This window comes from Aethalodelphis obliquidens, unplaced genomic scaffold (genome assembly GCF_003676395.1).
Source record: "Aethalodelphis obliquidens isolate GAN/ISIS:26980383/991018 unplaced genomic scaffold, ASM367639v1 scaffold105, whole genome shotgun sequence".
Classification (NCBI taxonomy): domain Eukaryota; kingdom Metazoa; phylum Chordata; class Mammalia; order Artiodactyla; family Delphinidae; genus Aethalodelphis; species Aethalodelphis obliquidens.
This window is the reverse complement of record NW_020838049.1, coordinates 2,671,396-2,815,574: the sequence shown is the minus strand read 5'-3', so window position 1 is coordinate 2,815,574 and position 144,179 is coordinate 2,671,396. Positions and strand designations below refer to the sequence as shown.

General features: G+C 41.9%; 2 protein-coding genes across 2 annotated transcripts; both read left to right on the top strand.

The window, feature by feature from the left end:
• The first annotated feature begins 35,179 nt into the window (after positions 1-35,179).
• On the top strand, positions 35,180-83,068 carry LOC113614820 (aromatase). The gene is made up of 10 exons (XM_027096667.1): positions 35,180-35,216; positions 51,781-51,963; positions 57,754-57,904; positions 71,031-71,185; positions 73,708-73,884; positions 74,507-74,621; positions 76,770-76,884; positions 77,623-77,785; positions 80,922-81,163; positions 82,385-83,068. Exons 2-10 carry the CDS (start codon positions 51,819-51,821, stop codon positions 82,631-82,633), a joined length of 1,512 nt encoding a protein of 503 aa, XP_026952468.1. The 5' UTR covers positions 35,180-35,216; positions 51,781-51,818; the 3' UTR covers positions 82,634-83,068.
• A 51,248-nt stretch (positions 83,069-134,316) lies between these two features.
• Positions 134,317-142,558, top strand: LOC113614825 (aromatase-like). Its single transcript, XM_027096672.1, has 3 exons — positions 134,317-134,461; positions 136,467-136,617; positions 142,363-142,558. The coding sequence occupies exons 1-3, from the start codon at positions 134,317-134,319 to the stop codon at positions 142,556-142,558; spliced, it is 492 nt and encodes a 163-aa protein (XP_026952473.1).
• Positions 142,559-144,179: the final 1,621 nt, after the last annotated feature.

Genomic DNA, 144,179 nt, shown 5'->3' with positions numbered 1-144,179 from the left:
TAGTTCTAGAGCAATAAGCCTGGTTTAGAGCAACCCCTCCCTGCTTAGTTCACCTTCCATTTCTCTTGACAGTGCAAGAAGGAAGCTGGAATCCTGTGTGTGTGTGTTAGGGGGTGGGGTCACCACTGTACTGCAGATCCCTTGGTTGTGTTGAAGGTTGCCAAGAAAGGCTGGGAGATGGCAGGGCCCTCTCACTAACTGTGGCCATATGCTAAGTGGAGGGCCAGCCGGGAGGGGAGGGCAAAGGGCTCAGTAATCCCCTGTCTTGATTTAAACAAATGGTCAGTACCAGGGGTTTAGGAAATGGAGGTGGAGGTGTCCAGAGGGGCAAAGCAGAGACCAGACTGAGGGCAGAGAGGCTGCTGTCACTACTGAGAATGTCTGAGCTTAATTGGGAGTGAACTGTTGGGCCAGGGGTTCAGATCAGGGCTTCTGTTTCCAGGAAGGAAGGGATGGAGGGTGAGGGTAGGGGAGCAGGCTAGGGGGTAAGTGAACGCTATCTCTGTGGTGGGCCACAGAAGCATGCACAGGCAAGGTGGTGGAGCTGGAGTGCTTACTGGACAGCTCACCGAGAACAAGGAAACGAGGTCAGATGAACCCGTACGCAGTACTGAAGCCTTAGGTGCAACAGTCCAGGTTTCAGCAGGAGAATCCCAAGGAGTATGGGATGGTGGAGGATTTGCCTTGAGCAGCAATTGTGGAATGCTAGGGGTCAGCTCCAAGGCAGCAAGGCCCAAATTAGACAACTGGGGGCGGGCAGCACTTTGGACAGTGGGCAGAGCTGTGGCTGCTTGAATAAGAATTCCTGTCTCAAGATGTGATTGGTCTGGGAATGTGGCAGGATTGAGAGCTCAGGTAGCTCAGCTGTCAGGACCTGAGGAGCACCAGGGAAAGCGGGGGCTGGGGACATGAGGCAAAGGGTAAAGAGTTCCCAGTCTTTCAAAATTTGCTGCCGAACTACTGAGGGCTACAGGCATCAGCAGCCCAGGGATTAGAAGATGAGTAAGACATGGTTCTTACTCTTCAGAGGTTCCTGAATTTTGGGGAAAGACAGGCTGGGGAAAAAATAGAGACTCCAGTATCTTGAGATGATTTGTCAAATTCAAGGTGCTTTTAAACTGCTGTATGAAAACAGCCTTCTACTGCTTATATTTTACTCCAATAATACTCTTTAGCTTATATATATCAAATCTAGTCATCCATGGACTATTTCACTGAGGCACTGAACGTTTTAACATTCCACCTTCAATTCACACCCCACCTCCCAGATGCACATGGTCAGAATTTCCTATTAGTTACCAATAAAATCAGCTGGTGACCTGGACCTGCTTTGGGTTGGACGTCCAGAAGGTGGTGCTTTTGTTTCCTTTCATAGTTTTAGCCCTGAATCATTGAAGAGGATCAAGAGTCAGTGTAATAATTACTTTGGGGTTCTACTGAAAAATTAGAGTGGGGTGCCATTTGAGAGTAGGTGGAGACCGGCAGGGTGAGTTAGGGCGAAGGTGTCTGTGCCCAGCAGAGGAGGAGGCGCCTGGGGACCCCGTGTGGGAACAGGCACCTTCTGCAGGTCGTGGTACCAAAGTCTGAGCTGCCGCTGCTCGAGAACCTGAGGCGGCTCACAACAGCTTCAAGGAAGCAACACTGTGAAAAGCCCTAAGTTCAAGTGGGCTCAGTTTCCTGGTCACTTCAAAACAGACCTTCCCTGATTTGCATCAAGGTTTACATTGCTTTAGCAGTGGCTCTTGGAAACAATCATGCTAACCCTGTTACAGTTGTTAGCTACTTTCTCTCTTGGCTGACAAGGCTGGGTTATTTTTCCTTTCCTTAAAAGTTATACTTTCTATTCTTTTGATTGGGGTTGGTCTAGGGAACTGGGAAAGACAGGATAGGTAAGGAAGGAAGACAGATTAAATTTTCTAGCTCATTCCCAGAGGTCTATTTTTCATTTGGAGTGGGTGTCATCTGGATGAGTTATGTGTAGGAGGAACATGTGGTGGCAAAACCCCACTCTTGTCGACGCTGCCCTCTATTGATGCCACCCCATGGAGGGAAATGATGGGCAGGATGGATCGAAAGCTTTTTCTGCTGGAATCATCTTCGGCAAGACTGCAGCAGTACCTTCTGTCCCCTCTAGAGGCCTCCTAGAGGTATATTCTGAATCTGCCACTGTTTACCTCTCTCAAGATGTCATGGGCTGTACCAAAATGTTCATTGCAGCTCTATTTACAATAGCCAGGACATGGAAGCAACCGAAGTGTCCATCAAGAGATGAATGGATAAAGATGTGGCACATATCTACAATGGAATATTACTCAGCCACAAAAAGAAATGAAATTTATTTGTAGTGAGGTGGATGGACCTAGAGTCTCTCATACAGAGTGAAGTAAGTCAGAAAGAGAAAAACAAATACCGTACGCTAGCACATATATATGGAATCTAAAAAAAAAATGGTCATGAAGAACCTAGGGGCAAGACAGGAATAAAGAAACAGACCTACTAGAGAATGGACTTGAGGATACGGGGAGGGGGAAGGGTAAGCTGGGACAAAGCGAGAGAGTGGCATGGACATATATACATTACCAAACGTAAAAGAGATAGCTAATGGGAAGCAGCCGCATAGCACAGGGAGATCAGCTTGGTGCTCTGTGACCACCTAGAGGGGTGGGATAGGGAGGGTGGGAGGGAGGGAGACGCAAGAGGGAAGAGATTTGGGGACATATGTATAACTGATTCACTTTGTTACAAAGCAGAAACTAACACACCATTGTAAAGCAATTATACTCCAATAAAGATCTTTAAAAAAAAAGTACATTTGAAATAATTTCTCTGTATAGACAGGTCTAAGTCATACATGTAATCTGGAATTTTTGAATAGCCACATTAAAAATTGAAAAGAAACATGATTTTTGAATAGCCACATTAAAAATTGAAAAGAAACACAGGGGCAAAAAAGGAAAAGATTTCATGGGCATGAGGTGTCAACATATGGCTTGTATGTAAGCCAGTATATCTCTTGTTCATGGATCCCTGCCTTTTATTTCCTTCTGGGTGATTTTCATCAGCCTTCCACTGGATACCTGCTCCAAGCTTACAAGTCAACACATCTCTGCAGGATGAAAACAAGTGGGAAATCCTGAATGGGAAGGAGGTGATGGTATCGGAAGCACAGGCAGCAGGAGAACATTTGTTCTTTTTTTTTTTTTTTAACATCTTAATTGGAGTATAATAAAGGGAGCAAGGTGTTTAGAGGAATTTTTGCTGAGTAAAGCTGTTATAACATGCCAAAAGGGGAGGATGACATGTGATGCCTTAAGGCCTTCATCACTGCAAGGAGAAGATGAGACCAGGAGGAGCTGCAATCAGGGAAGACAGCTATAACACAAGTCTTAAGGTCGGCTTGCTGTTGACTCAGGTCTCTGTGTCTCAGGTCTTAGCATGCCAGAAGTCCCTGTGGATTGTGACAAGACTTTTGAGTCCAGAGAGGTAAACAGCACAAGGGCAAGCTTGGCTGCAGTAACTCTGGCCAGAATGAGCAGCCTTCTCTGCGAAAACACACCCTCTGCCCCTTTACCTCACACCTCCCAAAGTTGCCCTGAAGTTCAACTTGAGGCAGTTGTGCTTTGCTGCCCTCCGCTGCCTAAACCCTATTCTTTAATAGCCGTCACTAGGCTGATGTCTGGAGATGACTTTTCCAGGGCAGGCCCTCTTCTGCTGCCCTCTGGTACTTTGGCTTCTAGGAGTAGCTTTCTGCCCAGCTCATGGCATCCAACAAGGTAAAATTGCTTGGAAAAAGCAACCCTGTTTGGTATTGGTTAAGCTTTTACTAGGTGCCTTAGGCTGCAAGCAGAGGTCCTTCCAGAGAGGACCTCAAACACTTGAAGCAGCCTCCATTCTTATCTAGCAGGTCACGCTTCTCTTCTAGGCCTTTTGGCCTCTTCTGGGAATAGTTTCCTGGAGAAATAGGAAGAGAGTTGCAGGCCACCACACTGGAAACTTTCCAGGATAGGAGTAAGATCCTCCTAGCTAAGAAGGGGGATCTGTGAACCTTTCTAGAAATAATAGTGTCTTGGGTGTTCAGTCAAGAGAGGCAAGTCCTGGGGGAACTACTGGCAGCTGGGCAGGAGGCAACAGATCTTTGGGTGCTCAGTTGGGAGTGGCATCAAAGGACACTGCTTTTGCCAATGAAAGGCACCTGCAGTGGCAACCACTTCTGCAAAGGATGCCTTGGGGCTTGATGTCTGTCAGTGTACCATCTCTCGATCTGGAGGCAGAAGCTTACTGTTCTGGGTTCCCAGCTGCTCCCCCATTCCTGAGATCGGGAGATGGAGCTTACATGGGCTGGGCAGCTTCCCGGCAGTCTTAGAATCAGTCTGTGAGGGCTCTGTGGTCCAGGCATCTGTGGAAGAGTGGCCTGCTGCTCTGCAGGACCCCAAATGACACCAGACCACATTCCTTGGTGTGAGCAGTTTCATTCATGTGAAAATTTTCCTTTCAAAGCTTCCATGTGGGACACTTGCAGGCAGAGGCCTCATGGATCCAAGCCTATTTCCTTCAGCCACACAGTGCTGACAACTGAGTGGGTCCTTCACAGACCATTGCATTTCCCCACCTCTACCCAGGCAAGTGAAAGCCTGGAGCTTACCAAGGATTGGTATCCTGAGTGGTGCCTGAGTTACCTCCCAATAGGCAAGAGGTGGCCAAAAGGCAGGCAGGGGTGCCTCATGTCCCAGAAGTAGAAGCAAAGAATCCAAAGCAAATGGCCACAAGGGTGGGGAGAGCCAAATTAGAGCCAAAGGGGTAGAGAGACCAGAATGGATGGATAGGAATAAAGGCAGGTTTTCTTTTTAGATTGAGGTCCAAGATACAAACATCTGCAGAGCCTGCTCCTTTGGAAGGAACCAGGCACATGAGGTACAGGGCCAAGGACTAGTTCAAACCCTTCAGGCCCATCCCTTCTGCTTTTTCTCCTTTGACTTAGAACTTAACAAAACCATTTGATTGTGTTCTAAATGCAAAAGCCTGTACAAAGTACTTGGAATTGGGGGAAAAAAAGGATAAGGTGGTTTCTGCCTCAAGGAACATACAGTCAAGTTCATGACCTCTTTCCCCCTTAGCCTCTTCTACGTGTCTCTCATTCCTTCAACTAGCATTTCCTAAGTACCAACCTTGTACTTGGAAATTTTAATTCCTCTTGCCTTTTTCTACCCGTAATTCCTCTATCTCATATCCCTTCCCTTTCTGCTTCCATTTCTTTTTCAAAAAATAGACAATAAAGAAAAATTGGGGAGATTGGAAAGGAGGAAGAGATTTTAAGGGAAAATGTTTGCTTGGTGACATACCTGAGTTTATTCTGTGACACTCAAATGCCTGTGTCCATTTCACTCATAGCTTGGGTTAGGGAAAGTCAGTGTTTCATTTCCTCTTGTAATGAATTTCTGCAGAGCATGAGCCCCATCCCATTTGAACAGGATGTAATTTTTTTTTAACTGCCATGTATCTCTAAATAAATTCAAACTGGTTGTGGGTCTTTCATCTACTTTGTATATGAGAGATGAGATGATGCTAATCTGACGGTGACCAGAGTGAAGTAGTGAATGAGATCCAAAGCTCTTTGTCGCCCCACCTGATGCTTCCACCCCAGCTCCTAGCCCTGGCCTCACCTTCTCCTGCACAGTGTGTTCATCACAAGACCCTTTAGGGGTCGAGCCAAAGGCATGAATTCTCCTCTAGTAGCAAGCACTTTGGAGGCTGGTAAAAAAAAAAAAAAAAAAATCTCTTAAATCCTAGGTACTCTTTTTACCTCTTACTTTAATTCTTAACTCCAAGTCTTTGATCCTTTATTTGCTTGCTTTCTTCTCACCTAAGATGGGCCCAAAGAGACCTGTGGAGGATGAAGGAGGTAGGGAAAGAGCTGGAGGGTGGAGCTGTGTTATGGAGTTATACAGTGAAGGGGTGTATATAGCTTTTTTTTGCTCCCACACATCACCTATCCTACCTATTAAGAAGCTTGGAATGCTGTCATTCCTTTGACTCTTAGGGAAGTTTAAGAGTTTTTCATTTAAAAATATATTCCTAAAATGCAAATGTCCCTGTGAGGGGTAATACTTGGATGGCAGTTAATTTGAAGGGAGGGTCTCAATGGGCAAAGTTGCCACAAAGGGGGCGAGAAAGAACCCCAAGGCCAAACCTTTCCTGCTTAACCAACTGATTATTTTTATTGCTGTCTCCTGGTTAATGCTATGCTGAGTACAGGGGAGAAGATAAAAGGCAGATTTGTATGCAAGCCCCCTCCTCCCAGCACACACACACTTGGACCTGAAGCAGTGGTAACTGTTCACACACAAAAATATCTGGCTGAAAGCTAAGATCACTTCAGATTTCCAACTTAACATTTTCCTAAGTGTAGATTTTTCTCTTAATTTTCCTTTGGAAAAGACAAAAGTAGCTTCACAATTCCCAGGTCTTCATACTCCAAACTGCACTCAAGTTTGCCTGGGACAGGTATACGTGTATACGGAAATCTACATTCCCAGTACATCTCAGACCCCCACGAGGAGCCAAAGTTTCAGAGAGCCCTGTGAGGTTGTAACTCCCTCCCAGGGACCAGCGGCATTACTCCCTGTCCACGGGAGCGTACGCACAGATCTTTTCTCCTCCTCATGGTCCGTTTTCTATTTGTGATTAGTAATTGGCTTCTCTTGGTACGTTACGACCTATTACAAAAGCCAAACATTAAGAGGGCGAGCTGAAATGACAAAATTTGGTTATAATTTATGTTGGCCCCTGACATATATATTTTTTTTAATGATTTGGTCTCTAAGCAACTGATCTCTTAGCAACAAGAAGCACCTTTATAAAAGATGGCACACAAAGAGTGATTGCCAGAAAATCCATCCGATTCTTAAACAGCCGCGCATCATTAGCAAAACTCACCATCTTCAAGAGTCCAAAACTAGAAGTGACCAGCAGACCCAGGTAACCTTGACATTTGCACATTTTCCTGAAAAAAAAAAAAACAACTCATGCAACTATTGAAGAGAACAAAATTTTTTGAAATATGTTCATTTTTTGAGGTCTTATTAGTTGGTCTTGGCTAACTTTTAATAGAATGTATTCTATTAAATAACTGCTTCTTAATTTTTTAAAACAACTTGGACTTGAATTTTGTGATCAGAAAACAGTTCACTTAAAATATTTTATTGACATGAGGCTAGAAGGGGGAAGCAATCTATCCTTTTCAGAGTTTATTTCTGTAGGTTTTCATCTGAAGGGGAAAATCCACACTGTGGCAAAATAAGAGAGTGAAAATGTCACCCCGAGTGGTATGCACTTCTGGGGAAATATGTGTATTTTCTTTCCTAATGTTTATTTAAGCTGCTAAAAAATTTAAAGAGTAGCAAAATCATTTTACTTCCAAACTTCAGCTTTTTAGTCCAGTGTTGATTCCAGTAGCAAATGATGGTCTTCTATTGCAAATATTCATGGACTGGTTTTTCTTTTCTCCCTTTCATAGCTTTTCTATTTGTTTTCATTGACATAAGAAAAGATTCATTCCAATGCTAAAAATAGGAGAAATTCCAGCTATCTGTACCTTGTTTCCTTTATTCCAGGTACCCAGGATTTGAAGACTTAAATGTCATTCTAGAAAGCTGGAGTTAGAGATGAGGAACAATTGTTTTTCCTCTGAACCCCTTCAATTAAGACTGTGTAATTATAAACCCACTTGGGGTACTCAAAGTGCATAAAAAGATGTTCTGTGAGAGCGAAATAAAAATCTCCTTAATTGAACTGGGAAACATTACATAGAGATATCAAAGATCTAAGCAAACAGACTTTAGAAAATTGCAGTTTCAATAAAGACAAGTTGTGATACTTTTGTTTTTTATAAGAATTGTGCATGCCACTTATCTTTAAGTTGAAGTGTGCTGACATCTTCTTGGAACCAGAAAATGGGATACTTAGTCTAAATACAGAGTTGGCAATGAGTCAGGGCATTCAAAATCAGGATAGTCCCAGAAAATTTGGGACCTACAATTCCTCTGTTAAGAAAATGCTCCTTATGAGCACAATCTGATTACACTTGATTTAAAAAGCTGCTTATGACTTGTATTTCTGTTACTGCTACCAATTTCAGGCAGAAAGAATTCCTTCTTGTGATTGCTTTGCTTGGAAGTTAACAACCTGGGTATTTTAAATTGAATTGCAAAAACTTTCTTTCTTTCTTTCTTTTTTTTAAAAGCAATGTACTATGAAAGCACAGAGAAACATAGCTTTGTCCTTTAGAACTAAAGATTTATTGTACTTATATTTGCAGTCTGGTCATTATTGTGGAAACTTGTTTGTGGCTTTAAGGAACTTGGATAAATAACTAAAAGATATAACTTGTGTTGGCTGTGTCTGGATGTGTTTCCACTTTTTAAGTGTACCACAGTCTCATAAATATGAAGAGGGGGATTAAAATAAGCAAAGATATGGAAACATTTATATCGTGAGTGATAGCAAAGTTTTTGCAGTGGTTCTTTAAGATTTTTCAAACCTAGCCACTGTGGCCTTTGAGGGTCACATCTTCTACATTTTTTCTATGCGTAAGGAAACAAAGGGGGCCCACAGCAGGCACTGTAGAGCTTGTGACTTTGGCTGTCTTAATGAGCCATCTGACCAAGATGGACAAACAATTACAAGATTTGAGATGTACAATGTGAGACTTAGGATGGACTGGCCACTATAGACTAAGCCAATCTATTCTGCTGTGTTGGGATTAGTTACTTCTGCAACACACACACACATACATACAAATGGTCTCAGTATAAATCATAAACCAGGAAATCAAAGTGAGCCTCTCCATTAGTGAGGGCTTCCCAGGAAAAAGGACAGTTTTAGTTTCATGAATGAAAAGGTTCCATCATAATCCTTACTTGAAATCTAAAAATCCTAGGCAAAACTTGATGCTCCTTTTCCTTCTAACCTTCGGCTGGGATTGGACTGCTAGGGTGCAGAGAGGGTGTGAGGGACAGACAGTCCTGCTTTGTGGGAGGTCCCTACTGCTAGAGCACCCACTTACTTTGAACATCTTAACACCTAAACTGAAATGGTCAGGCAGGAGCCTGATCAATTACAACAGGACTGGCTTTTTAACAGAAAAAAATTCACCCTCTTAAATGAGCCATACTTGAGATAATTTGGTCGTTCTCTGGTGACTGGGAAGCAAGAAAATAACCTTTGGAGCAGCCCCTTTGGGTTAGGTGCTTTACAACGTACAGTCCTGTTTAATCCTCACAACAGCTGTGCAAAGCCATCGGCAGCTCCATTTTACACATGTAAACCGGATTCGGCAGTTTGTCAACATGTTGCCTAAACAGTGAATGGCAAAGTCGGGGTTTACACCCAGGGCCAGTCTGACTCCCCAGCCCATGCGCTCTCCTTGTGCCACAATAGCACAAGCAACTATTTTAAACTGACCTTCAAATAGTCCCTCTGGTCTTAGTAAAGCAAAAGTTCTTAGTAGGTGGGCTGGCAGTAAAGATTTAGGCATCTTTTCACAGAAGAGACTTCTTAACCCCCAGTTCTGTTGGCTGGAGTGACTCAGACCCCGCATTTTCAATGGTTGTCACACAGGCTACGAACTGGAGGGGGCACTTGGCTGGGCTGTGGTAGCAGTGGCCATAGGGTGCGTCGCCATTCCTTGCCATGATGCACATCCCAAGTGATGTGGGGTAGGATTCTCTGAGGTACCATTTCTGTGAGAACAGAGCCTGAGGCAGGGCTCCCTGGGAGGCATCCCCAGATCACAACAGTTAGGGACTGCACAGGTAGAGAGGGAGCAGGTCAAGTGACATGTCAGCAAGTTAAGGTGGCTGGGAAGAGAACCCAGGCGTAGGTGGAGTAGGGGTGGGTAAGATGATGCTACAGAAAGCAGAGCTTTCTCCTGAGGACGTCGCTTTAAAGCTGCAGGACAGCAGGGCCCTGTCTACTCTGGTTCTAAACCCTCTGGCTCATGTTGTTAACCCCTCTTCAAATATCCCTGACAAAGGGATTAGTCTTAGAGAGTTAATTTAACAAAACTTCCCTGAATCAGTATTTGGGGAGGAGATCTAAGAGGCTTGGGGGCCAGGGCAGCTGTGACTAACCCTGGAACAAAGCACTTTACACACCCCTATCTCTTTTGATCCTTACATCAGTCAGCTCAGAGACCTGAAGAATCTTGCCCAAGGTCAAACTCAGAAGTCTTTTTACTGGAAACCCTGTGGTTCTTTTCCTGCAACTGGGAAATACGATGGTATACACAGGCACATATAGATTCTAAGGTGTGATATGGATCCAAAAAGGTTTGGAGTTGGAGGTGATCTGCCTTGAACTTGGCATGATCATCAAGTGAATACCAGGGGCAGCTCTTCACCTGCTACACTTGAGTCCGTCCCTGGAGGAAGGACTAACACTCTAACAGGTGTAAGAGGCAACCTCCCATTTCTTTTTCCAATCCTTCTCTGCTGGGGTATACCCACGGGTAATCCCTCCAACCATAAATCAGAAGGCTGGTGGGCAGCTTAGGAAATCTGAGAATGCATGGTAATAGGTTCTACTTTTGTACAAAGCATAATAATTATCTTTGTGCAAAGGTATCCAAGTAATTCCCATGCCTCTACTTCCATATGGTTCTTGCCTCCAATCAGACATGCCCACCCTCTTTGAGTTCCTTCCTGGTGTGTGGTGCTAGGACACGTACGGTCAGCACATAGATGTCACATACCTACCATGGACAGCACAGGCCAAATCCCCCTCTCTATATAGTGCTCAGAAAGTCTCCTCTCACCTGGCATCCCTGGGCACAAGAAGAGGGCCACTTATTTCATTTCTTAAAAAGCATATCAGTTGAAATTTGGGAGCTGACTTAGAGTTTGCTTAATTTAGACTTCTTATTTTGGAGATGAGGAAACTGAGCTGAAGTGATTTGCCCAAGATCTATGCAGCTGGTCAAAGTGACAGACAGAGCTCAGTTCTCTGGACTCCCAGTCCAGTGCTCTTTCCTCTGTATCATAATTATTAATCCTAAGAAGAAGGTAAGAGTCCAAACTATTACTCCTAATTTAAAGGTAGAAAAACTGAGGGCATAATTCAGTTTAGGGATGACTGCCACTCCAAAAGTATGAAAATTAATCTGTGAAAGTGACTTAACAGCTCCTCAGGTTTAATAATTTTCATTCTCCCTGGTGGATGCAAATATGCAGAGTTCACTGTTACAGTGAACACACTGAAGTGTCCAAAGGCTATTCAATATGTTGATCATATAATTTCTCTCCTGTATGGAAAGTAAGGAAGGGGATGGAAAAACAGTCCCTGCCATTATGAAGCCTAGCGTCCAAACAGATTATGCATTTATGGAATCCCCAAAAAGATAAACCAGCGTATATCCCATGTCAGGACTGTCTCAGCCAGGCCCCATACCAAAACTTGATAACAAAGGGTACTGTAAGCAGTAGTCCTTATGGATTTTCCTTCTGTTGAACCCACACTTGAATCTGGTACTACCTCAGAAGAGGCTCTAACAGAAATAACCCTGATATGCAATTATGGGAACTCTACAGTTCTGATGACAATTCTAAAAATTTAAACGGAAGGTGTGAACTCACATGGATTGAGCTCTCTGTGCCAAGTTCTGTGCTAGGGCCTTTACAAAGGTTTTCTTATTTAATTTTCATAAATCCATGATGCTGATATTCTGAGCACTATTTTCCAGGTGAGAAAGCTGAAACTTCTGCATTTAAGGAAACTGCCAAAGGGGGCAACACCACAAAGTGGTGATTATTTATTCAATATATGTTTACTGCACTTAAATGATGTGCCTGGCACCGGACTAGATACTGGTGATATAAAGTTAAATCAGACATGGTCCTTGTCTTGAAGAAGCTCAGGGCCTAATAATATTCATTTACAGTTAATGTGGGAGCTTCTGCTCGTCAGAGCTAGATTAATAGCAAGTAAGATATTTGCTAAGTACATTCTAAAAGATTTACTCTAGAGAATTCATTCTGAAGGTTGGAAAGGGTTAGAGAAGAAATCCTAGGATAGGAAAATATAGGGCTAGGATTTACAATGAGAGGGAAAATTGAAGATTGACAGAAAGTTGGCATTCATGACATGTGGAGTAAAATGGGCAGACAGCATGGGGGAAAGAATGATCAGGTCACATAAAACAGCGGTCCCCAACTTTTTGGCACCAGGGATGGGTTTTGTGGAAGACGATTTTTCCGCAGACGGGGGGCAGGGGCGGCGGCGGTGGGGAGTGGTTCAGGCAGTAAGGCGAGTCATGGGGAGCGGCAGATGAAGCTTTGCTTGCTAGCCCTCTGCTCCCCTCCTGTTGTGCAGCCCGGTTCCTAACAGGCCACGGACCAGTAGTGGTCCGCAGCTCAGGGGCTGGGGACCCCTGACATAAAAGGGCCAGCAAACCTTGAGTTTCTTGTCGGTGTTCCATATTGAGGAATAATATGAACAATGAACTTGGTGATAGAGTACACTGGTAGAAAACAAAGATCAGACAAAGGAGTTTGGATTAAGTGAACAGAAAATGGGGAGCCAATTAAAATCTGCTGATGTAGGCTCCTGGTTTTTGAATATCACTAGACATCTGTGACAAATAGTGCCAGAGGAAAAGAGTTTTGTCCGTGTGTCATTGACACTGTCTGGGGCATACTACCAACTAAAAGATCAATCTTTTGAAATCCTTGAGCTAATCAGGAGTGAACGGATGAGGTCCTGGCCTGGGCAATAGCTGCAGAGGATAAAGCCTAACTGGAGACTGGTTCAGAGCAAACAATGGGCTAGACTTGGTGATTAGATGAAAGGAGGGAAGGAGGAAAGAAAACAAAGAGAATGGTGGTATGCCTAGAAGTAAATGAAATTTGGAATGAGCTAGCTGGTAAGCTTATTTTTCAATAAGGTTTAGATATTATAAATGTGCTTATTCAAGTGGGGGACATTTCTTGGAAATGTTAAATATGTCCCCCAAAGCACAAATCAAGACTAAGAATTTAGTCTTAGATTTGAATGGGGTCTAAGAATTTGTGCTCTTCTGAGACTACAGGAAGGTGGGGGAGGGGGCAACCTGGAAAACATCATTTATATGTTAAACCGTGAGAATTTCCAAGATATTTTAATCATTTTATGGGGCCAGTAGGGGTATTCTGGAACACCCAGGAAGCCTGGGGACCATAACTTTAGGCAACGGGCAGACCTGATGAGAGGGGTATTGCTCCTACATGTGTTTGAAGGAGTGTCTCCAAGAATAAGTGTGGAGAGGGACAAAACAGAAGACCTCAGTCTGCAGACTGAGTGACCGTGGGTGATTAATGAGAAGAAGTCACAATAAGGAATCAGGACAGAAGACAGATAAAAGGTGACCAGAGGCTTTAGAAGAGACCCAGAAGCAAACTGTTCCAAGAAGATGTTCTCTGCAAAGGAGCAGAGAAGTAAAAATTTCTGACTGCCAAACAATTCATCAGACTGGTGAGAGAGAAGTCACTGGCACCCTCAAAAGGCAGTGTGGGTGGAACAGGAAGCTGGTGAACTACAAAGGTTGGTAGGCACCCGGGGGGTGGAGTGCGAGAGGCCAGTCAGGCCTCCTGACCCACAAGCCCATATGCTGGACAGATGCAGAATTAGTCAATCCAAAGGCTTGGCTGTCAGCGTAAATCCATTTTTTTTGAACATCTTTATTGGAGTATAATTGCTTTACAATGGTGTGTTAGTTTCTGCTTTATAACAAAGTGAATCAGTTATACATATACATATGTTCCCGTATCTCTTCCCTCTTGTGTCTCCCCTCCCTCCCACCCTCCCTATCCCACCCCTCCAGGCGGTCACAAAGCACCGAGTTGATCTCCCTGTGCTATGCGGCTGCTTCCCACTAGCCATCTATTTTACATTTGGTAGTGTATATATGTCCATGCCACTCTCTCACTTTGTCCCAAGTTACACTTCCCCTTCCCCGTATCCTCAAGTCCATTCTCTGGTAGGTCTGTGTCTTTATTCCCGTCTTATCCCTAGGTTCTTCATGACATTTTTTTTTTCTTAGATTACATATATATGTGTTAGCATACGGTATTTGTCTTTCTCTTTCTGACTTACTTCACTCTGTATGACAGACTCTAGGTCCATCTACCTCACTACAAATAATTCAATTTCGTTTCTTTTTATGGCTGAGTAATATTCCATTGTATATATGTGCTACATCTTCTTTATTCATTCATCTGATGATGGACACTTAGGTTGCTTCCATCTCCTGGCTATTGTAAATAGAGCTGCAATGAACATTTTGGTACATGACTCTTTTTGAATTATGGTTTTCTCAGGGTATATGCCCAGTAGTGGGATTGATGGGTCATATGGTAGTTCTATTTGTAGTTTTTTAAGGAACCTCCATACTGTTCTCCATAGTGGCTGTACCAATTCACATTCCCACCAGCAGTGCAAGAAGCTTCCCTTTTCTCCACACCCTCTCCAGCATTTATTGTTTCTAGATTTTTTGATGATGGCCATTCTGAGCAGTGTGAGATGATATCTCATTGTAGTTTTGATTTGCATTTCTCTAATGATTAATGATGCTGTGCATTCTTTCATGTGTTTGTTGGCAATCTGTATATCTTCTTTGGAGAAATGTCTATTTAGGTCTTCTGCCCATTTTTGGATTGGGTTGTTTGTTTTTTTGTTATTGAGCTGCATGAGCTGCTTGTAAATTTTGGAGATTAATCCTTTGTCAGTTGCTTCATTTGCAAATATTTTTTCCCATTCTGAGCGTTGTCTTTTGGTCTTGTTTATGGTTTCCTTTGCTGTGCAAAAGCTTTGAAATTTCATTAGGTCCCATTTGTTTATTTTTGTTTTTATTTCCATTTCTCTAGGAGGTGGGTCAAAAAGGATCTTGCTGTGATTTATGTCATAGAGTGTTCTGCCTATGTTTTCCTCTAAGAGTTTGATAGTTTCTGGCCTTACATTTAGGTCTTTAATCCATTTTGAGCTTATTTTTGTGTATGGTATTAGGCAGTATTCTAACCTCATACTTTTACATGCACCTGTCCAGTTTTCCCAGCACCACTTATTGAAGAGGCTGTCCTTTCTCCACTGTACATTCCTGCCTCCTTTATCAAAGATAAGGTGACCATATGTGCGTGGGTTTATCTCTGGGCTTTCTATCCTGTTCCATTGATCTATATTTCTGTTTTTGTGCCAGTACCATACTGTCTTGATTACTGTAGCTTTGTAGTATAGAATAAAATATCTAGGAATAAACCTACCTAAGGAGACAAAAGACATGTATGCAGAATATTATAAGACACTGATGAAAGAAATTAAAGATGATACAAATAAATAGATGGAGAGATATACCATGTTCTTGGATTGGAAGAATCAACATTGTGAAAATGACTCTACTACCCAAAGCAATCTACAGATTCAATGCAATCCCTATCAAACTACCACTGGCAGTTTTCACAGAACTAGAACAAAAAATTTCACAATTTGTATGGAAACACAAAAGACCCCGAATAGCCAAAGCAATCTTGAGAACGAAAAACGGAGCTGGAGGAATCAGGCTCCCTGACTTCAGACTATACTACAAAGCATAAATCCATTTTAAAATCCAGCTATCTGCCTCTGCCTGCGTCAGGCTGGGGAGGAAAAAGCATGAACTTTGGAGTCAGACAGACAGATTTTAATCCTTCCTCAGACAGAAATCAACTGTGAGACAATATCAAGGAGATTTAACCTCTATTTCTTCATCTTTAAAATGGAACTGCTTCTACTTATCTCACAAGGTATTTTTTTCTTTTCTTTTTTTTTCTTTTTAAAGACTAATATGAGATAAAATGCCTATAAAATATGGGGAAAGGTACTCAGTAAACACCAACTCCCCTAGGACAGTGGGTTGTTTAGATGTGTCACTTGGAGTCTTGGAGTTCTTCAGAAATTTTCAGAAGCTGTTTTTGAAGGTGTCGGGGGTGGGGAAGTTCTGGGTAGACAAAAGCTGAAGCCTCAGCTACCTACACCCTACTCTTACCAGAGCGCTGGCGTCCTATGAAAATTTTTGTTTAAAAAGGTGAGGAGAGCAGAAAGAAAACTACTGGGACTAGCACTGAATTTAGCAAGGTTTCAGGATACAAGATTAATATACAAAATTCAGTTGTATTCTTATACACTAGTAGCAATCAATTGAAAAATAAAAATTTAAAAACAATTCCACCTAAATACCCATCAACAGAGGAATGGATAAAGAAGATGTGGTGTATATATATTTTTTTTTATATATATATATATATATATATATATATATAAAATGGAATATTACTCAGCCATATAAAAGAATGAAATAATGCCATTTGCGGCAACATGGACGGACCTAGAGATTGTCACAATGAGTGAAGTAAGTCAGATAGAGAAAGACAAATATCATATGATATCGCTTATATGTGAATCTAAAAGAAGGCTACAAATGAACTTACCTACAAAACAGAAATAGTCACAGATGTAGAAAATAAACTTATGGTTACTGGGGGTAAGAGGGGGGAGGGATAAATTGGAAGATTGGGATTGACACATACACACTACTATATATAAAACAGATTACTAACAAGGACCTACTGTACAGCACAGGAAACTCTACTCAATACTCTGTAATGGCCTATATGTGAAAAGAAGCTAAGAAAAGAGTGGATACATGTATATGTATAACAGATTCAGTTTGCTGTATACCTGAAACTAACACAACATTGTTAGTTAATCAACTATATCCCAATAAAAAAAAAAGCAGAAAACAATTCCAATACAGTAAGACCAAAAGCAATAAAATACTTCATAATAAATCCAACAAAAGATGTATAAGATCTCTACATTGAAAAGTACAAAATATTGCTGAGAGAAATTGAAGCAGACCTAATAAATGGTGAGATACATCAGATTTGTGATATAAGACTATATTGTTAAGGTGGCAATTCTGCCTAAATTGTTCTGTAGAGTCAATGAACTGTCAATTAAAATTCCAGCAGGCTTTGTCTGTTTGTTTTAGAATTTCACAAAACAAAGCTGATTTCAAAATTTATACAGAAATGCAAAAGACCTAAAATAACCAAAGTATGGTCAGTTAGGGGCCTTTGAGAAGCAGGCAGCAAGACCGGATTTAGATATGCAAGAGATTTCTAGATGAAAATGACTGGGGAGGATAAAAGAGGCGGGAGCAGGAGAAGAAAGGAAGTTGTCAGATTCCAATGCACGTATGACACCCATGAAAGGAGAGGGGGAAGGAAGAATTGTGTGGAAAGGGCAAAAGGGCTTCAGACTACAGTGTAGTGCTGAGAGTTTTAGTCAGGAAAGGGGAGTTCCCAAGCAAAGACTGCCTGTTGGAAGAGTCCTGCATTGGATGGAATGGTCTATCACCATACCCCCACCATACTCAGTCATTGGTTGCAAGCTACCAAGAGGAAGATAGTCTTTTTGTGAACTTTGTGGTGAATCCAAAGGGTGGAGCCATCAACTATGCAACTAATAGCAGGTTCTTTGGAAGGAGATCTGAGCAGTACACCTTCATGGCAAAGTAATATTTAAAAAGAACAAAGTTGGAGAACTTACCTTCCAATTTACCAACCTTACCTTTATATTTCAATATTTTCTATAAAGCTACAGTAATCAAAACAGTTTGGTATTGGCAAAAAATAAACATATATATCAAAGGAACAGAATAGAGAGTCCAGAAAGAGTCTCACACATATACTGCCAATTTTAAACAAAGGTACCAAGGCAATTCAATGGGGAAGGAAAACTCTTTTCAACAAATGGTGCTGGATCAACTGGATATGGATGAGGGGGTGGAGGATGGAAGAGGTATCAAACCTTACCTCACACCATACACAGAAATTAACTCAAAATCAATCACAGACCTAAATGTAAAACCTAAAACTATTAAACTTCTGGAAGAAAACAAGAGAAAAATCTTTGTGATCTTCAAGTGGCAAAGTTTCTTTAGAACACACACAAAAAAGCATGAACCGCAGAAGAAAATTGATAGTTGGGCTTCAACAAAAATTTAAAACTTGATTTTCAATAGAAACTAGGAAAATAAAGCAGACCACAGACTAAGAGAAAATATTTTGAACACATATATTAAACAAAAAACTTGAATCCAGAATATATTTTTTAAAAACCTCTTAAAATTCAGTAAGACAAACCAATTTTAAAAAACAGGGGAGAGAGTTCCCTGGGGCCTAGTGGTTAGGACTCCAGGCTTTCACTGCCATGGTCAGGGTTCAATCCCTGGTCAGGGAACTGAGATCCTGCAAGCCATGTGGCACCACACACACACACACACACAAAAAAAAACCCAAAAAACAAAACAAAACAAAAACACAAACAAAAAACCAGGGGAAATATTTGACCAGATGTTTCACAAAAGAAGATATGTGAATGGCCAGTAAGCTCACTAAAAATAGCTCAAAATTACTAGTGATTAGGGAGATGCAAATTAAGACCGTAGTCAGATACTTCTAGAATGGCTAAAATGAAAAGACTGACAGATAACAAGTGTTGGTGAGAATGTGGAGCAACTGGAACTCTCACATGCTTCTGGTGCTTTGGAAGATTATTTGGCAGTTTCTTAAAAGGTTAAACATATAGCTACTGTACAACACAGCCATTGCAATTCTTGTATGCTAGTATTCATTGTAGCCTTATTTGAAACAGCCAAAAAAACTGGGAAACAACCTGAATGTTCATTAACAAGTGAATGGATAAACTGTGTTTTAACTATATAATAGAATGCTACTCAGCAATATTAAGGAAGAAATTGATATGAACAACAACATGAATGAGTCTCAAAATCAATATGCTGAAGGAAAGAAGCCAGACCAAAAAAAAAAAAAGAGTACAGACTCTGATTACACTGAGATAAGACTCTAGAAAATGTAAGCTAATCAATAGCGATGGGAAGCAGATTTGTAGTTGTCTGGGGATGAGGGAGGAAGGGATGTATTACAAGAGGGTGATGAAAATGTTATCTTCATTTTGGTGATGACCTCATTCATATATATAGATATACAAATACATGTTAAAACTCATAAAATTGTACACTTTAAATATTTGAGGTTTATTGTATATCCATTATGCCTCAATAAAGTGGTTTTAAAAGGATGAGGGGGGCAGGTGAGAGCTGGTGTAAAGGGGAAGATATACAATAAAATATACAATACAATATACAATACAATAAAAAGATTTGAACAGTGTCCTAGAAGTGCCCAGTCGCTCCAGCTGTGGACTGCCACCAGTACAGGATCTGGGCTTATTTTATTCCTAAGAGCTTCCAACCACACTCAGGGGAAGGATGTGGCTCAATTCAGCCCGCCCAGGAATGATAGAGACCCAAGCATTGTAATGGAAAGTCTGGAATATAGGGCAGCTTTGCTCTACAGAGCAGGAAGTATACCAGGGTAGAAGCAAGGAAAATCTTGCTCTCGTAAGATTCCTCTGGATGCAGAGCTCCCTGTTCTCTGATTTCCTCTCCAGTGTGGAATGAGGGTGAAAGACCCAATTTGTTGTTTTGAAAAAAGTAACCATGACAACAGCCAAGTCCATAGAGAGAGTAGTAAAATGCATTAAGCTCACTTTCAATACCTTGCCTTCGCTTCCAGAATGAATGCTCCTAGTCAGACAATGTTCCAGCTTCAACAAAAGAGCAAAAGGGCAGAGCAGACCTAGAAAACCTTTGTGTGCCCAGGCCCGTCATAGATTAGTGGTATCTCTTTGATCTGGCAGTCCATTGCCTCTAGCTTTCTCCACACAGTCCAGGTCAGTTTTTAGAAAGCTTATTCTGAAAGGGCAGGAGCAGATATGAGCTCTTTTTAGGAAACATAGCTGTTAAGCTCACACGTTTAGAAGTAAAAATAAACTTGAAAAGTTTCATTAAGTGAGTCAGGGTATGATCAAAATTGTGCCCTAATCCTTGATTCCATGGTTGGAGAATGAACTGGCAGATGTGCTTTTCCTTCTGTCCCAGGGGAAGGGCCTCCCATCAGCCCTTCCCTGAGGCAGAATGAAGCAGTCTAATCTTCAAGGGCACTGGCTGGGAAGAGAGGTGGCCTGGGTCCTAAACTCTGTCACTAATTAGCTGACATAACTAAACCTCTTGGGTGCCTAACTTAACCTCTTAGGCTGGGCCAATGTTTGCCCTGCTCTGTTAGCGGATATAAATCATTGTGCCAGCAATGTGACCTGTGAGAGCATTATCACATATTCCTCTTTGCTTTTCTCTGAGCCTGGTAGAAAAGCGTCGCGTCTGGCATTTTTTGCAAGGCGAAAGATAAGTCTTTCCTCCACTGAGTCTGGGCAGACTTGGGGAGAGAGGAGAGGGTTATTGCAGCTTTCCACCAAGGAAACCAGCTATTTTTCTGTGTTGGGGGAAGGTAGATTTGCTTTGTCTCGGAGGTTATAACTAGATATATCAAGACTGGTCATATATGCTAGCCTGTAGCCTGACACTCAGCTCACTGGGCATCAGGGATCTGAGGCTCTAGAGCCACAAAGTTCAGGCAGGCATCATTGGAGGATAATATTCAAAGGGAATGGGGAACCCCTGCCCATTCAAAGGGACAACAGATTGTTGCCACAGGGAATGTGGGTCCAGTGTGGGCAGATCCTCAGAGTTTTCCTCAAGAGAGGCCTGAAATCTGGGCTTTTAAAACATAAGATATCCAAAACTTTAAATAATGGCCATGAAAGCAAATTTAAAGCATAATGTAAGTCAAAACGAGACAGGTTAGCAGGCTGGGTGGGTTAATGACAGAAACTCTGGTCAGGAGGGGGAAATATAAGAGCAAGGCAGTCATGCCTTGCTTCCTGCAGAGAGCCCAGAGAAGAAGCAAGGTCCTAGGTTGTCTTTATCCAGGCAACTTGTCTCCTGTCTCTCAATTCTTCTCTTCTGTCTCTCCTTCTCCCTCCAGCCTAAGGAAGCTTCAGCTCTCTGTGGGAGGAGGAGGTAAGAAGGCTTGGCTCCTTTCCTTTTCCCAGAACCACCATTGTAGCCCATCCTGCCTACCCTTACAGGGCCTGGATTTTGAAACTCAAAAGCCAGGAAAGTATTTTTTTTCCCTCTGCATTCTGCTTTCCTGAGGCAAGGGAAAATGCTCAGCTGATTTGATTTAATGAGGAGGCGATAAAGGTAAATCAGGTAACACTAGCTAACCTGCCCACAGCCCAGGGGTTATACTGGATGGAGGAACATCACACACACAACCTGAGGCTCGAATGGGGGCGCAGCATGCTTGGGAAGTTAGGACTAGTTTGGTACCGCTGGGTGGAGTGCAGGGCAAATGGCAGGGGAGGGGACTGCTAAGGCAGATGAAATAGGACTTAACATAAAAAAATTGATGTCTTAATACTTATGTGTTGTTTTTGTAAGGCTGGTGGCACAATCCTACATTGGTTTTGTGTAATTTATCATCTATGCACTTTAAAGTGACATAAAGGGCTTCAGAAACCATGATCTGGCCACCACGCTCATCATAATTTGGGTGGTCTAGCCATCTACAAAGTGTCCAAAGTTGATACAGTTGAACTCGTTTGAGGGTAGTAAGTATCACCAGACTTCACTGAGAGGTGCTGCCATAGCTGTTACCAAGCCTTCTTGCTATTTCAGAAACTGCTACTGCTTTCTGCCTTCCCTCCCTCCCCCACAACTCCAGCTCCCATTCCCTACTTCCCCAGGCTCCACCAAACTCTTCTTCTTCCCCAGTGACCCTTCCAATTCCATCTCTTCACTGAACTCAGGCTGACCCCTGAGGACCCTGTTTTCCTTTCTACCCTCTCAGGTAGAGGATGTATTTTCAATCATACATACTCCAATTTCAGTGTCGGGAGCTGGGGTTGGTATCTTCCAGGGTGCTGCCTCTGGACCATTACTCTCTTTTTCTTTCTAAAATACTGTAACCTCCTTGAGGTTCACACCGTCCACCCCCTTACCCTGACTCCCCTAGTCACTGAAGGCTTTAGTCTCTTTCTCCATGTCTTCCTCTCCACGCCATCATCCTAAGGCACTAAATGTCCTTATGGCTGATCGAAGCAACATCCTGGCTGCAGAGTTCCTTGACGATTATACCTTCAGTGACCTTCTCCCTCCAGCTCAGCACACTCCCAGGGGCATAGCTCTGAGCTTGTCATCATCAGAAACTGCACCTCCTCTGGCATCTCATTCTCTCACCACCACCTTCCAGCTCATTTGCTTAAGTCCCCTCACTGAAATAATTCTCTAGCCTCATTGAGATCTCCGAGCCAGTGGCCTCACCACTTTCTCTATGTCCGTGAACCTCCTCCTATCTTTATTTTCTTCTGTATCTAGCTTAGAGGCCGTAGTTCTTCCTACAGTGTCCTAAATCCATTGTGCCCCTCTTCATTGTCCTTGCCTGGCAAAGCCCCACAGACTTATTTATGCCTGTGCCGGAGTACATCAGTATTACTGGAGAATATGGCGCCACTGAGTACTTGGACATGGCTCTAACTTCGTGTTCTCCAACCTTGTTTGGGTCTTCAACACTGCTCAGCAGTTTTACCATGCTTTGCTAGAAGCTCCCGCCACTTTCACAAATTTTATTTCCTTTTCTCAGAGCTTTATGCTTCCAACCCCTTTATTCCCAGATAAGAAGCATGGCAGAGAAAACTGATGGACTGAATTTGCACCTGTCCTCTCCTCCCAGGTACAGTACAATGGAGCACATGTCCTTCTTCCAATCAAGGTCAGTCCCTCCACACATTGTGCCCCGGATCTCATCCCCTCCTACCTAAGCAGGGGTCCTGTTCCATTAGGTGTACCTTCTCCTTCCCCAATCTTCAACCTCTTCTTCACACCTGGATTCTTCCCATTAGCACTCAAATATATGCTGGAATCCTTCATCACCAATAAAGCCAAGCAAACAAAACTTCCCTTCATTCCACACATCCCTCAAGCTCTTACCTGCTCTTCTTTTATTAATACAGGATTCTTCTTTCTTCTTTCCATTCTGGCTTCCTACTTCACCAGCTTGCAGAAACTGCTCTTGCTGGGGCCACCAGTAGCTTTCTTGCTTTATCCACTGTGAAGTTCCTGCCTTCATTGGTCTTGATCTCTTGGCAGCATTCAATACAATTAACCACGTCTTCCTTCTTGAAACACTCTCTCCTCTTGGCCTTGGTGACAAAAATACTTTTGTGGTCGTCTTTATACCTTCTGACTGTTCTTTCTGAGGATCTTTTGCCTGTTCCACCTCCTCCCAAATTCTAAATTCTTGAGTTCTTTGGAAATTCTCATATCATACTCGCCCTTGGCAATTTCAACTTTTTTCCCAAGGCCTTAAATCCATCCCTATCCTGGTTTAATCTTTCCTGAATTCTTACCTTTTCTATCACAGAACTGTAATTAAGTACTTATTAGGGTGATGATCTATTTATCGTTTCCTCTGCTAGAACCATAAGCTCCATGAAGGTGAGCAATGTCTTCTTTATCTACCATTCCTATAATCCACTGGGTTAGCCTAGAAAAAATTGACTGAGCTTCAACGCAAAGTTCTACCTAGTGGGCCTGTGCTCTGTCTGCCAAAAGAGGAAGCAAACATCTGCCCTCATGGGATTGTCTAATAGTTAGAACTTCTCACCACAGTCTTTTCTCCCAGATTTACATTCAAACTATTTTTTCCTTAGTGCAGAATAGGAAATCTAGATAATTTCTTTTGCCAAAAATAGAGGAATCCTGTATTAATAAAAGTAAAGTGAACACTGAAGAGTGAGGGAGTCTTCAAGCTTTGAAGCAGTGGAGTGATATGGTGAGTTCTGTATTTTGGAAAGCTAGCTGTCAGCAGTAAGGAGGAAGACTTTGTGGAAGGAGAGAATAGGGGCAGGGGCATTCGTGTGAATCTGTTCCAGGGGAGAGCTTATGAAAGCCCTAGGTCATGGGTGGCATTGAGAATAGGAAGAAAGAGGGAAGGTGAGACTTTTCAGAGATAAAATGACAATTGAATATCAGGGTAGGATGATAGGAAGTGAGAGATTGCCCTGAATCAGAGGATCCTTGTACTGACCCATCATCCCCTGCAGTGGGCCCTCACATACATGCTGTTCTTTTTCCTTGGAAGGACCTGCCCCCACATTTAACTCCTTGGAATCCTGTTCCTCCATCACAATCTTTAGAAAGATCTCCTGGATTACTCCAGGGAGAATGACTCTTTCCCTCCTCTTCATCCCCACAGCACTTGATTCAAATGGTCAGTATTATTGCCAGTTGTGTATAACATGAGTGCTTATGTAGTTGACTGTATCCAGGCATTGTGCCATCTCTGATGAAATAGCTACTTCAAACTAAAACAGTTGAAAAAAATCATAAACTGAAAGAAGCATATTTACTGTATTTTCTTGGCTTACAGTTAATTAAAAGCATCTTCTCATCTTTAATTTTTAAACAAAGTTCTGGTGGGGCAGGTTAATAATGCTTATAACTCATTTATCTTACAAGATTTATATAAAGGTCTTGGATGAGCCTGGCCTGCTCCTTCCTTTGGTTTTGGAGGAAACAATCTCTTAGTCCCACAATAGCTTGAGGCACCACCTCTGAGCTTCTAAATGACTCATATCCTGAAAACCCATGGTAATCTCATTCCTGCCCCACTGATTCAATTAACCTGTTTGTAAGCTATTTATGTGTGCATGCTTTAGCCTTTTAAAAGGGGCCAGGCATTTTTAGTCACATTGGATGAAAATAATAACATGGTTTAACTCATATATGATGTGGGTTGGCTTATACAGACGTCTTCGTATTTAATGCCTTTCCTAAAAATTCCCAACGTTGACTAGGGCTTCAGCAGTCCTTTAGGACCAACGCTTCCATGAAAATACTCAAAATATGTTTGAATACATGTCCTACATTGTCACCAAGAGCACCCTGCCATCTAATTCCAGTGGAACCCTAATGATACTGCAACACCAGAAAGACTGCCTCCTTGGGAGACAGCTCCCCGATCCCCATCTTCCTCCTCTGAGCAGAGTGTAATCCGTTTGCTGTTCCACCTTTGTCATTTGCATACTCGTTCCCTGTGGAGTTTATCACATAAAACCTTGCTATTTTTATTTGTATTCATGTCTTCCTCTTTAGCTGTATCAGAAGCTTCTTAAAGGCAGAGAAAACATTCTCTTAGTGTCCTTCCTACCTGCCCCCCACACCCTCCACCCACGCATACTGGAATCCTAACACCTTGCTTTGCACTTAGTTGGAGTTCAGGGTTCTAGAAAAGTTAATGAGTGAATGAATCATAAACATATTTTGGGTCATCTTCCCCATGTGGTGCATCACCTGCCTTTGCCCGCTCTGAAACCCTCAGCCTCTTCTCTGCCCACTCTCCCTGGCCTTCTACAGTTTCTCCCCATCTGTCTGACATTTATCTCCACCTCTAAAGGGCTTTCCAAATCTGCTGAAACGCTGCTGCCTGCACCATAACTCCCTCTTTTGACTCATTTTTAAAGCCATTTAGTAAGACTTAATTCCGAGGCTTGGCACTCTTCCATTTGGAGAACTGTCCTACCATTTCCGGTTTCTCCAGCCCTGATAACACTGCCCCCTCAATGCTCAACCTATGGCAACTCTGCAAGAAAGCCTTATGAAGTCTCCCTCAGCAAACGAGCTGGTTGTCTTGGAACCAAAAGAAGCTGTGCGCAGTGTCCAATTTACTCCCTAAAATCCCTCTTGGGACTGAGGAGTTGAGCAGAATGTGTCTCGTTCAGGGTTCTTTCCTTATACCATCTTTTCTTGCACATAGCAAGAATTTTTTTTTTTTCTTTAGTGATTGCTTGACGGATGTTCCTGGCATTAGTGACCCTAAATCCTAACTCTGCCTACCATGATTCTGTAGGTGTTTTCACTAACTTCTATCTCCTCTAATGATCACATTGTCCTCTGAATGGTGGGAGGGCAGGCATCATTAGCCCTGTTTTACAGATGCACAGTCTGGGGCTGGAAGAGAGATTTTGTGATTTTCCTAAATTGCCATGGTTTGTAAATGGTGGTGGTGGGCAGAGGCAAGGGTACTTAACCCACAGCTTCCTCAGACTTTCCCACTTTCTCAAGCTTTTGTCAAAGTTGTCGTGAGCAGCATTTGCTGCAGCCAACTTTGGTTCCTTAGACATTTAGTCATCCACTCAAGCTGGCTCCCCTATTTTTTCAGATTTAAACTCTTCTAATTGAATAAACCAGATTTACATTTTAAAGGGAAAACCACCCTTATAATCCTCTTACATTTTGTAAATCTTTGTAACATTTCAACAGGCCCTAGGTTAGAATTACAAGCAGCCGACAGATATGTATGGAGCACCTCCTTGTTAGCCCTTCTGCCAGACACAGGGAGGTTGGTTCAGGGTGGGAGATGGTGGGGGACAGGGTGGGGAAGGAGTGTGGGGAGCAGGAGGGCCTGGAATCCAGTCCAAGCTCCACTGAAGGGACATCTTTTCCAAAGTTTATCCTCCCAGAGGTGGCTTTCTCTAAATCACACGAATGTGCTGCATAGACTAATAGGGGTCCTGCTAGAAGGGGAAGGGGGAGAGAGGCAGGATAGTTTACAATCTAACCTGAGAGTCAAGCCACACACCACAAGTCACATGCACACAGAGGCCTGCACCTAGGTTGCACTGGGATAAAGACATGCTAGAAATGTCACCAAGGATGTATACCAAAAGCTGACTGTGGTCGTGGGCAATAAAGGAAAACAAAGGCAGGAGAGGTGATTGTAGGCTGGGAAGATCTGGAAAGCTTTATAGAGAAGAGACAGTGATTTGGAAAGCATGCAATCCTAGCTAAAAGGAGGAAAACATCATCCCTTTCCTTGGCAGGGCCCTAGAGTCCTACCCAGTGCCTGCTTAAAGAGACTCCAGTCCTCTGGAAGTAGGTAGGATATAAAATGCCCAGTACAAAGGAGAGGAGAGAGAAGAAAGCAAGGGGCAGAACACTGCCTGGATCTGAGTCTTGTTCTACCACTCAGTAGCTAAGTGAACTTGGGCAAGCTGCTGGTAGATTCTGGACTTCCATATCAGTAGTACCTACCTCCTAGAGCTGGTATACAGATTAAATGAGAATATTACCTACAAAGTGCTTAGAACAGTACCTGGCACACAGTAAGTGCTCAGTAAGTGTTAGCTATTATTATGATCACACATGCATGCATGTGTGTGCATTTACTGATATGTACACACAGGCACAAACAAAATGCCTCTGGTGATCCAAAAGTAGTATTAGGATCCATAGATTGAGAGTAATTCTAAAAGACACCAGGAGAGGTCAGAGAAAGAGGACTTGACTTTCATGTGTTCCTGCTGTTTTTACATGGTTTAGCACTTTGGAATAACACTCAGAGGAAAATATGGCAATGAAAACGGTGCTGTTTGGGACTGATCTTATGCCCTGGGCTCAGGCACTGGGGCACAGGGTCCAACAAGCCAAGGTCAGTTTGGATTCCCCACACCACAGCCTGGAGGCAAAGCTGCTATTGGCTATGAACTCAAGAGCCAACAGTCTTTTGAGCTGCACCCTTCCCAGAGGTTTTTGTGGTCCAGGCCCTGGAGGTCACAGAGACCAGAATCATTGCTAAGGGAAATTTCCAGGGTGGCTCTCATCACTCTTACAGAGTCACCACCTGCTCTACCCTGCTCCAGACTGAAGGGCACACGGAGGCATGCCCCAAAGTGTAGTTAAGTTGCGGCCATCACCCCCACTTTCTACACTTGCTGAAATCTATACTCTTGGGCAAGCTACTTAATCTCTTTAAGCCACATTTGTAAAATGGGTATAATAATAAAATCGTTATGGGACTGGTTGTGAGGTTTAGATATAGTAAGGTAACGTTTAGCATTCTATAAAAGGTAGCCATTATAATTATTAAACAACCACTGTTGTTTTGATGCTGTAGGCAGAGAGAAGGGGGTGGCAACTGCTGAAAGCACACCTGAAATTCACATATAATTTTGGCGACCATAAAATTTATTGATCAAATGGAAAAACTTTTGAGAGTAAAGGGAGTGCTATTAGTGATGGCACTGGGACAATAGGCATAAATTGGGACTGTCTTGGGTAAACTAATCCACGATTCTCTACCCACTGCCCACCACTCATTTCCAAGGCCACACTATCTGACTGTACCTCTTTATTCAAAACACAGTTCTTAGTGATTGAAGGAACAAAATAGGAAATATTTTCTCCTTTTTGACATCTCTGTCTTTTGGAAGGTGTTTATTTTACTGTTTAGGTTAGCTGTCACTGATTGGGGAATGAATATGTGTTAGCCCTTGTACCCAGTGCTTTAAGGAAATGAGCTCTAAAATCCTCATGACCACTGTGGGAGGTAGGTGCAACCTCTACTGCACAACTATGGAACCTGAGGCTCAGGGAGGTTAAGTAACTTGCCCAACCAAGGTTACAGGTCCATTCAACGGTATGCTGGGGATTTACCTCATAGGCCAAAGCCTATGACCTTTACTGGATCAGAATGTTTAGAGGTGAGTCCAGAATGATTTTGGGGGGCCCTCATTCCCACCCCTCACCTGCTGGACTTATAAGGTGGGCTGCCAAGGTGTATATCTTCCTCCCATGTGTATGCCCGTTCCCAAACCCTCAGGCCTGAATAACCATTGGCTGCCCTCTGATTTTCACAGAAATGGGAGCTTCATAAATATAGTTATTAAACCTACTCCTAGTTTCTTTGTAAATGTCAGGTCAAGAAACCATGTGAGATAAAAATAAACGAAATTGAGTTATTTGTAGTGAGGTGGATGGACCTAGAGTCTGTCATACAGAGTAAAGTAAGTCAGAAAGAGAGAAACAAATACCATATGCTAACATATATATATAGAACGTAAAAAAAAAAAAAAAAAAAGGGGGGGTCTGTAGAACCTAGGGGCAGGACAGGAATAAAGACGCAGATGTAGAGAATGGACTTGAGGACATGGGGAGGGGGAAGGGTAAGCTGGGACGAATTGAGAGAGTGGCATGGACATATATATATATACTACCAAATGTAAAATAGATGGCTAGTGGGAAGCAGCCACATTGCACAGGGAGAGCAGCTCAATGCTTTATGACCACCTAGAGGGATGGGAGAGGGAGGGTGGGAAGGAGACGCAAGAGGGAGGAGATATGGGGGAATATGTATATGTATAGCTGATTCACTTTGTTATACAGCAGAAACTAACACACCATTGTAAAGCAATTCTACTCCAATAAAGATGTTTAAAAAAAAAAAAAGAAGAAGAAACCATGTGAGAAATTACAGCCCAGCTCTTCCAGAGACCTTCTGCACAGATAATGTCTGCTCCCAATTACTGGAATAATGCTGCATAATTTGGAAAGAGGGAGATTTCCCACTTTTGGTAAGAGCCTTGTCTTCTTAACCATCAGGGTCTTTGTACACACTGTTCCCTCTCCCTAGAATAGGTCCCCCCTTTGCCCTTCTTCCTCCCGGTAAACACCTACTATCTTTATGACTCAGCTTAAGGGGGCACTTGACCTCATCTGGGGTAAACTGAAAGAAGTTTTCTGTTACATAGGACCCAACGTGCTTCCTTTGATAAACCTCATCTCATTTTTACACTTACTAGTTCTTTGATAAACCTCCTCTCATTTTTCCACTTACTAGTTCAAGGCCTGCCTTCACTACTGGGTCATGAGATCTAGGTCGACCTGGACCTGTCAGCCATGTTCCTCACGTGCCCATCACCTGGCGGAAGCACAGAAGGCCCTCAGTGAAGGAGTGGAGTATTTGAGAGAATGTGTCTGGTGAACTGGCGGTGGCATATTAGGACCTTGTAGGGACCCGTTACCTGAGGCTGGAGATGCTATCTCCCTTTCAAGGGTCACTAGATGGTTCATTTCCGCTTTGCTCCTAAACTCCAGGAGAGTTAGAAGGAGCCTCCAGAAAAATCATGCCTGCCACTTGTATTATATCACTTTATGGTTTATATAGATATTTCATATCTCAAGGCAAGGAAGGTTCTATTATCTCCATTTTACTGGCAAGGAAACTGAAGTCTCAGAGTGGTGTAGTAACTTGCCCCAAATCACACAGTATGGGGCAAAACTGTAAAGGGAATTGTTTCCTGCTATGATACAGCTACATTGACAATATAGCATCATAAAAATTGTAACAATGCTATTTATGTCTTACTTCCAAGTTCCAATTGGTCACAGATCATTCAGAGCCTTTTTCAAACTGTCTACCACTTATTAAGGATTCACCCAGTCCCTGTTTGCAAGTTTACCCTGCCTTATACAAATTTTGATTATTTTATTGGAATTCTCATGCCTGGCCAAAATCTCCCATGTTCTCTGTTCCACCCATTCTCTGAGAAGCCATTTTTATGCGCTTGCTTTTCTGCTTGCTCTTCTTTCCTCCAGGCCACTGACCTCCATGTCTAGCCTATGTTTGTTCTTCTGGGTTTCCAAGTATATCTCTTTTCAATATTTATCCCCTGACACTTCCTTTGTTACCATATCCAACTCTGGACCCCTCCTTAGGTGGTGTCTAGAGCACCAATGACATCAATGATGCTTCTTTAGTGTCACAGGGTGTGGCCTCAGAGCCCCAGTGACTGATAAGTTAACTATACTGCATCAGACATTTCATGACCAAACAAGTGATTCTCCTGTGAGCCTAACTGCTCATTTCAATGATAACGCCAAAACATCACTGGAGCCCCTTCTTTAGAACTACTTTTGGAAATCTGTGACACCTTATTTTTAATATCCTCAGTAAACTTCTGGTTCAAGATGGTGGGTGAAGCACACACTACAGCCTTCCCTTGTCACCCCAAATCTCTGGAATTGATAGATATTTTTAAAATTCACAACTGAATTATAAAGCAAGCAGAGGAGCCCTCCTTGGGCCAGAAATTCCAGCAGTATAAAAACTGATGGGATCAACCGATAAAGGAAAGAAATCAAAACACATACAGGAGAGAAGAGTCTCCCTACAAAGCAGGACAAAACCCAATGGGGGTCCTCTCCTGGACAGTGGATAATGAAAGCAGGAGAACACTGGGGCAACCAGCAGATTGTGAACTGGCCTCAGGAGCTCCTATATATCTTCTTTCCCCTACCAAGCAGCAGCTGAAGTGGGGCTCTGCCCAAAGAAGCTTCGGATAGGGAGGGTTGGAGCGGGAGATGCAGGATATGCCCAAGCCCAGAAACCTAACTGCTAAGGTATTCTGACTAGTAGCACGTTCCACTCCTTCCTCACTCTTCCTGAAAACAGATTGGAGTATAATCCGCAGCAGAACATCCAGCTTCTTTCTGTCTTTCCCCAAAAGGTGGGCACACAGAAGCAGCCAGCTGACTGATAAGGAATTTCAGCCCCCAAAATGAACACATGATTAAGACTCACCAAACATTTGATGAATGCCAATACCATGGAAGGGAGTTTGTTTCACAAACTGTAAATAAATAAAAGATGAGTTTATACCCAGGGAAAGAGACTTAATGATCAGTCAAAACAGGGCTCTAGAATATGCTGAATTGATAGCATCAGAGACACCAACAGATATTGCATCCATAAAAAATTAACAGATAATGGACATTAATACTTTGATTTTTGAGATATAAATCTGAATGAATGGACCGAAAAGCCAAATAGATAACAGTTGAAGTGATGGCCGGGAGATTCAGTCAAGGAATTATCTTAGAATGTGGCACAAAGTGATAAAAGAGATGGGAAATATAGAAGAGCAGGTAAGAAACATGAAGGATAGATCTGTAAGGCCCAATACTCGTCTAACTGGTGATCCAGAAAGCAAAAATAGTTAGAATGGAGGTAAGGCAGTATTCAAAGAAATATTAGCGGGGGCTTCCCTGGTGGCGCAGTGGTTGAGAGTCCGCCTGCCGATGCAGGGGACACGGGTTCGTGCCCCGGTCCGGGAAGATCTCACATGCTGCGGAACGTCTAGGCCCGTGAGCCATGGCCGCTGAGCCTGCGCGTCCGGAGCCTGTGCTCCACAACGGTAGAGGCCACAACAGTGAGAGGCCCGCGTACCGCAAAAAAAAAAAAAAAAAAAAAAAAAATATTAGCGAAGAATGTCCCAGAATTGAAGAGGACGTCCTAAATTCTCAGCAGTATGAAGAGGTCACATACAGGTATCTCAGCGGGGCCACTTCTTCACCCATTGAAGATGAACTTGATTTGGGAAGCAGTAAAAAGCCATTTGAAGCCAAGTGTGGTGGAAAAGTTGATCAAACTCAGTTCTTATTGACGATGAGATGTAAGTTAAATTAGATGTAAATTTAAAATATTGTTGCAAGGCTCATAAATTAGTTCTGAAGATGCTTGCCTCTACTATTAGCACCCACACAGATAGTTTAGCTAGTAGAATTTCCTGTTTTCTCAAAACTGCCTCTAGTTTCCTGGTATAAGGGTACACATATGCTACTTCCTAGCATAAGAGTATGTAAACAAGTAAGAAGCCAGGGAGTCAAGTAAGAGAGCAATGTATCCTCTCATGTATCCTCTCTCATCATCCCCACCCCTACTTGCAGCTCCACCAGTGGATATTAATGCTTCCCAACATGAATCCATCTTCTTTGGTCTCGTTATCTCCAACCACCTCACTCAGTCCTACCTCCAAGCATTGCCAAAGCCCTCTCTTCTGCTCACCATCAAAATCCTAACCACATTTCAAGGCTCACAACAAGTCCCACCTTTCATACAAAGGCTTGTTTGGCCACATCTCTATGCCAGTATCTCATCATGCTTGTTGATGATATCATGCTTATTAGTTTTTCCTGCTCCTAGCCTGTAGGCTTCCCCAGAGCGGAAAGAGTGCCAGACATGTCTTTTGTGACCTCCGCAGAACTGCTCCAGGTGCCTGTTAAAATGAGAATACCCCCAGGAGAGAAAACAAGCGGAAGGATTAGCCCCCAGAAACTATTTTGGTGAGATGATTTCCTCTGACTGGGGAGAACGAAGTGGGTGGATAGGAAATGTGGGGAAATAACACAGAAAAGGAAGTGTGGGTGAAGAGGGGCCCTAGAGTTGTGTTCATGCCACCTCAGCATCTCACATGATCCCCAATTACTCTATGACACCAGGGTCACAGAATCGCTGACCTCTAGACCACCAAGGGAGCTTAGAGACTACCCCATTTCCCGGATCCTCTGAGTACCCAAGAGAGGTGCGGTGACCTGCCAGCAAGCACACATTTCTTCAGTGACCCTCAAGGACACTACCCCAGTCCAGAGCCTCTGCTCTTACCCGCTATTCCCAGGACTGTCCCTTATTAACCTATGCTCTTGTTGGAGACTGAAGACTAATAGCGATAACGACGTTTATTGAAATCTTACTGTGTGCTTCATATAGCTACTGTGATAAGGCCTCAACATGCTTTAACTCATTTCCTCCTCATAGTTACCCCATATCAAGAAACACTTTTAGTTTCACAATTTTTCTGATGAAGAAACTGAGGCAGAGCTGTAGCAGTAAATGCACACAGTGACAGGGAGTCCATCTGAACCCAGGAAAGCAAATGGCATGGACAAGCATGCAGAAGGACCTTTGAGTTTCCCCTGTCAATTCTCTTCTCATTCTCTCAACCTGCAATGCCTTTCCCTCAACTTGATGTCTTGTAAAATAATACTCCTCCTTCAAGGCCTGCCCATTAGGCCATACCCAACCTTCCCAGGATAATCAATCAGTTTCTCCTCTGTCCTGTCGTTTATGCCTCTGTTTGAACACCCGTAATCTGACATATTAATAGTAATATAGGTGACTCTGTCGGGTCCAAATTAACTCCTTGCGGGCAAGGGCCTCATTTTGTTCATTGCTATATTCCTAGAGCCTAGAACACTGGCTGGGTCACTGCAGATACTACATTCTGGAAGTGAATACAGTAGTCTGCACATGCACTTGCTCTCCATGAGATGGGCTCCTCCGTGGCAGAAGCCCAGAGACCCCACGAGTCTTGAGGCCCACTGAGGCTAAGTGCAGCCATGGACAGTGTCAATGTGAAGTGGGCCACAGATGGGATTTCAGGGATCAGATGTCCCCCATTCTCCCTGTAAATATTTCTCACTGGCTGCATAATCTACCACCATATCATCAAGGCTTCATCTGTAGATTTGGGGTCCAGGTGAAAAGTTAAATGCCCAAAGGAAAGTTCATTCACTTGCAACCTGGAAATCAAACTCTACTGGTCAGTGAAGGTGGTTTTGATCTGGAAAGAGCCTCTGGGACATTGGGAACATGAGGTGGAAGGTGGATGAAGGAACCTGACTTGGGAGTTGTTAATTTTAAGTCTGTGAATGAGCTGCAGTGGGTCCAGAACCCAGTACTGTATTCAAAGCATACTGATTACTGAGTGTGTTTCTCCACAGCTTTCATTAGATTCTCAGAATGTGTCTGGGGCTCTAAAGAGAATGAGAAGAGCTAGAGAAGATGGCCGTTTGCACCTCACGTTCCCTGACATCCCAGATGAGCTCAGGGCACCTGGGCCTACAGATGCCACTGGCTGGCCAAAGGCAGCGGTGCAGAAGGAAAGAACCAAGAAAGGTGAAGAGGGCAAAGGCATTGGGGAGGGCTATGAGGGGAAGCTAAGACAAAGGGGAGGAACGTTGGGCATCAGATACACAGCTAGAAGAGGTCATGTGGCCCAATACCCTTGTTTTACAGATAAGGAAAGGAGTTCCAGAGAGGTTAAGTAACCCCAGCATTTGGGGTCAGCGGGTGGCTCCCTTGCCAGAGATTGGCCCTGCTCTAGGCCATCTCTGTGGCCTCACAGTTTGTTCATTAAACAACAGATAAGCTCACAAGGAGAGGCCAGTATTGCTGCTGTTATCTGGCTCTTTGGGTGGCAGCTGCAGGCCTTTTCATTGCTGGAATTCGGCATTTGGAATCAGAGATAGGGTAGGGAAAACATTCCTCTGGGTACATGTGAACACATCATTCTTTGATGACCCCAGGCCTAAAAAGCTTAACTTGCCAACCACTCATTCATTCATTTCACCAACATTTACTGAGCACTTACTAGGTACAGGAACTCATGGTAGCCTCTTTGGGGGCCCCAGAGAGGAGTGAGATGTGAGGCTTTGCCTTGGAGGAACTTGTGCTGTGGTAATTATGAAAGGACGTCCCACTGCAGAGGCAGCTGGGGCTTCTGTGCAGGAGGTGGGTTTGTTGCTGCCCTTAGAAGGACTTAATGACATCCAGGTAGGTGAGCCAAAGCAAGGTCACTTGGGACCTCGGTGTGGTAAATCTTGGATACCAAGGCTCAGGTATGGCTCTGAATCTCGCCGTAAGAAAGAGGTTCCGTGGCCTCTCTCATTGGTGGTATTGGGGTTGCCCTGAGTAGCCCCACTTGAGAACCTCCCACTGTTGCCCCCAGAGTCATGGAGTCACATAACTCCATGTGCCAGAGAGACTTTGAAGGCTGAAGAAAAAGTGGTGCCCAGTTCCAGGGGTTTCACTTTCACCTTCATCTCAGTGTCCTGAGGTAGAGAGAATTCACATCCTCAACCAGGGCTCAGGGAGGCTTTGGCAATGAACAAAGTCACAGGGCTGTTTAACCACAGAGCCGAGACTTGAACTCAGGTCCATGACCCAAAATCCTATTGCTGTGAAACTGTCACTTCTGCCTTTTCTCACCTCAGGTTAAAAGCCAAAACTGTACTGAAAAATCCCACTACTGATACCCTCTGATGCCAGACAACATGTGAGATCTTGTACAAATGAGTTGAAAAGTGAAGTGGTAGGAAATCTCTTAGAGAAATGACTGCTGCTGTGGGAACGATACCCAGCCTGGGTATCATTTCTGCCTCTCCATGAGACAGGCTCAGCCTGCTAGTGAGAAAAAGTATGGTTTGGATGTCAGGCAGCTCCTGTACAATAGGCTCTGAAGGCCCCATGGTGGGCCTCTGGTCTTTCAACATCCCCTCCCCTTGTCTCATGGCCTGAAAGGGCCATGATCTAGAAGGCTTTTCCAGTGGTCACTGCTGATTATACCTGAAAACAAACTCTCTTGGGACAGAATATCAGATACAGCCCATTGGGAAGACAACGGATTAAGTATCTGAGGGACAAGAGGGCACCCTCAGAGGGGCAAAGGTGAAAACTGAAGTAAAAGGGCAGCCAAGGCCTGCTGGTGGTTGGCCAGTAAGCAATTGTAAAGAAAAGCTCATTTCCACAGACATGCACTGAAGTCATGGGACCTCAAAGATGAGTAAGAAAGCCCCAGTCCTGCCTGATGCCCAAGAGCTTTGGGCCTGTATGCTCACGTGAAATGTGGATTTTGGCAGCCTGTGCATTTACCGGAGAGGGAAACTTGCCTTTCATGCACCATTAATAGTCTTCCCTATGTGTTTGGAAAGCTAGTGGCTGAGGTTTCCCACTGGTGCCCTAAAGGGGAGTCGAGGCCAACCACACAATGTTTACCCCACCGGATTTCCCTTGTTGGTTTCCACAAGTTCTCCTGCTCCAGAATAAGAAATTCCCAGGGACTCACTTGGAAGTGTGTTGGGAAAAATGACTAAACCACCAGTGTCATGACCCCAATGCCAGGGCATGGAAATCAGATAGTAGAATGTGTACACAGTAAACCTTTCCCACTTTTAAGTGACCACTGGCATGTGACCTTACTTCCCCAGATCTCATGTGGTTGGTTCAGTTTTCAAGTGAGAGAACTGTACTACTGGAAGATCTCGGGAGATTTTTTCCAGCTCTGACAACCTGTGTTTCCACAATGTAGGAGTTCATGGGCAGTTCTGCCTGTCACCTCAGAGACCTGTGGTCCTCACATGATGTCCTGGCTTCCAGAACCTTCCTAGGAACTTCCCCTACATTCATGCCTGAATGTAGCACCTTGCTCAGACAGGTTCCTTAATAAATGTTTGTTTAATGAAAGTCTCCACGACTCTGAGTTATAGAGTGACTTGGCAGTCGAAAGCAAGAGTATCCCAGGACCCATGTCAAAGGGAAAGCAGGAGGGGTATTTACGCCAGGGAAGAGAAGGCTCAAGGAAGGCAAGGAAGAAGCAGACCTCTCCTGGGAGGCTTGCGGGGCAGAACCAGCAGAGCTGGGGGAGACATGAGAACTCCCAGGTACGATGCCTGTGGTTCAGTGAGGAGTCAGAGTTTGGGTAAAGAGAGCCAAGAAATAAGGCTGACTAAGGATAAATCTGGAAGCCTTGCAGTAACTGGAAGCAAAAAAAGGGTTTTTAACAGGGAACTGATGTAATGAAAACTGAGTTGGAAAACAATCTGGCAGCAGTGTGCAGGATGAACTGAAAGGGAAGGTCTGAGAGGAAGAACATCAGAGAGGTTACAATGGGGAATAAAATCTGGACAGAGGTGGAAACAGTACAAACTCAGGCAACAGGTTTGTAGAGAGCATATGCAAAGGCCTGGACACTGTTCTAGGAGCGGGATACGGTTGTGAAGGAGGTAGACCCAGATCCCCAGCCTTGGGAAACTCATCTTCCAGGAGAGGAAAGAGTAGGAAGGAGATGACTTTTAAGAATTAATGCCTCATTTTATTAGGTAAGGGATTTGAGGAAACATACACATCCAACTCAGAAGGATAAATATAAACGATTTAATCTATTCTCTTTAACATCCCTTTAGATGAAACAATGAATTGTGTAGGGCTGATCCTATAAAGTCACTCATAGTCAGCTTAAGGCCTGACACCAGAGCATGACTAGGCACAGGCAGCTGCAGAAAGGACTCCCACACCAGGTCCAAGCGTGCAGCTCCTTGAAGTTTGTGGCACTTGATTCAGATAATTAGTAATGGCTGCGAATGGGCTGGAGTCTGGATCGGGCCCACGGAGAGGTGTTTTGTTTGGCATCATACCTGAAACTTTGAGAGGAGTCCTGGGCTCTATAACGTCTACCCATCTCCACAGCTGTGTCACCCGTGTAGCCCTTAAAGTCATTAAACCTTGGGAATGCCAAGAGTGGAATGAGGGTCCACCAGGAATCCCCAATTTGGGGGGAGTTTTCCCAACAGGGGCTTTTGAAAACAATTGGGTATTAGAGATTTCGAGGTAAGTTTTGGAAAAAGTCTAGAAGGCAGATTATGGATTTGTCTTCAACTGACCACTGAGAATAGTCTTTGATCATTAATGGAGCAGAGGGTAGGGTTATGGTCCATTACAAAAATTAAGATATGGGCCTGAAGGTAAAGGAAAATCTTGTTCAGAGACAAAACATTTTTAGGGAATATCCCTAGAACTTTGTGATGACATTTTTTAAAATTAATTTATTTTATTTATATTTGGCTGCGTTTGGGTCTTTGTTGCTGTGCGTGGGCTTTTCTCTAGTTGTGGTGAGTGGGGGCTACTCTTTGTTGCAGTGCACGGGCTTCTCATTGCGGTGGCTTCTCTTGTTGAGGAGCACAGGCTCTAGGCACATGGGGTTTAGGAGTTGTGGCACACGGGCTTTAGGAGTTGTGGCACACGGGCTCAGTAGTTGTGGCGCACGGGCTTTGTTGCTCCGTGGCATGTGGGATCTTCCCGGACCAGGGCTCGAACCCGTGTCCCCTACATTGGCAGGCAGATTCTTAACCACTGCGCCACCAGGGAAGTCCTATGATGACATATTTAGGCTGGGATGGCGGGTGAATATTCCTAGGGGGTAGGAAAGTAAGGGGAAGGGGTAAGCAAAACAACAACAAAAAAACCCCCAATATTTTGAAGTTGAATGACTGGGAAAATGATGTATGAGAAGGTTGGGGTGTGAGGAGGAGGTTAGGAGGAAGTCAGTGGTTTGGGTTTTAACCATAAGTGTGGAGTGATGGTGAGGCATCTAAGTGCTGATGTTCATAGGCACTTGAGATATGGAGTTAAAGAAAGAGGATTGGGCCAAGAAGGGAATTGGGGGTGGGGCACCCACACAGCAGCAAGAGCTGAAGTCAGGAAAAGAAACGAGTTCTCAAAAGGAGTATGAAGCAGAGGGCTAAGCTCTTAGGCTGGGAAATGCTCAGGGTTCAGGGACTGCAGGGGAGCTAGGAACAGGTACAGAGGAATAAGAAGGAGCAATGGGAGAAAAGGAAAAGCCTATCACATCAGCCACGGGCAAACTGATACAAGAAGGAGAAATGGCCAAATGGGTCCAAAGCCACAGACTGAGATCAGAAGAACAAAGATGGAGGGGGAAAAAGTATGGATTAAGAGGTGGGAAGGTTGTATGTAACCTCTGAGGGACTGGTATCATGAGTGTAGTGAAAGCAGAAACCAGAAATTAAGAGGCAATGGGTATAAAGGAAATGGTAACAGTAGGCATGGGTTATTTATTTGGAAGAAAAAGAAGTTAACTTGCAAAGAGGAGAGGAGGAAGCCAGAGATACAGAAGGAAAATGAGGAGAGGCCTGTATCATGGCAGCCAGGAAAGGAACCAGGCATGGAGTGAGGGGAAGCAGAAAGTAGTTTGGGTTAAAAGAATGGGCTTTCAGCTCCCACAGATTGGTGCTCACCTCCCACTTTACCACTTGCTTTGACATGCTGAGGCTCAGTTTCCTCATCTGTAAAATGGAGGTATAATGTATTGAACTCATTCCAGAAGGTCGTTGTGATGACTGAGCCCTAATGCATGTAGAGCACTTGGTGAAACGTTCCAGGTGAGAGTGAAACTGATGCTACAGGCATCAGGTCTTGGCCACACTCTTCAAGGGACTGCTGACACCACATCCAGGTTGTTTGTTCCCCTTGTAAAACAGCAGTAACAGTTGTCATAATATTTTTTTAAAAAGAAAAAATTACTTTTTGGAGATTCGTGCCTTTTGGACATTCTCCAGCTTCTACCTTCCTCTCTGTCTCTATTATTGTAGCATCCCAGCCATGCCTCCTTGTTCATTAGAGATGCTGGCACTTAGCCATGATCAGCCTCTTCTGGTCTCCTGATAGCTCTTGGGCCAACTCTCCCCAGCTTTCTCTGTAAACTCACCTTTTCTTACAAGATTTATCCTCCTCTATTCTGTCATCAAATTTTTGTGTCCCTTAAGACACCCTTCTCAGTCTATACAGTCTCCATAGCTCATATGTCAGCTCAGACACCTCCCCTGAATTATAGACCGTATATCACCACTTGGATGTTCCAACAATTCCTCCAGCTCAAAATTTCCAAAATCTAAAAGAATTCTCCACACCTCAAAACTGGTCCAGGCTCAGAGAACGGCACACCACCCCTCTAGGTACACAGTCTGGAAACTTAGGAAACATACTTAACACTTTCCTCTCTCCTTATATCATTAGATTTAAATCATGAGAGTCATGCCAACTTAGTGAACCTGTCTATTTGTCTCTATTTCGACCTCCTAAGACCATGGTGACTCCCTCTCTTACCTGAAAAACTATGGAAGCCTCCCAGCTGTTCTCCTTCACCCACTCCGATACCCCTCCCTCCATCGTATTCTTCCCACTGCAGCCAAAGTGATTCAGATTTTTAAAATGTAGATATGACTTTGCTGATCACCTGCTTAAAGCCCTTCACTGGCTTCTCATTTCTTTTAAGACAAATTCTAATTTTTCTAATGCACCTGAAAAGCTCTGCAGAGGTGTCCCCTGTCGCCATCGCAAGTCCCAATACATCCCATACTGCCCCTGCTCTCTGGGGCCCAGGTCACCAGCTTTCTTCCTGTTCCTTGCTGACCCTTCTTTCTGCTTCGCATCATGCTCACCCTCCCCCTGCTCCCATCCGTCCCAGGCTACCAGTTCCATTCCCCAGCCCCTCCCTGGGACAGGACACTGCAGCCACAGGCCTCCCTGCCCCCAACTGGATGTTCTCACTCACTTGGGGAACCATTCAGTAAAGATCTGTAACTCCTCCTCCAAGACCCTGTCTGTTAGCCCCTGGGGGCTGATCACATCTGTCTTGTTCCTTGCGAGAGCCCCAGGAGGCAGCCCCCTGTCTGTGGGGACCCAAATCAGAAAGTGTGGCAGGGAGGAGAACCTGGGTGGGTCACATTCCTCTGGGAGTGGGGGCAAGAAAGAGAGACGGACCAGGTGTACTGGAGAGGCTTGGCACCCGGCCCTCAGACCCTGCTGGACAGGTCGCCTCCATGCTGCAAGGTAGGATTTGGTAGGGTCTGGCCAAGCGGGGCAGCACTTCTGCAAGGTGAGGGCCTGCCTTCCCACCCTGGCAGAGGGTCAGGGCTGTATCAGCGCATCTGGGAGCCCCTTTTGGTACTGCAAGGCCCAGAGTACATCCTGACCCCAAAGCACTGGGATATCCGGTTTCTGCTGTGCCCCCAGCTGACTTTGCCCTGGCTCAGACTGGGGACTCTGGCCTGGCATTTCCTTATCCTGAGGTTGTGGGGCATTAAGGTGTCAGGATATCTGTGGTACACATAGCATGGGAGCAGAGGCCTGGTTCATCTGGAGGCCAAAGCCCCTGCTTAGGGCCAGGCACCTAGCGTGGGATGCCCCAGTGAATGAGACCACAAACAAATGCCTGGAAAGCCAGGTATTTGAGATGGCTTTTGAAGGCCTGTGGCACTTTAGGGCCACATGTGTGTATATGTATGTTTGAGGGTAAGGGGAGGGTATTCCTGGCACAGGGGACATATAAGTAACCTCTCTGAAGTTCTAGGACCTTCCTCCATTCCTGTACCACACCTCAAAGGCCTATGTTCAACCTGTCTGTGTGACCCATTGGAATGTTCTACTGGACAGGAAAACCAATGTAAAAGGAGGAGAGAATCTTTAAGGATCTCTCCAGCTGTGCATTCAGAGATCTGAAAATCTAACTCCTTTAAAGGGAGTCATTCTGAATAGCCTGGAAATGAACATAAATGACTGAAAAGTCCCTGAATGTTGAGACCAAATGAATCCCATAACAGGCACCAAATGGCATGATTCAGAGCACGGGCTCTGGAGACAGACTCCGTGGGTTCCAATCCCATCTCCACGACAAACAAGCTCGGTGCCCAAGGGCAAAATACGTACCCACACTCCAGTTTCCTCATTTGTAAAATGGGTACCATCATACTTAGCTCACAGGGTTGTTTTGAGGATGAATGACTTAATATTTGTAAAATGCTGGGAACAATGTCTGACACACAGCAAATGCTATGTAAGCGTTAAAAAAAAAAATTCTTTTTGGTCTTTAAATACTGCTCTTTTAGGCACCTTTATGACATACTTTTGAGCAAGATGAGGAACCAGGCTTCTTTGCCCCATCAAACTTTTCGAAATACAGGCAGTGCTAACTTTGCACAGTAGTGCAGGACAGTAAAAATGACCATGCAAACTGAAACTATGCAAGGTAATCTTAAAAATCAAGAAAAAAAAATACAACTGTACTGTGACCTTTAAAAATTTTGTTGAAACATGAAAAACTCTCTTAGTATAGGTTTTAAGCGTATATGGAAGTGAAAAAAATAGTAAAACCAATGTTTTAATACACTGTAATTTAAAACATTAGAAACATTGCAATTCTTAGTTTTTTTTTTTTCTTTGTAAAAAAAACTCAGCAAGAGTATTTGAACAGTTCTTGCTGCCTTCTTTTTGTAGAACTTAGAACACTGAGGGAACATCTTTTCTATGCCTTGGTGAACGGTCATACTCCTTTATAAAGTTGCATCAGCTTCCAACATTTTATACTTTGTGCTTTCAACACTGTAACATCTCTCTGAGAGTTTGTTAAACGTGAAGTTTTTGCCCGCATCACTTCCTCTAGGACATCTTCCTCCTTTTTGTCACAACCACTTTCTTCACCTAAGCTTTTAACACTGGTTTCAGGTTTCATCAATATAAACAGAAACAGTGAGGGTCCTGACTGGCAGAAAGTCACAAGGAGCTTACTCAGAATGACGTAAAATTCCACTCTGGAAATTCAAAACCTAAAAACTCAACCTGTTCAAAGAAGCTGTTCATTAACAAAGGAACCAGATGATAGCAGACACATTGCTGACATTTCAGTCTCAACTTATATATATTTAGAAAAAGAAAAAAACTGCCCAACATGTGTGCAGGCAGTTTTAGTGCCTTGCACTTAACTGTTAATGATTATTTAAATGGTAGAATAATAGGATGAATCAATAGAATGAATCAAGCAACTGAATGAATTCAACTATGTCATGAAATTTCTGTACTTGCCAGAAATGGATCTTTGATTGTGTATCTAAGATCTCATATAAATCAGAAGAGAAATGTAATTATATATTCTTCAGGAACCTGATGAAAGTTATGGCTTCTTTCCCCCATAAAAGTGCAGCTGAGCAGATACAACATTTTACGCAGCATTTCAGGGAGTTCACAGAGCCCCCGAAATCCACTTAGAAGTCCTGGTTAAGAATCTAGAACTCTATTACTAGGTAAAACCCAGCCAAAGTCTGTTGCAGAGACATTGCAAGTCTTGGGAACTTAGAGCACTTTCCAAGAGAAGGTAATCCTTGGAGTGGTCACCTGGGACCAGGAACTGAATGGAATGGTTGCTCTTTCCTTTACACAAGGCTATTCATTCTAAGTCTCTTCAACAAACCACCATCCCTGAAACTCTCTTCTGAGAGTATAGGTATTGGAAAACCTTACTGAAAATAAAGACTCAACATTCCGTTGCGGAAAAACACAGCAGAGGGGAGTGGCCAAGATTGATGGAGTAGGAAGACCCTGAGCTCACCTCCTTCCATGGGCACTCCAAAATTGTAAATATTTACAGAGCAACTATCCATGAAAGTGATCTGAAGGCTAGTAGAAAAGATCTCTACAGCTAAAGATATAAAGAAGGAACTATAATAGGACAGGTAAGAGGGGCATATATGGAGCATAGTCAAGACCCATACCACCAGGTAGGTGACCCACCAACAGGAGGATAATTACAATTGCAGAGGTGCCCCCCAATAAACCAGTGGTCTGGGGCTCACACTGGACTCCCCAGCCTGGAGTGGGGGTGGAGGTCCTACACTGGGAAGACAAGCCTCCAGAACATTTGGCTTTGAAGGCAAGTAGAGCTTGCTTTCAGGTGACCCAGAGGGCTGTGGGAAATAGAGACTCCACTCTTAAAGAGTGCACACAAAGCCTCACATGCCCTAGGACCAAGGGCAGAAGCAGTAATTTGAAAGGAGCTTGGGTCAGACCCAATGGCTGATCTTGGAGAGCCTCCTAGAAAGGCAGGAGGCAACTGAACCTCAACCTGGGGATGAAGACACCAGCAGCAGCCATTTTGGGGAGCACATCCCACCACAAGGACGCTGGTGCTGGTAAGCACAATTTTGGAATCCTCCCTCTAGCTTATTAGCACCAGGACCTGGCCCATCCCCACTAGCGCATTGGCACTAGTCCTGGAACCTCCCAGGCCAGGAAGCTAGCTGGGTGGGGACACAGCCTCACCTACCAGCAGGCCGGCAGCCCTAAGAACCCCTGAGCCTCTAGCCACCCTGGGATCTGGCCCTACCCACAAATGAGCTGGCACTAGCCCTGGACCCAGCTTCACTCATCAGGGAGGCACCAGCCCTGGGATCCCTTGGGCCCCAGCCCTGCCCATCTACAGGCCAACATCAACTCTGGGACCCCTGGGGCCCTGCAGCTAGAGACCCCAGAACCCATCTCTGCCCACCAGTGAGCTGGCAGTAACTCAGGACCTGGCTTCACCCACCAGTGGGTGCACACCAGCCTTAGGACCCCCTGGGCCACAGCCCTGGGACCACCAAGGCCCTGAAGCCAGCTGTGTCAGGATCCAGTGTACTCACCAAGGGGCCAACACCAGCTATGGGACCCCTGGGCCTATAGCCAGAGAACCCAGGACCTGGCTCTGCCCATCAGTGGGATGGCAGTAGCTCCAGGACCTGGCCTCACTAGTGGGTGGGCACCAGCCCTGGGAAACCTTGTGCCTGAGCCCCACCCACCAGCTGGCAAAACAACAACTCCAGGATCACAGCAGCCCCACAGCCAGCCATGTCAAGACCCAGCCTACCCACCAGCAGGCAGGCACCACCTCAGGATGCCCGGGCCCTGGCCCTGGCCAACAGCAGACCTACAGCAGCTCCAGATCACCTTGAGCTCCTCAGCCAGGCATGTCAGGATTTGGCTATAAAATATATGTCAAAAACAATAAATTTTGAGGGGAGGGAGAAAATGCAGAGTTGTTAAAAGGCATTCAAGCCTTTAAAAAATCAGCAACTTAGGGCTTCCCTGGTGGCACAGTGGTTGAGAGTCCGCCTACCGATGCAGGGGACACGGGTTCGTGCCCTGGTCTGGGAAGATCCCACATGCCACGGAGCGGCTGGGCCCGTGAGCCATGGCCGCTGAGCCTGCGCGTCCGGAGCCTGTGCTCCACAACGGGAGAGACCACAACAGTGAGAGGCCCATGTACCGCAAAAATAAATAAATAAATAAATAAATAAATAAATATGGGCTTCCCTGGTGGCGCAGTGGTTGAGAGTCCGCCTGCCGATGCAGGGGACACGGGTTCATGCCCTGGTCCGGGAAGATCCCACATGCCGCAGAGCGGCTGGGCCTGTGAGCCATGGCTGCTGAGCCTGCGCGTCCTGAGCCTGTGCTCTGCAATGGGAGAGGCCACAGCAGTAAGAGGCCTGTGTACCGCAAAAAAAATCAGCAACTTAAAATGACTTTATATATATATATATATATATATATATATATATATATATATATAACCATATACAAACCTTTTTGTAACCACAAACTAAACATCTATAATAGATACACACAGAAAAAAGAGGAAGGTATCCACACATAACACTAAAATTAGCCATTAAATCACAAGGGAATAGAGCAAAAGAAGGAACCAAAAAAAACAAAACAAAACAAAACTCACAAAACAAGCCAAAGAGAATTAACAAAATAGCAGTAAGTACATACCAATGAATAATTATTTTTTTATCTTTTTTTTTTTTGGCTGTGCTGCGCAGTATGTGGGATCTTAGTTCTCCAACCAGGGATCAAACCTTTGACCCCAGCAGTGGAAGCACGGAGTCTTAACCACTGGACCGCCAGGGAAGTCCCCATTTTTTTTTTAAAATAATTACTTTAAATGTAAGTCGACTAACTGCGCCAATCAAAAGACACAGAATGGCTGAGTGGATATGAAAACAAGACCCATATATATGCTGCCTACAAGAAACTCATTTCAGATCTAAAGAAACACACAGACTGAAAGTGAGGGGATGGAAAAAGATATTTCATGCAAATGGGAAAGAAAAAGAAAGCAAGTGCTTATATCAGACAAAATAGACTTTAAAATAAAGACAGTTACAAGAGACAAAGAAGGACATTACATAATGATCAAGGAATCGATCTAACAATAAGTCATAACAATTAGAGATGTATATGTACCCAACATGGGAGCACCTAAATACATAAAGTGAAATATTAACAGACATAAAGAGAGAAATTGACAGTAATACAATAATAGTAGAGGACTTTAACACCCCACTTACATCAATGGACAGATCATCTAGACAGAAAATCAATAAGGCAACACTGGCTATAAATGACACATTACACCAGAATAACTTAACAGATATATAGAACAGTCCATCAAAAAGCAGCAGAACACACATTCTTTTCTAGTTCATGTGAATCGTTCTCTAGGATAGATCACATCCTAGGCTACAAAACAAAGTCTCAGTAAATTTAAGAAGACTGAAATCAAATCATGTATCTTTTCCCACCACAAAGCTATGAGAATAGAAATCAACTACAAAGAAAAAACTGCAAAAAAAACAATATAGGGCTTCCCTGGTGGTGCAGTGGTTGAGAGTCCGCCTGCCGATGCAGGGGACACAGGTTCGTGCCCTGGTCCGGGAGGATCCCACATGCCACGGACCGGCTGGGCCCATGAACCATGGCCGCTGAGCCTGCGCGTCTGGAGCCTGTGCTCTGCAATGGGAGAGGCCACAACAGTGAGACGCCCACGTACCGCAAAAAACAAAACAAACAAAAAAACCACCACAATGTAGAGGCTAAACAATATGCTACTAAACAACCAATGGGTCACTGAAGAAATCAAAGAGGAAATTTAAAGAATACCTGGAAACAAAGGAAAATGAAAACAGAAAGGAATCATGAAAACAGAGCAGAAATGAAAGAAATAGAGACTAAAAAAAAAAAGAAAATATCAATAAAACTAAGAGCTGGTTCTTTGAAAAGATAAACAAAATTGGAAAATCTTTAGCCAGACTCATCAAGAACAAAGAGGGCCCAAATCAATAAATCATAAAAAGAAGTTAAAACCGACACCACAGAAATACACAGGAACATAAGAGATTACTACCAACAATTATATGTCAGTAAGATAGACAACCTAGAAGAAATTAACAAATTCCTAGAAATGTACAATCTCCCAAGAGTGAATCAGGAAGAAATACAAAATATGAGCAGACCAATTACCATTAATGAAATTGAATCAGAAAAAAAAAAAAACTCCCACAAACAAAAGTCCAGGACCAGATGGCTTCATAGGTGAATTCTACCGAAGAGTTAGAAGATAGTTAACACTCATTCTTAAATTATTCCAAAACTTTTCAGAGGAAGAAACACTTCCAAACTCATTCTACAAGGCCAGCATCACCCTGATATCAAAACCAGACAAAGATAACACACAAAAAGAATATTACAGTCCAAAATCACTGATGAACATAGATGTAAAAATCCTCAACAAAATATTGGCAAACCAAAGTCAACAATACGTTAAAAGGATCGTACGTCATGATCAATTGGGATTTATCCCAGGGATGTAAAGATGGTTCCATATCTGCAGATCAATCCATTTGATTCACCACCTTACCAAACTGAAGAATAAAAATCATAAGATCATCTCCATAGAAGCAAAAAATCTTCTGACAGAATTCAACATCCATTTATAATAAAAACTCTCAACAAAGTGAGAATAGAGGGACCATAACTCAACATAATAGGCCATATATGACAAGCCCACAGCTAACAACATACTCAGTGTTGAAAAGCTGAAATATTCTTCTCTAAGATCAGGAACAAGACAAGGATGCCCACTCTTACCACTTTTATTCAATATAGTTTTGGAAGTCCTAGCCACAGCAATCAGAGAAGAAAAAGAAATAAAAGGAATCCACATTAGAATGGGAGAAGTAAGACTGTCACCGTTTGCTGATGACTTGACACTACACATAGAAAATCCTAAAGACACCACCAAAAAACCAAAAAAAAAAAAACAAAAAAACTAGGGCTCAACAATGAATTCAGTGAAGTTGCAGGAGACTTCTGCAAGAAATCTGCAGAAATCTGTTGCACATCTATATACTAAAAAGAAACTAACAGAAAGAGAAAATTTAAAAAGCAATCCCATTCACAATCACATCAAAAAGAATAAAATACCTGGGAATAAATCTGACTAAGGAGGTAAAAGACCTATACTTGGAAAAGTATAAGACACCAATGAAAGGAACTGAAGATGACACAAACAGATGGAAAGCTATATTGTGCTCATGGATTGGAAGAACTAATAATGTTAAAATGATCATACTACCCAAGGCAATCTACAGATTCAATACCAGCTAGAAGGGTGGGATAGGGAGGGTGGGAGGGAGGGAGATACAAGAGGGAAGAGATATGAGGATATATGTATATGTATAACTGATTCACTTTGTTATAAAGCAGAAACTAACACACCATTGTAAAGCAATTATACTCCAATAAATTGTTAAAAATAAAATAATAAAAAATAAATTAAAAAACAAAAAAACCCACACCCATAACATTCTTCAAAGAACAAGAACAAGTAATTCTAAAATTTGTATGGAAACAAAAAAGACCCAGAACAGCCAAGACTATCTATCTTAAGAAAGAAGAACAAAACAGGAGGTATCCCACTCCCTGATTTGAAACTATACTACAAAGCTATAGTCATCAAACTAGTATGGTACTGGTACAAAAAACAGACACATAGATCAATGGAACAGAATGGAGAGTGCAGAAATGACTCACACTCATATGGGCAATTAAGCTACAATAAAGAACAAAGAATATACAATGGGGGAAAAGACAGCCCCTTCAATAAATGGTATTGAGAAAACCAGACAGCTACATGCAAAAGAATCAAACTGGACTACTTTCTCACACCATATACAAAAATAAATTTAAATGGATTAAAGACTTCAAAGTAAGACCTGAAACCATAAAACTTTTAGAAGAAAACACAGACAATAAACTCTTTTACATCAGTTTTAGCAGTATTTGGGGGGATATGTCTCCTCAGGCAAGGAAAACAAGAGCAAACATAAATAAATGGGACTACGGCAAAAAATCTTTGGTACAGCTAAGGAAACTATCAGCAAAATGATCACCTACTGAATGGAAGAAGATATTTTCAAATGATATTTTCAAATGTTGGATTTTCAAATCCAACAAAGGTTAATCTTCAAAATATACAAAGAACACATATAATTCAACATCAAAAACACAAACAACCCAATTTTAAAATGGACAGAGGACCTGAATAGACATTTTTCCAAAGAAAACATACAGATGGCCAACAGGCACATGAAAAGATGCTCAACATCTCTAATAATCCAGGAAATACAAATCAAAATCACAATGAGATATCACCTCACACCAGTCAGAATGGCTATCATCAAAAAGAGAACAAATAAGTATTGGTGGGGATGTGGAGAAAAAGGAACGCTTGTGCACTGTTGGTGGGAATGTAAATTGTTGCAGCCACTATGGAAAAAAGTATGAGGGTTCCTCAAAAAATTAAAAATAGAAATACCTGTGACCCAGCAATTCCACTTCTGGGTATTTATGGAAGAAAATGAAAACACTAATTCAAAAAGATATATGCACCCATATGTTTATTGCTGAATTACTTACAATAGCCAAGATATGGAAGCAACCTAAGGGCTCATCAACAGATGAACGGATAAAGAAGATGTGGTGTGTGTGTGTGTGTGTGTGTGTGTGTGTGTGTGTAATGGAATACTACTCAGCCATAAAGAAGAATGAACTATTACCATTGGTGACAACATAGATGGACCTAGAGGGCATTATGCTAAGTGAAATAAGTTTGACAGAGAAACACAAATACTATATGATTTCACTTATATGCGGAATTTAAAAACCAAAACAAATGTAACGAAACAGAAAGAAAGTCATAGGTACAGAGAAAAGACAGGTGATTGCCAGAGGGGAGGGGTCTGGGGGAGGAAAAATATAGGTGAAGGAGATTAAGAGGTACAAGTAAGTGAATTATGGGTATGAAATGTACAGTGTGGGAATATAGTCAATAATTATGTAATATCTTTCTATGGTGACAAATAACAGCTAGATTTACCATGGTGATTATTTTGAAATGTATAAAAATATCAAATCACTATGCTGTGTACCAGAAACCAACATAGTGTTGTAGGTCAATTATACCTCAAAAACAAACAAACTCATAGAAAAAGAAATCAAACTTGTGGCTACCAGAGGCAGGGGGTGGAGGGATGCAGAATTAAATGAAGGTGGTGAAAAGGTACAAACTTCCGGTTATAAGATAAATAAGTACGAGGGATGATAAAGTACAATACAATAAAGATAACTGGGAGGGAGACACAAGAGGGAGGAGGAGATATGGGGATATATGTATACGTATAGCTGATTCACTTTGTTATAAAGCAGAAATTAACACACCATTGTAAAGCAATTATACGCCAATAAAGATGTTTAAAAAAAGATAATTAACACTGCTGCATCTTATATGTGATAATTGTTAAGAGAGTAAATCCTAAGTGTTCTCATTACAAGAAAAAAATTTTTTTTCTATTTCTTTAATGTTATATCTGTATGAGATGATGGATGCTCACTAAATCTATTTTGATAATCATTTCAGGATGTATGTAAGTCAAATCATTATGTTGTACACCTTAAACTTATACACTGCTGTATGTCAATTACATCTAAATAAAGCAGAAAAAAATATGCTTTCAAAAAAAAAAAAAAAAAAAAAAAAAGAAGAGAAAACCACATCAGAATCAGCAAATCAAACTGAAAAATGTCCTGCACAGGACACCAGCTGTTGTAGGGAGCTCGGTTGCTGAGTGGCACCTGAGCCTACTGCTGGTGGCATCTACTATGTCCTCTCTTTTCCTCCTGCTTCCCCACTTCTTTTTTCTTCCTCTCCTTTTATTCTTCCTCGCCTATTCTTCTTTCCTACTAACTCTGTCATAGGCCCATGTGCACTGCTTCATCAAGTCCATGGTGCAAGATTTAAGCTTCATCAAAGCCAATAAGAAAAGATTGTCCTGAGTGAATCATGTTGAATTCAACAGACAACCTGAGAATGCCTCAGTGATGCCCATGAAACACCTTCTTACTGAAGAAGCTTACCCTTTGGGGGAAGTAATTTTGAGCAAGGAAGAATATTGGGGAATGCTTTTTTAAAAAATTTATTTGGCTTGAAGGGAAAAAGATTGTCTAAACAAAATCTGCTGATGAAGTCATAGAATGACTCCACCTCTGGAATGAGCTTCATTTTCATGTATTTTGGTAAGAAATTTGGCTCTCAATTGGGAATTCAGTCACTCTACCCACTCAAGGGCAAGATGATAAGGTTCTATCAGACCAAGCGTCTAAACGAACCTGAGACTCTACCAAGGTCAGAAATGCTGCACTTCAAGCCAAAAGATCTGTCTTGGGCTTGCTTGTTTTGACTTGTAACTATAAATTTGTCTTGTCTAAGTGTCCAATCACATTACAAAACAGAACGCCCATCTCTACAGTACAGCATCCTCTGAAGTAAGAGGAGTCGTAAATGTACATTTTGGAGGATTCTCTAATTTTTCTGACCCTCTGATTTCCACAGGACTTTAAGTTGCTTCTCCTGAGTTCAAGCAACGCAAGATGGTTTTGGAAGTGCTGAACCCAAGGCATTATAACATCACCAGCATGGTGACCGAAGTTGCGCCTGTTGCCAGCATTGCAATCCTGCTGCTCACTGGCTTTCTTCTCTTGGTTTGGAATTATGAGGACACATCCTCAATACCAGGTAAGTCAGTCATTTATTTCTGTACCTAAGAAGATTGTTTTCTTGGGCTTTTGATCCATGAGGGTAAAGGAAATTTTGCAAAACGATGAAGAGCAAACTTGGGAAGATGGCTGAAGCCCACGGCACATAAGCAAATGAGGACTCAGGTGAAAAAATTTTAGCGAATTATCTGCACATGTTTATTGAAAACATTAAAACAATATCTTACATAACCCCTTCCAGTCTCCACTTTGCTTTGGTAGAATAGACTTGGCACTAGTATCCTTTAAAGTAAGTTTAAGATGGAGTGGAGCAAGGTAAAATTCCAGGATTGTTTTTTTATCTTTTGATTCAAATTCATTCCAGTTTTGCTCTAAAGGTGAAAAAGTCTCTGGAATGCCTTCTATACAGCTTTCTGTCTCCCTCCCACTTTACCTCATCCATGTCCTCTGCCCTCTCTCTTTTTTGAACTTATTCCTTCTCTTTATCCCATTCTTCATTTTTCTTTTATTCTTGGGCATGGTGGTGATGTTGGTGCTACCATGAGGGCTGGATGGGACCTGGACAGCGGGAGAAAATTGGGGACCACTATAGTTCCCTTGAAAACCTAAAAAAAACTTCCACAAGCTCTGTGGATCAATCAAAAGTAGAGTATAATATAATTATCCAGATAATTCCAGTAGAAACCCCATCACTCCACACTACCAGATTAACTCAGAATTCTCAGAAATATCAGACGGTTTTTTAGTTTTCAGGGAAAACTCCTCATAGCAGGCATCTGTCCCCAGTTCCATAAGATATCCATAAGATATCCGATAAGGCTTTATTTCAAGAGCAGAGTCATTACACACTTTCAAGCATCGTGGGCCTCTTCCCAGAGTGATGTCGAGTGGGAGTGTGGCACTGCTGCAAAGTGCCCTGGGTCTGGATTCTCTATCGTTTTCCAGAGAACTGACTGTCTCTCTGCCCAATTCAGCCTGGTATTTTAGTTTACTTTAAGGCCCAATGGAATGGAATGTTTAGTTTGTTTTGTTCTCTACTCCTGATGGGGGTCTGAAGGAAGACTGTTCCACAGTCTTTTAACTTGAACCCCTTCCCCACCACTGCTCCTTCCTCACTGGATTTCTCCTCCCCCAGTGGGCACCCAAGTCAGGGTCCATGAAAGGTGGAGGTGAGGGAGGAGGTATTTTTTAACAACTCCCCCCAGATGTTTATGTTGCAGGTGATGGTAGAACTCCCTTGGACCTTTGGGGAGGGGCAAACACAAGAACTGGCATCCTTGAAGCCCTGGACCAGGAGCCTAGGTGGTAGCTCACTCTGTCCACCACCTCTGGGCTGGGGACATCATGCTGTCATATACTGATAGTCTATGACACTATTACATAGTCCTGTGGTTCTCAGCCCTGCCTGAGGAGGATCCCCATGTGGGTTTTTGTTTTTTTAACATCTTCCCAGGTGGCTTTCCTGAGCATTCAGGGTTGAGAGCCACTGAATGGAGCCCAACCCGTTCATTTGACAGAAGGGGAAACTGAGCCTCAGAGAAGGGCTCTGCCTTGCCCAGGCAAACCATTGTGACAAGTACGAGTAACTGTGGAGTTCAAACTCCTCATTTCATGGGGGAGGGGTTAAAGCCACAGAAGGGAGATGGCTTGCCAGCATCTCAACTGGAAGGAAAGTGGCAATAGGGGGAGCAGGGGAACCACCAGGAAGACCTAAATCCCAGGTAGATGATCATTTTGCTACCAGGGAGCTTCTAGTTCCATGCTTTCCTTGGGAAAATGTGAGGTCTGGTCAGAACCTTCTAGCTCTAGAAACCTCTGGCCCAGGCTGAGATCCCGCGACTCCTGGTTGGGGAAGGGAAGGTGAGGACACTGGCCTTGCAGGATGGGTCTTGCTGACCAATACTTCTGAACTCCTTTTGCCAGATCCCTCCAATCACTGGCTCTCTGGATTCTTAGCTTTATACATATGGGGAATCTCAGGGTCAGTGAAGCCAAAGAGTTGAGAGGGTACAATGAGCCAAAGCCCTCTAGTAAGTTACAGTTTTCAAAGCAGTTTCACACCATTTTCTCTTGTGAACCTCTGGGCACTCTGGTGAGTTGAGTGTGTTGATGCCTATTTTACAGATGAAGAAACTGAGACTTAAAGAGGCTAGGTGTCCATAACTAGTAAGTGATGAAACTGGGACTCAAATCTAAGCTCCTGAGAGGCCCTGCATTATCAGGTGATGGGGACAGGGGGGTCGACGAGTGTGCAAAGGTGACACACACAGGCAGAGGACTTAGTGCCAGCGATGGCCGTGAGGGTTCGGAGAGGAAAGAATCATTCCTATTTGGGGGTTTTGTAAGCTTCAATTTGGGGAAACTGACCCAGTTCACTGGTCTCTGCCAGGACTACAGTTACCTGGCACCTGGCAGCTCTCCCTTCCCCAGTGATACAGGGCGATGCCCAACCTTGCACGTGGGTCCTCTCCCCCAGAGGCCCTCTCTGCCCTGGGCACCACATTCTTTATGGGAGCACTGGAAAAAAAGGACATGGCAATAGTCTCCTTTTGCTCATTAAAAATACAGAAAATGCACAAATAAACATGTCATCACAGACAGGACAAGAAGTAGGATGTTAGCAGCATCCTGGAAACTCTTCTTGTGCCTTTTCAATCATACCCTCTCTCATTTCCAGAAGTAAATAACCTTCTATTTCTTAACGATTGCTCCCCTGCTTTTTTTTTTTTTTTATAGATTTTTCACCTAATTTCATATTCCAAACAACATACTTTAGTTTTGCCTGGTTTTACATGCTTTAGCAATAGAATCCTACATTATTCTTCTGTCTTGCTTTTTTGCTCACCTTTTTGCCTGTGGGTTTCATCCAGGTTGTGGCATGCAGCTGCAGTTCATATGGTATGCAGTTATATGAACACCCCATGGTTTAATCTCCCATTCTACCGTTGATGGACATTTAGGGTGTCTCCAGCTTGGGGCTATTGTGAACAGTGCTGCTATGAACATTCCTGTGCACTGGATTCTCTAGGGTGTACACTCAGCATGGAACGTAACAGCTTCTTGATTAGGACAGAGGGTGGGAGGCCCCAGCTGTTGGCTTCACGGAGGCCATCTCTGCACAAAAATTCAGTGAAGTATTTACTGCTCCTCTGAGGGTGTGCAAGAGACTCCTGTACTCACACATGCCTAGATGAGCATTCCCAAATCTGAGAAGCAGAGAGCAGTGTAATGTGGACACAACCAGAGTATTTCCCTAATATTCTACCAAAATTTCTCCCCCGCCCAGAGCATTCTTCTCTCCAACAGGAAGGTATAAGATATACTCGTTAACTGAAAGGATCATATTGTGTGATAATTATTTGATTTTGTGCTTTTTTCACATTCCTTTTCCCTGCCCAGGATCTGATGGGGACCTAGTTATACTTACCATACCATCACGGGTCCCTAAGTTGGAGCTAGTGTCTATACCTAGTAAGATTTCAGGGTTTGTTGGATGAATTAAGTTGAAATACGATTGACTGCTGAAGACTCAAACTCTGATTCTCTTATGGTTAAAACACTCCGGTTCTCAGCCTTAGCAGAGTTCATCACAATCTCCCTTTTTCAATAGATACAGCTCTTCACTGTCATATTTTAAATTTGATTGGCGGTTTCCAAATACTAAGACTTTCCACATAGCAACAAACATTTAGATAAAACATGGAAAGTGCAGCCTTTCATTTGTATGTCTTTGTGCCTCATGGCCATAGTATATGAAGTAAATCTTTATTGAAAAAGTCTATTCCCAAATAGACTGGTGTTTGACTTCACATGGATTAAATGTATGAGATATAAGATATTTTTCCATTTTATCAAAATGTAAATACACCTAAAATATTCTAAATAAGGATGACATTTAAAACTTCATTCTTTACACATGTCTAATAAATTGTAAAAATTCATTCAGGAAACATTTATTGAGGATCTACAATGTTTCAAGCTGTAAATACAAAGTGTTTTGTTATTATGCATATTTGTATTGATAAAAGGTCAGTATGTCATTAAATTTTAAGGAAATATGTATACAATCAAATCAGCTTATTTCTTTTTGAGAACTCAATGAAATTAGTTTAATATAAAGTCAGTCATCTGACTATATAACTGTATAATGTAGTGTTATGAGAACAATCTTAAGATTAAGAACCCTTGATCCAAAGAACTCAAATTCTTATATTGGTGCTATAAACATTAACAAAGAACTTTAAAGACAAAAGAACCTGGTAGTATTTGTTACATTAATCCTGCTAACGCAAAGTTAAGGAGTAAACCCTGTTTGCCAAATTTGGGACTGAACTTCCACTTTAGATGAGTCATGCAAAAAGTCAGATTATCTAAGGAGTTCACTGGTGGCCTAATGGTTAGGATCCCTAGCTTTCACTGCCATGGCCCACATTCAGTCAGGGAACTGAGATCCTGCAAGCCATGCTGCACAGCCAAAGAAAACAAAACAAAACAAAAATTTAGATTATCTAAATTATTATAGCTCTGTACTGTCTCAGACAGTTGTGTGAGTTTTGGCTCCAGGACTATTTCACTGACAGAATGGAATTAAAGGAGTAAGATACAGAAATGGTATAACTTTACAATGAAACTCCTAAAACCATTCCAACAAGCTTCTGACGAACTTTTCACCACCACCACTAAAATCAAGCTACCAAGTTTGTTCTCTGATACAAGCAACAGCAACTCCCCTGGCTGCTCACCAGATTCACAGTCTTCACAATTCTGTCATCATCTGCGTCAGCAAGGGTGTAAGGGCCACGGCTCTTCACTAAAACCACATCACTGGACTCAGACTCTGGTCTAGACACAGATCAGACACACTGCCTCATTCTTCAGTGCTTAGCTTTATTTAGTCTAATGAGATTTAGCTTAAGATTCTCTTCTTAAACCAAATCCTTTTTTAAGGAAATAAAAAAGGAATGCATGCTTTTTATTTTTTAAACCCCACATTTGTTTACTTATTTATTTTTAGCTGTGTTGGGTCTTCGTTTCTGTGCGAGGGCTTTCTCTAGTTGTGGCAAGCGGGGGCCACTCTTCATCGCAACATGCGGGCCTCTCACTATCACGGCCTCTCTTGTTGCAGAGCACAGGCTCCAGATGCACAGGCTCAGTAGTTGTGGCTCACGGGCCTAGTTGCTCCGCGGCATGTGGGATCCTCCCAGACCAGGGCTCGAACCCGTGTTCCCTGCATTAGCAGGCAGATTCTCAACCACTGTGCCACCAGGGAAGCCCCAGGAATGCATGCTTTTTGTTTGGACATTGTCTTTGCAGGCCATGTTTCTCACAGTTAAAAAGATGACACCAAAACCACAAATTAACTCAAATCCACCCACTCCATTGACTGGTGCTTTCAAACCCAGTTTTCAGACAAAACTAGCAGCCAGACAGATCTGTCAACTTGTCACTTGTCCTGGCTTCCATGCCTGTTACCAGAGGGACTGATCGACTTGTATTTGAAACCCATAGACACCGTTTAACACAGCAAGAATAGACTAGACACCTATTCCAGTTTGTTCAGACAGAAGTGATTGAGACCAAATGGAACTGGTGTGGTGTCAACTGGACAACTTTTTACTCATAGAGCTGTGAAGAGCCTCATGTTAACTTGTGTTGTGGTTTTAATCATTTTGTGTACGTGATTCACCTCTATACATCAGAAGATGTAAAAGGACATGTAGACATAAAGGAATAAGAACAACAGTAATTTAAAGTACTTTGTCTTTTTGGTGCTACGGAAATACTGATTGTAATCTGATGACTTTCCTAGGTCCTGGCTATTTTCTGGGAATTGGGCCCCTCATTTCCCACTGCAGGTTCCTCTGGATGGGGATCGGCAGTACCTGCAATTACTACAACAAGACGTATGGTGAATTCGTGAGAGTCTGGATATGTGGAGAGGAAACCCTCATTATTAGCAAGTAAGTCTGTTAATAATCAGTGACATATTTTAAAAATCAAGGCTGGGATATTTCCTATTAAAAATCAAACTTATTTTGATATTTTGCCATCTTTGTTTCCAAAGTTATGTTTTCATTACTTAAATAAAGGTGAGTGATTCCCAGGTAAAAATCTAACATTTGAGACAAGTAGAATAATTGGGTCTTGTTTGAAGCCAGAGGTACATATAAAGAACTCTGGGAAGACTGAAAATTATTCAAAATCTCTCTGAGCAGTGAATGTGGAAACTTAGAATACAGGTGATTTGGTTCTGACAAAACACACTTGAGGGAGAGGTATTATCTTTTATGCTTTCCTATTTCCTAAGATTTTGGTCTTAGCTGTACAAGTAAGCATCAAAACAAACAAACAAGCAATAATAGCAACAACAACAAAAAACACCTGAGGGAAAAAATTCTGACTGTATCAATTCGCTGATGTGTTTCTAATGCCAGGCTACTGAGAAACTCTGGGAGGATAGACAGCAGATGAAGAAGCCATTCATACTCTGCTCTCCTATTGGTGACTGTGTGCCAGGGTCCTTGCTGAGTGATTTTATATAAATTAGGAACAATATTGCCTATTAAAAGAAATGGTATTCTCCTGCTCCCCATACACTTAATATTTTCCAGATAACTTTAGCAGACTGAATTTACTCCAGGGTTAACAAAATACGCATTGACTAAAGAACTAGCTTTGTGAAATATTAGTTTTCTTACTGATTGATCATGGAAAATGAAGAGTTTATAAGAGAGCACATATCATAGATGTTCAGCTATCTTTGCTAGATTTTTAGCAAAGCTATCTGCCAAAATGTCTCATTAATGAGTTTTTACATTTATAATCCCTGACAGAGATTTACCCACAAACTAAGACTGACCAGGGTGTTTTACTGATTTATTAGAATTGTTTCTTCAGATACACAGACTATTGCCCAGAAGTAAGTGAAGCATTTCTGGAAACTGCATTGATTTTTTTTTCAGGCCATGATGATATACATCATTTTTGAAACTACCATGGTGAACTCAAAGCCCAATTCTTTGAACCAAATACTTGAAAGAAGGGAGCAGGGGAGAAAAAACATGTTATCCTTCCAAATATTTCTACCTATCCAAGAATGTTATTTTCAACCAAACTAATATCTCGGTTTTTGCCTGGTTTTTTTTTTTCATTTCACTCAGTTTGGTGGTGTAAAATTTTGAAGAGTAGCTAAGGCAGACCGTGTTACACATCTAACCATAAATGGCTTCAGGTGGAAATGTCATTTCATTGGGTTCACAGTGAAACACCCCAGTGCAGCAGTTCTCAGACGGTGGCCCCCAACCAGCAGCATCCACGTATCTGGGAACTTGTGAGAAATGCCCATCCTTGGGTCCCACCCTGACCCACTAAATAAGAAAATCTGGGGGCGGGGCCCAGCGATCTGTTTCCACGAGCCCTCCAGGTGATTCTGAGGCACACTCCAGTTTCAGATCCACTGCTCTAATGGCAAGGCCAGAGTTACTCTTGGATTTTACTTCTCTTGGTCTATGGAGCTCTGCCTAGCCAAATTTAAGTGAATTTGATATGCTCTCATTTTCAAAATCAACACTTTACTCACTTGTGCAACTGACTAGAGCCTCAAAAATGTCCTGGAACAGATGGCGATTGGGCTTGGAGGACTGGGACACTGCCTTCTGCTCTTTGATCCCCCAGCACAGCAAGTTGCCTTCCAGCCCTCCTCAAGTCAGTGTCTGCCTTCCCTGTCACCCCTTTCCCTCAGATACAGGCAAAGGGACCTGCAGGATATTCATCTAAAAGGATCACGCCTGCAGCTCAGTATCTAGAGCAGCGCTTCTCACCCGGGCTGCACATTAAAGTCACCCAGGGAGCTGTTCAAAACCCCACTGCCCAGGCCACAACCCAACTGTTAGAGTCTCTTGATGGGGTAGACCCAGGCATCGGTAGTGTTTAGAGCCCCAGGTGATTCCAATGTGCTGCAGAGCTTGAGGGAGGAGAGAAAGTAAGAAGCTTCTGGGGCAGGGGGCCTTTCCCTGGGGTTGGGGAAACACCTAAGCAGGTTGGAGGGGTTTTGTGTAACTTTCTTACCCCTAAGTGTAGCTCAGGTGCTGGGAGTGCAAGACTAGACCTGGAGGGAAGAATGAAGCATGTGAGAAAGGACCAGAGGACCAGCACAGAAATTGCTCTTAGACACTAGGCACTTAGATCACCAGATAAATTCCCAGGAACCCCAAAGGCAATTCCTGAAACAGGACCCTCGTTACAGCACAGGTGGCATCTGATCACTCTGCTATCTTAGTTAGGGAAGTGACCTTAGCCACCCTGACAGGGTCAGGTGCTGATTCACGCTGAGGACCTGGACAACAACCCACCCTGCCCTTCCCCCAGCTCTCCCAGTTCTTTCCCTGTTCTGTCCTCATAGGCTTTTCTCTGGTTGGAGTCTGTGTTCTCTATAATTGCCTCTGAGCCGCTCAATTTTGTTGTTAAGCGCTGAGCTCCCCGCGGGAATAGGACATGTTTGTCCCCATCTCCTTCCCTTGTCTGCTCTTCAGGTCCTTCCAGAACTACCGGTACCTCTTGAAAAGACTCCATTGGACCTCAGAAAGCCTTTTCTTTTTCTTTGAATAGTTTGCCAGATTTTTTCTCTTTTGAAAAGTTTGACATCTGTAGTCATTACAACTGTGCTGAGATTATGCCCCAACTTTCAAGTCAGCCGAGTTCTGAAGTCGGGGGAGCTGCAGAACTTCGGGGGGCGGGACGTCAGGCACAAGTGCTGCCGGGATTCTGCCCGAGCAACTGGGCGCTCTGGGAGCAGCTCCATCTGATCATCTTAAAGTGCGTAAAGTGTGCAAGATTCCCAGGCGGGGATGCTCTAAATTACTGAGGGTCTACAGACGTTACGCATGATACTTTATGTCGTGTGTATGTATTAGTGTTTGTAATAGTATCAAAAAGGAGAATGTGGGTAGCATCCATAAAGGGGAGATAGAACTTAGCATGCTAACTGGGGTCAAATTCGCACATCAGTTAGCCATTTAAATACTAATTATTGTTATAGTATTTGTATACCTGTTTTAATCATGTATAAATTTACAGGGAATTCATTCATTTATTTTGTAAGCATCCACTATTGAGAATTTATACTAAGCACTGGATGATCCTAATCTATCATAGTCATTATTGGCTCTCCATTAATTCATTAAATAAACATTTATTAAGAACTTATTATGTACAACAGGTTATCATGAACAAATCAGCCCCAAATCCCTGCCCTTGTAGAGGAATATATTGCTACAGTGTTAATACACCGACAATAAAAGGGTAAAACATAGTATAGCAGTAGGATGAATGACTGTCTTGGTTTACTTGGGACCAGAGGATTTCCCACGTTGTGGGATTTTTAATCTAAAACTCAGATAGACCAGGATGGTTGTCCACACTATTAGCAGGTAGATATGGGCTATACAGAAGATAAGGTGGGTGGAGCAACTTTGCGATGGGGAGAAATCAGGATTCCATTTCAGATATTTTGACTTGACTTGCTTAGTACCGCCGAACGGGAAGTTAAGAAGGAAGGTCAGAAACTAGCAAAGGAGGGTGAGGAGAGCCACACAGAGAAGGGAAAACCAGGAGAGTGTGGTGGTCTGAAAGCCAGGCGAGAATGCATGTCAGGGAGGATGGAATTGTCAACTCTCCAGATAGTGCCACATGACTGGACGGAGATGTGAGCATTGCATTTAGCACCAGGGAGGTCATGGGTGACCTTGATAAGGGCAGTTTCAATGGAGTTCTGGGGGCAAAAGTCTGACCACTGTAGAGAATGGGGAGAGAAGAATTGGAGGCAGCAGGTACAGACACTCTTTTGCCATAAAGGAGGCAGAGAAATGGAACAGAGCTGAAAGGGATGTTTGGTCCAAGGAGTTTTTATTCGTTAAGATACAAGATATTATGACATGTGTGTTTTAATGGGAATGATGAGTTACAGACGAAAGTGTTGATGCAGCAGACAGGAGGAGTGTGCCAGGTGAGATGACAAGGGGGTCCAGGTAACAAGTGGATGCGGCCTTGAAAAGGGACCTGGAAGTTCACCCACAGTAACAGGAGGGAAGGTTGAATATATGGGCACTGATCCTGGTGGTTGGACTTGCAGAGGTTCCAGTTGCTTCTGTTTTCTCAATAAAATAGGAAATGAAGTCTGTAGTTGAAATAAAGGTGAGAAGTACAACACTGGGGGACAGAGGAGACAGGATATAACAGTCATCCAGGAAAGTGAGAGAGTGACTGGACTTGGGAAATGTAGTAGAATTGCCAGCTGCACTAAGGGCTCACTTGAATTTAACTGAGACCTGCCAGTGTGTGTGTGTGTGTGTGTGTGTGTGTGTGTTTGTGTGTCCATGTGCATGTATGGTTTTTTCCCTGGCCCCATTCAACTGCCAGGTGCAAGCACAGAGTAAGCTAAACTGAGAGCTGGATTTAGCCAGGGTTGAGGTTTTACCAGGCAACTAGGACAAAGTAAGCAGAGGGTCAAGGGACTTGAGGATGCATGGAAGGGAGAGACTCTAATGATCGACAAGAAAATATTTTTCCAACTTTCTAGTAAGAAAAGTTCAAATGAACAGGAAAGTTAGAAGAGCAGTCCTCCCCCCTTTTTCCCCATGACCTTGACCTTCTGAAAAGACCACATCAGTTGCCTTACAGGATGTCCCACATTCCAAATCTCTCTTACTGTCTCATTATGGTGTCATTGAACATATTCTTCTATTCCCGGTATTGCTTATAAACTGAACACTAGGTCTATAGGCTCTATTCGATTCAGGTTAATTGTTGTGTAATAATACGTTCCTGTTAGTCCTAGGCACTTCACATTGCATCACATCAAGAGACCAGGGAAGGTGTTCCCATATTAGAGATACTAAATTTGGTCAGCTTAGGGTGGTAACAGTCAGATCTCTCTGTTACAAAGATTCTTTTTCTCTTGCAGAGACCTCAGTATCAAACCTGGGTAAGGATATTAGAGGGCAAAGGACAGGGAAAATGTGGTAAGATTGATGGAGTGTAAGTCACAAGCACAGAACAGGTCTACACAAGGCAAGTGTTTATAAAATTTTGGTACCAAATATTCCATTGATTGTCTCCCTTGTATTCCTAGTACTCATCAATCTTGAATCTGACCACAGGTGTCTGAGTTCTTTAAACTCAGAATGGGAGGGTGGCTTTTTCTTTACCACCTAAGGACTTACTTCCTGGCTACTTTTCATTTTGAAGAGACAATACGTTTGCCATCGTTGGAAATGTCTTTTGACCTCAGTCACATTTCAAGAAGAATAATGACCCCCAGGGATCAGGCATCTTATACTACCCACTGTTCCTTCTGAGCCTGGGAACTCACTTGGTCTCTCCTCAGTGGTAAGAAGTCCTCACTCTCCCAGTCAGTCAGTCAGTCAGTCAGTCAGTCAATGTAACATCTCCCTCACCTGGTGTTACAGGCCGGCCCGTATTGTGGGAAGGAGATCTCTAGTGTTCTCCTGAATATCAGGGAGCTCTGGACTGGCATCCCTAGTTCATCACCAACCTTCCCTTCTTCACTTTCCTGATTTACTCCAGTTAGATAAAACCTACTTTTCATAAGTGATCTTGTTTTAAATTGCTTGTTCTTAGTCACACTTGGCTTGCTGTGTATATCACTTCTGTCTTGCCTATTTTGTTCTTTGCCAAGTCAGAGCCTCTGTCTCAGGATAACTGAGATGTTGGCGCCCCCAAAAGAACACATCGATTTTAAATGGTAGCTCTTTATTAACTAACATTTAACTTAGTTTAAATTTGGGTTCAAGTTTTTAATTGACCAGTAATTCCTCAAAACATATGGACAGACCAATGTGTTTTATGATATACTCAAAAGCTCTAAAGGTCAGAGCAGAAAAATAGTATTCTGTTTGTCAACTAATCACTTAAAATTTATAGATCTGAGTTTGTGAGTAAAGAGTATACAAATTACTTACTTTCTGCTTTAATTATAGAATGAGGTAGTGGAAGGTAAGAAAGCTAGAGGCCTGAAATCTATTAATTAATAAGAATTTCAGTCTTTTGTATGCATGATGTTTCCATACAGGACAAAAGTTTGGCTAGTTGGTCAAATTAATTCCCTGGAATACAAATAGAAGCATCTGGATTTTTGTTTTTTGCTTTTATAGTTGCTAGGAAGATAAAAACTTGTCCAAAACTTAGGGTAATTTGAATATTATCTGGAATTATATCAAAAGTATATTTGACTTAGTAGAAAGTATTTTGATTTGAAAATAAGATTTTCTTCCTGAAATATATATCAAGTAAATAATTTATTCATATAATAATTCTGTCTTCATTTCACAGAACTGCCATTATTTCAGGGCCTTTCTTTTAAAGTTTAAATGGGACCTTGGAATCCATCACAAATGTGTGGGTTTGGCTAGTACTTAGCCCACAGCATTAGCTACTCAGCCAGAGCTGAGCTCTTTTAGCCCAGGGTCTCCTATGGCAATATGTCCTCACAGGCATTAACTGAACAACCTCATTAAGGCAAAGTCATCCGTTTAGGAGCCAGTTGCAATTTGGATAGAGAGGAGCTAGTGAGAAGATGGCCACCCTAGCCCAGTGCAAGAACAGTTATGTAGGTTATAGTAGCTACTCCCCATCTTTGAGGGTTATGTGTTCAGAAGACACCCATAGTAGGAGAATTTGCAGTTGAGAAACAGAATTTTAGTACAGAAGTGGCGAGGAAGAACAAAGGTTGTAGTGAACACAAGAAAACGTGTACAATATTTACTTCACCAAAATAAGAGAAAAAATAACAACTAAAATAAAGCTAACACCAGAAATATGTTATGCATCTTGAATTTGCACAATTGAGCACTGTGCAATTCCTTCCATCTTCTATCCCCTGCACACCAGATTCTCCCTCATTTGCAGTTATCAAAAAGATATTTATAAATATATTTTACTTTCCTGCTGTAATGTACATATTTTCTGTTTATTCCTCTGCCCAAATGTTTGGTTCCTTTCTGATGTCATGATTTGTGTCTCTGAACTCCACTCTGGCCTTGGAGACATGGGATAATGGGTAATCCTCATGTGGGAAAGTTCTGGAAGATCTATTTTAACTTCCCTAGCAGACCTGAGCAGGTTAGCTCTCGAGCCCCGAAGTTAAGGGTTCAATCACTTTAGCTCTGCCTATGGCAGCTCCTCGCCAGAGCACACAGGATGGGCAACTTTTATATACTTTCTGGCTCCTGCCCTGTAAACATGGCCAAAACACAGACTAATGCATTGGCTTTCTTCATGTCTCCTGTAGCTGCACTGCAGAAAACCTCTACTCCTTCTCTGCTCTCCACTCTTTTTAATTCCCAAACTCCACTTCCTTTTTCTGATTATCTCCAAGAAAAATGCCTATCAATTTAAAGCTACTCGAGTGGAAATTTTTTGAAGTTGCAGAACTGCCATGCTTACATGTTACTAGGGGGAATTTGCACTTGGCCGTGTGGTCCATGTATAAACACTATGACATAAACCCTGTAATCTGAAGAGCCTGTTGTCCTGCCCCACAGAGGAGTCTGGATAACGTGCTTGGAAGAGCTTTGCCAGCATGGGGAGGTGGAGGGTGATACATGAGACCTTGTCTGTGCCTGAGCACAAACCCTGTGGTCCTATTGTCTACTCAGCAGCAGAGTCAGTCGAGGGCCCCACACCTCAGAGGTGGCATTACCAGGATCATAGGTAAAAAGGCTGGAACTTGGAGGGAGGTGGCTGAGACATGACTTCTCTTTCCTCCCTCCCTCACCGTATCTAGGTGCCCCTGTGGGTAAGGATTTTGGGGTGGCTGTCTGCACCTCCTTCTGCCCTGGTCTGTCTGCCGTGTATCCTCACTGAACTGACCTTCCTCGTTACCTTTAGATAATCTCGTTTGATTTCTCCAAGGGGTGTTTGGTCTTCAGTCTTCGCCTATAATACAAACAACTGGCACTTATGAAAAAAATGGACATACAAACACCACATGTCCTGCTTATATCTTCCTATGCTCTGATAAACTCCATCCCGTCTGTGTTCATACCCCCTCCATCTCACTCATCATAAGGAGGGTCAACCACATAGCTTATTAACAAGGACATTTTGACTTCCAGCTTCCTGAGCCGTGCTCATCATGGTCACAGACACCACTGAGCCCTCACCCAGGTAGCCTGCTTCTGTCTAGGCCCTGCATGAACCTTTTCCAACCTCAGCCCCTTTCCACAGGAAATGCAGTCACCTGCAGAATTTCTTAATTTTTCTCTTGGTAGATGAAAATTAGTTTATACCACCCACACTTGATTCTTAACTTCATGAGTTCCCAACAGACATTCTTTTCTTCTAAAGTCCCTCTTTTACTGAGCAGTGAATGAGGAGTCTCTCTCCTCCCCAAATCCTCATAAACATAGGTTCATCTCAGCTGTTTCCTCTCAAGCCTTCCCTGTGCTGCTTGCATCCACTATCTAATAAACCCACCCCACCTTTTATCCTGAAGAGAATAACTATCCATTTATGCTTTCAACTATTTTAAAATATTATTCATTAATTTTATTCAAGGCATATTTATCACGTATGTACATTGGCAGATCTAGTAAAAGTAAGCAAAATAAACAATGTGAAATCAGGGGCTTTTATAATTATTAGCATTTCTACATTTTACAGTAGCTTATAATATAGGTGTTATTATTTGTGTCAGTATTGAAAATAAAGGGAATAAATGTTTTCCCCAATGTCATATATATGGTAACTATTGAGGTCAGGATGCAGACCCATATCTTTTGGGGGTGTTTTTGAGTTTAGTCTTTTTAAAATTTTTTATTGAAGTAGAGTTGATTTACAATGTTTTGTTAGTTTCAGGTGTACAGCACAGTGATTCAGTTACATACATATATATATATATATATAGATATACATATATTTTTTTTTGTGTTTTTTTTTTTTCAGATTCTTTTTCCTTATAGGTTATTACAAAATACTGAGTATAGTTCCCCATGCTATACGGTAAGTCCTTGATGGCTATCTATCTCATATACAGTAGTGTGTATATATTAATCTCAACCCTCTTTCGCCTTTGGTAACTGTATGTTTGTTTTCTATGTCTGCGAGTATCTTTCTGTTTTGTAAATAAGTTCATTTGTATCTTTTTTTTTTTAGATTCCACATATAAGCGATATCATATATTTTTGTCTGACTTACTTCACTTACTATGATAATCTCTAGCTCCATCCATGTTGCTGCAAATGGCATTATTTCATTCTTTTTAATGGCTGAGTAATATTCCATTGCATATATGTACCACATCTTCTTTAACCATTCATCTGATGATGGACATTTAGGTTGCTTCCATGTCTTGGCTATTGTAAATAGTGCTGCTGTGAAAACTGGGGTGCATGTATCTTTTCCAATTATAGTTTTCTCTGGACATATGTCCAGGAGTGGGATTGCTGGATCATATGGTGCCTCGATTTTTAGGTTTTAAAGGAAACTCCATACTGTTTTCCATAGTGGCTGCACCAATTTACATTCCCACCAACAGTGTAGGAGGGTTCCTTTTCCTTCACACCTTCTCCAGCATTTGTTATTTGCAGACTTTTTAATGATGGCCATTCTGACTGGTGTGAGGTGATACCTCACTGAAGTTTTGATTTGCAGTTCTCTAATAATTAGCAATGTTGAGCATTTTTTCATGTGCCTGTTGGCCATCTGTATGTCTTCTCTGGAGAAATGTCTATTTAGCTCATCTGCCCATTTTTTGATTGGGTTTTTTAAATTGAATTGTATGAGCTGTTTGTATATTTTGTAAATTAATCCCTTGTCAGTCGCATCATTTGCAAATATTATCTCCCATTCTGTAGGTTGTCTTTTTGTTTTGTTTATGGTTTCCTTTCCTGTGCAAAAGCTTTTAAGTTCAATTAGGTCCCGTTTATCTTTTTTAATTTATTTACTTTTAAAAATTTTTGGCTGCTTTGGGTCTTTGTTGCTGCGCGTGGGCTTTCTCTAGTTGGGGCGAGCAGGAGCTACTCTTCATTGCTGTGTGCAGGCTTCTCATTGCGGTGGTTTCTCTTGTTGCAGAGCATGGGCTCTAAGCGCGTGGGCTTCTGTATTTGCAGCACGCGAGCTCAGTAGTTGTCACTTGCAGGCTATAGGCGCGCAAGCTCAGTAGTTGTGGCGCACAGGCTTAGTTGCTCCGTGGCATGTGGTATCTTCCTGGACCAAGGCTCGAACCCATGTCCCTTGCATTGGCAGGTGGATTCTTAACCACTGTGCCACCAGGGAAGTCCGGTCCCATTTATTTTTGTTTTTATTTCCATTAATCTAGGAGACATATCTAAAAAGATATTGCTGCAATTTATGTCAAAGAGTGACCTCCCTGTGTTTCCCTCTAGGAGTTTTATAGTATCCGGTCATACATTTAGGTATTTAATCCATTTTGAGTTTATTTTTGTATATGGTGTTAGAGAATGTTTTAATTTCATTCTTCTACATATAGCTGTCCAGTTTTCCCAGCACCACTTATTGAAGAAACTGTCTTTTCTCCATTGTATACTCTTGCCTCCTTTCTCATAGATTAATTGACCATAGGTGCGTGGGTTTATTTCTGGGCATTCTATCCTGTTCCATTGATCTATATTATTGTTTTTGTACCAGTACCATACTATTTTGATTACTGTTAACTCTGTAGTATAAACTGAAGTCAGGGAGCCTGATTCCTCCAGCTCCGTTTTCCTTTCTTAAGATTGCTTTGGCTATTCAGGGTCTTTTGTGTTTCCACACAAATTTAAATTGTTTTCATTCTAGTTCTGTGAAAAATGCCATTGATAATTTGCCATTGCAATGAATCTGTAGATTGCCTTGGGTAGTATAGTCATTTTAACAATATTGATTCTTCCAGTCCAAGAACACAGTATAACTTTCCATCCATTTGTGTCGTCTTCAATTTCTTTCATCAGTGTCAGTGTCTTAATAGTTTTCAGAGTACAGATCTTCTGCCTCCTTAGGTAGGTTTATTCCAGGTATTTTATTCTTATTGATGTGATGGTAAATGACTTTTTTCCTTAATTTCTTTTTCTGATCTTTCGTTGTTTGTGTATTTTTGCAATATCTACAAATCAATCAGTGTGACATACCACACTAACAAACTGAAGAATAAAAATCATATGATGGGCTTCCCTGGTGGTGCAGTGGTTAAGAATCCACCTGCCAATGCAGGGGACATGGGTTCGAGCCCTGGTCTCGGAAGATCCCACATGCCGCGGAGCAACTAAGCCCATGTGCCACAACTACTGAGCCTGTGCTCTATAGCCCGAGAGCCACAACTCCTGAAGCCTGCACAACTAGACCCTGTGCTCCACGACAAGGAAGCCACCACAATGAGAAGCCTGCGCACCACAACAAAGAGTAGCCCCCGCTCGCCGCAACTAGAGAAAGCCCGCGCAGAGCAATGAAGACCCAACGCAGCCAAAAATAAATAAAAATAAAATAAAATAAATAAAACATTTAAAAAAGTATTAAAAAATCATATGATCATCTCAATAGATGCAGAAAAAGTTTTTGATAAAAATTAACATCCATTTATGAAAAAAACTCATCAGAAAGTGGGCATAGAGGGAATCTACCTCAACATAATAAAGGCCATATATGATAAACACAAAGCTAACATCATACTCAATGGTGAAAAGCTGAAAGCATTTCCTCTAAGATCAGGAACAAGACAAGGATGCCCACTCACCACTTTTATTCCACAAAGTTGTGGAAATCCTAGCCACAGCAATCGAAGAAGGAAAAGAAATAAAAGGAATACAAACTGGAAAGAAGTAAAACCGTTACTGTTTGCAGATGACATGATACTATACATAGAAAACCCTATCCTTTCAATTATCCAAATTATCCACTCTTCCTTCAAATGCCGTAGCCTTACTTATAAGCAGTCTTAATAAAACATCTTTGCACCAAAGTGAGCTCCTCTGCAGAAGAATTCTGTACCACTGTCCTAAAAAGACAATATTCTCTTCAAACATAGAGGCCCCATGACGTCTTCAGCTAGGATTTTACAACATGTTATAATGCTCATTGCCTTATCGTGCCCCAATTAGAGTAGGATTTGGGGCAGGAAGCAAGACCTGAAGGAGGACATGGGTGGGGAGGGGCTGCCTGCTCCTTCCTAGTTGCTCTGAAGACCCAGCTCAGGCCTTAAGAGCCAGGCCTGGGGGTGGGAATAGAGGGCAGAGCGGTGGAAGAGGAACCAGGAAGTTCAAGGAAGCCTGGGTTCCTGGCAAGGTCCCAGGGTTGCCACAGCAAGGGCTATCTAATGGCTCAGCGTGTCCTATGTCCTGGGAGAACTCTGTGACCCTGGAGACCTTGATGAATCATGATGGACGCAGAGCCCCAAGACAGCTGCTGTCACCACCAGAGAGAGCCTTCCAGGCCAGCCCAGCCAGCCAAGCCCAGGGCCAGAGGTGCCCAGGAGATGTCCTTCAGTCCTATAATGATACTCCCCTGGAGGGGCCAGGCCTGATTAGGGTCTCTGGGGGACGGGTGGTACAAGGCAGAACTGCTGCTTCCAAAACTAAAGAGGTAAGACTTCAGGTATTCCAGCAACTTCCAATTATGAGGCTCACTTCTGCATGGGGAGCACTGTCTGGAGAGGGACTGCTTGGAGGCTGGAGGCTCTCAGGAATATGGTGGTGTGGAGGGTTCAGTTTCTTACAGGCTTGCAGCTCTGACCACAGTAGTGGGTAATATTTTAGAGACTAGGAGTTAAAAAGAAGGGGAAATAACGAATAACTGTGCGTGCGTGTGTGTGTGTGTGTGTGTGTGTGTGCGCGCGCGCGCGTGTGTGTGTATTGATCTTTAGTGATGCTCAAACAGGGAGCTAGTAGGTAGAAATGTTTCAACTGCCGAAGGAGGTTCTTGTGCTAACACAGGTGCTTATTTAATCTGAACACTAGAATTTATGCATTTTGTCAAGATCAACATGCATTTGCTATGAGAGCCAACTGGTAGTCAAACTCATTACCGTGAGTTCTCTGGACCCTTAAAAATCAACACCAAGGTTTGCTTTCTCTGCAGGTCTTCGAGTATGTTCCACATAATGAAGCACAGTCACTACACATCCCGATTCGGCAGCAAACTTGGGTTGCAGTGCATCGGTATGCATGAGAAAGGCATCATATTTAACAATAATCCAGCACTCTGGAAAGCCGTTCGACCTTTCTTTACAAAAGGTATTCAGGTGCTGGGTATAGTCTGCTCTTCTGTCTACGAATATGCCTGTCTTAAAATCATTTTTAACTTCTGCTTCTTCACAGTTTTGAAATAATAAGAGCTAACATTCATTATACATGTACTACATAGTAGGCACTGTTTTAAACACTTGATACTTTAATCCCACAGCAACCCCGTGTGGTGAATACTCTTATCACTTACATTTTACAAATGAGAAAACTGAAGGATAAAGAGGTTAAGTACCTTACCCAATTTCTACCATTAGTAAATGGTAGCAAAGAAGACAACCCCAGAACCCACATATTTAACCACTTCAATTTTGTTCTTTCTGTTTTTACATCCATTTCATGGATGTAAAAAAGAATTAGCACTCTATATACTTAAGGTCACTTCAATTAGCGTGTATGTCAATTAGTGTGTCAGCCATATCCTTGATTTAACATAGCCAACATGTTTGCTGAATCATTGGCTGACTTCCCAGATGTTTTAACAGAAAGCAATTTGCAAATAAATTAGAGAATTTTAGAACTAGAAGGGCTGTATATGTCATCTCTTTCAGCCTCTGAGTTTTATACTCAAGGAAGTACATTTCTAAAGAGATTGTGATTTTTCCCCCAGGCAACATAGCCAGATATAGATGAACAGAAACTGGGCCCCAAACCTCCTTATCTAGTGATTTCCCCCTTTACTATATGCTGCTGGAATGGAAGCCTTTGGGAAATAATCATGACCAACCTTTGACATTAACATCAGAGAAGATGGTCATATACTAGAAACCTTATCATTGATGGAATCTGGCACTAGATGGGTTGTAGGTCTGACCAGGGACCATGGATATTCTTCCCTCCAGCCAGCCTCTGTAGTGAACCTAGATGCCACCTGTGTGGCTGCCGAGACGGGGAAAATCTACACCTGTCCTAGTCTAGTGGTGATCCCTCTCCACAGAGCTGCCCATCACCAAGACTCAGCACAACTCTAGCACAGATTCCACTACCTTAGTTTCCTATTGCTGCTTAACAAATTGACACAGACTTAGTGGCTTCAAACCACACATTCATTACCTTACAGTTTGATGGGTCAAAAGTCTGACATGGGTCTCATGGGGCGAAAATCAAGGCACTGATACGGCTGTGTTCCTTTCTGGAGGCTCTAGGGAGAAAGTGCTTCCTTGGCTTTTCCAGCTTCTAGAGGCTGCCCACATTCCTTGGCCTGTGACCCTTTCAGGGATATTACATTCTGTTCATATGTTTGAAATGTGGCTTCAAGCTCTTGAACATAGAGGCAAATCATACATCAGCCTGGGAGTGATAATCAAAGCCATCCCTTCCATGCAAAGGATTGATTCATGAAGGAATCATCTGTCCCACTTCTGGATGTAACAGTCACCCAGGAAACAGCATCCCTACCTTTCATATCTCCAAGTCCTTCCTAAAGTCAGAAAGTATGCTGCCAACCCAAACTTCTTTTTTATACGTGTGGAAATGCTTAGACTCTAGGACCACTCACCAGGTCTCCTTTCTTATTTGCAAAGTGTGACATCAGGGGCTTCTGCAGCACAGTTGATTTGTTTTGTTGGAGGACCCTAACAGCAAGTCTGAATAATAAAAGACATTAAAAAACTAATTACTCTTAAAGAAAACTTAAACTTAGAACAAGGAGAAAAAGGATTTTAAGAGTTAACACTCATGTTAGACCACCTACCATCATGACTCACTAGTGCAAAGACGGTCAGGGAGCAGAGCAAAGTAAGAGATCAGAGCCAGTTCACTCTACCGGGTTTCATTCATTCATTCCTCTATTTGACAAATACATAATATATCGAGAGCTACCACGTACTACAGACTCAAAGTACAACGCTAACAGGTTGTCACTGCCCTAAAAGAGTTCCTAGTCCTGTGAGGAAGACTGCTCAAACAACAAAGATTTGTTTTGCTGTTAGGACACTGACTGAGTACAATAAATCTGGATGTAGATTGAAGAGAAACTGATATTAAAAGAAGGGTATGTTTGGTAATTTAGAAGACTAGCATTTTACACATATGACCTATAATTAAACAGGAAGCACCTTAGATCAAAAAGGTAAGATCCAATTTGAATAGTTCTATAGCAATATTCTACCACCCACTGAAACATAAAATATTACCCTGACCAAATCCAAACTGTCTTTAGAGGGAAAGGTATATAATAAATATGGAAAATCGCTGATTGGTGATTTATGATCATAAGTACTAAATATTTCATTTGTAATCTCACAAATGACATGTCACCATATGAAGAAAAGTTCAGTTTTGAATAGTTTGTTTTAAAAATATTTATTCATTCATTCATTTTTAACCATAAATGTGATAACCTGCTATAGAGAAAAATAAGAGAATACAGAAAAAGTATAAAGAATAATATGAAAATCTCCACCCATAATAAAAATGTGGACAATTAAGCTTCAAACACAAAATGCCAAAATTGCCTGATAGTTTGTGTGCCCTGGAGTTGGAGGCAGCTCACTCTGACGTGTACCCTTCAGCTTTGTCTGGCCCCGGCCTGGTACGCATGGTGACCGTCTGTGCTGATTCCATCACCAAGCATCTGGACAGGCTGGAGGAGGTCCGCAACGAGTCGGGTTATGTGGATGTGTTGACCCTCATGCGGCGCATCATGCTGGACACCTCTAACAAGCTCTTCCTGGGGATCCCCTTGGACGGTACTGAAATTTTCATTCTTGTGACTTGACATTGGGCCCTTTATTAAACAGGGCATGAGAAGGATAACAGACTCAAGTAAAGATATGCTCTTTTGTACACTGCTCTTCTTTAAACCTATCTAAGTATTCCTAAAAATTGTTCCTGGTATGTCTGCCTTGTTCACTTATATGATCATAAATATCTATAGCAGGGGCCATCTTCTATTTCATTTGTATCTATCTCGCCTCATTGCTCTAGGAAATAGGATTCTACCCACAGCTGAAACTTAACAGATGTGATCATTTGATTTGGTCATAAATATATCCTACCACCAAACCTATGTATTTAACCATTACCAACCATTCTTTTGGGCATGATATATACATATATACATGAAAACTGGCAAACATGAAAACTGGCAAATCTCTGGTTAACGTGGCCAGTTTAGATGCCAAGCAGAATAAATTAGTGTTGATTTGTTTAGTGGCATTCCCCTGGCTGAAACACCCAGTGAAGGTGGAACCTTGACCTGCTTAGAGTCCCAGATGGTAGGAGAGTCTACAGGGGATCTTCTCTGAGCAGTGTACCATTCTTGGGCTCACATTTTTGCTCATCTGTTCTGATCTTTTTCTGTTTTTCCAGAAAGGGCCATCGTGGTTAAAATCCAGGGTTATTTTGATGCATGGCAAGCTCTCCTTCTCAAACCAGACATCTTCTTTAAGATTTCTTGGCTACGCAGAAAGTATGAAAAGTCTGTGTAAGTAACATATTTTGGAATATTTATTGCTGAGATTGGATTGACCTGTGTTGTGTCTTAGTTATTGCTGGCCTCTTCGGCAAGCTTTCTCCTCTCCAGACCGCAAGGGAGCTGTTAAGTTGCCGGTGAAACACTTCTTACAGCAATTTGGCAGCATGTGGCCAGACCACAGAGGAAAGGAAGACTTTGGCCCAGGGCAGTTTTCCCCTAGGAGGCTGAGAGCTCCATCTCTGGAACTAGGACACTGCTGTGTATTTTGAGTTGAAGAGAAGGGTTGGCTGAACCTATCCTTATCATTAGTCAAAATTCTCTTTGCATGTCTGGAAAAATGGAAACATAAATCATTTTATTGTTGTGTTGCTTCTGAATGAATTTAACTTAATTCAATTTGTCAGAATTGACAGTAGTTGCAAGAAAATTTTTTCATGATGAACTTTTTTAAGACGTGTTGTTTGTTTAGTTATGCATCTTATATCTTGGGGGATCCTAAAACTGTCATTAAATGGCTTTGCTTTGGTGTCAGACTAGTCTAGCAGAAGACTAGACAAATGCCCAATGACCTACTGGATAATCAGTGGGTTTTTAGAGTGTAAGTAGCCAGCCAGTATACATGCCACCTCCAACCGCCAGTGGAAAGCACAGGGGATCTAGAGGTAGACAGACCTGGTTTGTATCCTATCTCTACCACTTAGTAACCAAATGTCCTTGGGAAGTTCTCTGAAATAAAATATAACATACCCTCCGTGGTGGCGATACAGGTTAATGAGATCCTCTATGTAGGGCAATCAGCACAAAGCATGACACATAGTAGGCAGTAAACATGTTAGTTTTCCCCATCCCTCTGTTCATATCTTTCCCAGATGTCCCTGACTATCTTCAATTCTCCATCTCTACAATTTCCCAAAGTTGTTTGAAGAGCTAACTTCATCCTGTTTGCGTGTTTTGAAATTCAGTAGTATTAGTCTCCAGGTAGTCAGCTTGATGTTGCTTTATGTATTTCAAGTGGATGATGAGTATTAGGTGGATGATTTGGACACCTGGTCCTTTAAACATTTCTCTTTGTTTCTACCGGAGCTTATTGTGATTTGAATCGATAAGATAAATGGTTCATCTCTTCACTGCTGTCAGAATTTGTGGTCGTCTAAAGAGTCTTATTGGTCCACAGTTAAACTTGGTCATTAGTTTAGCTTCTGTATGGTCAGCAGGCCCATAGAAACTTGCTGCATGAGACTGTATAACAGTTTCTCTTTGGTTTCTTTAAAATTATCTTAGCAACTTTCCTCTCTCTGTAACATTTGCCAATGGTTAGTGAACTAGGTAATATCTCCTATGACCTAAAGCAGTAAAGACCTAGAGAAATTCTTTTGCAATACCCTTGCAATGTGCCAATACTTTTTTGTTAAGGTATGAATGACATTTAAAATTATACTAGTTTCGGTTGTACAACATAGTGATTCAATATTTGTATCAATATATTCTGAAAAATGATCATCACAAAAGTCTAGTTAACATCTATCACCATACATAGTTACAAAACTTTTTCTTGTGATGAGAACTTTTAAGATCTATCTTAGCAACTTTCAAATATGCAACACAATATTATGAACTATAGTCACCATACTGTACATTACATCCCCACGACTTATTATTAAAGCCAGAAGTTTGTACCTTTTGATAATCCCCATCACCAATTTCGCTCCCACCCCCAACTTCTTGCCTTGGTAAACAACAATCTGTTCCATGTATCTATGATCTTGCACTTTTTTAAAGATTCCACATGTAAGTGAGAAAGATTCCACATACAAGTGAGAAAGACAGTATGCATCTTTCTCTATCATGCCAATACTTTAAAAAATATATTGGATTTAGCCTTTCGGTAACAGTTTTTAACCTTTAACTATAGGTTACAGCCTTGATTTTGCTACCAGTACCTAGACATGTTGGCTAACTCCGGTTCCTTAATATGAAGTGTAATGTATACGTAATTTATGGATATTTGCAAAGAATTAAGTATAAATTCAGTTATTCATGAGAACTAATGGCTTCAATTTAAATAGATTGTTTTATTTAAACAAATGGCAAATGAATCCATTTTTTTAGGTGTCTTAACTGAGTACAAGTAGATTATATTTTTACTTTTACTTCCAGCAAGGATTTGAAAGATGCCATGGAAATTCTGATAGAAGAAAAAAGACAGAGGATTTCAACAGCAGAGAAACTGGAAGACTGTATGGATTTTGCCACTGAGTTGATTTTTGCCGAGGTACAGACCTGCACTAATCATAATTCCCACACAACATGCATGTATGACTGTGTATAGGTGTCTTAAAATTTCCTCTTGTTAATTGTTGCATGTTTCTGTTTTTAAATATTTGGTTTAGTATTTCTTTTTTTTTTTAATTTATTTATTTATGGCTATGTTGGGTCTTCGTTTCTGGGTGAGGGCTTTCTCTAGCTGTGGCAAGCTGGGGCCACTCTTCATCACGGTCCGCGGGCCTCTCACTATCGCGGCCTCTTGTTGCGGAGCACAGGCTCCAAACACACAGGCTCAGTAATTGTGCCTCACGGGCCCAGTTGCTCCACGGCATGTGGGATCTTCCCAGACCAGGGCTCAAACCCGTGGCCCCTGCATTGGCAGGCAGATTCTCAACCACTGCGCCACCAGGGAAGCCCTTGGTTTAGTATTTCTATAATGCCCAACCCAAACTGCCCACTATTAGACAATCAGATTAGACTGAACTTTAAGATTTAAATTTCTCTGTGTCTGCACAATATAAAATATGAAAACAGGGGAGTGCAAAGACGCTAAATACATAGATAAATGTCTAAATTGTTCAGCTTTGAGCTGAAGATTATTAATGAAAATGTCCATTGTCAATTCCAGAGACTTGTTATTTCTGTAATTTCATTTTGTTGAGGTCTGTTGATCTTTGAGTGCCACCCTCCCTCCTGTTTTGAACCTTTCACTTTTCCAATGTTTCTCCTCATTTCAATTGTTCAGAAACGTGGTGACCTGACAAAAGAGAATGTGGACCAGTGCATATTGGAAATGCTGATCGCAGCGCCAGACACCATGTCCGTCTCTGTGTTCTTCATGCTGTTTCTCATTGCAAAGCACCCCCAGGTTGAAGAGGCAATAATGAAGGAAATCCAGACTGTTGTTGGTAAGAATTTATCAAGCAAACAATAGAGATTAGAAAACAATTCCTTCTGAATATCAGCTTCTAGGTCCTAAAAATCTTATGTCAAAATCTTTATTAGAATCCACCCAGAGAACAATAGAGCAGTTCACTGTGTCATATTTTCATTATGCCAGACAGGTTTCTGTGTTTTTCTGATATAAAAAAACACACGCTCATTGGAAAAAATTCAAATAATAGATGTATAAGGCAGAAAGTAGTATCTCCTGATCCCTTCCACTCTCCTTCCCATTCCCCAGGGGGAATCACTGTTAATATTTTGATGTGTATTCTTCAAGGTCTTTTTTGATGGGCACATAAACACATATATGCGGGGTTTTTTTTTAACATCTTTATTGGAGTATAATTGCTTTACAATGGTGTGTTAGTTTCTGCTTTATAACAAAGTGAATCAGTTATACATATACATATGTTCCCATCTCTTCCCTCTTGCGTCTCCCTCCCACCCTCCCGATCCCACCCCTCTAGGTGGTCACAGACCACTGAGCTGATCTTCCTGTGCTATGCAGCTGCTTCCCACTAGCTATCTATTTTACGTTTGGTAGTGTATATATGTCCATGCCACTCTGTCACAGCTTACCCTTCCCCCTCCCCATATCCTCAAGTCCATTCTCTAGTAGGTCTGTGTCTTTATTCCCATCTTACCCCTAGGTTCTTCATGACCTTTTTTTTTCTTTCCTTAGATTCCATATATATGTGTTAGCATACGGTATTTGTTTTTCTCTTTCTGACTTTTCACTCTGTATGACAGACTCTAGGTCCATCCACCTCACTACAAATAACTCAATTTTGTTTCTTTTTATGGCTGAGTAATATTCCATTGTATATATGTGCCACATCTTCTTTATCCATTCATCTGTTGATGGACACTTAGGTTGCTTCCATGTCCTGGCTACTGTAAATAGAGTTGCAATGAACATTTCGGTACATGACTCTTTGGTGGGAATGTAAATTGATACAGCCACTATGGAGAACAGTATGGAGGTCCCTTAAAAAACTAAAAACAGAATTACCATACGACCCAGCAATCCCACTACTGGGCATATACCCTGAGAAAACCATAATTCAAAAAGAGTTATATGCGGTTTTATTTGTGTTTTAAAAAACACGGGATCATCCACAAGGATTTGCTACCTTATCGGTGACAAAAGGCTTTTTTCACCCAGAGAAATGGCTATCATTTTTTGCAGTGTTTCTGGGTTTCAAGCAGCCCGTTCTTCCAGGTGGTGGCAGAGGGAGGAGGTAAGGGTGATGATAGCAGAGGCAGGGGAGCGATCAGTTTCCCTCCCCCACCCTCTCCTCCTCCTCTGCAGGAGAGCCTCCAGGTCCCTGCTCAGCTCTTCCCCACTCTGTCCCCTCCCTGCTCTGCCATTGCTTCAGCATCACTCTGCCACTGCTTTGGATATCCCCACCCTTCCCTGGAGACACTGCCACGTTCAGAAGAAGTCAGAATTGCTTTCTGGAGAAAACAGAATGCCTTATTTGGAGTGTGCTTCACATAAGTAATCTCTTTAGGAACACATTTCAGACATATGCGAAGAGGTATCAGTAATGATATAGATTTTTCTTTCTTGACTTTACAGAATCCCTGGGAAACAACCTATTTTGCTGTATAAAGGCATCATATTATTAAAAAATTTTTATCTTATTTATCTTTAAAACCATTTGAGTGCTGCTTGAAATAGATGACAAGGGGAAATTTCATACACAGATTAAATATGTGAAAGGGTTCTGCAGACGCATTGCCATAGGAGGGCCACTGCCTGGGAAGGTAGATAGCAAGGAGTCAGAATGACATCTGGGTTTCAAATTCTGGAATGTTTTCTCAAGCACCCTTTTCAGGTTATGGGTCCTGTGCCAGGTGCAGGGGCACCGTGGTGAACAAGCCAGTGCCACCCCTGCAGTCCTGGGGCTCTCAGTCTCGTGAGAAAAAGAGAATTCAAGAAACAAGCTCAGTGGAGTGAGAGTCACAGAATGATGGAGGTACAGGCAACACAGGGGAAATTGCTCTTGAGATCATAAACCTTTAATACAATTTCCTTGAGAGGTGAAAAGTGCTTGTGCCCCATGATGTTCCCTTGATGCTTCAACAGACCTCTGCACAGATGGAAAGTCCAAACAACCACTAGCACATGTGTACGTGTTCCCTCTAGACCTGCATGCCTGGTAATTACTTCCAAGGGTACACCTTTGGTTACCTGCTCCATCATCTACCCTCTACCTCCCCACCCCAGATAAACACAGCCCATTAAACTCTTAAGTGTACAGAGAGCAGTATGTGAGGGGCTGGATGGTTAGAGTTCTCTAAGTGAGACCACTCCTGAATAACATAGTTGCACAGGAGACAGAGCTGCCTCAGGACCCTGGGTTGATTCTGATTCTGCAGAAGTGATACCCCATTTGAGGGTGCTTTGAAGTTTTGCCAATTCTGAGAGTGATCTGAACCTCTCTGACGAGTGTGAGGCCAAGCTGAGACGAGGGATCCGTCAATCCCCAGTTCACCCAGGGCTGATCTGAGGCACCCCTTTTGTCGTGGTGGGGAGAGGGGGTTCTTGCCACACTACCACACCAGGTTGTTCTTGATGAGGTGAGGAGGAGAGACTATCAGTGATATTTTCCGACAAATGACTGCACAGGATACCAGAAGAGAAAATTTCTTTGAACCTGATTAAACTCACCATCTCACTTTGACTAGAGAAGGAATGAACGTCTTCTAGAATTTAGAGTAGGGGACAAAACTCAAGAACCACAGAGGCGGCAGATAAATAAATGTTTGAAGCAGTTTGGGTAGGTCTACATGATACTGCAGAGCCATGTGGGAATGTGGGTCCCATTTTACCTTTTTTATTTTTCTAGAAATTTAGACTTTAATATGAAAAGCCCAGGTGTTAAGATAATTGACTTCAAATCTGAATTTTCATAAGACACTCTGTGGACCAAACATAACATATTTAATGCAGGTTGCTGGTTTATATTAGAATTGTAGATATAATTTTTTTTCAACCAAGAGCAAACTGTTCTATGGAAAGCACAGTATTTTTAATACCAATCGTATATTAAAACTAACATGAGCTTTGTTTTTTTTTATCTTCTTCTACAGGTGAAAGAGACGTAAGGATTGACGATATGCAAAAACTAAAAGTGGTAGAAAACTTTATTTATGAGAGCATGCGGTACCAGCCTGTCGTGGACCTGGTCATGCGCAAAGCCTTAGAGGATGATGTCATCGATGGCTACCCAGTGAAAAAGGGGACTAACATTATCCTGAATATTGGAAGAATGCATAGACTTGAGTTTTTCCCCAAGCCCAATGAATTTACTCTTGAAAACTTTGCCAGGAATGTAAGAGCCCTTCCTTAAAATTGAGTGTGCCACTCTTGAAAATGTCACCTCTTAAGTGCTCTCTGTTTCTGTGTTTTCACTGCATATATTTCATTCTATTTACTCATTCTCTTCACACCTCACCAGGAAAACACATTTCCCCTAGCTTGGAACACGACCACCATGTCTGTCCTCAAGGCAAGGAGGCTGGCTCTCCAGCTCTCAGAAATGTCTTCATGGAGGCCACACAATAGGTCAAAAGATGAATAATTCAGGCCCTTAATTTGCTTAAAATGAGGCAAATTTTCTTTAACCAACCCATTTAAACTTAACTTTTCCATTTAAACTTATCACCTTGTCACCATGTAGATTCAGCCGTAGCATCATCTAAGTCAAGGAAATCCACTTCTGCTTCAGATGGAAATCAAGTGAGAAGAAAAGATTTGGTTTTGGCAGTGGGCCTTTGGTTTCTCAAATGGCCCCACAAGCACTAGGCCTCATTCTATATATAACTTTGTAATTACAAGAGCCTCAGCTTCTTCTTTTTCTGTAACTGAGGTGTACTGGAGATTCTGCCTCCATTATGTCAATTCTAGGCAATGACTTTTTTAACCTGAATTATCCTGATAGTTCCCTCTGTGTCCCCTTTTTCCATTTGCATATGGAAATATGATCTTAGTAAAACCAGCTGTCTAATTCATTCCATTTCTAGATAAGCAACCCACGCCATGTTGGCAATTGGTCAAAAATAACGTACTGAGCGTGTATTAAGTGCCAGGCACTATGTGAGTCCAAATGGGGACAAGACAGGCAGAGGTGTCCCATTAAATATTTGTATAACTAAATATATTTAGATCCTTGGCACTAATAGTAGGGAATCCACACCTTTGCCTAAATTTGTCCTTGTCATCATGTTATATGCCCTGGCACAAAAACAATCTTTGCCTCAATGACTGGCAGAACAGCAGTAAAGCCATGGTCTTCCCACAGAGCTAGCTGAGTATTTACATGAAAAGCAAAACAGGGGATTGTTTGACGTTGTGTCCGTATCACAAAGGGTGAATCAAACTGGAGGGAGAAAGAGGCTTATCTGAGTTACAGTCATTCCTCTCCGTGAAGGAGCAGTATGGCCAAGTCGCCGAAACCGAGCATTCTGACTCACAGTGTTTTCAGGGTGAATCAAACAGATATGCATGACTCTAGCCTTTACTTCTCGGGCTAACTGTCTGATCATTTTCCTAGGTTCCTTACAGGTACTTTCAGCCATTTGGCTTTGGGCCCCGGGCCTGTGCGGGAAAATACATTGCCATGGTGATGATGAAGGTCACCCTGGTCACACTTCTGAGAGGCTTCCACGTGCAGACATTGCAAGGTCGATGTATTGAAAAGATGCAGAAGAAAAATGACTTATCCTTGCACCCAGATGAGACCAGCGACCTGCTAGGAATGATTTTCATCCCAAGAAATTCAGACAAGTGCCTCGACCACTAAAAAAGTTTGGTCAGTCCCTGCCCTGGAGCACTTCTCAACAGTATTCCACATGGAAAACACCCACCTTTGCCAGGTAGTCCTCCTCCCATGAACAACTGTGGCCTCTGGCCTTTTATACACTTACCTCCTGTGGGGTGTCAGCGGGAGCCGGGAGATGCCAGTCATCTGAGCGCATCCAAACCAGAAACCAGACTGCAGGAGAAAATACAGAGGCCAAGATTTGTGCAGGAAACTGCAGCCCTAAAGGCCCATTCCACAAAACATGCTTTGGGAAAGACAAGCCATCAGCAAGACTCACGCCCGACTCCTCACTGTCCTGCACTGAGATGGGAGCTTTGTAATGACTGGGGCAGAAGCACTCAAGTCAATTACAAAGGCCAGGCCAACACTGGGTACCTAGGGCTAAACACACCCACTAGTGTGAATAAAGGGCTTTTGATTTTGTTTTCGGTGGGTTGGGGACCGCAATATTCACACCTTTGGAGAAATGCTTACAAATTCAGCATGTGACTTTTCCTATGAATTATATTCAATTAACTCTTGTTTATCCACATGTGATTTGTCTGTGGCAAAAGTTAAATTGAAGACTACCCTTTCCAAATCTCTCAATTTATTCCTCAGCCATTTACCTCTGATACAATAGGTGTAGATTCAGGTAATACAAGTAACTTATTAATAGCCTGAGTAAAATATATAATTAGTACCATTTATCTGCTGTAGGAAAAAAAATTCACACAGTGCATTTCAAATTAAAATAAAATTCCTTTTTTCATGTTTGCATTGTTGCTTAGCTCCAGGAGTACAGTAACTAAGAAATAACTTCAGGTAACGGCATCTATTAATTCTTACCACAGCTTCAGTGATTTGGCAGAGGGAAGTCTCTGAATCTATATCTAATTCTACAACCCAGTGAGTTCAAACTTCTAAGGAGTGCTCCTCATATACCATAATCCTTCTCCCTCAACATTTCTCCCCCTCTCTTTCTTTCCATAACCCCAAAAGCCAAAAGCAACAGATCAGTAGAGAACATGGCTAGGGTAGAACCCCTGCAATCACATTTTATCCTACCTCAGATTTAACAGTTACCTTAGAGATCTAACATTTATCTAGTTTATTGGATCACTATATAGCCTTGGAAAAATGCACACCTTGGAATTTTCTGTCCAGGGCGAATCAAGTAGATGAGTGAAATTTCCAAATACTACTTTCCTTGTGTTATACTGATATCACTATAAGAGTGTATCTGCTGAATGCCACTTAAAAACGAAAAAAACTAAACTCATTTACAAACATGTAAATGTTTTTCATTGAGTCAACCTGAATATTCTTCTTATCCTGCTGCTTTGCAATAGGGCAACAGCTGAGTATAAAATGAGAGTGCAAACTCCTGAGAGTGGGAGGTCTTTTCTTTCTTTTGGAATCCACGCCCGTCCCCCATTCTTTCTCTCCATATTTACTTTCAAGATCAACACTGAATTGACACTCTGGCTCAGAGATACTCTAACTGACCCAGAAACTAAGTAAAGGGGAGGCAGGTATCCTAAGAATTCAAGGATGGGCATTAGTAAAGAAGCAAATATTTGAAATTGGAATTATCTGGATCATCTATATGATGTAAACATATGTGAAAATACATCTGTGTATCTGGATATGTCTGTAGTCAGGTCTAGATGAGTATCCAATCAATTCAGATCCCTGAAAGAAAAGCAAGGATTTTAGACTTAGTGTGTCTTCGTTAATTCACCTGGTGATTATTAACAAACAGTTTACTTTGTCCTTGGCTGGAGCTGCACAGTAGAGAAAAACAGACTTTGGACCAGTGTACTCCATCCATCTAATTCCCTTGAACATCTACTGTATTTAATGTGCATATATGTAGCCAAGGCCACAGTCTGTCTATACAGTCAAAGTGAATTGGAAGGTGGATATGGTTGTATATAGATAAATGCAGATACAAAAATATGCTAGGGGAAAACAGGGGTGGGGGGGAAGGGGAGAGGGAAAGTACTAGTTTGCATGATCTAAGCAAACTCTCCCAGAAACAAATTATCTGGGCAATTGTTCAACTTGTCACTCTGTCCTGTATTGACAAACCTCATATGTTTGTACAGGCTTAAGGAATTTGGAATATCATTGACTTTTCAGTGGGCTGATGAACATATATTTGAAAATTCTGTTTTCTCTTCAAAATTTTGCCTCATTGTTAAATATTTAATTGTCACTCTGAATGTGCTGTGTATTCTGTTTTCACCAGCTCTCAAAGAACTAGGATGTATAAATTATTAGTGAAATGAATGCATATGAGGGCTCTATCATTTTCAAATTGTGAGAACAACTGTAGTCTCCTGCCTTTGGATGTTCTAGAAACCCCCTTCTGCCTTCATTGACATCTTACTCCTCCCTCCCACAAGTGGAAAATCATCTCATTCAGAAAGATCCCACATAATGGGAAATGCCAGATGGAAGTTGTCACTTTTTATTTCTAAGCAGCACCCCTCACCATTCATGGTGCTAATATTCCATAGAAGTGTGTGGCATTGACCCACTGGAAAGAATGTTAGCTGGGCCCTCCTCAATCTCCTGTATTAGTTGGTCTCTGGGACTGAATCTCTCACCTGTATTTGCAAAAAGACTTGCTAAATTAAACTTTGTCAAAGTAAGGAGTTGAATGTAATTTGCAGTACTTTCAGTTGGACTTAGCTCAAAAAGCAAAGTCAAGAGCTGAACCCTCCATGGCTCAAGGCAAACAAGATATCACTCATTCCCTTACTGCAGCTTTTAGCAGGTTTTGGCTTACATTTAGGGAGTCACTGCCATACCCTGTTTCCACCAGGTCAACAGACAAAAGGAGTACATTTAGATAAGGCAACCTGGTCATCAAGCCCTGCCCATTAGGTATACCTGCCTCTTTCTCTTCCACCAAGAAAGCATTTCAAAGTACAAGTCAAAATTATTATAAGAATATAAGAATTACTGCAAAAATAACCTTAAATCTACTCTAATTATAAGCCAAAGCAAATGTTTCACAACCTTAGTATTTTAATTTATTAATAAAACATTTCTTGTAACAAAGTTCTTAAGTTATGAGACATGGAAGTTCAGCCTGTGGCCCAGGTGATTTTTACAGTTCCTTTCAGCTCAACGACTCTGTAAATAAGGAGGTGGTGAAGACTTGAATCTGGGCTCAGCCATTTCTTAAGTGTATGCTTTGGTCAAACTGTTTAGTCTTTCATACCTCACTTTTCTCATCAATCCAATGGGGATAATAAATTCCTCATAAGGTTGATGTGGCGATTACAAGGGATAAATTTATGTGAGCTCTCAGCACAGTGTCTGGTATAGGGCAACCTCTCAGTAAGCCTTGGGCCTGAAAATGATGATGCTCAGTAATTAGGCTGATCATGACACCCTGAAACCTCTTTTCATGCAGTGGAGGGGGCAGAAGATGTGCCAGATGCTTCAACATTACGATTCCATTTTAAGCTTCATGACAACTCTCACATTAGTATGATTGCCCCAGGAAGCCCCACATTGTTCATGACAAGACAGAGGCCCAGGGATTTGGTGAGACTTGCCCTCAAGGGCCCAGCCAGTAAAGGAGCTGGATTCTAGTCCATTTCTCATCCCAAAGTCTTGGCCCCTCCATCATGCCACCTCTTTGCAGCAGGACTCACTGCTGGAAGGCTGAGGAGTGTAGTCCCAGGTTCCTGGCTCTCCCCCAGGTGGTGTTGGGTAAACCCCTTTCAAGCCTTGCTCATTCCCTGCCTCATTACCCAAGGAATCTAAGTCAGGAAGTACTTTAGTTACTTCGTCCAGAAAATCTGGATGATTCTACCTGCCTTACCCACTTCCATGCATGTTTGGAGGCTCCTTCTCAAGAGAGGTAGTGCATGGGAAAGTGCTGTAAAACTTCACTCAGTGTGAGGTGGTAGTATTAACGTGTGGATTCCATCAGCTGCCTCAACTGGAAATTATCAGATTCCATTAAGCTATTACCTAACCACTAGGAACGCTTCTAGTTTTGCACAATTTCAATTCATGTCAGATGTGGTACTGCATGAAAAAAATCAGACAGTGGAGAAAAGAGTAGTAATTTACTATAAACACACAGGGGCAAACTAGACCTCATGATGGCCATAAAATTCTCTCCATTTAGGCCAAACTGACAAGTGCTAAGAAGCCCATTGTGATGGAGACAGCTGTTAGGCAGTCTCTTCCTTTGGCAAGGATGTCAGCTATGAATGAAACAGTCACTCATCTGGTTATTTCCAAATGGCCAGGTGTTTGGCATGGAGGAGACCCAGCCAGACACAGGCACGGAGGCTTCCTCTTCTAGCCTAGTGCAGCTTGGATGGATGAGGAGGTGAGAACACTTCACTTTTCTGCCTCTTTCCCATTCCAGTTTATTGTGACATGTGTTCATTCTTTCAGACCAAGAAAAACAATAGTAACTGTACTTACTTTCTTATTATATTAAGTCCTTTACATAATCATTTCATTTAATTCTCTCAATAATACTGTGAGGCAGGCACACCCCCATTTTACAGATAAATTCTGCCCTTCCATCCATTTATATTCCTTTGCTACCTGCTTCATAGAGTTTATCAAGCCTACCCACACAAACCCCAACACACAGGCTTGGTGTCTCAAGTTCTCTTATCAAAACCTGCCCCCCCCTGATTTTTTTCTTGATCTGCTAAACTTATCTACCCATGTTATAAAGCATAGCTAATATTCAAAATGTTTTCCTCCCTTCCAACATAGGTTTTTGTTTTTCCAAGGCATTGCCTGAAAGAATTATAAGCACCAGAAGCAGGGCGTGTGGAAGGAGAGGAGGGAGGAGCGGAGGTGTTGCCTTCCAGATACCCCTAAAATAATAGCACCTACTTCACCCACACATGAAGCTGGTGCTACCTATACAGCGGTGTCTAGAAGAGTGAGGCACCTATGATCAGGCCAACTGTAAACAGAGCCTGTGGGAGAAAAGGAGCACGTCTCACCCAAAGGCCTTGAAGTTCAATGTTCTAAAATACAGTGCCACCCAAACCAAAGTCATCCATGAGCTGGATCAGGCTCACTAGTACCTCCTTTCCCAGTGGAAATTAACACTTTCCCTAGACACCAACACTTTCGTTCAGGTAAGCTTTCCACCTTCCCCAAACACAGCTTGCTGCTTTTACTACTCATAGTGCTCTAGAAACAACCAAAAACAGGCAAATAGAAATCAACTGTCACTTTGGAGAAATCCCTGCCCATGATGATGCAGGTGTGGGTGATATTTCTTTGTGTGTTGTTTTTGAGGCAAGTGTGAAGGGGAAAGAATTGTTATAAATGGTTAATGTGCCACAACTAATAGCTTTCCATCTCCAAGGGCTTACCATGGGCCATGACATTTACGGTCTCTAACATTAAACCCTTTCACATCCATCATTTCATTTGTACCCCTATGCACCCATTCACCCGAACACTAAGTAAGGAAGGCAGAGAAGTCGCCATTTTTCTGATGAGGAAACTGAACCACATGGAGGTTGTATGGTTTGTCCAATGTCGCACCATAAGTGCCACATCTAGGATTGCCCCCCAGGGATTCCAGCTCCAAATCCAGCAGCTGTTTGATATCACCTGGCCAAACTTCCCTTCATAGCTGTGCATATTCTGAAGATTATTTGGGTGTCTTCTCAGCAACATGAACCTCAGCAGATCTATCTGTAAATATGGGTTAACCAAGGTAATCGAAGATGATCTCATCTCAAGATCCTTAATTACATATGAAAAAACTCTTTTTCCAAATAAGATCAGATTCACAGGTTCCAGAGATTTGGATGTGAACGTATTTGGGGTGCCATTTTTCAACCTACTACGCCCCACTCCCCAGCACATGACTGGCACTTCTCAGTTTCTAGAGAAATGTTTCCTAAGCTTGAACATCTGAGTCACCAGTCACCTGGGGATTTTGTTACTAAGTACATGTGGGATCCTGACTCAGTAGATGTGGATGGAGCCTGAGCTTCTGCATCTCTAACAGGCTCCTGGGTCATGCTGATGCAGACCTAGGTGGTCCAAGGTGAGCAAAGAGTATAGTAGTGAGGTTCATAGAGAAGCAGTAGCAGCACCTGGGAGCCTGTTAGGATGAAGACTCTCAGGCCCATCCCAGACCTGCCGAGCCTGAATCTGCATTGCAACATGATCCCCAAGCACTTTGGTTGCAAGTTAAAATTCCAGAAGCACTGATCAGGTAAGGTTTTTATATTCCTACTTCACACCCAAGACCTCACCCACCATACTCTGCACCTGTGCTTATAGAGTCTTCATTCCTGTTTGGTCAGGTCTTCCCTTCCCTGCATGGCTGTAACTCCCCTTGGACCCTGAGGGGAAGGCCTTGGAAGGAAATGCACCCCGTCCTCCCCTGTACTCATTCTGTTGCACAAACAGTCCACTGAAGCCCCAAGCCAAGCAGTCACTTGCCCCAAGGCTGTGAATACCACACTGTATGATTCCAAAGAGCCACAGCACTTGTGACACTCACAGAAGCTACCAGAGGGCATCTTGTCCTTCTCAGAGAAAGTGCTACAAAACTCTCCTGGGAATCCTGGAATTTCTTCCTGATATAGGGATCAATTCCACGTGCTTTCTCCACCCTTCTGATGCTCACAGCAAACTCTTACAAGGAGTCAGACAATGCAGATATGTCCCTTCATGCCTCCCAATATATTAAGAAAAAGGATCCCACAACAAAAATCTCTCAGGCATCTTCCATCATCACTTCTGTGGTTTCTTTGCTCAGGGAGTTTTCCCTGAAAAAGAGCCTGCTCCCTCCACTGGACGTGCACAGTCAGGCAAAGGCTGAACTTAGTTGAACCTAGACTAAAATCCTAGCTCTGCTATTTATCAGCTGTGTGTTGTGGGGCAAGCGGCTTAACTTCCCAGAGCCTACTTTGACCCATTTGTAAAAGTGAGTATAACATATGCCTCCCAGGATCCTTTGATTAGACAGAGACTGGAGTACTGGATAGAACCACACATGGAAGGGGCAGCGAAGGGGCTCAGAGAGTGTCCATGATCTTTCTTTGCTCTTCCTTTGGTCCTCTCTTCCCACGGCCCTTAGGAAAATGGATGGCCCAGTGCATCTTTCCTTCTTCTTCCTCCACTTCTCTCTTCCTGGCTCAGTGGTCTTTCAGATAGTTCATTTTGAAGAAAAGACGGTCCTAATCTTGTCCTAAGAGGTCTATCTACACTCATTTCCACATCAAAATTAAACTATGTCAACTAAAAACAAAACCGCTGAAACCAATTTTGTAGATGTCCAGAACTGAATTAAGTTTTTCCTAATGCTTAAGTAACTACTGTCTTGCAACAAAAATAATTTATTCTTGCCCTATTACTCATTTCTTTCTTTGATAAACTTATATTGAGCACACGCTAGGTAGCCAGTTCCTGTTCTAAGTGCCTATTTCCTTTTACCTATATGTTGAACAGAAAATAAGTTAAGAGATAATGAGTAAGACCATTTCAGATAGTGGTAAGAGCTGAGAAGGAAATAAACCAGGTGATGAGATATAATGGGTTTGGGGGCTCTATTTTAGTGTTAGATGGTCGGGTAAATCACCTGAGATATTTAAGTTAAGATCAGATTGACAGAGTAACCAGTCAAGATCAGGAGAAGAAAGTTCTAGATAGAGGGAACAGCAAGTAAGAAGGCCTTGGGTGGGATCAAGCTTGGAGTAGTTGAGGGCTCACAGGTGGTATGACTGCATTCTCATGATCAGAGAGGAGCATGAAACAGGTGAAAATGATGAGGCATGAAGATGTTATGGACGGGATTGTGTCCCTCCAAAACTCATGTGTTGAAGCCCTAAACACCAATGTGACTATATGTGACAACAGGATGTTTACCAAAGTAATTAAGGTTAAGTGAGGTTATAACTGTCATTATAAGAAGAGATACCAGAGAGCTCGTTCCACCACGTGAGGACACAGTGAGAAGGCAGCCGTCTGCAAGCCATGAAGGGGCTCCTCACCAATAACTGAATTGACCAGACATTGATCTGGGAATTTGAGCCTCCATAACCATAAGAAAATTAATTTCTGATTTTTAAGCTACCCAGGCTGTAGTATTTGGCTGTGGCACATTGAGCTAAGACAGCAGACCATGCTGGGCCACAAGGGCCACAGTAAGAAGCTGGGTTTTAAGCAGGGGGTATGTTGAGTCCAGCTCATTTCAGCTCATAAAAGTGAATTGTTCTGGTTTCAGGAATTTTGTGAGCTATTAACCATCAAGTTGGTATGTTTATATTGGCCATAATGGGAGTATTTACAACATGGAAACTGGCAAATGCTACAAATCAAGGCTCTTATCTTTCCTCCCAAAACCCCCTTCCAAGAAAACAAGTTATCAAATACTAATGAAGTATGTGCAATTTAGGTACAATAGGAAGTCAATAGAGGGTTTAGGCAGGAAGATAAGTTGATCTAATTTACTTTTTGAAATAATCACTCTGGCTGCTGTGTGGAGAATGGTTTCTGGGGGGATGAGAGTGGAAGCCAGGGACCCAGCAATTTCACTCCTGGGTATATATCCAAAAATCCCCCAAAACACTAAGTCAAAAAGATACATGCACCGCCCCCCCTCCAATGTTCATAGAAGCATTATTTACAATTGCCAAGACACGGAAGCAACCTAAGTGTCCATCAACAGATGAATGGATAAAGAAGATGTGGTATGTGTATATACAACAGAATGCTACTCAGCCATAAATAAAGGATGAAATTTTGCCACTTGCAGCAACATGGATGGACTTGGAGGGCATTATGCTAAGTGAAATAAGTCAGACAGAGAAAGACAAATACTGTATATCACTTATATGTGAGATCTAAAAAATATAACAAACTAGTAAATACAACAAAAAGAAACATAAAGAAATAGAGAACAAACTAGTGGTTACCAGTTGGGGAGGGGTGGGGGCAGTGGGAGGTGCAAACTATTGGGTATAAGATAGGCTCAAGGATATACTGTACAACACGGAGAATAGAGCCAATATTTTGTAATAACTGCAAAGAGAAATTAACCTCTAAAAATTATATAAAAAGTTTAAAACATTTTAAAAAGAATGAAGAAAAAGAGTGGAAACCAGGGGACCCAATGAGAAGGACTCAAATCCAGATTTTCTGATCCCAAGTCCAGTGCTCATTTTATTGTCACAAATGAGGTCTGTACTTAGTATTCTCTTCCAGAGCCTATAGAAACTCTGCTCCTTTTGCCTTTTGTTATAGTGTCCAATTCCCTAAACCGTCAATCAGCAAAAAGCTCTCCTCTTCACCAAAAAATTACCATTGGGCATTATCAAGATGGCAGAGTAGGAGGATGGAGAGCTCACCTCCCCCCACAAACATATCAAAAACACATCTACATGTAGAACAATTCTCATGGAAGACTAACTGGAACCTGGCAGAAGCACTCCTATCAACCAAAGCTGTAAGAAAGATCTCCATGTGACCGAGTAGGATGGAATAAAAAGGCTTTGGATTGTGCCTTGTGCTCTTGGGAGGGATCTGTAAGGAACAGAAGGTCCACACAGGTGGACTGGCACCCAGGGGAGTGAGCAGGTTGGGCCACAATCTGGGCATCTGAGTTCTGGGATCCCGCATGGAGGAGACAAGCCCCCTTGCCTGCTGGGAAATCCACTGAGACAGACAGAAAGGCTGGAGAAGCCTAGACACTACTCATGAGGAGTGTGCACATGCTGGCTTGCTAACAATCAGGGTAGAGAGAGCCTTGCACTGGCGGCTGCAGCCTCACTGTACTTCCCAATCTGAAGAGGCAAAAACCCTGGCCCCTACTCACTCCACACCACAACCTGATGTGAGATTTGAGCAAAGATTAGGTTCAGCTATGCAGAGACAGCCTGGAGGGCCTGGGGTGTGATCCGGGTGGAGCTGCAAAGCCCACTGTCAGCACATGTATGGGGCAGTGGGTGGGTATGCAGTGGACAGCATCAGTGCACACGGAGTGGCACTACAATAATGTGCATCAGCTAAGTGCTAAATCTCCAGCAGACAGGCACTGGGAAGGAGTCTGCAGTGGTTATTTTCCAGGCAGAGTGCCTGTGCACTCCACAACATGGCTTAGTGTTAGATCTGGAGCAGGCAGGTCATGGGAGAAGTCTTCCACAGAGGCAACCCAGATCTCAAGTGGCAGTGCAGCCATCTCAATTCCTGCAGCCACAATGCCCTGACCCCCCCGCCCCAGCTTACTCCACACCACAGCCTTGTACTAGATCTGGGATGAACATAACAGAAAGGGGCGTGACTTTGGGCAGCTTCTGAGTGGAACCACAGAAGCCTACACAGGTGGCACATAAGTCCTCTGTGACCATTGGGATCAGAAAATCTGGATTGCCTCACTTACTTCAGCAATCATCTCCTTTGGGGCAGGGCAAATGGAGCACTCGAGGGCAATGGAGCCTGATCAAACCCAACCCTCAGGGCTTCTACTCCAACAACTATTGAGCAGACCCTGCCCCTGACATGGTGGTGACAACCATGGAGCAAAGAGGAATACCCACCTCACATCCCGTATAGCCTCTCAATACTACAATATCAAGCACATACCCTATCAAGGGGCTAACAGCCAGCACACTCTGAGGAAAGACATGGCTGACATCTGCACCAAAAACAGCCCTCACACCAAAAATATCAGATACACGCAGTCTACACAGGTATCCTCCCACAAAAAAACACCACTTCAAGACCACGATAATAACTGTTTCTCCTAAATTCACAGAGACAGAGAAAGTTAAGTAAAATGAAAAGACAGAGGAACTACTCCCAATTAAAAGAAAAAGAAAAATCACCTGGAAGAACAAATAATCAGATCTCACCATTCTATTAAACCCTGAGTTCAAAAAAGAGGTAATTAAATTGCTAAAGTAATTAAGAAAGATTATCAATAGAAAAGCAGATCACTGTAACAAGGAACTAAAAACTATAAAGATGGACCAATCAAAATTAGGCAATTCAATTGCCGAGATTAAAAATCAATCTAGGAGCAATGAATAGCAGACTAAATGACACAGAAGAATGAACAAGTGATCTGAAAGACAGGATAATGAAAATCACACAAATGTAACATCAGACAGGAAGATAGATGAAAGAAAATGAGTGTCAACTGAAAAAAAATGCGCAACCTAAAAGTTGAGACTTGTGTTTTATTTGGCAGACAAAACTGAGGACTTAGGACCAGGACGCAGCCTCTCAGATAGCTCTAAGGGACTGCTCCAAAGAAGTAAGGGATGAGCCAGGATATATAGGAGTTCTTGAAATAAAGACCAGGTAGTTGGAACTTCAAAAGATTGGTATTAATTTAAAAAAAACCAGATACCTTAAGTTAATAAACTCGGGACTTTTCTATGTATGGGAAGATGCAAGAGTCTGGGCTCATTGAAACTATTTCTTTGATACGCTCCTTAGCTATCTAGGACCAGTATCCTGTTCTTTCCAATCCTGAGTCTCCTCAGGGTGCACTGATGAGGGTTGCTGCAGTGGCTGAGGGTTTGTCAGCAGGCATCCCTTTTGTCTCCATCCTGAGTTCCCTCAGGGCTCACCGTCAGGGCGGTGGTGGGGGGGGGGGCTTGACAGCTGCAACACCCTTCGTTTACTGATACGGCAGAAGACATTTTTTCATTCACAGAAGCAACATAAGAGATGTAACAACCTAAGTGTCCATCATCGGATGAATGGATAAAGAAGATGTGGCACATATATACAATGGAATATTACTCAGCCATAAAAAGAGACGAAATTGAGCTATTTGTAATGAGGTGGATAGACCTAGAGTCTGTCATACAGAGTGAAGTAAGTCAGAAAGAGAGAGACAAATACCGTATGCTAACACATATATATGGAATTAAAAAAAAAATGTCATGAAAAACCTAGGGGTGAAACAGGAATAAAGACACAGACTTACTAGAGAATGGACTTGAGACTATGGGGAGGGGGAAGGGTAAACGGTGACAAAGCGATAAAGAGGCATGGACATATATACACTACCAAACGTAAGGTAGATAGCTAGTGGGAAGCAGCCGCATAGCACAGGGAGATCAGCTCGGTGCTTTGTGACTGCCTGGAGGGGTGGGATAGGGAGGGTGGGAGGGAGGGAGACGCAAGCGGGAAGAGACATGGGAATATATGTATATATATAACTGATTCATTTTGTTGTGAAGCTGAAACTAACATACCATTGTAAAGCAATTATACTCCAATAAAGATGTTAAAAAAAAAACAAAAACACATTCATGGAAAAAAAAAAAAAAAGAGATGTAAGAGATAATACAAAGCATGCTGACCTACACATAATAGGGGTTCCAGAAGGAGAAGACAGAGAAAAGGGGATCAAAAATGTATTTGAAGAAATTATAGGTGAAAACTTCACAAACCTAAAGGAGGAAACATATCTAGGTACAGGAAAAACAGAGGGTCCCAAACAAGATGGACTCAAACAGATCCACACCAAGACATATCATAATTAAAATGGCAAAAGTTAAAGAGAGGATTCTAAAGGCAGCAAGAGAAAAGCAAAGTCAGGTACAAGGGAACCTCCATAAGGCTATCAGCTGATTTCTTTCCAGAAACTTTGCAGGCCAGAAGGGAGTGGCATGATATATTCAAAACTCCTGAAAGGGAAATACCTGAACCTAGAATACACTACCCAGTAAGATTAACATCTAGAATAGAAAAAGAGATAAAGAATTTCTCAGACAAGTAAACACTGAAAGAATTCAGCAATATTAAACCTATGCTAAAAGAAATATTTAAAGGTCTTCTCTAAATAGAAAAGAAGCAAGTAACTATGGAAAAGGGAAAATCACAATAGGAAAGGTAAATATATAAAAAGATTGAAGATCACTTAAGTAAGCCAATACATAGACTAAAGAACAATACAAAAATTGTAAAAGCGATTATAACTACAATTAATAGTAAAAGGATAAGCATAAAGGTGTAAAATAGGACATAATATCACAAAATATGGGAGGGGAAGTATAAAAATGTACCTCTTTTAGAATGGGTTTGAACTTGAGTGACTACCAGCTTAAAGCAAATAGATACAGTTATGGGTCAACATACTTGAACTCCATGGTAACCACAAATCAAAAACATAGACTCACAAAAATAAAAAAGAAGGGAACTCAAGCATACTACAAAAGAAAATCATCAAACCACAAAAGGAAAAACAAAAAGAAATGAACAAGGAAGAACTACAAAATCAAATGGAAAACAAGATTTAAAATGGCTAAGAGTACATACCTATCAATAATTACTTTAAAGGTCAATGGACTAAATGTTCTGATCAAAAGACTTAAAGTATCAGATTGGATTAAAAAAACAAACAAACCAAGAACCTATAATATGCTGCCTACAAGAGACTGACTTGAGGGAGAAAGACACACACAGACTGAAAGCGAATGGATAGAAAAAGGTATTTCATTCAAAGGGAAATGACAAGAAAGCAGGGGGAAGCAATACTCTTATCTGACAAAATAGACTTTAAAACAATGACCATAAAGAAAGACAAAGCAGGGCATTATATGATGACAAAGGGATCAATACAAGTAGAGAATATTACACTCATTAACCTATATGCACCCAGTATAGGAGCACCTAAATATGTAAAACAAATACTAACAGAGACAAAGGGAGAAACTGATAGGAATACAATAATAGTAGGAGACACTAACACCCATTGACATCAAGGGACAGATCATCCAGACAGAATATTAATAAGGCAACAGAGGTCCTAAATGACATTACAGACCAGTTGGACTGAATTGTTATCTAGGACACTACATCCAAAAAAATACATATTCTTTTCAAGTGCACATGGAACGTTCCCTAGGATAGACAACATACTAGATCATAAAACAAGCCTAAACAAATTTAAAGGATAAAAATTATTTCAAGCATCTTTTCTGACCACAATAGTCTGAAACTAGAAATAAATCACAAAAAGAAAAATGGGAAAAGAACAAACACAAGGAAACTAAACATGCCAGTGAAAAACCAGTGGGTCAATGGTGAAATCAAAGAAGAACTCAGAAAATACCTCAAGACAAATGAAAATGAAAACCCAAACTTACAAAATCTATGGGACACAGCAAAAGCAGTTCTAAGAGGGAAGTTCATAGCAATACAGGCCTTCCTCAAGAAACAAGAAAAATCTCAACAACAACAACAATAACAACCCTATCACCTAAAAGATTTAGAAAAAGAACAAACAAAACCCAAAGTCAGCAGAAGGAAGGAAATAATTAAGATCATCAAGAAAAAAAGGGGGCTTCCCTGGTGGCGCAGTGGTTGAGAGTCCGCCTGCCGATGCAGGGGACACGGGTTCGTGCCCTGGTCCGGGAAGATCCCACATGCCACGGAGCGGCTGGGCCCGTAAGCCATGGCCGCTGAGCCTGTGCGTCCAGAGCCTGTGCTCCGCAACGGGAGAGGCCACAACAGTGAGAGGCCCACGTACAGCAAAAAAAAAAAAAAGAAAGAAAGAAAGAAAGAAAGAAAAAAGGGAAAGGGCTCAAATCAATAAAATTAGAAATGAAAAAGAAGAAGTTACAGTAGACACCACAGAAATACAAAGGATCATAAGAGACTACTACAAGCAACAATATGCCAATAAAATGGACAACCTAGAAGAAATGGACAAATTCTTAGAAACGTATGGATTCCCAAGACTTAACCAGGAAGCAACAGAAAATATGAACAGATCAATTGCAAGTGCTGAACTCAAACTGTGATTTAAAAACTTCCAACAACAACAACAAAAAGTCCAGGACCAGACGGCTTCACAGCTGGATTCTATCAAACATTTAGAGAAGAGTTAACGTTTATACTTCTCAAACTATTGCAAAAAATTGCAGAGGAAGGAATAGTCCAAAACTCATTGTATGAAGCCACCATCACCCTGCTACCAAAACCAGACAAAGATATCACAAAAAAAGAAAATTAGAGACCAATACCACTGATAAACATAGACATAAAAATCCTCAAGAAAATACTAGCAATCTGAATCCAACAATACATTAAAAGGATCATACATCATGATCAAGTGGGATTTATCCCAGGGATGCAAGATTTTTCAATATTTGCAACTCAATCAGTGTTACACACCACATTAACAAATTGAAGAATAAAAACCATATGATCATCTCAATAGATGCAGAAAAATCTTTCAACAAAAATTCAACACTCATTTATGATAAATACTCTCCAGAGAGTGGGCATAAAGGGAACCTATCACAACATGATAAAGGCCATCTATGACAAACCCACAGCTAACATCATACTCAATGGTGAAAAGCTGAAAGCATTTCTGGTAAGATCAGGAGCAAGACAGGGATGTCCACTCTTGCCACTTTTATTAAACATAGTTTTGGAAGTCCCAGCCATGGAAATCAGAGAAGAAAAAGAAATAAGATGAATCCAAACTGGAAAAGAAGTTAAACTGTCACTGTTTGCAGATGACATGACATAGAAAATCCTAAAGATGCTACCAGAAAACTACTAGAGCTCATCTATGAAGACGGTAAGGTTGCAAGATACAAAATTAAAACACAGAACTCTGTTGCATTTCTATATACTAACAATGAAAGATCAGAAAGAGAAATTAAGGAAACAATCCCATTTACCATTGCATCAAAAAGAATAAAATACCTAGGAATAAACCTATGTAAGGAGGCAAAAGACCTGTACTCTGGAAACTATAAGACACTGATGAAAGAAATCGAAGATGACACAAACAGATGGAAAGATATAGCATGTTCTTGGATTGGAAAAATCAATATTGTCAAAATGACTGTACTACCCACAATCTACAGATTCAATGCAATCTCTATCAAATTACCAATGGCATTTTTCACAGAACTAGAACAAAAAATTTTTTAAATTTGTGTGGAAACACAAAAGACTCTAGCCAAAGCAATCTTGAGAAAGAAAAACAGTGCTGGAGGAAGTAGGCTTTCTAACTTCAAACTATACTAAAAAGCTAAAGTAATCAAAACAGTATGGTACTGGCACAAAAACAGACATATAAATCAATGGAACAGGATAGAAAGCCCAGAGATAAAACACACACCTATGGTCAGTTAATCTATGACAAAGGAGGCAAGAATATACAATGGAGAAAAGACAGCCTCTTCAATAAGTGGTGCTGGGAAAATGGGAAAGCTTCATGTAAAAGAATGAAATTAGAACACGATACACAAAAATAAACTCAAAATGGATTGAAGACCTAAATGTAAGGCCAGACACTATAGAACTCTTAGAGTATTATAGGCAGAACACTGTTTGACATAAATCTCAGCAAGAGCTTTTTTGATCCACCTCCTAAAGTAATGAAAATAAAAACAAAAATAAACAAATGCGACCTAATTAAACTTAAAAGTTCTTCACAGCAAAGGAAACCATAAACAAAATGAAAAGGCAACCCACAGAATGGGAGAAAATATTTGCAACCTAAGTGACTGACAAGGGATTAATTTCCAAAATATACAAAGAGCTCATGCAGCTTAAAAAACATAAAGAACGCAATCAAAGAATGGGCAGAAGATCTAAGTAGATATTTCTCCAAAGAAAACATACAGATGACCAAAAAGCACATGAAACAATGCTCAACATTGCTAATTATTAGCAAATGCAAATCAAAACTACAATGAGGTACCACCTCACACCACTCAGAATGACCATCATCAAAAAGTCTACAAATCATAAATGCTGGAGATGGTGTGGAGAAAAGAGAAGCCTCCTGCACTGTTGGTGGGAATGTCAATTGGTGCAGCCACTATGGAGAACAGTACGGAGGTTCCTTAAAAAACTAAAAACAGAACTACCATATGATCCAGCAATCCCACTCCTGGGCATATATCTGGAGAAAATCATAATTTGAAAAGATACGTGGCCACCAATGTTCACTGCAGCACTATCTACAATAGCCAATAAATGTCCATCAACAGAGGAATGGATAAAGAAGATGTGGACATATATACAATGGAATATTACTCAGCCATGAAAAAGAATGAAATAATGCTATATGCAGCAACATGGATGGACCTACAGATTATCATACTAAGTGAAATAAGTCAGACAGAGAAAGACAATTATTACATGATATCACTCATATGTGGAATCTAATTTTTAAAATGATACAAATGAACTTATTTACAAAACAGAAACATTTTTATAGATATAGAAAACAAACTTATGGTTACCAAAGGGGAAACACGGGGGAGACGGATAAATCAGGAGCTTGAGATGAACATACACACGCTACTATACATAGGATAGGTAACCAACAAGGACATACTGTATTGCACAGGGAACTCTACTTAATATTCTGTGATAACCTATAAGAGAAACGAATCTAAAAAAGAATGAATATGTGCATAGGTATAACTGAATCACTTTGCTGTACACTTGAAACTAACACAATGTTGTAAATCAACTATACTCCAATAAAATTAAAATTAAAAAAATAGAAAAGATCAATAAAACTTAGAGCTAGTTTTTTGAAAAGATAAAACTGACAAACCCTTAGCCAGGATCACCAAGGAGAAAAGGGAGAGGACCCAAACAAACTAAGAAATGAAAGAGGAGAAATAACAACTGATACCACAGAAATACAAATAATTATAAGAGAATACTATGAACAATTATATGCCAACAAATTGGACAACCTAGAAGAAATGGACAAGTTTCTAGAGACATGCAGCCTGCCAAAACTGAGTCAAGAAGAAATAGATAGTTTGATAAGGCAAATCACCTGAAGTGAAATGGAATCTTTAAAAAGAAAAAGAAAAAAAACAACTCCCTGCAAACAAAAATCCAGGACTGGATGACTTCACTGGAGAAATCTACCAAACATACAGAGAAGAACTTGTACCAATCCTTCTCAAAATATTCCAAAACCCTGAGGAGGAGGGAATACTCCCAAATTCATCTATAAAGCCACCATCACCCTGATATCAAAACTAGAAAGAAAGAGAGAAAGAAAGAGAGAAAGAGAGAAAGGGAGAAAGGGAGAAAGGGAGAAAGGAAGGAAGGAAGGAAGGAAGGAAGCACGGAAGAAAGAAAGAAAGGAATAAAGGAAGGAAGGGAGGAAGAAAGAAAGAAAGGGAGGGAGAAAGGAAGGGAGAAGGAAAGAAAGAAAATTACAGGCCAATATCTTTGATGAATACAGATGTAAAAATCCTCAACGAAATATTAGCAAACTGAATCCAACAATACATAAAAAGGATCATAGACCATGATCAAGTTGGATTCATTTTAGTGTTGCAATTATGGTTCAACATACAAAAATCAATGTGACACACTACGTTAACAAAAGAAAAGGCAAGAACCACATGATCACCTCAATAGATGCAGAAAAAGCATTTGACAAAATTCCACACTCATTCATGATTAAAACTCTCACCAGTGTGGGAACAGAGGAAACATGCCTCAACATAATAAAAGCTATTTATAACAAACCCACAGCCAACATAACACTCAACAGTGAAAAGCTGAAAGCATTCCTACTAAAGCTGAAAGTATTCCTACTAAATTCAGGAACAAGACAAGTATGCCCACTCTCACCAGTCCTATTTAACACAGTGTTACATGTCCTAGCCACAGCAATCAGACAAGAAAAAGAAATAAAATGTACACAAATTGGAAGGGAAAATGTAAAACTGTCACCATATGCAGATGACATGACACTGTACAGAGAGAATTAAAGTCTTCACACAAAAACAATTAGAACTAATGAATGAATTCAGCAAGGTAGTAGGATACAAGGTTATATACAGAAATCTGTTCCATTTTTTTACACTAACGATGAAATGTCAGAAAGAGAGAGTAAAAAAAAAAAAAATCCTATTTAAAATCACACCCCCCCACAAAATACCTAGGAATAAACTTAACCAAGGAGATGAATGACAAATAAGCTGAAAACAATAAAACATTGATAAAGGAAACTAAAGATGATTAAAAGAAATGGAAAGATATCCCTTGCTCTTGGATTGAAAGAATTAATACTGTTAAAATGGCCATACCATCCAAAGCAATCTACAGATTTAATGCGATCCCTATCAAAATATCTATGATATTTTTCACAGAATTAGAACAAATGATTCTCGAATTTATACAGAATCACAAAGGGCCAATAATTGCCAAAGCAATCCTGAGGAAAAAGAACAAAGCTGGAGGCATAACCCCTCCAGATTTCAGATTATATTACAAAGCTACAGTATTCAAAACAGTGTGGTATTTGCACAGAAACAGACATATAGAGATCAGTGGAACAGATAGAGAGCCCAGAAGTAAACCCATGCACCTAAGGTCAATTAATCTATGACAAAGGAGGCATGAATATACAATGGAGAAAAAACGGTCTCTTCAACAAGTGGTGTTAGGAAAGATGGACAGCTACTTGTAAATCAATGAAATTAGAACATTCTCTCACACCTTATACAAAAATAAACTCAAAATGGCTTAAAGACCTAAATATAAGACATTAAAACTCTAAATATAAACCATAAAAGTTCTAGAAGAGAATAGAGGCAAAACATTCTCTGACATAAATTGTAGCAGTATTTTCTTAGACGAGTCTAATCAAACTAAAAAAGCCTCTGCACAGCAAAAGAAACCATGAACGAAATGAAAAGGCAACATATAGAATGGAAGAAAATATTTGCAAGTGATGCAAATAAAAAAAGGGGTTAATATCCAAAACATACAAACAGCTTATACAACTCAGTATCAAAATAACAAACAACCCAATGAAAAAAATGGGCAGAAGACCCAAACAGACATTTTTCCAAAGAAGACATACAGATGGCCAACAGACACATGAAAAGATACTCAACATCAGTAATTATTAGATAAATGCAAAAATCAAAACCACAATGTGGTGTCACCTCACACTGCTCAGAATGGCCATCATCAAAAAGTCTACAAGGGCTTCCCTGGTGGCGCAGTGGTTGAGAGTCCGCCTGCCGATGAAGGGGACACAGGTTCGTGCCCCGATCCGGGAAGATCCCACATGCCATGGAGCGGCTGGGCCCGTGAGCCATGGCTGCTGGGCCTGCGCGTCTGGAGCCTGTGATCCGCAACGGGAGAGGCTGCAACAGTGAGAGGCCCGCATACAGCAAAAAAAAAAAAAAAAAAAGTCTACAAATAATAAATGCTCGAGAGGGTGTGGAGAAAAGGGAACCCTCCTGCACTGTTGCTGAGAATGTAAATTGGTGCAGCCACTATGGAGGACACTACAAAGTTCCTTTAAAAACTAAAAATAGAGCTTCCATATGATCCAGCAATCCCACTCCTGGGTATACATCTGGAAAAACGAAAACTCTAATTCAAAAAGATATATGCACTCCATAGTTCATAGCAGCACTATTTATAACAGCCAAAACATTGCAACAAACAAGTGCCCATCAACAGATGATTGGCTTAAGAAAATATGGAATACACAATGGAATATTACTCAGCCATTAAAAAAGAATGAAATATTGACATTTATAGTAACATGAATGGACCTAGAGAATATTATATTTAGTGAAGTAAGTCAGAGACAGACAAATACTATATGATATCACTTATATGTAGATTCTAAAAAATAATACAAATGAATGTATATACAAAACAGAAACAGACTCATAGACATAGAAAACAAATTTAGGGTTACCAAAGGGGAGGGGGGGGAAGAAGGGACAAATTAGGAATATGGGATTAACAGATACAAACTATTAGACATAAAATAGATAAGCAACAAGAATTTACTGTATAGCACGGGTAAATATATTCAATACCTTGTAATAACCTATAAAGGGATTTAATCTGAAAACATATGTAACTGAAACACTTTACTATACATCTGAAACTAACACAATATTATAAATCAACTATACTTAAATAAAAAATGACCATTAATGTTAGGCTTCTCAATTGAGACCCTCAAATGAATCGGAACCTCAAAGACCCTCAGAGAGTCAGGGCCTTCAAGAGCATATGGCTCAAGCCTTGTCTCCACCCCCAACTCTACTCAATGTGGAAACTGAGGCCTAAAGAAGCTTAACGTCTTCCCCATGATAGACAGATGGGTAGGGAAAGAGCACAAGGGACACTGGCTCCTTGTCCAGTGTTGTTTCTGCTACATGGAAAGGCTGAGAGACACTGAATGCAGAAATCTGTCCTGCCATTCTTACTGCAGGTGAGACCAATAATAAATGACAATGGCAGGAAACCTTTACAAACTGAAAATTAATAAAAAATTGTAACTTAGGACAATCATTGCTTACTCCTACCCTGGAGAGCACTAAGATTGAACTTTGGCTGCTTCTTTTGTATAGATCAGCCCTTGCCCTGCTCCTCTTAGCCTCATTTGCCTTCTTGGATGAATCATCTGTGACTTGGTCTACATGACCAGAGCTGGGACATTTCCAAGAGAATTGCTGGATGCAGGTACCTACAAACAGGATCATTTTAATCCTTTTGAGTCCAATGCTGCCCCAGCTTTTACATTCCCTTCATCACAACCTGTTAAGTCATTTTCGGTTTTCCAGTTGGCTACTCATGTTTCCAATGATATGCGTTCTGATCGGCACTCTCTGAGACCTTTATGAGCATGTTCCCTGTCAGGCCACTTGGGTTAAAAGCATTTAACAACAGCAGGGGTAGAAACAGCTCTTATAAAACCACCTGCTTTTTACTCAGTCTCAGGAAGATGTACCCTCAATGCTGATACTTTCTCAAAGCTTCTAGCTGTTAACGATACGAATGCAGGTAATTTAAAAGTGGCCATAAAGGCAATCAAAGAAGCTTCCCTCTGTTAATCACAAGAAAACAAAGGAAATAAAAAAAGAGTTAATCAACCCACCCCTTTCAAAAGACCTTGCAATTATAGACCATGGAAATAAAGGTAACTTAAGTTCATTAGGATGAAACAATTGCATGTTTTCTTGTTAGGAATTAATCATATCTCAGAGGTTCAGGAGAAATTCTTTACATGATTTTTACTGTTTTCATGGACTTAAGGAATGTTATTGCTGGAGCAAAAAAGATCTACCATCTACAAACCCTAAAGGCTTAGAGGTTAAGAATTCTGCCTAAGGCCACACAACTCATGGACACCAAGACAAGGAAGGAACTCAGTCTCCTGGTTCTCAGCCCAGTACATGCTCACTCAACTGTCATTTTCCCCTCCAGAAGGCTCAGGCTACACTCTGCACAGCATGTTGCACTGCTCGCTGGTGGTACTACCAGCCCAGGGATGGGGGTCTAAATTTCAGTTCAGCACTGCATCTAATTCCTGGAGTCATCTGCCTGTCCTCTGTTCCTAGCCTGACCCCAGTGCTCTGGTCCTACAGCGTAAAGCAAGACAGTGTCTCAGAAAGGCTGTGCTAAGTGAGGCAGAAATGGCAAAGGACATTCTGCCCATTGACGAATGCAGCTGACTGCTTCAACACTTCACTCCAAAAACATCTGGATGTGGGCCAGACTTGGTCTACTTGGCCTATATTCTAGTTATTCTTTTCCCCGTGAACTATGGTTCTATTAATTACAGGGGAAATTGGAGGAAATAAATTGGCACATGAAGTTTTCAAGTCTTCCTTGTGTTATTAAGGAACTGGAATCAAGCTAGTGGCACTAATATACTGATGAGATGCACAGATGTGGAGACACAAGCTTAAACCTCCCTTTTTTTCTTTTCCTTTAAAAATTTTTTTTACTCTGGTAAATACACTTAACACAAAATTTACCTTCTTAATTATCTTTAACTGTACAGTTCAGTGATATTAAATATTAATTACATTCACATTGTAGTGCAATCATCACTAATATCTCCTGAACTCTTTTCATCTAACAAACCTGAAATTCTATACTCATTTAACAATGACTTCCCATTTCCTCCACCACCCCCAGCCTCTGACAGCCATTACTTTACTTTTTTTCTTTTGTTTAAAATTTTATTTTTTTTATACAGCAGGTTCTTATTAGTTAACCATTTTATACATATTAGTGTATATGTGTCCGTCCCAATCTCCCAATTCATCACACCACCACCACCCCCTGCCACTTTCCCCCCTTGGTGTCCAGACATTTGTTCTCTACATCTGCGTCTCTATTTCTGCCCTGCAAACCAGTTCATCTGTACCATTTTTCTAGGTTCCACATATATGCATTAATATACGATATTTGTTTTTCTGTTTCTGACTTACTTCACTCTGTATGACAGTCTCTAGATTCATCCACATCTCTACAAATGAGCCAATTTCGTTCCTTTTTATGGCTGAGTACTACTCTATTGTATATATGTACCACATCTTCTTTATCCATTCGTCTGTCGATGGGCATTTAGATTGTTTCCATGACCTGGCTATTGTAAACAGTGCTGCAATGAACATTGGGGTGCATGTGTCTTTTTGAATTATGGTTTTCTCTGGGTATATGCCCAGTAGTGGGATTGCTGGGTCATATGGGAATTCTATTTTTAGTTTTTTAAGGAACTTCCATACTGTCCTCCATAGTAGTTGTATCAATTTACATTCCCACAACAATGCAAGAGGGTTCCCTTTTCTCCACGCACTCTCCAGCATTTGTTGTTTGTAGATTTTCTGATGATGGCCATTCTGACTGGTGTGAGGTGATACCTCATTGTAGTTTTGATTTGCATTTCTCTAATAATTAGTGATGTTGAACAGCTTTCCGTGTGCTTCTTGGCCATCTGTATGTCTTCTTTGGAGAAATGTCTATTTAGGTCTTCCGCCCATTTTTTGATTGGGTACTTTACTTTCTGTCTCTGTGATTTTGGTACCTGTGAATCTAATACCTCATATTAGTGGAATCATACAGTATTTGTCCTTTTATGACTGGCTTATTTCAGTTGGCATAATGTCTTCAATGTTCATCCATTTTGCAGCATGTGTCAGCATTTCCTTCTTTTTTAAGGTTCAATAATATTTCATTGTAATATACCATATTTTGTTTATCCATTTATCTGTTGATGGGCCCCTGGGTTGCTTCCACCTTTTGGCTACTGTGAATATGCTGCTATAAACGTGGGTGTAATAGAACAGGGAGATCAGCTCAGTGCTTTGTGACCACCTAGAGGGTCGATAGGGAGGGTGGAAGGGATATGCAAGAGGGAGGAGATATGGGGATATATGTATATGTATAGCTGATTCACTTTGTTATAAAGCAGAAACTAAGACACCATTGTAAAGCAATTATACTCCAATAAAGATGTTTATAAAAAAAAAGTGGGTGTATAAATATATCTTCATGTCCCTACTTACAATTTTTTTGGCTATATATACAGAAGAGAAATAGCTGGATTATATGGTAATTCTATTTTTAATTTTTGGAGGGACAGCCATACTGTTTTCCATAGTGGCTGCACTATTTTACATTCCCACCAGCAGTGCACCAGTTTCCAATTTCTACACGTCCTCATCAACACTTGTTAATTTCCATTTTTTGACAGTAGCCATTCTAATTAGTTGAGGTGGTCAAAACCCTACTTTTAATCCATAATCTTCTATTGGATTCCTTCTTCTGCCTCTGCTCAGAGACTTGGCCTTCTAGAGAAGGGACTCAAGTCGGGAATTCTCTCAATGCTGGTATCTGGTCTACAGAGTTCAAGAAAAACCAACACAAACATCAGCTTTTCTTCCTTAGTAAGGGCTTTACCTGTCTGATTTAAATACTTGCCTCAGGGCAGATGTTGAAGGACCACGGTGGAGAAAGTAGCCTATGAAGATGGAGAGTGTGGGATGAAGAACCTAGAGAACACACTGAGTACGGGGAGGCTGGTGAGAGGACCAGGGTGGGTCATGCGATGGGAAAGAGGAAGGACCAGGAGGTGCTGGCTAAAGGTGGTTATCCCGGACCCTCAGAAGCAGAGTGTGCTGAGACCTGGTGCTGGCCAGACTTCCGCAGGACACAGACAAGCACAGGGAAGTTAAACCATAAACCACAGGACTGTCCGAGTATAAAACAGTAAATGGAATTATTTGGGAACCCAGTTATCCTCAGAAGCCTTGGACAGACTTTGAACATTTACATATTTTTCCAACTATTTGCTCCATATAATTTTCAAGTGATTCTCTTACTTTTGCTTGAACTGACATAGCTTGAGGGTGACCCTAAAATTATATTGTCAGTTAATGCTCTCCTAGAAGATTCCATTTGAATTATTTCCCTAAATCTCAAGTTATTAGACAATATAATGAAAACATTTATTAATGTCTATCAAGACCAAGGGTTCTCACTAGCTACCTGGTCTTCCATCCTTCAGGAGGCTGATTACTTCCTCCCAGGGTGCTGGATGTGGCACCTAGATTATACCTCTACTGTTGCTGCTCTTTTAAAACTTGGCTGGTATCTGTGAATTTGGTGCTTTATGATGAAGAAATAGGTGCCCCTAATGCTGTGCTGAGGAAGGTTCCTGTCTGAGGCTCGTCTACAGATGCTGGGGCCAGTGCTGCTCCATCCTGTACTGCAGCTTCTGTTCCTCAAATCCCTCACCACGGAGCAATCACATTTGCGTGAAATGTCTTTGCTGCATGTAATTTCAGTGATTTTTCCAGACAGAATGCTGAGCTGAGTAGGAGTGTGATTCAGTGTAGCCCAAGGGGCTATCACTTCTGAGAGGAAAAGACAGGAACTCCAGGGGACTGTGTCGAGGACACAGGGATGTGTGGAGACTTTCTCTTTGACAAAAATGAGCCCCATCAGGGCACCAAAAATTCTTTTCAAATATTTCCCAGGTGACTAAGTGAACAAAGTCACAACTGTGCGTGCACTTACAATCTGCCTGAAACATCGTCACCATGTAGTTGTAATTACAGTGCACTACACTACTTCCCCCCTTATCCTGGGGAAACAATCCACCACCCCTAGTGGATGCCTGAAAACTCAGACAGTACTGAACCCTATATGTGCAATGCTTTTTTCCTAGGTATACATACGTGTGGTAAAGATTAATTTATAAATTAGGCACAGTAAGAAATTAACAGTAACTAATAATAGAACAAATATGATAATATCCTGTAATAAGTTATGTGAATGTGGCCTTTTTCTCTATCTCAAAATATCTTGTACTAATTTTATGACTTTTCCAATTTAATAAGCATTTACCACACATTGTGGCCGTAACTTTTTGTTTGTTTCTTTATTTTTGGCTGTGTTGCGTCTCTGTTGCTGCTCACGGGCTTTCTCTAGTTGCGGTGAGCGGGGGCTACTCTTCATTGTGGTGCACGGGCTTCTCATCGCGGTGGCTTCTCATTGCGAAGCATGGGCTCTAGGCACACGGGCTTTAGTAGTTGTGGCACACGGGCTCAGTAGTTGTGGCGCACAGGCTTAGTTGCTCCACAGCATGTGGGATCTTCCCGGACCAGGGCTCGAACCCGTATCCCCTGCACTGGCAGGTGGATTCTTAACCACTGCCCCACCAGGGAAGCCAAGTGGCCATAACTTCTGCAGTTTGAGATCAGACAGCAAAACTAGCATGAATTTCTTTTTCCTTCTTCACAATTTCACAGACAGAAGATTCTTTCTTACCATAGATCTTAGAAACCTCAGCATACATTTTTTTTCTTTACTTAGTAATTTGAAAACTTTCATATGAAGGGAGCACTTTACATCTTTTCTTTGGTATATCCGATTTGCTAGCATTGCTACTCTTGCACTTGGGGACTTTATTGAGGGTGATTTTAAACCCTTTTAAAATAAGGGTGATTTTAACACAAGTATCATGATAACATGATAGTGGATGGAAACTGAGGCAGCTGTGAAGTGATCAATGGGGCAGGATATGCTGGACAAAGGGGTGATTCACGTGCTGGGAGGGACCAAGGCAGACAACCCGAGATCCCATCAAGCAATCAGAATGACACTCAAGTTAAAACTTATGAATTGTTTGCTTCTGGAATTGTCCATTTAATATTTTCAGACCCTGGTTGACAGCAGGTGCCTGAACCTACAGAAAGCAAAACCTCTGATAAGGCAAGACTGCTGTACCTTGTAATTTTATTGTAACAATCTTAAGCAGTGTTTAAATCCTTAGTGGTGTTCAGAGTCTTTGATTATTTTAGATGGGCCATCGAAAGCATTAACAGTTCAAAGTGTGCCATGAACATAGAAAGTTGGACAATTTTTCTGATATTGTAACTATGTTCTACTTTAAGTAGGAAAACAATACTTCTCGTGATGCTGAGAGCTGAATACCATTCCTCAGAGCTCCCTGGCTGTCAGCATAAACAAACATATTTATTGTGACTGTGTTTTGGTAAACATGATGTTGACAAATAAAGTGCTAATAATTTTCTTCTTTTGTACCTTGTAGAAACTCCTTAAAAAGCCCAATCTCTATTGTAACTATGAACATTAGTTTTATCTCCATAGAATCCAGAAGTAAGAATTTACAAGCTGGAGTTCACGATGAGATAAACACAGATATGGAGAGTCAGCTTTTAAACATTTTACAGCAATGTGACACAGCCACATTATTTAAGTACATGACCAGAGGACTTGTCTCAGTGAAGAGATAGAGACTGATTTAAGCGTTTTTCATTTCATTTTCGAATCTATTTTTGTTGTATTTTTTAAATATCAGACCATCATGGGTTGAAATTAAGAAAAATAATTTGTCGTTCACCACAGGTGCCCTACCTTAGGCTCTATCTGGGGATGAATAAATGTGTATGCTGTATGTGTGCTCAGTAAAAAACAATTTTTGGATGCTCTTGTTTTCCCAGATAATGGCAGTAGTAACTCTGTGAGCCAAAAGGTGTATGCTGGAACCATAAATTGGAAACTACCAAACTGTCTATCATTCATAGACTGGAAAATAAATTACATTTTCATACAGCAGTGAGATGAGCAAACTACAGCTACATTCAATATGAATCTCAAACAGAATGTTAAATGAAAGAAGCCAGACACAAAAGAATGCAGATGATGTGGTTGCCTTTACATAAGGATCAAAGGCAAGTGGCACTACGGTGTTAGCAGTTAGGGTGGTGGTCACCCTTGGGGTCGTGACTGGCAGACAGCACAAGCTGGTTTCTGGGGTGCCAGTCAGGTTCTGTTTCTTGATCTGCTGCTTAAATGCATATGCATTCACTTTGTGAAAATTCACTGAGCTGTGCCTTTTTCTACAAGTTTTATATTACATTTCAATAAAAAAATAAAAACAAACAACAACACAAGCAGATCTTGGAATCTTCACACAGCAGGTTTCAGGGAGAGCACTGAGACACATGGCACCCACCCCAGTGCCAAACAGGGGTAGAGTGACCAGGGAGTGAGGTGTGACCACCAACTGCATAGCTGACTTCCTAGGGTAATCAGCCAAGTCACTCATGTCAAGATGTGGTTGGATTAAAGAAACTAAGCAGGGATTTCTCTGGGGGCGCAGTGGTTAAGAATCCGCCTGCCAATGCAGGGGACACAAGTTCGATCCCTGTTCTGGGAAGATCCCACATGCTGTGGAGCAACTAAGCCCATGTGCCACAACTACTGAGCCCGCACACCACAACTACTGAAGCCTGTGCACCTACAGCCTATGCTCCACAAGAGAAGCCACTGAAATGAGTAGCCTGCGGACCGCAACGAAGACCCAACGCAGCCAAAAATAAATAAATAAATAAATAAATTATTTTTAAAAAGAAACTAAGCAGTGCCATGGCACCTTCATTTCCTGAGTGCAGGCTGAGTGTTGCAGCAGAACCAGCTGGCCTGGGTTTGAATTTCGGCTCCACCACATGACTGAAAAGCATAACCCTGGGTCAGTGCCTTAAACACTCAGTGCCTCAGTTTCCACATCTCTAAAATAGGGGTAGTGATAGGTTTGACTACATTAAATTTGGATCCACATCCCACACAGAATTAGCAAGTAAGGGTTTGGTTCTGTTATATCTATGTACCAGGCACTTTAATCCTTACATCCATTGTAAGAAGTGGACTCAGTGAAGGAGCGATTTCAATGAGGCCACATGCCTAGTAAATGCAGAATTGAGGTCTGAACCCCAGGCTTGCCTGGTTCCCAGCCCACAATCTAAGGCTTCCTGACAAAGAGGGAAAACTCTCTCTTAGAAACCAGGAAATGGAAAAGATGACCAAGAAAATCATTCAAGTGTGAGGAAACATGTAAGATTTTGGAATAAGTAAAGGAAATTATTGGATAGCCTTTCAATGGGATGTTAGAGCCTTCTCAAATTATTCGATTCTATGAGGGCTTCGTGCCTTTTTTTGCCTTTAGTTACTTTACAACTCTGAAAATTATAAATAAGGGATAGCAATACAAAGAATTCTTGACTAAAGACATGAAAATAAATTCTGGACCCCCAAGAAAATAATACAGCAAGTTTCAAGTCCATATACAAAGTTACTTCAACATTTCTTTACCCCATACAAACCTGTGGTCTTTTGAATTCTTCTTTGAACCAGTTACAATATCTTATAAGTGCCCTCATTCAATCAGTGAATTTGATAAAATCTTTCACATGTGTTTGTTTTACGTTTGCATGAGAATCATGATTTTAATTTTTTTAATCCTCTAACACACAGAGGAGGACACGTTCAGGTTTGTGCCCCAGCATCTTCTGAGGAAGGTACACTGTTTGCCATAAATACAGTATTTTAATGGACACCCAAGTAGCCTATCTTTATTTATTTAATTTTTGTCCTCGCAGTGCAGCTTGTGGGATCTTAGCTCCCCAACCAGGGATTAAACCCAGGCCCTCAGCAGTGAAAGTGCCAAGTCCTGACCACTGGACCTCCAGGGAATTCCTATAAGTAGCCTATTTTTAGATTCGGCCATGAATGTTTCTATTTTATGAAACTCTGTATTTTTTTAACTGACATAAGTTTCAGCCTAAAGCCACATCTCTTTGAAATATTTTCTAGATTTTTGTCATTACAAATTAATACTTTGTCTCTCATGCTATAATTCCAGTCAAAGATGTCCACAGTCTGAGAAACATCTACACTGGACAAGTATATTATTAGACATATCAGTGTTCAGGTTGAGGTTTTCCTTTGGAAAATAACTTGTATATTGCAGCTGGAGGATGTTTCCTGAGCTATTATGCCACCAAAACCTCCTAATGAAGAACAAGAAATGAAATAGTTGGATAAGGGTGTTGGCACTATAATGTGGACCAAGGTGAAGGACCTAGAAATATGGATGGAGGCTGCCTTGAAATGACTGAAATTCTCTGTCCAGAGAGTCAGGAATGGGGAGATGAAGAATTTATTGACCATGCATCCAGGAGTAGAGGGTAGGCTCAGCCCTCTTGGATGTTCCAATCCAGACCCTGACCATCCTAACAGAGATTCCTGAGTCCTTGGAATACACTGGGGCCTCTTTCAGCTCCCCATCATGGAAGGAGGGCGAGAGAGTGCAGGTCACAGTGCCACTCCCCACCTATGCTCAACTGAAGATGCGTCCCTCTCTAGGAGAAACCAGCTGAGACATCTGCCCCTGCCTGAAAGTTCTGGGGTCTACCACCCCCGCCCTCATTCGAATTTAGACATTCCCTGGCCCTGGCTGTGTATGGCCCCTGAGATGTTCCATGGTGCTGTTTGAAACAAAGGAACAAGAAGTTTTTAGGGCTAAGGAACACATTGCGCTCACCAGGAGGCCCCAGCAGCTCCTAATGGAATCAGTATGGGCCATGACACAGACTCCTTCATTTTAATTCCTGATCTGCTACCAACTGTGATATTGTAAAAAGGTGCTTCACCTCTCTCATGAGGCCCACATTTCTTCATCTATAAAGTGCAGATAATACCGTATAGGGGTGTGGTGGCCATACTGAAAGTATGCACAAAGGAAAGTATTATGAAAACACCCAGTACAATTATTGGTCTGGCAATATGTTGATGCTAGCCTTGAACAGTCTAAAAATAACTTTCTAAAAATAAAAAAAGATGCTAGGAAAATTTTATGAGAATTCATCTTTCCACTTGTATAATTTTCATAAAAACTCTGGAAGTGTTAGCATGTAAACAATGCCAGATACTCATTTTCTTTATAAATATATCAGCTTTACAAAACAGAACAAACCCAAGTAAATTATATGCACATGATTAATTATAAACCTTTTGTCTCATTGATAAAAGCTTATCGAAATGTGAATTAGGAATGTAAGGAGCATCCTTGAACTTTCTGATCCATTTCTTCAAGCTTAATTTCAAAAATCTTAAGAACCATACATTCTCCCTCCCTGAACTAAATTCAAAGGAAGAGAGAGAATGGAGAATGAGCCAAACCCCAAGACTTGGGGATGTCTATGGTTAAAAAGTTGGGGAAGAATGCTCCAAGTCATTGCCATTCAAAAAAATAAAAATTAAAACTACTAGAATAGCTAAAATTAAAAGGACTGAAAATACTAAATGTTGATGAGGATGTGAAGCAACTGAAACTCTCATAAACTGCTGGTGGGAGTTTAAAATGGTACAACTTTGGAAAGGTTATTTTCTTATATAGTTAAGGATGTACCTATTGCACATCTGCATCAAAGTGTTTGCTCAAAAGAAACGAAAATGTATATCCACAAAAAGACTTGCATAAGAATATTCATAGCAGTTTATTCATATGGTCAAAAAAGAACACAACCCAAACTAATACCCCCAGGAAAATAGATAAATGAACTGTGGATAAGATACATACTACTCAGCAATAACCATGAACAAACTACTGACAGATGATGTATGAATTTCATAGACATTATGCTGAGTGAAATAAGCCAGTCATAAAAGAGTAGACAATGTATGAATTTATTTACATGAAGATTTACAAAAGACAAAACTATCTATAGTGAAAAAAAATCAGAAAAGTGGTTTACTCCGGAGAGGCATAAGGGGACTTTCCGGGGTGATGGGATGTTCTATGCCTCAGTAGGAGGAGTATGTGTTTGTTCCTGTGCCAAAATATATCAGATTGTACACTTATGTGCATTTTACCCTATATAAATTTTACCTAAAAAATGACTGAAAACAAATGCTGAACTACAGTTAGTAGACTGCATTTCTCAGTTCATGGGTTAGTAACTCTGAAACTACTTTCTGTGTATCCTACTTTTGAGCAAATGAGTAAATTTTTTAAGAGGACTCAGGATCAGATTTCTTACTATCAGAGAAGAGTTACAAACATGGATAAAGGAAACATTAGCATGTTCCCTGAGGTTATAGATTGAAATTGGAGGTATCCGTATGAACTCAAGCTTTTTAACAGATAAATAGGTATATAAACAATTTTCTAGCTCAGCCCACTGAGAGCACTTAAAGCAATGACACCCCAATAGCAATGAACACATCTAGCACTTATGTCTTGTTTTCTAGCTACCATTCTTCACTAAAATGACCAGGGCTCCTTGGAGAAAAGCCTTGTATTGCAGAACTGGATCATGAAAAGCACAAGATGAGCCTGGGACAACTTTTTGTACCAGAAACTAATGAGATGCTCAATGAGTACTTGGGGAAATGACCCAGGATTAGCTCAAAGGATCTTCTACAGGACAAATCTGCAACAACTTGAGCATCAGTAATAAAAGTGTGTTATACTCCACTGTATAAAATAAGAATCCATGAAAGCACACTGTTATGAATAGATACATACATATACACGTAGGGGAAAAGAAAAGCTCTTCCTTATAGAAAAATGCTAATTCAGAAATATAGAAGGAATGGTAGAATTAAAAAATCATCAAAGGACACTAAAACTAGTTTGATAAGGGTGAAAACTTAATGAGGAACAGATATTTATCTAGTCTCAAAGTACTTCCTTACAAATTATTTACTTCTTACAAAGGGAAAAATGGTAACTTTATGGTGGAGAAATTTGGCAGACGCCACCTGTTCCAGTTACTAGGGCTACATAATAAATTATCCCCAAACTCACCACCATTAATCAGCCATTTATTATGCTCGTGGATTCTGGGGTTTAGGAATTTGGACAAAGTACATCAGGAATGGCTTGTCTCTGCTCCATGATGTTGGCGTTCTCAGCTGGAAAATGTGAAATCTAAAGGCTGGGATCATTCAAAGCCTCCTTTACTCACATACATCACGTACTTGATGTCTGTCACTGGGAGCTTCAGATCTTCTACGTGTGGCAAGCTGGGCTTCCTCACAGGATGGTGGCTGCCTGGATTCACTACTGTACAGTTACTACTTCTCACTTTGTTATTAATAAGTAGCTTATAGGGAGAGAGTTTGAAACTGTATAAATACTGTGTATCTCAGTCATGACTTTTCCACTCTTTAGCATCTACTGATGATTTTTGCCTGCAACAATTATAGTTCTAGTATTGTTGCAAACTCTGTTTTTTTAATAAATTTATTTATTTTTGGCTGTGTTGGATCTTTGCTCCTGCGTGCGGGCTTTCTCTAGTTGCGGCGAATGGGGGCTACTCTTCATTGCAATACGCCGGCTTCTCATTGTGGTGTCTTCTCTTGTTGTGGAGCACAGGCTGTAGGCACATGGGATTCAGTAGTTGCAGCACGCGGGCTCAGCAGTTGTGGCTCTCGGGCTCTAGAGTGCAGGCTCAGTAGTTGTGGCGCATGGGCTTAGCTGCTCCATGGCATGTGGGATCTTCCCAGACCAGGGCTCGAACCCGTGTCTCCTGCATTGGCAGGCGGATTATTAACCACTCCCAACACCAGGAAAGCCTGCAAACTCTATTTTTAAATGCCAGTTTACTTCACATACATCTACATTTCTTCAAGAAGTCCAAAATCCAAACAGAGTATAGGTTGAATCTTGGAAGCATAGAACTCATTTGTTTGGCTCACTAGACTTCATCTTTGATAAAGCCCCTAGTTTTTCTAGTTGGACAATCTTTGTTAATCCAAAAGGCAACCAAAAAAGACATCTCATACATTTAATTGCATTTCTATTATTAAACACTGAAGTTGAGCATCTTTTCATATTTAAATCATTTATATTTCCTTTTTTAATAACTATTTGTTCTTATCATTTATCCATTTCACTTTTACTTGCAGGAGTTTTTTTATATATGAAGAAGTAATTATGGAACAAAGAAATATATTATGGAAGATAGCTCTTTATCAGTTAAACAGGTTGCAAGCATTTTTCTCAGTTGTGTTTGTCCTTTCTCCTTTCTCCTGAGTATTCTTTCTTTTTGGGGCGGGGGGACCATAGCAGAGTTTTAATAGGTACCACTTTGGACATTTTTTTTCTTGAATTTTATTTTATTTTTTTATACAGCAGGTCCTTATTAGTCATCAATTTTATACACATCAGTGTATACATGTCAATCCCAATCTCGCAATTCATCACACCACCACCATCCCCCCTCCACTTTTCCCCGTTGGTGTCCATACATTTGTTCTCTACATCTGTGTCTGTATTTCTGCCCTGCAAACCGGTTCATCTGTACCATTTTCTAGGTTCCATATATATGAGTTAATATACGATATTTGTTTTTCTCTTTCTGACTTATTACACTCTGTATGACAGTCTCTAGATTCATCCACGTCTCTACAGATGACCCAAGTTTGTTCCTTTTTATGGCAGAGTAATATTCCATTGTATACATGTACCACATCTTTTTTATCCATTTGTCTGTTGATGGGCAATTAGGTTGCTTCCATGACCTGGGTATTGTAAATAGTGCTGCAATGAATATTGGGGTGCATGTGCCTTTTTAATTACGGTTTTCTCTGGGTATATGCCCAGTAGTGGGATTGCTGGGTCATATGGGAATTCTATTTTTAGTTTTTTAAGGAACCTCCATACTGTTCTCCATAGCGGCTGTATCAATTTACATTCCCACCAATAGTACAAGAGGGTTCCCTTTTCTCCACACCCTCTCCAGCATTTGTTGTTTGTAGATTTTCTGATGATGCCCATTGTAACTGGTGTGAATTGATAATTCATTGTAGTTTTGATTTGCACTTCTCTAATCATTTGTGATGTTGAGCATCTTTTCATGTGCTTCTTAGCCAACTGTAACTTCTCCTTTTTCATTTCTACTTTTATTGATTTGAGTCCTCTCCTTCTTTTTCTTGATGAGTCTGGCTAATGGTTTATCAATTTTGCTTATCTTCTCAAAGAACCACCTTTTAGTTTTATTGGTCTTTGCTATTGTTTTCTTTGTTTCTATTTCATTTATTTCTGCTCTGATCTTTATGATTTCTTTCCTTCTGCTAACTTTGAGTTTTGTTTGTTCTTCTTTCTCTAGTTCCTTTAGATGTAAGATTATATTGTTTGAGATTTTTCTTGTTTCTTGAGGTAGACTTGTATAGCTATAAACTTCCCTCTTAGATCTGCTTTTGTTGCATCCCGTAGGTTTTGGATCATCATGTTTTCATTGTCATTTGTCTCTAGGTATTTTTTGATTTCCTCTTTGACTTCTTCAGTGATATCTTGATTATTTAGTAACGTATTGTTTAGCCTCCATGTGCTTGTGTTTTTTACGTTTTTTTCCCCTGTAATTGATTTCTAATCTCACAGCGTTGTGGTCAGAAAAGATGCTTGATATGATTTCAATTTTCTTAAATTTACTGAGGCTTGATTTGTGACCCAAGATGTGATCTACCCTGGAGAATGTTCCATGTGCACTTGAGAAGGAAGTGTAATCTGCTGTTTTGGGATGGAATGTCCTATAAATATCAATTAAATCTATCTGGCTTATTGTGTCATTTAAAGCTTGTGTTTCCTTAATAATTTTCTGTTTGGATGATCTTTCAACTGGTGTAAGTGAGGTGTTAAAGTCCCCCACTCTTATTGTGTTACTGTCGATTTCCTCTTTTAGAACTGTAAGCAGTTGCCTTATGTATTGAGATGCTCCTATGTTGGGTGCATAAATATTTACAATTGTTATATCTTCTTCTTGGGTTGATCCCTTGATCATTATGTAGTATCCTTCCTTGTGTCTTGTAACATTCTTTATTTTAAAGTCTATTTTATCTGATATGAGTATTGCTACTCCAGCTTTCTTTTGATTTCCATTTGCATGGAATATCTTTTTCCATCCCCTCACTTTCAGTCTGACTGTGTCTAGGTCTGAAATGGGACTTTTTAGACAGCACATATATGCGGCTTGCTTTTCTATCCATTCAGCAATATGGATAGAAAAGCATCCATATTGCTTTTCTGTTTGTTTCGGGTGGAGCATTTAATCCATTCACGTTAAGGTAATTATTGATATGTATGTTTCTATGACTATTTTCTTAATTGTTTTGGGTTTGTTTTTGTAGGTCCTTTTCTTCTCTTGTGTTTCCCACTTAGAGAAGTTCCTTTAGCATTTGTTCTAGAGCTGGTTTGGTGGTGCTGAATTCTCTTAGCTTTTGTTTGTCTGGAAAGCTTTTGATTTCTCCATTGAATCTGAATGAGATCTTTGTGGGTCGAGTAATCTTGGTTGTAGGTTCTTCCCTCTCATCACTTTAAGTATATCATGCCACTCCCTTCTGGCTTGTACAGTTTCTGCTGAGAAATCAGCTGTTAACCTTATGGGAGTTCCCTTGTATGTTATTTGTCAATTTTCCCTTGCTGCATTCAATAATTTTTCTTTGTCTTTAATTTTTGCCAGTTTGATTACTATATGACTCGGCGTGTTATGACTCGGCATGTTTCTCCTTGGGTGTATCCTGTATGGGACTCTCTGCACTTACTGGACTTGGGTGGCTATTTCCTTTCCCATGTTAGGGAAGTTTTCAACTCTAGTCTCTTCAAATATTTTCTCGGGTCCTTTCTCTCTCTCTTCTCCTTCTGGGACCCCTATAATGCGAATGTTGTTGTGTTTAATGTTGTCCTAGAGGTCTCTTAGGCTGTCTTCATTTCTTTTCATTCTTTTTTCTTTATTCTGTTCCACAGCAGTGAATTCCACCATTCTGTTTTCCAAGTCACTTATTCATTCTTCTGCCTCAGTTATTCTGCTATTGCTTCCTTCTAGTGTAGTTTTCATTTGTTATTGTGTTGTTCATCTCTGTTTATTTGTTCTTTAATTCTCTAGATCTTTGTTAAACATTTCTTGCATCTTCTTGATCTTTGCCTCCATTCTTTTTCCAAGGTCCTGGATCATCTTCAGTATCATTATTCTGAATTCTTTTTCTGGAAGGTTGCCTATCTCCACTTCATTTAGTTGTTTTTCTGGGGTTTTATTTTGTTCCTTCATCTGGTACATAGTCCTCTGCCTTTCATCTTTTCTATCTTTCTGTGAATGTGGTTTTGGTTCCACAGGCTGCAGGACTGTAGTTCTTCTTCCCTCTGCTCTCTTCCTTCTGAGTATTCTTTCTTATGCACACTTTTTTGTTATATCTATGTAGTAGAATTTACCAATTTGTGTGTGTGTGTGTGTGTGTGTGTGTGTGTGTATGCGTGCGTGTGTGTGTGGTTTATTAAAAGATCCTTTCACATTCAGCTATTATGAGTCAAATCACTCATACTTTCACATACTACATTTATTATTTTATTCTTCTTGGGATTTCTTGGTCTATCTGGAATTTAATTTGGTGTTACAAGTGATTTAGAGATCCAACTTTTTTTTCATATAATGATCTAGTTGTCTGAACACCGTTAAATGAATAAGTTATATTTTCCTTAACTGATGCAACTTTAATAATGTAATAAATTCCCAATATGTATATGCCTTACTTTCTATTCTATATTAATGATCTAGTCATGTAATTTTATCATGTTGTTTTAATTATTATAGATTTATAACATAATATTTGGTATGACCAGTACCTTTTCATTTACAGTTTTCTACAATTTTTCTCTCCAAGAATATGTTTCTTTTTCATGTGACCTTAGATTCAATTTATATGCATAAAAATGTGAATTTTGTCATGAAAGTAATAAAGTTTTGATTAATTTAGGGAGACTTTACATCTTTTGATATGGATATATCAGTATGAAAGTCTTCTCAAATATACAGAATCTCAAACATAGCAGACCTTTTTGATGCTCAAGGCTTCTTCTGTAACCTCCTTTTTTGGTGTGCCTAATTTAGCGTTTTAAATGTGTTTTTGGTGTATATCCATTTATATGATTACATTTATTCAGGGAGGTATTTTACCTGTTTTGTCACTATTGCAAGTGAATTCTTTTCTTCCATCCTGTCTTCTAACTGATTGCTGCATCTTTATGGTTAAATGTTTATAAATAGTTAAAAGAGTTCATAAATTCCCTAATGATATAAATTCATAAATTTATATCACTTAACAGAAGGAAGAGAATTTAATTTCTTTCTATACAAATCACCAACACACTTAGTAGAAAATGAATCTAGGTCTACATACAAAAACAAAAGACCATTTTGTGTCCTCTTCTTTTTTTTTTTTTTTTTTTTGCTGTACGCGGGCCTCTCACTGCTGTGGCCTCTCCCGTTGCAGAGCACAGGCTCTGGATGCGCAGGCTCAGCGGCCATGGCTCACGGACCCAACCGCTCCACGGCATGTGGGATCTTCCCGGACCGGGGCACAAACCCGTGTCCCCTGCATCAGCAGGCAGACTCTCAACCACTGCGCCACCAGGGAAGCCCTGTGTCCTCTTCTTATCCAATCTTAATACATCTTCATGAGGGAGATGTTATGATAATCCTCATTTTACAAGAAATATGAGACCAGTGCAGTTTGATGGCTCACCACAGCTCCACAAAATCAATGATTCTGTTCAGGCAGCTTACACAAACTTCTACGTCTTCAACTGGTTCAAGAAGTCACCCCTACCACAAGGCTTTCATCCTTGTGTTTTGTGTGAAAATCTATGTAGGAAGAAAGAGGAAAACAGTGCAGTTTCTTTCAAACCTCAGAAAAGGTAGAAATAAACTCCACAAAATCCTGGAACAGAAGCTGAGGCAGATGGACAGAACTCAGAAAGAGAGCCAGCTAGAACCCCTGGAGGGATGAGCTTCTCAGGAAGTCAGGCAGGACAGTGCCTGGTTAGAGAAAAAAACAGTCGCTACATTTGTTTGTATGTTTATTCTGAATGCTTTTTCCACTCCATATATATATATCTTTGGTAAATTTTCAACTGTTTTATATAATGAAGTTTTGTGTGGTGTTTTACAAAGAGAAATCTATTTTTATGGAGCTAGAATATGGTGAGGCTGATTTTGTAGCCTATCAAAAAGCAGGTGCTCTGCAGGGAGGCAAGTGAGCCTCTGTGGACACTTAGTGAACATTTCTAAATGGGAAACAGCAAAGGAAGGTTCCAAGTGACAGCCACTGAGAGGCCAGGGTAGTCTGAGCAGGAAACCCATAGTCATCATTTCTGAATAGAAGCACATGGTATTTGAAAGATCTTGAAAAATTGCTTGCAGTATTTAAGGTGAAGCAACACAAATAGAACAGGAGCTCTCACCTGATCTAGGTGCCATGCTTCTCTTCTGCTCTGCAATATGATTTCCACATTTTCTCCTAACTAGAGTGCTACTTTGTTGCCCTAAATATCCGTACTCAGTGTACGGACCCTATGAGCTGACCGTACTCTGTTCAAACCTGATTTACTTGATTCTTCCACCTTCAAACCTGCCTTCGCCTGTGACACATGCCCTCCTTGTTTTCCAGCTACTACAGCCTGTCATCCAAGCCTATCATTTTTGCTTTCAAAATAAATTAAACCTTTCTCCTCCAGCTAGATCCCAATCCTGGCTTTTATCCCTGAATTCTGAATTCTCTCACTTATTAAACACATTTTGACTGGGCACTACTGCTGATATATTCAGCCATAGCACTGGGCACAGGGTAGAGAAATGAGGGCGGTAGCACCTGTGGACACGGGAAAGGGCGTACTGACAGAAGGTTTCAGGTGAAACTGTGAAGCTCAGGTCAAGAACGATGAGGAGCTTCCCTGCTGGGCTTCCTGACATGAACTCTTTCTAGTTCAATCCACCATGCCTTCTCTTCAGCCTGACTGCTCTCCTTCATTCCTGACTCAAAGCTTTCAAGTTCCTTCCTTCATCCATTCAGCTCATGCACCGAGTCCGTATGGCTCTGTGCTCAGAGATACATATGGCGTGAGATCCAGTCCCTGGCCTTAAGGAGCTCAGCAGAAGAAAGACCAGCAGACCCACAATTATGGAGAGAGAAGCCTGAAGCAGGACTAACTGGTGCTCTGGGGTCTCAGAGAGGGCATGAGAAACTCTGCTAGGCAATGGAAAGAGCTGGCCTGAAAGATGACCCTGAAGAAGTTTATCAGCTAGAGGTGGGCTAAGTTTAGGCAGAGAGCATCCCAGGCACAGGGAGCTGCAGGTGGAAAAACACAGAAGAATGAACGGAGGGCTCAGGGATAGTAGTCCCTCAGCATGGTGGGAGAGGAGGTGTATGGTTAGTGTGGTAATGACCCAGATTCCAACCACACCACTGGATGTGATGGCCATATGTTCCCTCCGCCATGTGGATTTATCATCCCTGAGGATGCCTGAGGCCGTAACAACTAATAATAAGGTTTCAAATGAATGAAATCCCATGCAGCCACTTCTGACTCTCATCTCACATGCCGCTGCATGGACATGGCTGGGCTTGTACGGGGCTCAACAGTCACTGTGAATCAGGCTCTGGGATCAGGGCTCATATTCACAAGTCACAGTGTGGAATGAAGGAGTATAAGTTGTAGAACTGAGGCACCTATTGCCCTAGCTGCAGGAGTGTTGGCATCTTATGGCTCAGATTAATTTTCCTCTAGGACTTGCTCTCATTTGAAGAGAGTGAACTCACCCAAAGCCATGACCCCTTCCCATAACTCACATCTAGTGATAACCCACATCCAGTGATGGATGCAAGGAACAAAGCCTGGGTCCCTTACCTTGATACAGAACAACTCTAAGGGACCACTCCAGCTCCAGGGCCTCCCATGGGACTGGCTGACCTTGTCACTCTGCATGGCAGCTCAGCTCCCTCTTCCTAATCCTGCTTCCTTCACTCCACCATAGGTGTTCATCCCAAGAGCACTCCCAATGCACACAAATCTCTGTCTCAGAGTCTACTCTCCAGAGAACCTGATCCACAACAGATACCCTAGGCAGCCTTGTTCCCATTCAAACAAGAGCAGATAGTATTAACATAGTTTCAGACTGTATCAATCTGAAGGAAGTTGGTCAGCCATGGAAACCAGGTAAGGTAGTTGCTGGCAGTGCTCACTCATGCACGTGCTGGAAGAAGGGGCCTTGTCAGGGCCTTATAAGTTGTGTTCTACCTGGAAAAACATTTCTCTCCTGGGGAGCTGGATGTGTAGGGCTACTGCATCTGGTGCCATTAGATGAACCCACATCCTATAACTAAATCCTCTTTCCCATTTCTCATGCTCATCAAGAAGCAGTGTGATTCTCATCTGCCCTTCTGTGTACCTGCAGACAGAAAGTGCCTGGATGCGTGGTCCATCTGGCAGTTACACTTTCTTATTTTCAATTATCATATTCAGGCTTGGAGTCCACCACTTGAAAATTCCATCAGCCTGAGTGGACTGACGGGTGCTGAGAGAGTGGGGAAGATATATGTGGAAGCCCACAAGGCAGAGCCTAAAACTTGGATGACAGTCAATCCACCATGGTAATGCCCTTCTGGGGATCTCTTGGTACACAGTCAACTTCTTCTTACGATATTTTAGCCTAGACTTTCAAATGTCCATAGACTTAACTCAGAGGGAACACAGAAACAGTTCTGCTTTCCCAGTGCAGCCCCTTCTCAGACCAAACTCACTAGGAAACAAACCTCTTTTCCTTCAGATGTCAGGGGAGATGTTTGTTGGGAGGTTAAAGAGCTTTTTCACAAGCAAAGGAAAGGAAAGGAATTGAGAGCTTCCCCTGGAGTGAGCAAGGACCAAGGCCCTCCTGTGAGGAGATATGGTTGGTATATTAAAGCAAGATTTCTGTAAGTAGATATGATTTTGCTGGTAACTGCTTTCTGAGTTCACTTTAAACCTCAACAGTAAATTGATTGATGTTGGTGAATAAAAATTCACATTTTAAGGCAAGACTAGATAAATTTCAACATAAAGCTTTTTCTCTGCCCTTTGGCCCCTTTTCTCCTCTGCAGTGTTCACTGTACATCTGCATTATGCATCAACCAGACCTCCCCAATGGCAAAAATACCTGCTTAACCATAAAGATCACTTTTTCTTCTTCTGACGTCAACCAGGTAACTCCTTAGAAGATAACATTCTTTCCTCAACGCTGTAAGGTGTCACAATGACCCACTACTCACTTTTTACCTGTGGATATCTTGGTAATTTTTATGTACACTAACATTATATCATTTCCCTTAAAGATAGCAGTTGATGATCACACTGGTCAGATGACCTGGGGAGACACTGGGCCATACCTAACAGAAGTTCTTAGCTTAAATACTTACTTGTGACCCTATTAATATTATTAGCTATATTACTTGTACTCTGCCTCTTTTAGAAGATGATTATTTCTTGCATTACCAAATGTGTGACTGAGCCTCAGATACAATTATTGATGATTAGATGACTTGAATCTATTGACCAAATATACAGTCCTATAAGATCAGTGATTTTAATAGTGTAACTCCAGATATGAGAAGAAGCAACAAGACAGAACCATTTCCTGGACCATAATGGACTAGTAAGACAGGCAGTCCAGAGGCTTTTGGCTACTGTTAACAGGGCCTAGTCCAGTAATAAGTGGCCTATCAATGAAATCCCCACCTGACATGGGCATAAACATTCCTAGTCCCTTGGGACAAATTGGTCATGAAATGCCTCCAAACCTTGGTTGAAATTAAAACCTAAATAAACGGAAGGGACTGTAAAATAAATAATGTTACCCACCATCCAGTTCTACAAGAATTAAATTATTAGCCACTGCCATCACTGACATGCAATGTACCCTGAAAGGAATTCAGGGTGAGGATCAGGGTGAGGCACCCTATGCTAAGGGAAAACTGGCAGAACAAGACTTTAGATAGTTGGATATTTTCAACAGAAAATTTTTATGAACCCAGTTTCTTATATCTTCCCATAGTTAGAAAAGCACTGAAGCCATTAACTGTTTCTTCCTCATGAATAGTAGCAATCTTCTACTGAGATGACTGCTTCATTTCATGTACACTTTTGCCAAAATCCCAAGTACACTGACCTCTCCCTGTACCTCTTTGAAACAGTTCTCAGAGTTCTTGGAGCGAATGTCTACTGGGTTATTATCCTCAGGATTATTGGCTCGAATAAAATTTTCCATCTCTTTCTTAGATCGACTATCGATTAACTGTTTTCACTGACAAAACTCTATGTAAATAAGGAGTCAAAATTGTGTCTGCCCAGCTGCTTGATGCCTAAAGAACATCCACTTAGCTTCCAGTCCCTGAGAGCAGGAGACCAGGCTAATACCTTCCAGATACTGTCTTTGAAAAATGGAATTCTGGATGGACATTTCCTGTCTCTCACAATCTGGCGTTTCTTTGTGGGGAGAGGGGTATTTTCCAAGTCTCTGCTTTTGAAAACTGACTTCAAAACGGAATTTAGGAAATCACTCTCATCTCTACACCACCTCTATCTCCTCCCTAATCTCTCTCCTCAACACCGCATTACATCCTGCTCCTCTATGACGTGTGGGGTCCCCAGAGGTCTACCGGAGGAGAATATGTACGACCTCTCGTCATTTGGTCAGTTGAGGTGACTTTCTTCTAGACAGGTGTCTGTGTCAGCTGGACCTGGTGACATGATGGTAGAGATGCCGGCAAGGCCTGTCTCAGAGTGGCAGTGCTGGTGGAGAGCTCCTACTATCTCCCCAAGGCCCTCTCTTGCTACTTAGGCAAAGGAGGCTCAGGGAGTGTTGTGAGCAGAGCCCAGAACTGATTCCTAGACCAGGGCCCCTTCCACCAGGACATTTGCTGAGCTGTTTCACTCATGCGCTAATCAATCACACATTTAGACAACTACTTAGTCCACAAATGTTCACTAAGCCCCTACCATGGGAAAGCACAGAGCCTGGGTCACTAAAAGGAGCAGGAAGAAGTGTGGGTGCTGGTGGGGGGAGCCACAGATGGGCACATGCAGAAGGACATGATGTAGACCCTACAGTAGTAGCCCGTGCCTGCAGGAGGCCTTAGCTCCCAGGTGACAGAAGAGGATTTGAAAGGTCATATGAAGGGCCAGGGGAAACATCCCCACCTCACAACTTGGTAGAGGGCTCCAGGCCCTTGGAACAGAGGACAGGCACTGCCAGCCAGGACCGGCTTCACAATCTGTGGGACCCAGAGCAAAATTAAAATCTGAGACCGTTTGCTCAAAAAAAAAAAAAGTATTAAAATCAAGACAGTAAGAGCAGAACATTAATCCAAGCATGGGGCTCTTCTAAGTACAGGACTCCATGTGACTTCACAAGCCCATGGAGCTGGCCCTGATGCTACTCATATTTACCATTTCATTCACAAAGCCAAGGAATGTCAGACCACCCAGTACCTAATCCAGGCAACTCCTGAGCAAAAAAGGAAGCAGAGGCCCAGAGAAATGAAGTGACTTGTCCACGGTCTCACAGCTGGTTACTGGCAGCCAAGTCTCCTTAGAAAACAGCTACACCCTGCTTTGCCAATCAGAATTATATCCCATAGATTTGTCTACCTGCTTGTTTACTTCCTACTGTAAAGTTGGCTAGGTATAGGATAAAAAGAAGAAAATATGCTCATTTGTACATAAAATAAGGCCCCCCCAAACCTGAAGGCAGAACCCTTTATCTGCCCCAGATTCTCCAGCCACCACTGCTGGCTCCTCTTTCTGGGGAAGCAGCCCAGGTCCACCCAGGAAGTCTCTCCACTGTCCAGATGCTCAGGCATGGCGCATGGCACTCCACCACATGACTGGCATCTTTCGAGGGTCTCCTGACCATCCTTGATGAGGGTGAGGGGAGACAGAGCACAAATCATGACCTGTCACCGCTGAAAGGACCATGGAGATGAGCAGAATAACACTTCCATTCTATAGATCAGAGACCTGAGGCCCAGAGAAGGGCTGTGGAGAGCTGGGAGAAGAACAAAGGTCTGCTGGTAGAGAGCTCCCCAAATGCCAGTCTTGGCTCAGAAACTGTGTGTGACCATATTGCTAGCTGTACTTCCTTCTCTACAACATTGGGAGGTAAGCGGAGAAGAAAGACAAGAAGGTGTGATGAAAGCGGCTTCTGAGCCAGATAGACCTGGACAGTTCTGCTGCTTTCCAGCTGTACAAGTTTTGCTATCATGGAAATACTAAGTCTCAGTTTCCCCATCTAAAAAATGAGCATAGAATGTACCCCACACATTGGATGCAATGAGATGGCCTAAGAGGCCCTGATCCTGCCATTATAGTATGTGCTCAACCAAGGTTGTGTCCTGCCCACCCTCCCTCTCTTCCTCTGCATCAGGAGTTCCAGCTGGGGCCACATTGGAAACCTTTCATGGGTGGTGTGAGGTGAAGCATCCCAGCATCTAGTTGCATCTCCGGAAAGATATGGACCTGAAGACCTTATGAGAAAAGACTTTAACCATGTATACAACTGGGGTTCTGACTCACTGGCAAACTAGGGTTCAGTGGGAAGCGACAGGGAGAAGCAGAGGGATCCTCATTATGGATCAGCAAAGGCCTGGCATAACATCAGACACACCCAGAATGCCCAGAAATCTTTGAGGGAAGAGGGAACCTTGAAATAGCTGCTAAGACCCTGTGCACCAGCAGGGGAAGTTAATAAGTAGTAAAATCCATGAGTTCCCATTAAGGGGGGGGTCTCCTGGTTACTCAGGCTGCTGAGGCCTGCAACTGTCTCCACCCCACACAATGCCATGAAGAAGCCTACAGGGGCCCCTATGGGTGGGGGACTCCAAGGATTGCCCATTGGCCATTTCTGTCACCAAAGCTGCTCCTTTCCAGCTCACCACTCATGCGCCCTCCTCCATGTAACTTTCATCCCCTCCTGCCTTCACTCCTGCTGACTCTCAGCTTAAAAGCCCCTTTGTACCCAAAGAAGTCTTCTCCTGTCTCAGCGCCTCTCCTTGTGGAAGCTCTTCTCACCCCATCAGCAGGAACCTCGTACACATTTGTGGTCCTTCACACTGGCCTGGATCTCTCTCCCGTGGCAGCCTCTCCCTGGGGCTGGGACCCAGGCCTTTGTCCCCAGACACTGTGAACCTCCTGGGGCAAGAAACTTTAAATTGGTCACCTCTGTACACTCCTCAGTGCCTGACACAGTGCTGGTGAGTGTCTTTGGTTCAATAAAATGAGATAATTGGGTCACTAATTATTCCACACATGTGCAAGTCTCTGCCCTCTACATTTCAGTCCCAGCGTTTGAGAAAAACAGAAAAGCAGGGCAAGAGGCCCAGATGCATCCCTTCCTGTGCTGAGAGCAGCATTGGGGGAGTAAGCAGAAGCCCACTGTACCCTTCCCCACCTCCTGCACCACACACACCAACCAGCACATGCACACTGCAGAGCCTTCACTGGTTTCTGGGCATTTCATTATCTTTGTCATGTTTCCCATGGCCTATGGGTCACAGAAAGGGGTCACACATGAGGTCACTGGGAGGGTTTACACCACAATCTCTCTGCAATTCACCGGGGAAATCCACCCTGGCAGACCCACCACCTACAGGTTTTCCACAGCCCTGGTCTCCCAAGTGCCAGCCCTCAAGATCCCTTGCTTCCGCATGTCCTCAGACACTTGGAGTTCCCCAAGGCTTCCATGTCCTGAGCAACCCCTCCTACCCACAAACACCTGTCTCTGAACCTGTGTATCCAGCCTTGGCTCTCTCTGCAGTGCCATGGACTCTGATTACAGACACTCTCATCAGAGTTCCTGCAGGGGATGGGAGCACATTTAAAACCATGCACACGGGCTTCCCTGGTGGCACAGTGGTTGAGAGTCCGCCTGCCGACGGAGGGAACACAGGTTCGTGCCCCAGTCTGGGAAGATCCCACGTGCCGCGGAGCGGCTGGGCCCGTGAGCCATGGCCGCTGAACCTGCACATCCAGAGCCTGTGCTCCGCAACGGGAGAGGCCACAGCAGTGCGAGGCCCGCGTACCGCAGAAAAACAAAACAAAACAAAACAAAAAACCATGCACACGAGGATGGAGGACTGAGTTCTGGAGCATAGGCACTTCTGCAGAGAAAAGAGGGGGTGAGGGCTTGGACTTAGTTGTACAGTTCTAGTTCTCTAAAGTGACGGGCAGGGGTTCTAAAGCCAATGTGGCAAATAGGAGGGGTGTCCATGGTTGGCAAAATAGTCTGTGTGTGTGTGTGCACGCATATTTCACAATTTAAAATTTTTAAAAAGAACAAAAGCACTTGAGGATTTAAGTACAACATACTTCAGAAACATATGACAGCAGTAGGACTCTCCTAGACCTTCTGTTCATTCTTAGGCATTGGAATAATTTTGGCCTCAGTCTGCTCCCCAAATCAGCTCCCCTGAGGGACCTTCCTCCTCTCCTCTTCCCTAGCCAACCCTGGGCCCCTGTTCCTTCTTCCCTCCTGCCTGTGGCTGGCCTGCACCCCTTTCTTCCTGGGGCCCAATCATCTCTGCTTCCAAGACCAAGCCTGGCCCAACCAGCCCCCAAATTCTCCCCCATCCTGCACATTCTTACCTTCTTCCCAGTGGCCCTCAGGCTGCTTAGGGCTGCCAGCCACAGAGCCCACACTGAAATTAACAAAAGGAATGCCTACAGAATCCTCACACATTCCTTCAATCTCATAGGAAGGAGGGTGTGGCCAAGAAGATCCTGAACTCCTTTCCTCCCAGGGTCACACCAAAATTACAACTATTTACAGAGCAACTACTGATGAGAAAGGTCTGAAGACTAGCAGAAAGGATCTTCTACAACTAAAGATATAAAGAAGGATCCACAACGAGACAGGTAGGAGGGACGGGAGACATGGTTAAGATCCCTACACCCCGGGTGGCCAACTCACTAATGAGAGGATAATTATGACTGCAGATGTCTTCCCCAATGAGTCAGGCGTATGAACCCCACATTGGGCTCCCCAGCTGGATGTTCTACACCAAGAAGATGAGCACCCCCCAGAACTTCTGTGTTTTTGTAATGGCTAAAATCAAACTTATTTATTTTTTTCTTTAGTTTTTATTGAAATATAGTTGATTTATATGTATATACTTTCTTAGATTCTTTTCCATTAGCGGTTATTACATGATATTGAGTATAGTTCCCTGGGCTATACAGTAGGTCCTTGTTGGCTATCTATTTTATATATAGTAGTGTATATATTTTAATCCCAAACTCCCCTTTGGGATTGATCCCTCCCCCAACCTAGGCGCTTTGGTAACCATAAGCTTGTTTTCTATGTCTGTCAGTCTGTTCCTGTTTTGTAATTAAGTTCATTTGTATCTTTTTCTTAGATTCCACATATGAAAGCAATATCATATGATATTTGTCTTTGATACTAACTTCACTCAGTATGTTAATTTCTAGGTCCATCCATGTTGCTGCAAATGACATTATTTCTTTTTCTTTTTTTTTTTACAGCTGAGTAAGATTCCATTGGTATATTCCATGTAGTATATTCCATATGCCACATCCTCTTTATCCATTCATCTGTCAACGGACACTTAGGATGCTTCCATGTCTTGGTTATTGTAATAAATAGTGCTGCTATGAACATTGGGGTACATGTATCTTTCCAAATTACAGTTTTCTCTGGACATATGCCCAGAAGTGGGATTGCTGGATCATATGTTAGCTCTATTTTTAGTTTTTTAAGGAACCTCCATACTGTTTTCCATAGTGGCTGCACCAATTTACACTCCCAACAGTGGTGTAGGAGGGTTCCTTTTTCCCCACAACCTCTTCAGCATTTATTATTTGTAGACTTTTTCATGATGGCTATTCTGACCCATGTGCAGTGATACCTTACTATAGTTTTGATTTGCATTTCTCTAATAATTAGTGATATTGAGCATCTTTTCATGTGCCTGTTGGCCATCTGTACATCTTCTCTGGAGAAATGTCTATTTAGATCTTCTGCCCATTTTTTTGATTGGGTTGTTTGTTTGTTTTTTTATATTGAGCTGCATGAGCTGTTTGTATATTATGGAAATGAATCCCTCTGGGTCACATCGTTTGCAAATATTTTTTCCCATTCCTTAAGTGGGCTTTTTGCTTTGTTTATCATTTCCTTTCCTGTGCAAAAGCTTTTAAGTTAAGTTAGGTTCCATTTGTTTATTTTTGTTTGTATTTTCATTACTCTAGGAGACAGATCCAAAACGATATTGCTGCGATTTATGTCAAAGAGTGTTCTGCCTATGTTTCCCTATAGGAGTTTTACAGTATCCGATCTTACATTTAGGTCTTTAATCCATTTTTAGTTTATTTTTGTATATGGTGTTAGAGAATGTTCTAATTTCATTCTTTCACATGTAGCTGTCCAGTTTTACTGTGCTGTCCAGTTTTCCCAGCACCACTTTTGGAAGAGACAGTCTCTTCTCAATTGTATTTTCTTGCTTCCTTTGTTGTAGATTAATTGGCCACAAGTGCACGGTCAACGCACTTTATTTCTGGGCTCTCTATCCTGCAGAACATTTGGCTTTAAGGCCAGTAGCGCTACTTCTGGGAGAGCCAGAGGTCTGTGGAGAATAGAAAATCCAGTCCTAAAAGGTGCATATAAAATTTCACATGCTCTAAGTCCAAGGGGAGAAGAAGTAATCTGAAAGAAGCCTGGGTCAAACTCACTTGTTGATCTTAGAGAGCCTCCCAGAGAGGCAAGAGGCAACTGAAACTCAGCCTAAGAACTTAGATACTGGCAGCAGTCACTAATGAGAGCATATCCCACTAAGAGAACACTGGTGCTGGTAATCACCATTGTGGAATTCTCTGTCTAGATTATTAGTACAGTGCAGTGACTTGCCCTTGTCCACTTGCGAGTCTGCCTCAGTCCCGAGAAGCCCCAGTCCAGGCAATTAGCTGGGCAGGGATACTGCCCCACTCACCAACAGGCCTGCTGCCGAAGGACACCCTGCGTACCCAGTAGCTCCAGGACTGGCCCTACCCACCAATAGGCCAGTAAAGCCCCAGGACCTCCAGGACCCTGACACTAGCCATCAGACCCAGGCCCACACACCAGAAGGCCTACATTAGCCCTAAATCCAGCCTCACCAACCATAGGTAGGCCTCAGCACTGGTCCCAACCACCCTCAGGTTGACGCCCACTCCTGAAACCCAGGGCACTGCAGCCAGAGACCCTGGGACCCAGCTCTGCCCACCAGAGGGTCAGCACTAGCCCTGAGGCCCCTCCTCAGCCCTGCCACTGCCCACCAGCCAGCTAACATCTACAACAGAAACTCAGGACCTTGAAGCCAGACACAGAGCCACCCACCAGTGAGTCACCCCTAGGCCTGGGACTGTCCTCACCCATCACTGGGTAGACAATAGCCCTGGGAAAACCATGGCACTACAGCCAGTTGTGTCGGGGTCTGATGCACTCACCAGTGGGCTATCACTAGCTCTGGGTCAGCCCAGAGCCCACGGCCACACAAGTCAGGAATTGGCCCTGCCCACCAGTGGGCATACACCAGGCCCAGATACCCCTAAGCCATGGCCCCCTCCATCAACAGGCTGATCCAACTCTGGAAGCCCTGAACCTACTGCTGGCCACCCCGAGACGAAGCTTTGCCCACCACTAGACCAGCATTAGCCCAAGGACCCCCTTTCCCAGGGCTCTGTAGCCAATCATTTCATGACACAGCCCTGCCCACCTACAGGGGGCAGCCTATGCCCAAGGCAGGGCCTGGCAACCCACCTGACACAGGTGCAGCTACACCAACTACCACGTCTACAGTAGTCAGCCTGCCACAACAGACAGACCCACGCAGTTCACACAGAGGGCACCACTAAAGCTTATTGCTTGGGTGACCAGAGGGGAGTGCACTGATGGGCCCCATAGGACATTTGCTCATAAGGCCACTTTTCCAAGATTGAAAACAAAACCAACCTACCAAACATATAGGAATAAAAATGGTGAATTAGGCAAAATGAGGCACCAGAGAAATATGTTCCAAATGAAGGAATAAGATAAAACCCCAAAAGAAGAACTAAGTGAAGTGGAGATAAGCAACCTACATGATAAAGAGTTTAAGGTTATGGTCATAAAGATGGTCAAAAAGTCAGAAGAAGAATGGATGAAGAGAGTGAGAAGTTAGAAGTTTTCCTTCTTACTGGAAAACCTTACTCTTTGGGGGAAGTAATTTTGAACAGGAAGGGGGTGAGGGATTGCTTTTTTTAAAAAAAAAAAAAAAATTGATTTGGCCTCCAGAGGAAAAGATTGCCTAAACCAGGTGCTGATGAAGTCACAGAATGACTCCACCTCTGGAATGAGCTTCATTTTCATGTATTTTGGTAAGAAATTTGGCTCTCAGTTGAGAATTCAGTCACTCTACCTGTTCAAGGGCAAGATGATAAGGTTCTATCAGACCAAATGTCTAAACAAAACTGAGACTCTACCAAGGTCAGAAATGCTACACTTCAAGCCAATAGATCTCTCTTGGGCTTGCTTGTTTTGACTTGTAACTACAAATTTGTCTTGTCTAAATGTCCAATCATATTATAAAACAAAGCACCCATCTCTACAGTACAGCATCCTCTGAAGCAACAGGAGTCCTAGATGTACCTTTGGGGATTCTCTAATTTTTCTGCCACTCTGATTTCCACAGGACTTTAAATTGCTTCCCTTGAGATCAAGCAACACAAGATGGTTTTGGAAGTGCTGAACTCAGTGCATTATAACATCATCAGCATGGTGACCGAAGTTGTGCCTGTTGCCAGCATTGCAATCCTGCTGCTCACTGGCTTTCTTCTCTTGGTTTGGAATTATAAAAACACATCCTCAATACCAGGTAACACAGTCATTTAGTTCTGTATCTAAGGAGAGTGTTTCCTTGGGCTTTTCGTCCATGAAAGTAAAGGAAATTTGCAAAACAGCGAAGAGTAAACCTGAGGAGATGGCTGAAGCCCAAGGCATATTAGCAAATGAATTCAGGTGAACATTTTTCTACCAATTATCTGCATATATTAAATGAAAGCATTAAAAAAATCTTAGATAATCCCTTCCAGTCTGCATTTTGTTTCGGTAAAATAGACTTGGCAAAAGTATCCTTTAAAGTAAATTTAAGATGGGGTGGAACAAGGTAATATTCCAGGTTTTGGATTTTTTTAATTTAAATTCATTCCAATTTTGGTCTAAAGGTGAAAATGTCTCTGGAATGCTTTCTGTACTCCTTTCTGTCTCCCTCCCACTTTACCTCATCCATGTCCTCTGCCCTCTCCCTTTCTTGAACCTATTCCTTCTCTTTATCCCATTCTTTATTTTTTTTTTATTTTTGGGCATGGTGGTGATGTTGGTGCCACCACAAGGGGTAGATGGGACCTGGACAGTGGATGAAAAATGGGGATCACTATAGTTCCCTTGAAAATCTAAAAAAAATCTTCCACAAGCTCTGTGGATCAATCAAAAGTAGAGTATAATATAATTATCCAGATAATCCCAGTAGAAACAACACCACTCTACACTATCAGATTAACTCAGAACTCCCAGAAATATCAGACGGCTTTGTAGTTTCTTGGAAAATTCCTCACGGCAGGCATGTGTTCCCAGTCCCATAAAAAATTCTGTAAGTCAATCATCTACATATAATGTTATTAGAACAATCCTAAGATTAAGACCCCTTGACCCCAAGACTCCCAAACTTGTTTTGCTTATATAGACATTAACAAAGACTTTCCACTAAGGGCAAAAAGAATACCCTGATAATCTTTTCCACATTAACCCAGCTACTTCAAAGTTAAGGAATAAACCTTGTTTGCCAGATTTGGGTTTAAACATCCAATTTAAATGATTCACCCAAAAACTTAGATTATCTAAATTATCAGCACTGTACTGTCTCAGATAGTTGTGTGAGTTTTGGCTGAACGACTATTTCACTGACAGAATGGAATTAAAGGAGTAAGATACAGAAATGGTATAACTTTACAATAAAGCTCGTAAAACCATTCCAACAAGCTTTTGACGAACTTTTCACCACCACCACTAAAATCAAGCTACCAAGTTTGTTCTCTGATACAAGCAACAGCAACTCCCCTGGCTGCTCACCAGATTCACACTCCTCACAATTCTGTCATTGCCTACGTCAGCAAGGGTGTAAGAGTCACGGCTCTTCACTAAAACCACATCACTAGACTCAGACTCTGGTCTAGACACAGATCAGACACACTGCCTCATTCCTCAGTGCTTAGCTTTATTTTGTCTAATGAGATTTAGCTTAAGATTCTCTTCTTAAACCAAATCCTTTTTGAAGGAAATAAAAAAGAAATGCATGCTTTTTGTTGGGACATTGTCTTTGCAGACCGTGTTTCTCACAGTTAAAAAGATGACACCAAAACCACAGACTAATTCAAACCCACCCATTCCATTGACTGGTGCTTTCAAACCCAAAGTTTTCAGACAAAACTACGCAGCCAGACAGACCTGTCAGCTTGTCACTTGTCCTGGTTTTCATGCCTGTTACAAGAGGGACTGATTGACTTGTATTTGAAACTCATTGACACCATTTAACACAGCAAGAATAGAGCAGACACCTATTTCAGTCCGTTCAGACCGAAATGCTTGAGACCAAATGGAACTGGAGTGGTGTAGACTCTGGACTACTTTTTACTCATGGAGCTGCGAAGAGCATCATGTTAACTTGTGTTGTTGTTTTAATCATTTTGTGTGTGTGATTCACCTATATACATCAGAAGATATAAAAGGACATCCAGATCAAAAGAACAAGAATAGCAGTTAATTTAAAGCAATCGCTCTTTTTGGTGTTGCAGAAATACTGACTGATCTGATGACTTTCCTAGGTCCTGGCTACTTTCTGGGAATTGGACCCCTCATTTCCTACTGCAGGTTCCTCTGGATGGGGAATGGCAGTGCCTGCAATTACTACAACAAGACGTATGGTGAATTCGTGAGAGTCTGGATATATGGAGAGGAAACCCTCATTATTAGCAAGTAAGTCTGTTAATAATCGGGGACATATTTAAAAATCAAGGCTGGAATTTTCATATTAAAAACTAAACAAACTTATTTCGATATCTTGATGTCTGTTGCTAAAGATGTGTTTTTACTACTTTTTAAATGAAGGATGATGCCTGCAGCTCAGGATCTAGGACAGTGCTTCTCACCCTGGCTGCATATTAAAGTAACCCAAGGAGCTGTTCAAAACCCCAATGCCCAGGCCACAAACCCAACTTTTACAGTCTCCTGGGAAGGAGGGACCTGGGCATCCGTAGTGTTTAGAGGCCCCCAAATGATTGCAACGTGCTACAGAGCTTGAGGAGGAAAAAAGGTAAGAAGCTTCCAGAGTAGAGGGCCTTTCCCTGGGGAAACACCTAAGCAGGTTGGAGGGGTTCTGTCTAATTTTCTTACCCTTAAGTGTAGTTCAGGTGCTGGGAGTGCAAGACTAGACATGGAGGGAAGAATGAAGCACATGAGAAAGGACCAGAGGACCAGGACAGAAATTGCTCTTAGACACTAGGTACTTAGATCACCAGATAAATTCCCAGGAACCCTGACCAGTTGCTGAAATAGGATCCTCCTTACAGTGCAGGTAGCATCTGGCAACTGCTGTCTTAATTAGGAAAGTGACCTTAGCGACCCTGACAGGGTCAGGTGCTGATTCATGCTGAGAACATGACAAAACTCACTCTGCCCTTCCCCCAGCTTTCCCAGTTCTTTCCCCTTCCTGTCCTCACAGGCTTTTCTCTGGTTGGAGTCTCTGTGTTCTCCTTAATTGCCTCCCAGCCGCTCAATTTTCTTAAGGGATGAGCTCCCCGCAGGAATAGGACATGTTTGTCCCCATCTTCCCTTGCCTGCTCTTCAGGTCCTTCCAGAACTACCCATACCTCTTAAAAAGACCCCACTGGATGTCAGAAAGCTCTTTCTTTTTCTTTGAATAATATGCCAGGTATTTTCTCTTCTGAAAATTTTGACGTCTGTAGTTATTACACCTGTGTAGAGATTATGGGCCAACTTTTCCAAGCAGCTTAGTTCTGAAGTGGGGGGCTGCAGAACTTTGGAGCACGATGGGGTGGGAGTCAGGCACCAGTGCTGCCACGATTCTGCCTGAGCAACTGGGGGCTATGGGGAGAGATCCATCTGATCACTTGTAGATAAAGTATGCATGATTCCCCAGGCAGAGATGCGCTAAATTATTGAGGTTCTACAGAAGTTATGCATGACACTATATGTCATGTGTATATGTTAGTGTTTGCCATGAATATCAAAAATAGAATGTGAATAGCATCCATAAAGAGGAACTGGCATTTAACATGATAATTAGGATGATATTTGGCCATATGTTAGCAATTAACATAACAGTTAAGGTTATAGAATTTGTATACCTGTTTTAGTCATTTTCGAATTTATAGGAAATTCATTCTTTTATTCTGTAAATGTACATTTATTTATTAGAATTTACTCTATACTAAGCACTGGATGACCCTAAACTATCATAGAAATTATTGGCTCTCCATTCATTCATTAAATAAATATTTATTGAGAACTTATTATGTACAACAGGTATCATGAACAAATCACTCCCAAATCCCTACCCTTGTAGAGGAATATATTGTTGCAGTATTAATATACCAACAATAAAAGGCTAAAACATAGTATTATCAGTAGGGTGAACAACTGTCTTGGTTTATTTGGAACCAGAGGATTTCCCACGTTGTGGGATTTTTAAGCTGGGAAACCCAGGATGGTTGTCCACACCATTATCAGGTAGATATGGGCTATATGGAAGATGAGGTGGGTGGAGCAACTTCGGGATGGGGAGAAATCAGGATTCCATTTCAGATATTTTGACTTGACTTGCCTAGTACTGCTGAATAGGATATTAAGAAGGAAGTTCTAACCATTCAGACCTTCGACTGTAGTCAGAAACTAGCAAAGGAAGCTGAGAAGGACAACCACACAGAGAAGGGAAAACCAGGAGAGTGTGGAGGTCTGAAAGCCAGGAGAGAATGCCTGTCAGGGAGGATGGAATTGTCAACTCTCCAGATAGTGCCACATGACTGGACGGAGATGTGAGCATTGCATTTAGCACCAGGGAGGTCATGGGTGACCTTGACAAGGGCAGTTTCTATGCAGTGCTGGGAGCAAAAGTCTGACCACTGTAGAGAATGGGGAGAGAAGAATTGGAGGCAGCAGGTACAGACACTCTTTTGCCATAAAGGAGGCAGAGAAATGAAAGGGATGTTTGGTCCAAGGAGCTTTTATTTGTTAAGATACAAGATGTTAACCATGTGTGTTTTGATGGGAATGATGAGTTACAGACGAAAGTGTTGATGCAGCACACAAAAGGAGTGTGCCAGGTGAGATGACAAGGGGGTCCAGGTAACAAGTGGATGTGGCCTTGAAAAGGGACACGCAAGTTCATCCACAGTAACAGGAGGGAAGGCTGAATATATGGGCACTGATCCTGGTGTTTGGACTTGCAGAGGTTCCAGTTGCTTCTGTTTTCTCAATAAAATAGGAAATGAAGTCTGTAGTTGAAATAAAGGTGAGAAGTACAACACTGGGGGACAGAGGAGACAGGATATAACAGTCATCCAGGAAAGTGAGAGAGTGACTGGACTTGGGAAATGTAGTAGAATTGCCAGCTGCACTAAGGGCTCACTTGAATTTAACTGAGACCTGCCAGTGTGTGTGTGTGTGTGTGTGTGTGTGTGTGTGTCCATGTGCATGTATGGTTTTTTCCCTGGCCCCATTCAACTGCCAGGTGCAAGCACAGAGTAAGCTAAACTGAGAGCTGGATTTAGCCAGGGTTGAGGTTTTACCAGGCAACTAGGACAAAGTAAGCAGAGGGTCAAGGGACTTGAGGATGCATGGAAGGGAGAGACTCTAATGATCGACAAGAAAATATTTTTCCAACTTTCTAGTATGAAAAGTTCAAATGAACAGGAAAGTTAGAAGAGCAGTCCTCCCCCCTTTTTCCCCATGACCTTGACCTTCTGAAGAGACCACATCAGTTGTCTTACAGGACGTCCCACATTCCAAATCTCTCTCAGTATCTCATTATGGTGTCATTGAACATATTCTTCTATTCCCAGTATTGCTTATAAACTGAACACTAGGTCTATAGGCTCTATTCGATTCAGGTTAATTGTTGCGTAATAATACGTTCCTGTTAGTCCTAGGCACTTCACATTGCATCACATCAAGAGACCAGGGAAGGTGTTCCCATATTAGAGATACTAAATTTGGTCAGCTTAGGGTGGTTACAGTCAGAACTCTCTGTTACAAAGATTCTTTTTCTCTTGCAGTGACCTCAGTATCAAACCTGGGTAAGGATATTAGAGGGCAAAGGACAGGGAAAATGTGGTAGGATTGATGGAGTATAAGTCACAGGCACAGAACAGGTCTACACAAGGCATGTGTTTTTAAATGTTTGGTATCAAATATTCCATTGATTGTCTCCCCCCTATTTCTAGTACTTATCAATCTTGAACCTGACCACAGGTGTGTGAGTTCTTTAAACTCAGAACGGGAGGGTGGCTTTTTCTTTACCACCTAAGGACTTACTTCCTGGCTACTTTTCATTTTGAAGAGACGTTAGGTTTGCCATCTTTGGGGATGTCTTTTGACTTCAGTCATGTTTCAAGAAGAATAATTACCCCAGGGATCAGGCATCTTACACTACCCACTGTTCCTTCTGAGGTTGGGGACTCACACTGTCTCTCCTCAGTGGTAAGAAGTCCTCACTCTCCCAGCCAGTCAGTCAGTCAGTCAATGTAACATCTCCCTCACCTGGTGTTACAGGCCGGCCCGCATTGTGGGAAGATCTCTAATGTTCTCCTGAATATCAGGGGAGCTCTGGGCTGGCAACCCTAGTTCATCACCAACCTTCCCTTCTTCACTTTCCTGATTTACTCCAGTTAGATAAAGCCAGCCTACTTTTGATAAGTGACCTTATTTTAAACTGCTCATCCTTGGTGACACTTTGCTTGCTGTGTGTATCACTTCTGTCTTCCCTACTTTGTTTTTTGCCAAGTCAGAGCCTCTGTCTCAGGATAACTGAGATGTTGGCGCCCCCTAAAGGACAACTGACTTAATCGTTCGCTCTTTATTTGGGTTGAAGTTTTTAATTGACCAGTAATTCCTCAAAACATATGGACAGACCAATGTATTTTATGATATACTCAAAAGCTCTACAGGTCAGAGCAGAAAAATAGTATTCTGTTTGTCAACTAATCACTTAAAATTTGTAGATCTGAGTTTGTGAGTAAAGAGTATACAAATTACTTGCTGCTTTGATTACAGAGTGATTTAGGGGACGGTACGAATAGCTAGAATTCTGAAGTCTATTAGTTAATAAGAATTTCAGTCCCTTCTATAGCATGATGTCATATACAGGACAAAATTTTATCTATATATCAGTCAAATTAGTTCCCTGGAATACAAACTGAAGTATCTGGATTTGCGTATTGAAAATACAATAGAAGACATAAAGCCACCCCATCTTTTATCCTGAAGAGACTAACTATCCATTTATCCTTTATGCTCTCAAATGTTAAATTATTTAAATGATCAATTTATACTTCCAATGCCATAGTCTAATTTATAATCAATCTTATTGAAACATCTTCTCAACAAAGTGAGTCTCTCTGCAGAAGAATTCTGTACCACTGTCTTAAGAAGACAATATTCTCCTCACACACGGAGGCCCCATGACGTCTTCAGCTAGGATTTTACAACATGTTATAATGCTCATTGCCTTATCGTGCCCCAATTAGAGTAGGATTTGGGGCAGGAAGCAAGACCTGAAGGAGGACGTGGGTGGGGAGGGGCTGCCTGCTCCTTCCTAGTTGCTCTGAAGACCCAGCTCAGGCCTTAAGAGCCAGGCCTGGGGGTGGGAATAGAGGGCAGAGCAGTGGAAGAGGAACCAGGAAGTTCAAGGAAGCCTGGGTTCCTCGCAAGGTCCCAGGGTTGCCACAGCAAGGGCTATCTAATGGCTCAGCGTGTCCTATGTCCTGGGAGAACTCTGTGACCCTGGAGACCTTGATGAATCATGATGGACGCAGAGCCCCAAGACAGCTGCTGTCACCACCAGAGAGAGCCTTCCAGGCCAGCCCAGCCAGCCAAGCCCAGGGCCAGAGGTGCCCAGGAGATGTCCTTCAGTCCTATAATGATACTCCCCTGGAGGGGCCAGGCCTGATTAGGGCCTCTGGGGGACGGGTGGTACAAGGCAGAACTGCTGCTTCCAAACTAAAGAGATAAGACTTCAGGTATTCCAGCAACTTCCAATTATGAGGCTCACTTCTGCATGGGGAGCACTGTCTGGAGAGGGACTGCTTGGAGGCTGGAGGCTCTCAGGAATATGATGGTGTGGAGGGTTCAGTTTCTTACAGCCTTGTAGATCTGACAACAGTAATGGGGAGTATTTTAGTGACTTGGAGTTAGATAAGGGGAAATAACGAATAACTCTGTGTGTGTGTGTGTATGTGTGTGTGTGTGTGCGTGTGTGTGTTGATCTTTAGTGATGCTCAAACAGAGAGCTAGCAGTAGAAATGTTTCAACTGGAGAAGGAAGTTCTTGTGCTGACACAAGTGCTTATTTAATCTGAATACTAGAAATTATGCATTGCATTTAGATCAACAGGCATTTGGTATGAGAGCCACCTGGTAGGCAAACTCATCACACTGAGTTCTCCTGACCCTCAACAAGTAACTCCAAGGTTTGCTTTCTCTGCAGGTCCTCAAGCGTGTTCCACGTAATGAAGCACAGTCACTACACATCCCGATTCGGCAGCAAACTTGGGTTGCAGTGCATTGGCATGCATGAGAAAGGCGTCATATTTAACAATAATCCAGTCCTCTGGAAAGCTGTTAGAAATTACTTTATGAAAGGTATTCAGATGTCTGGCTACATTCTGCTCTTTTGTCTATGAATATGCCTTCTTGAAATCATTTTTAACTTCTGCTGCTTCACAGTTTTGAAACAGTAAGAGCTAACATTCATTATACATGTACTATGTAGTAGGCACTGTTTAAGCCCTCGATAACTTTAATCCCACAGCAACCCCATGTGTTAAATACGCTTATCACCTCCATTTTACAGCTGAGAAAACTGAGGCATAAAGAGTTTAAATAGCTTGCCCAAGTTTCCACCAACAGCAAATGGTAGCACAGGATACAATTCCAGAGCCTACATATTCACCCAACACAAACTCTGTCCTTCTTGTTGACCCACAAACAATTTCATGAATGTGAAGGAGAATTGGCACCCTATATACTTAAGATCACTTCAGTTAAGAACTTAGTATGTCAGCCATATAGTTGATTTAGCATAACCAACATGTTTGCTGAATCATTGGCTGACATCCCAGATATCTTAAAATAGCAATTTGCAAATAAATTACAGAATTTTAGAACTGAGAAGAGTTGTATATGTCATTCCATCCAGACTCTGAGTTTTATACTTAAGGAGTACATTTCTAGAGAGCTTGTGATTTTTCCTCCAGGCAACATAGCCAGGTATGGAGGAGCAGAGACTGGATTACAAACCTCCTTATCTAGTGGTTTCCCCCTTTACTATATATGCTGCTGGAATGGAAGCCTTTGGCTTCAAACTATACATTCATTACCTTACAGTTTTATGGGTCAAAAGTCTGACATGGGTCTCACGGGGCTAAAATCAAGGCACTGGCAAGGCTGTGTTCCTTTCTGGAGCCTCTAGGGAGAAAGTGTTTCCTTGCCTTTTCCAGGTTCTAAAGGCTCCCCATTCCTTTTATACATTTGAAATGTGGTTTATACATTTGAAATGTGGTTTCAAGCTCTTGAACGTAGAGGCAAATCATACATCAGTCTGGGAGTGATAAACAAAGCCAACCCTTCCATGCAAAGGACTGATTCATTGAGGAATCATTTATCTCACTTGTGATTGTGACAGTCACCCAGGAAACAGCATCCTGGCCTTTCATACCTCCAGGTCCCTCCTAAAGTCAGAACGTATGCTGCCAACCCAAACTTCCTTTTTACACATGGGTGGAAATGCTTAGACTCTAGGACCACTCACCAGGTTTCCTTTCTTATTTGCAAAGTGTGCCTTCAGGGGCTTCTGCAGCACAGCTGATTTGCTTTGTTTGAGGGCTCTGACTTTAACAGCAAGTCTGAATAAAAAAGACGTAAAAAAGAGAGATTACTCCTAAAGAAAGCTTAGAGCAACCTTGAACAAACAGAGAAAGGAGGACTTTAAGAGTTAAACTCATGTTAGACCACCTACCATTAGGACCAATAGATGCTCAGATGGTCAGGAGCCAAGAAAGAGAGAGATCAGAGCCAGTTCACTCTACCTGGTTTCATTCATTCATTCATCTATTCATTCATTCATTCCTCCTTTTGACAAATATATATCAAGGGCCACCCTGTACTATGGACTTGAAGTACAATGCTAATAGGTTATCACTGTCCCCAGTGTTCCCAGTCCTGTGAAGAAGACTGTTCAACCAACAAAGTTTTGTTTTGTTGTTATGACATTGATTGAGTACAATTAATCTGGATGTAGTTTGA

Excerpts from the sequence above, each read along its gene's own strand:
- LOC113614825 (XM_027096672.1), top strand. The coding sequence starts at position 134,317 with ATGGTTTTGGAAGTGCTGAACTCAGTGCATTATAACATCATCAGCATG. Across the intron at positions 134,462-136,466 it reads AAACACATCCTCAATACCAG|GTCCTGGCTACTTTCTGGGA; the intron begins GTAACACAGTCA and ends TGACTTTCCTAG. Across the intron at positions 136,618-142,362 it reads GAAACCCTCATTATTAGCAA|GTCCTCAAGCGTGTTCCACG; the intron begins GTAAGTCTGTTA and ends CTTTCTCTGCAG.
- LOC113614820 (XM_027096667.1), top strand. The coding sequence starts at position 51,819 with ATGGTTTTGGAAGTGCTGAACCCAAGGCATTATAACATCACCAGCATG. Across the intron at positions 51,964-57,753 it reads GGACACATCCTCAATACCAG|GTCCTGGCTATTTTCTGGGA; the intron begins GTAAGTCAGTCA and ends TGACTTTCCTAG. Across the intron at positions 76,885-77,622 it reads CTGAGTTGATTTTTGCCGAG|AAACGTGGTGACCTGACAAA; the intron begins GTACAGACCTGC and ends TCAATTGTTCAG.